Raw genomic sequence first — 112,500 nt, 5'->3', positions numbered from 1 at the left:
ATTTTAGTGTTTTCTGGGAAAGAGAGTATTAAAGAGAAGGGCCTAATTACTGCTATAAAGATTACTGCTATTTTACATAATTAGTACATAGTTACATAGTAATCAGTCTTTCAGTCATTTCTGTTATCACATACTATAAAATATCCAAGCATATCCAAACTATGACATCAAGATGAAATTGAGAAAGAGCCTCATTAGAAAAAACACGCACACGCACACACACACGCACACACACACGCACGCACACACACACACACACACACACACACACACACACACACACAGACAAGATGAAAGGCTATAGGTCAGAATGGGGGGTGGGGGGGGTAGGGTTATTTATTGTTCGCGAAACTCAGCCCTTTAATTTATTGACACTGGCGTGGCTTCGGTTTAAGCCCTGGCCTCCAAGAACATCACTAAAAAATTTCAATTATGTTGTGGTGAGGCGAGCGACAGGGCCCTTTGAGAGCGGCCAGCAGCCAGGTGACGTGATGAATGGCCAGCCTTTAATGTTATGGAGGATTAAAGATAACTTCTGAACGATCCCTTGCTCAACGTATAGGCAGCTCCTCTTTCACACGAGCATAATAAGTTTTCAGCTGCCACAATTTTAATTACTTTCTTTTTAAGCTTTAACCACACCGGCCCTGTTTTTTTTTCCCTTTGAAAAAAAAAAATAAATAAACACAACCAGCCGGTCAGTGATGTTAGAGGTTTTCGTGTATGTGTGTGCATGTACGTGTGTGTGTGTGTGTGTGTGGCACAGGTATCCCATCGATTACAAAGGGGTACCACTTAAGTTCCAGGAGAGGCCAGACACAGGGAAACATCCATCTCACAGTAAGATTGAAGCTCTGTTAATGATCTGCTTGTACGCAATAAATTATGCTAATGGCCTTAGCCCTTGAACGCTAGCGCTTTGTGCAGGCCTGGTAGTGGGGCTATTTGTGGTCTTTTCACACAGGGACTATTGCACAAGTAGGTGCTTTTTTTTTTTCGACATTCTACAGTGTTAAGTCGCTGGAAACCCAAGCTGAGATACTGATGGCTATAGGCTAAGATACATGACCTTTCACCTTCACCCAGGGACGGCTTCAGCAGCCATGAGACTGGACCACCGAGGCCACACCCCTGTGCAGTAGGAGTGGTCTTCTCCCTATTACTCTTTTACCACATCTTCAGCTCAGGAGCAGGACTTTGAGGAGGTCTTGGCCAGTCACTGAGGTTCATACTCACACGCCAGTAGTAACAGGTGAACGGTATAGGTATGCAAGCTGGCAACCCTCCATCCAATTAATGGACCAGTCACTATTTCACACACTATTTATGTCAAACCGAAATCAAAAATGTTCCGCTACCTTCGTACCCAAACAAGCCAATAGCGTTTGAGCCTGTATAGAAAGCAGTGAATGCAGGTGGTGTAAATCACTGTCCTCCCTGAAGGAACAGTCAGGCGGTACCTAATCAAGTGTGTAGTGTACAGTACATCATGGATCCTCTGGGGAAAAGCGGACCCTCCCCCCCCCTCCCCGTCCTCCAGGAGTGATCACGCGGCTGAAGCGCCTCATTGGTTAGCGTTGACAGATCTTCTCCCGGCACACGGGCGTCTGTCTGCACGTCCGGAGTGTGGCTGCCCTCCTCTGGGGCGGGGGGTGGGGGGGGTTATGTGGGCATTCCAGGGCATGTGGAGCACCACGATACACACCCCCCCCCCCCCCACGCTCTGACGGGGCACGGTTCACGGGGCACAGCTCTCAAGGCACGGCGCGCCCCGATTCGCCCCACAGAGCTCCAATGTGGTGTTTCACTGAGAGAGCTTGGGTGAGCGCGGGGGGGCATTTCCTGTCCAGCGTCTCGCGTCTCCCTACACAGCACCACAGTCCAATTTGCACAGGCCCTTTCTGCCCCACAGGGGTTATTGTGTATTGTGGCAGCAACAGGGCAAATGAAGGTGAAACATGGGTCATCTTGTGGCTTGTGTGTGTGTGTGTGTGTGTGTGTGTGTGTGTGTGTGTGTGTGTGTGTGTGTGTGTGTGTGTGTGTGTGTGTGTATGTGTCACAGAGACACCTTAAGTGGGTGGGATGGCTGGGATACCTTTCCCTGTCAAAGCCTAAGACAGATGCGATATGGTGGCCTGATTGGCCTCCTTATTGACCAGTGGACTGAGTGCCCCAGGTAGAGGCTACTGTAGCCCTGTAAACCAGCTCACGTGCAGCAGAGGACCACACAGGGAAGATAGCATCACAGGCAGGGAGCTGCTACTGCTCATATTGCTGCAAACAAAAAAAAACATTTACTCAAATGAATACGGACGTGACAGAAATGGCAAAGAGCAGCTGTCCAAAACAGCCACTTCGCAATCGATAAAATAACGCATTCCACGCCGTAAATGCCTTCCCACCCGCATACATTTGTAACACAACCCACTGACCAAACATAATTGCCACCTTTTCATTGAACCTGATTTGCACTGGAATATTCACACTTTCCGACATGGTAAGTGGGGTACCGGGATGCTAATTGGAGTTAATGTGCAGGTGAGGACCCCGGTGTGCTGGTGGTGGTTTGTGGAGGCGGAGGGCTGGGCGGGAGGTGGTGGGGGTGCGGTGGTGGGCTCAGCGTTGCCTGAGAGTAACCTAGAACGCCTCCGCCTCCCTCTGCCCGGCTACAGGAAAGCAGGTCAGACACACGTCAGAGACCACAGGCCAGCTTTGGAACCCTGCTGTGTGTGTGTGTGTGTGTGTGTGTGTGGGGGGGGGGGGGGGGGGGGGGGGGGGGGGGGGGGTAAGACAGGAGCTAAACTCTTAAATTGTTATTTAGGTATATGCAATTGATATAGTACAGCTCTACATTTCATGTAGAATCATGAGTCAATGGAGAAAACCAACTAATATGTGCCTCTAATATACCTGTGCCTCTAATATACCTGTGCTTCTAATATACCTGTGCCTCTAATATACCTGTGCCTCTAATATACCTGTGCCTCTAATATACCTGTGCCTCTAATATACCTGTGCTTCTAATATACTTGTGCCTCTAATATACCTGTGCCTCTAATATACCTGTGCTTCTAATATACCTGTGCTTCTAATATACCTGTGCCTCTAATATACCTGTGCCTCTAATATACTTGTGCCTCTAATATACCTGTGCCTCTAATATACCTGTGCCTCTAATATACTTGTGCCTCTAATATACCTCTGCTTTACAAGCTGTTACACCTGTGCTATTTCAGAACTGCATGTTACACCTGTACTTTGTCAAGATGCGTGTTACACAGACATGCGGTAGCTAAAGCAGGGTTTAGGGGAAAGAGTCTGATCAAGGGGGACGGAGGACAACCCGTCTCCCCCAAGGATGAGCGCACAGCACTGCTGCTCACTGACATAATAGCATTTGGATGCAACAAGCCAGTTTAGGTCATCACTTCTACCCTCATCAAATCAGTGCTTTGTTTCCCTGGGTGATTTCTTAATTAGTCCTGACGTAGGTAGCAGCAGAGACGTGCATGCCTACCTAAACAGGTTCAAAACTCACCTCCCCAACCCTTTTTCTCTCGGGCCTGCTAGCTCCTTAGCCTTCATCGCAGGGCCGAGAGCTAGCATGCTCAACCGTGCGGCTTCAAGCTAGCGTGCGTCCGCCGCATCGGAAATGTGTTTAGGGCACCAGAGTTCCACAGTGGTGGGAGGTAGACACACTTGTGCAGCACACGCCAAACCGCCAGGCTCAAATCGGATAGTCCTGAGGCGAGATGTGATTAGAGGGCAGCCCGGTCTGGCATCGTGTGTATGGGCGACACGGGCGGAGGAAAAGCCGCACCCTGACCGAGGAGAGAGGAGCGAGACGTGGTGGACAGCGCAGCTGGAATGATCTGCTTCCAATGGGCTCCCGCGTAAAGCACATGCAGAAACGGGACAGGTCATCTTGGAACTGGGGCCCATGAAACCATGACGAAAGCAAAGACAGAAGAAAAAAGATGTGTTCAAACTCAGCGAAGACCTTTCAAACCATGCACAGGGACCAGTCAGACTGCGGGCAAAGAAGGAGACGTACAAGATCACGAGGAGAGCTAAATCAGCTGTGTCCTCAGTGGAAATTTAATTTCTCGCCTTTTTTTTCCCCCTGCCTCCATCGATGCCACTGCTCAGATGGAAAGATGTGGAGATTAGATAGAAAGATATGATTTTCCTTTTCTATCTCCATCCACGTTCAGGCGCATGTAGGTTCACCAGATTCACGTGCTGTTGAGGGAGCTGGTGGTACAGACACAGAGGTGTTTGATTCTCTTGATACAGAGGATTCAGCTTCATTTAATAGGTAGTTCCTAACTGGCTGCCTGGGGGATGTTTGCTGAACTCTTCCAAGTTCCCTTCATGGATAAAGGCCACGTACATTTGCATGGAGTATCACCTAAACAGTCACATTTGGTATTGTGTGACACAACAGACTAATTGCATGTCCCAATGTAACCATAATATCTATTAGATAGTGCAAAGGGATTCAAACTACACATTTTTGTAGGTGTACAACTGGACATAACGCTGCCATGCACAGATGCTGGTAGCCATTAGCCAACTCCTCATCAGTGATCGTTTATGACCACAGGATCACTGCTGGCTAGATCATTTTGGGCAGCTGACCACTCTCAACCCAGCAGCGACTCTGACAAATGTAAACAGTCCAGCGACCCTGCTGTTCCTGGGGCACGCACTTCTGCACAACAACCCACACCACCATGCCACCATCATGCCACCGCCATGCCAGCGTCCCTGCTGTGCTGAGAATGGTGTGCCATCTGAATCGTATCTGCTCAGCAGTGGTCCTGTGGTCAGGAAGTTATTTTTATCAGTGACAAATTGCACAACCTACAAATAGTGTCTATAAAATGCATCTAAAATGCAACACCATATAAGGGAACCTTAAAAGTGGCCAGTGTATATAGGAGTAAAGTAGACGTTTCTATGAAAGTGGGTCTCGAGTGTCGTCTACTAGAGATCCCGCTCTGATGCTTGAAAAGTTCTTACATGGTCTTACTATAACAAACGTGGCATGAGGTCAACCAGAAGTTGAGAAACCCAAAAATGAATCCAAGCATTGCTACTGTATAGCACTGCGGCTTCTAAATGCTGAGCTTAAATGTGTTTCGCTGCTGTCTAGACCCGCTGGCATGTGCATTTCCACGCGCCCCAGATGCTAAACACAGTAATCCACATGCGTGGCTAGTTCTGGCGGGCGCTGCGGAGGAGCTTGGCGCGGTCGGAGCCGGTCACGAGGGCTTAACGCGTACCTTCATGTCATCAAGGCTTGATTATTTCGCTGAGGATTCCCGCCCACCTTCCAATAACCAGAAGCTTCGGAATGAAAGCCTTTTCAGAGTACAGCAGGTTGTGGCGTGCGCCCGTGCGGGGGTAGCGGTGAGGGTGGGAGGTGGGGGGACGGACGATGTAAGAGTTCCACACTTTCTCATTTGTCTTCATTGTGCTCGGAAGACCTCAAAAGTCAGTGGCTCGTCAGAGCGAATGCTAATATGGTGCAGGACTTCTAGTGCATTAAATGTGAATTACCCTGCCATTTCTGAGCGATCTGGATAATGCTCAACTACTGAATTGATGTACCATGTATTTTTTTATGACTCTGCATGGGGCCTAAGGTGCACCAAAGAGACAAGTGTCATCGATATGCAACAAATAGGTCATAGTGTTGCAGCCTGGATTATACTACGTCATGTTATATGTCGTTGGCAGAATGAATAGATATTAGTGTTATAGTGATTTTATTTTGTACTCTTGAACTACAAAAGACATTCTGCATAAGATGTGTAGGTACAGCCCTTCAGTTCAGAGAATCTACAACACTAATACTGTCACCTTTCATTCCCTTCCCCTTTCATTTAGTCAATCTTGACTGAACATCTTAAAGACCTCCATAGGCATGCTGGAGTTGAATACATGAAGAAAAACAACGAAAAGCCAAAGACCTGTGTGGATGCACCAAACCACCCTGAGCCCATTATATCCAAGGTGCATGCCCTTGTTCTAACTTCCCACCTTATGTAATGCAATCACATACTTCACTGTCTCCCAACACTGGATTTACAAGCTTTACAAGGCACTACAACAAATATAGCAGTTAACAAGAGAGGATGCGAGTGTTCCTTTGCTTGGGATGACTACCATATCTTAACCACTTCCTATCACATCCTCTTGTGTAATGCATTTCTGTTATTGAACAAAGCCATGAGTGTCACCGGCGCGTTTTTATCAGGAAGTGTGTGTGTGTGTGGGGGGGGGGGGGTTGTTATTCCATGAACCAGCCCCTCATTAATCTCCGTCACTTGTACCCTCTGATTTATACCACTTCCCTATGAGCCACGGGCGAATCCGGCCCGAGTGGCTAGCCTGTGATAGTGGCACATTTCGGGGGCCCTGACGACATCGTCGCTGACGCCAGAGCCTTGCTCCCCAAATAAACGCGGAGAGCATTCGAGGGGAAGAATCCCCCACTCTCCGCACCAGGAACATGGCTGACAAGATACCTCTGCGCCCTGCGCTTCTCTGTGGCTTTTTTATTTCTCCTGTGTCTTCTTCTCCCCTTCCTTCCTTCCATCCGTCCTGCGGAAGGAACGTCCGTAGCGACGAGGGCATCAGCTGCATGACGATTTTTGATTGGGAGCAGTCCATCTCCTGCTATAAGCAGAAGTGCTGAAGGGGAGCGGTGCGGTCCTCTGCATAAAGTATGCATGGAGGCGTCGAGAAGGCAAACAGAGACAAGCACGGTGTAATGTTCTGCTGATTAATGAACTGTGATCTCAGCCTGCAGCTAGGAGCGGAAAACCGCCGGGTCCTTCTCCCCGCAATCTGCCGCACTCAACCAAGCACTTCTCGCAACTTCGTTAAAAGACCACCAAGATGGGCACCGGGCGTCTCCCTCCGACTTGCCAAATTGTTTAATTAAGAGATGATTCATTGCCAAAATGTCGAAGAGAGACAAAACCCTCCTCCTACCACAAGGCGAAATCAGCTTGTTGCCGCCGAGACCTCGTTTACGTCAAGATGAGCATTACCAGTTCGTGCAGCAACATTTCCAAAACAGCACGCAGTCGTGGCCCACTCGGGCTCCTTCACCTGATTCATGTGGTCCAGCCCGGCGCTTTATTATGGCTGAGATAATGCCTGTTGCAATCTTGCGGAGATTCCCCATAATGATTAAAGGACGATACGGCCCTGATCTCATATATTAAGCAGACTTCTTCGTCTTTACTGTGAAGCGATGAATTCATCGCAATTACTCTGTGTGTGTGTGTGTATGTGTGTGTGTGTGTGTGTGTGTGTGTCCCTCCGCCAAAGAAAAGGAAAAACAATGCCCGCGTGAAACCTTTCATTCCCATGACCATATCGTTAAAGCCTAGCAGGGCATCCTCCGTGCGTTTGACACGCCAGTACTGTGGAAGCCAAATCGCTGTGGTTCAGCACAGAGCCACACCCCATGTGTCTGCGGGGGACAGTGACACGCTATGGCGAAAAACGGCAGAAACGCGAGAGCAGCGGATGTAAGCGGCACGATTTGCGCTCGCGCCCCGCATCCGGCACAGCATCCATCAGCACCTAGCTTCCACAAATATGTTTGTCCTTGTTTGTTTATCGAGCAGGCAGTGCCCGGGAGCAAACAATGCCCGGGGGCACCCAGGCGTCCGCGCTCATGCGCCACGCGCAAACGTGGGAATCTGTGGCCCGGACTAAAACAGGAGAGATGTTGGGTAAGGTGGAGGAGCAGACCAGGGGCCTTGGAGACTGGCTGTGCAGGAAAATAATAATGAGAGTATTAAATACAGCCAGCAGATGAAAAATAATAACATATTGATCGCACAAGTAGCACTTTAAAAGGGCATAATAGCCTGATTCCTAGCATCGATCAGCATGCTCTCCGTGGAGGGACCCCCAGTGAGAGAGGGATTTTTGCCAAGTTATTGCCATGCCATCATTTGGCTTGCAGGAATCGGAGTGTCAGAATGTTGCAATGCCTGCATACTGTGGGAATGAGTAAAAAGCACTCAGAATTTCACACATGCGGGAGCAAAGCAGAACACTGGAGTCATTTGCACTCTCAGAGATTAGGTACTTATACTGATCAAACAGATCAAATGACATCGAAACAATTTTTTACAGCAGACTCCATAGTTGGGCCTCAGGAGAATTACGATCATGGCTTTTGGTGATTACACACACACACACACACACACACACACACACACACACACAAACACACACGCAGTCCTCACACTTTTTTTCCCCTCTTCATACTAGCACACGCAAATAGATCCTATAGAAAGCCAGCACCGTGTTATGTTGTTGCACCATCCCCACCCCCGATGTTCAGGGAGAGTTCTATAGGGTACTTTAGGAAATTGGAAAAGGGAGGTATCTGATGGTTTTTCTCTGAACATGAAATTGTCACAGTACATGTCAGGCCTACGAGTTAACGTGCCCCACTGCTCACCTGGAGCTTAGTGGTGGAATGCAGTACCCAGGGGGAACTGGCCAGGCTGGGTGTAGGCTAGGTTGAGGGTTGGCTGTAGGCTGGGGCTAGATTGGGTGTAAACTGGGGAGAGACTGGGATTATCTTTGGCAAAGGCTGGATTAAATTACCATGGGGGGAACAAAAAATGGGCTTTTATTGTCCATGCGCTAGTGTCCGAACCCCTGACATGCATCGCTAGCACATGTGATGAGTACTTAGTGACTCCGAGAACCGAGAGCGCTCAGCCAGATCCACCCGGCGTGTGCGGAGAGTGAATGTGGGGACTAATATAGTAGCAGTGGGCGGGGGTTAGGGTTGGGGTTGGGGGGTGTAGGTGGAGCAGAGGCTCCTGCGCCTGGTGGAGGTAGAATGAAGGGTCTACGCCTTGTATTCTTGCATTCACGCGAGTTGATGCACTTTGCCTAGCCTACGGTGGGGAGCGGCGATAAAAATAGCAGCTGCCTAATGGGTAGTAACTCTAAGGTTTGGCAGAAAACCCACGGACGGACTTATTGGGGCACTTGCCAATAAGGGAGTCTTAGAACAAATCCATGCCATTTAATGAATCATTTATAGCAACATATTTTAGGCGTGAATAATGCATGATGTTGTTCCGGGCTAAAAAACTTACCATGTTGTGACTGAGGAGACTAGGCTACAGGCAGCGTTAAATGCCGATGGTGCCTGGCATCTGTGGTAAATAAAGTATAGTGCTTATCTGTGGATCTAGAGGAACAGCGGTGAGAAGCGACGGCTGGTGAGCTTAAGTGGAATTACTATCTGACATCAGAGAAACTGGGAAATATGGTTGGATTCTCCACTACTGTGGTGATCCACACAAAAGGACTGACATATGGGACTATTTGTAAATAACCCAGGCACAGCCCCAGAAACAGATTGGGTTCCATGATTACGAGATTGTGTGGGATTCCACCAAAACTAATGGTTTTTGGAGTCAGCCAAATGTAGACTGTGCTAACAGATGTTGGAATGCTCCTGACGCGGAGGCATGTTGACATCTAGAACTTTTGCTTTGATGGATGAGGGGTAATTATACGCTGAAACACCATTTTTTATTGTTTGGGCAGTCACTAGACAATAGCTTTTCTCTGCAAATCCCAAGAAGCTTGTGAAAGTCCCATTGGGTTTTTATCTAAACCACACCGAAAAAAACTACATTCAAAGAAAGGACATGCTATCGTAATGTTGCCAACTGAGACAAACGACAAACCACAGTCGACACCAGGCTGCACGTGTCCAAGCGTCAGGGCGTTCATCGAGAGATGGCGGCTAGTGCCGGGGCAGGCTCGGGGCACGTCCACGGCGAGGCCGAGAGGTGCGGCAGCTCTGGGGCGGGGAAGTGAAGTGAAGTGAACACTGAGAGCAAGGAGAAAACGAGAGTGGTGGTCATGCTAAGCTAGAATGACAGCCTCTCGTTGTAGGAACAGTCAAGACCGGAGAGCGGAGGAGAGGATCGACTGTACCCTTCGTCCGTACAGAGAACAGAGGGGAGGGATAGGGTTTCTATCGAGGGCACGCCGGGGAGGCAAATTCCTTCCGCCGCACTAGGGAGAGTCCCTGGACTGCCACTGTCTTGTGGGAGCAGTCGTTGAGAGGAAAGCTGATATGTCAGCCTGACAGTACTCATTCTAAATTGGATCGGGTCGTTTCTTAGGCCGCTCGCCTGCCTTTTGCAAACGGGCCCCCTTTTCGCGCTGCTTCGCTGGGACACGTGTAATTTTTTACGAAGCTCCTCTACGGGCAAGAAAGAGCAAGAAAGTGCACTGGAGATGAAACTCATAGAAGCTTTGCTTCTTGCTGTGAGGGCGATACCGCAGGGATGAGACCAGGAGCACTTCACCTCTAAATGTGAGAGACAGAGAGGAAATGCTCACTAGGGTTGAAACCGATTAAACTTGAGGTGTTAAGACAAATGCCTCTAAAATTCGAGCACATAGCAGAAAATGTGCGCTAATAAATTGCACTTATTAATAATTAAGTGTGATCCCCTCTCCACAGGAATCCTTGTGTCCATTGTGTTAACGTGGTGTTGAGATCAGCACGGGGTATGTAGACTAGGTCCCGTGGTGTCAGCAAGATCACCTACAGAATCCTAAAAAGACATTTATCACGGCAAGAAGATGAATGCACCGGCTGCATCACACCCATGTTTAGTATTAGGCCTGCTAAATGCATAAGTGGTGATGAATTACTTCTAAGATGTTTCTTTAAAGCCGACCCCTCCTCCACATCTCTCCGTGCGGAGAGAAGGGACGCTTCAGTGAAGAGGCTAGCTACAGCGCTCACATGTGCGGATGTACGCAGTGCATTTATTATGTGTATATTGTCAGTGCCCTTAGCGTCTGTGGTCAACCTCCTCATTACTATATTGCTTCCGCATGACAGCCCATGCGCGTCACCTGAAGTCGGCTTTGGGCGCGAGGCCCAACCACAACCCTACGTCCGTTTCCCCACGGACCAGAAGATGTGGTCTGCGGTCCGACTTGCATTACATAACACTGCCATTTACACCAATGCCTCCCAGCCAAATCCCCCTCCTGACCCCCCCCCCACATCTCCCAGTCTCCAGCAAGGCCATATGCATATATAGCTGTGCCTTCAGCAACATAAAAGCTGCAATGTTTTGATTACTTTTTTTTTAGGTTTTTGTTTTTATAGTTTTCTGATGGAACACCACACAAATGCGAACTGGACCAAAGACCTCTTGTCAGGCCTGTGTCATTTGGGTTGTGTCATTTAGACGGAGCTGACGGTGAGGTGTAGAGCAGGTGCCCCGGGTGCCTGAGTAGAGGACCTGAGCAAAAGGTGAAGGCAGCGGGGGGATGAATATTTCCTAATGACATTATAATGAATGGGGAAATATAGGCCATCATTTATTAAATGGAGTCAAGTGTGTCAGAGAAGTGTGAGGACTCACAAACGCATTAATTATCTGCATGTGGCATGGTGGATGGCCGAAAATGACAGCACGGTAATGACAGTCGCTAGAGTGTCGTAAATTACCTTTGGGGGGATGGGGGGGGGGGCTTCACACATGGAGGTCTTCTCAATATAAAGCTCCTCCAAAAGTCAATGGGTATTTGCTTCATGAGTCAAGCGAGACACATGAGTCGTGTCTTTCTTTTCAGTAACACAGAAAACAATTAACAGCACAGTCAATATGGTCATGAGTTGTAAGTGTAGGTTTCAGGTCTCCGGTACACAGAGGACATCACAACTACACCATGAGAGGGTATATTACTGTTCATTAACCCTGAAGAAAATTATCTGAAACGTTTTGATGTTTTATCAACCCATGGGTACATTTCAATCCAGAATGCACCTGTGAAGTGAAGCTTGCAGAAACCAAAAAGAATGGGGCATGTGTGGGATTCTCCGGTATATACTGCACTTTCCCTCAGATCCTGAGTCTGACACATCAAAAGAACCACAACGTTATCATTCACACACTTCTCAAAGCTCGAGCTTACCTGCTGCCACAACCCTCAGCTGTGGAACGCGAAGCCTTCAGCCATCATTAACACGCCCACACTGCACCTCTAGATTAGCATGGTGAAGAGCGTGCAATTCTAAGATCTCAGGTCTGGAAGACATGTCTCTTAAAGTGCGAGAAAAATAGCACTGAAATTTTTTTTGGGTGTGCTTCACAGGAAACAGGACAAAGACTCCGGAAAGGAAATGGGGTTTGGATGAGTAAGCTTGTCCAACTGGACGTCAGTAATCTGGTGACTGAGTGGTGGGTTCTTCTTAGCGGCGGCCTTAACTGACATCAGTGCAGATCTGAGCACCAGGGCGAGAGCCAAGCGCTTGCTAGCTTTTCCCTGTAGCCTACTCCTTGCAGTTTATTTCCCCGCTTGATAAATATTTTCTACTGAAATATCAGTGGTCACCTACCACATGTAAACATGTCCTGGAAAGAAACATAGTCTCTAAAAGAAAAATCGTTAAAATAGAATAATTTTTCCCAGCACTAGTGACAGCAAAAAAAAAAAAAAGTTTTAAGCATTTGTTAGCACAGATGTTACCTGTATTAATGAACAAAATAAGTACAGCACAATATTACTCAGAATGTGCTTGTGAGAGTACCCCTCCATCTTGGATAGTTTCTTTCATTAACCCTCAGTGAGCAGCACGCAAATGACATGGTGACCCTGGAGAAGGCAGGAGAGAGCGGGCCACCTGTCTGATCCGGGCTTGGAGGATTTACAGCTCGGAGGCCATATGCTGCGCTAAAAAACACCAGCTACATTCTAACGAAGCTGCTTCTCTTCCAGCCTCCCGGCTGCCACCGAGCCGCCGGCATCTCAGGTTTGAACGTCTTCGCTCAGCCTGGCCAAGGGTTTGAATTACCGGCGCGAGCGATCCTGTGTTCTGAAGCCTGCGCTTCCATCGGCCACAAAGTGACTCACAAATGACGTTTCTGCTCTTGAGAAATGGAGGCAGAGAGGTTGACATTAGCATTTACAGCATAACAACATAACAGAGTGCTTGGTGGTTACGGGGGTGGGGCTATGAAAGAGTGGATGGAAAAGACACGGTGTTTGACATCTAAAACAGTGAACAATCAGCCAACATTTGCATTCATAAAACTCCTGAGCACTGGATGCATGAGTCACAAAGCACACATCAGTTATATTAATATTAGCATGTTGCACCTTGTACACTATACAAAGATGCCTCCACCAAAGAGATCACCTCCACCCCCCACATCCTATCTCATGTTGTGGCACTATCGTGTGTGGTAAGATGGCCTGATCTTCTCTACCATGTAGGTTCCAAAACCAAAGTGCAAGCAGGTCCGCCGCTGGAATCACATTAGACAATGAAGGCAAGTTGCAAGCAGACGACCTCAACACACGGCATCACGCAGCCGGCATGCGACCGGCAACTTGAAGCGACCCAGCGCTTTCTGGGTGCGTTCATACAAGCGGCCCATTCAAAGGTAATTAGTCTTTATATTGTGGCATGTCTATCCAGTTTGCCCCCACGCTGCTCTTGGGGCCGAACACATGGACATGGCTAATAGGCTCTGGTGATGAGCCAGCCCCTTCATTATCGGCCCTGCAAGAGGAGCTGTGGTTTATGAGAGTGGCGTGGACGCGCGGGCCAAAAAACCTGCCACGCCTGCCGCGCACGGATGCGGGACGCGGCTCTGCCGTCGACCGGTGCCCCTGGTGGCACGTGGCAGACAGGCTGCTAAATTAAACACGCACTCACACGTGTACGCCACTCCGATCCCAGGGAATGCCCCGTCTGCCCTACCCCTCCCCTTCCACCAGTGCCCCGCCCCCCCCACTCCACCTGCCACCTGGTGAAAATACTAGCTGATTTGCCGCTGACCTCCATGATGGCCATAAATCATTGGCTCTGCTCTGGAAGCCCCGCCTTCCAGTGCCCGTACCCACATTCTTCAATCAGCTCAGGCTACGGGCTGCGTCTGGATGGTAAATGGTATTCCTCCGCCTTTATCTGCCAGAAGGGTTCCTTTCTCTAACGCTACATGTACTCTACCAACTGTCTCCGCACACCAGGGCTTTTGCCTATTTCTAATATGTCAGGTAGATGTTGGACATGTGGCTGGTTTATATGCTTGTTCTAGCTGTCCAGGTTCAACATTTGGGCCTAGGCCAGTCTCCTCGTTCAAGCCACATATGCCCATTTTACAGTAAAAATATAGCAGCTTTCAAATGTTTGTATAACTTGTCTGTTTACCGTGACTAAAATACATCCTGCAATGCAAAACATCCAAACGTCGTACCTCGCAATGTTCTTGTTCTAGTTTTATTGCAAAGTCTAATGTTTCAGTGGTGCAATGAAAAAATAAACAGTTACAACTAGATATCATGGCACTAACTGTCCACTCAAATGCTCTGTCCACTCAAATGCTCTGTCCACTCAAATGCTCCAAATTTGAACCGCAGAATTCTCAAAGAGAGCGTCTGTAAATAAATGCCGGGCTGCGTCATCTATGCTCTTCCACAGATCAAGGTTACCTAGAAGGCATGAGCACGAGTGTGCATGTATCATAAGGGCCATTTCATGCACCACTGACATGGCATGCAGCCCTGGAGAGTAGGGGGAGCATCCAACAGTCCTTCCTGCTCTTATTAGACTGCCTTTTTTCCATCGGCTTTTATTCGTGCGGCCCCTTCGATAAAAATAACCACCCTGCGCTGCTGTTCTCGGTGTAACGTGAGCCGATAAAAGCTGGAACGTACGGCGGGCTCTCGGAGAACAATATCCCTGCCTCGAGTGAAGGCCCTGGACAGCGGGGGGGGGGGGGGGGGGGCATGATGGTGCTGGTGGTGCTGGTGATAGGTGGGTGGGTGGGGTATCCTGAAGAGCAGCGGTGACCTTACAGGGATCCGCTAAGGGCACCAGGCCCTCAGCTCTGCGCAATTTCCTCCTCATTTAATTAAAAAGCGCGGAAAGGCAGCACACGGGCACGGCGAGCTCCTGCGGACTGATGCGGCTATCCGCCGCCCCTCGTCCCTTCCCGCAGCCCCCCCCCCCCCCCCCCCCCCCCCCCTCCGGCCCCAGCGCCGAGGGGGGAGCAGCAGGGGGGGCGTTTCCTCATTACTTCTTATCTCGTCCCGTCTGCTGTGACGGGCGGGAGGCCGCCGCCAATTCCTCGTTATGTAAAACCTCGTAGCCTGTCAAAAGCCGTGCCAAGATGGCATCCGTTGGGCAGGTGTGGGTCTGAGCGCACGGATCCTCCAGCTTTAGGCTGGCAGAGGGCGCCGAGGGGGAGAGAGTCGCTAAACCTCGATGTCACAGCTGCAAGGGGGGGGATCTCCACGTCCTGAGCAATTACAATTGATGAGACACATGTAACAGCGGATTGCCATAGGTAACAAATGGACTTATAATTTGAGCTGGAGACAAAGGAGAAAGCGTGCAATTTCCTCTTGGTACAATTTCCTGACATACGTCGTATGGGCTGTAATTCTAATAAGCACTGTGCAGCCGGAGTTCCATAACATGTGGCAATCTGCAGTGCATGTGGTGCAAACCTTCAACAAGAGGGAAAATAACACGCAAATAATGACGATATCATGCTCTTGGGTAACTTACATGACAAACATAACCACCGGTTCGTCATGTACTATAAACGTCTCCCAGAGCCTGCGAGAAAAAACGCGGTGGAAGACAGATGTGTCATTTCATGCCACGCTCTCTACCCTCTCTCTCAGTCTCTCACACACTCACACACACACGCACACACACACACACACACACACACACACACACACACACACACAGACCCCCTCCACTCAGTAAATGATAAAGACATCTGATCCAGAGCTATAGCATTACTATAGCCTCCAGCTCACTGCACTAAAGCTCCACATCTATAAAGGTCCCACAAGTCAGTCAGTCCCTAACAACTACACGATCCCTGGCAATAGCAGGAGCTATTCTTCTGCTTGTCCAAGCAGACGCGTGCGCACACACACACACACACACACACACACGTACACACATGCCCCGGCTTACGGATAAACACGCACAGACTGGCGTGTGCACCTGCACAGGGGCTCCCTGACCACCAGCGCAGAACACACGGCCCACCACAGCCATCCACCCACCCAAACCTCGCCGAACACAGTCCTGGGGGGGCAGAGGTGGGTGGAGGGTGTCGAGTACCAGAGGTGGTGGTCTCTCCCCGAGGCTCCAACAGAGAGGCCTCTGCGTTTGAGGCCAAGGCTGATGGTGTGATGGTGTGACCCCATCCCCAGCAGGGCAGAGGTCATCATCCCCAGCAGGGCAGAGGTCAGTGGCTCACTGGAAACTCTGAGCCAACTCGCACCTGTATCAGTCAGTGAAGTGGAGAAAGCAGAGCGTCACACCGACTCCAGACGGACCGGACGGGCCTGCAGCAGGAGAGTACGGACCCAGGCCCCAGTAGGGACGTGCCCAAAATAAACTGCCGAACACAGCGTGGAAAGGAGCCGTTAATGTGACTTACACCGGTCTTTGAACTGAATGTGCTTTGGTATATAAAAGCATCATGGCTCCTTTCATATAAAGAGAACATTCAGAAGACTAACGATCATGCATAAATTTAATAATCCCCACTGAAAATGAATATCATTCATGCAAAAAAGCTTTTTGGAATGTGGTTAGTTTTTTTTTTTTTTTTTTTTTTAAATAAGACATACACAGTGCAGAGTTTTAGTCTTAGTAGTAATACTACTAGCAATGGGTTTAGCATCAATGTTATTATATTAATCGTGTATGCTCTATGGGCTCTGTGCTATTAGTATTAGTAAAATTGTTATTATAACTTATTTATCGTGCTATATTTTTTTCCACAAATCTAACAGCAGCTTTGGATGTGTAAGACCCACAACAGTGAGGTTGGGTAACAGGTTAGGGGTCAAGGGGTCATGGGGTTAGGTAATCAAAGCACCCAGTCCATCCAACCATATTGACCGTGTTCACAGGTTAAAACGGAGCACTGACCCCAAAAGTGATGAGGTCAGTTTGCCCAATGCGCCATAACCTTACGCTCAACTGAACTCTTAAAGCATTCAAACGACACTCTCTCATTCCCCATCCTACTTATGACGCATTTGTGAAATTTCTCCCGCGTGGAGCAGTCCATCGTGCAGGCCTCATCTAAAACAAAGTGCCCAGGAACACCAGCCGGCACGATTTCGTTCGGCAACAAGGCCGCCCCGCCTCGCCCGCACCGCTCCTGTGGCTGCCGGTTTGTTATTCGCTCGTTTGCCCGGCTCTGTTTTGCTCTGCTGTTTGTCATTGGAAGCGGCTCATTGGCTAAACTCTATTAGTGTTGGCACATGGCTCTGTGGTAAGTTCATTACATATGCAGCTCTTGGTTGCCTCTCCTCTTTTAGAACAACCCCAAACCGAACTTGTGCATGGTTGGGTTAATGACCTCCCATCAAAAAACACAATTTGCTACCATATCGTAACCAATTGAAAAACGGTCATTTTGGAAGATTCAGACTGACGCGCTGACCCTGTTTCCTACAGCGTCTGGGCCGTAACAGCTCGGTTAATAGCGTACATTAGTGTGTTGCATGTTCCCGCTTTAAATGTGGAATACACAAACACAAAAATGAGCAGACAGCAGATTTGACGGTTGTAATCCCCCCAATAAGATGGGCAGCAAGGAGACCTCTTGTCACATATGACCGTGTCCCCCTCCGTTAGCTGTCACTCCAAACCCCTCGTGTCTGTGTTCCATATCTGTTCATCCCGCCCCGCTCGTTTGTCTCGTAATTCCCTTGTTTATTGCCACGCCCCTGTATCATTGTCTACACCTGCTCGTAGTTAGTTTCCATGTATTTAAGCCCTGAGTCTCCCTTGTCCTTTGTCCGGTATTTTGAATTTATTTGTGATCGTGTTTTTCCCACCGCTGTTCTCTGTGCCTGACCGTTTTCGTGTTTCTCCTGTTTCCCGTGCCCCCTGTCTTGTGATGCCTGTCTTTGCCTGTTTTACGGACTGCCCTCCTGTTATCGACCCTGCCTGGCTATCCGACGATGATTACGGTATTCCCCTGAATAAATCTCGCTCTTCTCAGCACTTGTGTCCGTCCTCTCGCTCCGTGGCGCAAGCCGCGTTACATAATACCGGAACAACCAAGGACACAGCGAGAGAGCGAGACTCTGGTGAGTTCGAACACTGTAATGAGATGTTGGCTGGATTAATCCGGTTCGACTCTCCGGTATTGCAGTACGAACGAACCAGAGACAGGAAATCCCCTTGCGCTGTGGGTACAGGGGAGTCTCGTCGCTGCAAGAACAAAGCGAGGACACTTCCCACGTCTAGCTTTAGCGACGAGCTCCCTGGTAAGCGCTATGTGTCTGCCCGACTCCAGCCTGTAGCGCGAGAGTCGGGCAGACGGAATGAATGTGCAGACGAGCGTTGGCTTGGCTCTCGGTTGGCTTTCAAAAGTCATTGTGAGCTCCCGATACCTCCGACGAGGCGGAGTCATCAGGAAAGCCACCGAGAAGCAGTTGTGTCTGTATGTTCTTCCAGGCGCAGACCGGACCGGGGAAGGAGGAAGACCACGCCCCCAGTACAGAGCCCCGCCGCCACAGCGCATGAGGTCGTCATCTTGCCGGAAGAGGACCTCCCTCCGCTACTCCCGGAAGCTAAACCCCGAGGGCTCCCCAAGAATTTTTTGGGGGGTCGTACAAGCCACTCAGCTAAGGAGTGGCAGGCTGAAACCCGGGAGGACGTCAGAGCGGCAGACACGCCCCCCGAGGACGTCAGAGCGGCGGCTCCGCCCCCCGAGGACGTCAGAGCGGCGGCTCCGCCCCCCGAGGACGTCAGAGCGGCGGCTCCGCCCCCCGAGGACGTCAGAGCGGCGGCTCCGCCCCCCGGGGGACGTCAGTGCGGCGACTCCGCCCCCCAAGGACGTCAGTGCGGCGACTCCGCCCCCCGAGGACGTCATGTCACCTCTGCGGCCGGTTCCCGCGATCCTGAGGAGGTCACCCACGCCTGTTCCCGTTCCCGCTGCCCGTCGGCAGTCCACGCCGGCTGCTGTCCCCGCGACCCTGGAGAGGTCGCCCGCGCCGGCTGCTGTCCCCGCGACCCTGGAGAGGTCGCCCGCGCCGGCTGCTGTTCCCGCTGCCCGCCTGCCGGCTGCTGTTCCCGCTGCCCGCCTGCCGGCTGCTGTTCCCGCTGCCCGCCTGCCGGCTCCTGTTCCCGCTGCCCGCCTGCCGGCTCCTGTTCCCGCTGCCCGCCTGCCGGCTCCTGTTCCCGCTGCCCGCCAGCGGACCCCGCCTGTTCCCGCTGCCCGCCAGCGGACCCCGCCTGTTCCCGCTGCCCGCCAGCGGACCCCGCCTGTTCCCGCTGCCCGCCAGCGGACCCCGCCTGTTCCCCTTGAGACTGTGCTGCCCCCTGTTGGGCATGGACTTTGTGTTCCCCCTGCTCCGCCCTGTGCCTCCTATGTTCCGTTGCCCGTGTTCCCCTTGCTCCCTGGTCCCATCCCTGGTTTTGTTTTGGTCCCTGTCCCCGTGGTTGTGTCTGCCAAGGTCTGTGTTCCTGTTCCCGAGTCGGTTTCCCGTGGTGTCCTCTCTGTCCCTGTCCCCATGTCTGTTCCCCAAGTTGTCACCCACCTTGTGCCAGTACCTGTCTCCGTTGTTCATGGTGTCTTTGCCTCTGTGTTTGCCTCCGCCCTGTCCCCTGGCCCCGCTCCCGTGTCTGTCCCCAGTCCTGTCTCGTCTGGCCCTGCCCCTATTCCTCGCCCTGGCCCTGTCGGGTCTCATTGTGTCCCCTGTCCTGCCCAGTCCCTACCCGGCTCCTGGCCAGTCTCTGCTCCCCTGTCTCCAGTCCCTGCCGTGCCCCAGGTCCCTCGTCCTGTTTTGTCCTGGTCTGTTCCTCCGGTCTTTCCTGTGTCCCGTGGTCCCCTGCCCTGTCTACCCTTGCGTGCCCCGGAGTGGCACGCCTTGAGGGGGAGTACTGTCACATATGACCGTGTCCCCCTCCGTTAGCTGTCACTCCAAACCCCTCGTGTCTGTGTTCCATATCTGTTCATCCCGCCCCGCTCGTTTGTCTCGTAATTCCCTTGTTTATTGCCACGCCCCTGTATCATTGTCTACACCTGCTCGTAGTTAGTTTCCATGTATTTAAGCCCTGAGTCTCCCTTGTCCTTTGTCCGGTATTTTGAATTTATTTGTGATCGTGTTTTTCCCACCGCTGTTCTCTGTGCCTGACCGTTTTCGTGTTTCTCCTGTTTCCCGTGCCCCCTGTCTTGTGATGCCTGTCTTTGCCTGTTTTACGGACTGCCCTCCTGTTATCGACCCTGCCTGGCTATCCGACGATGATTACGGTATTCCCCTGAATAAATCTCGCTCTTCTCAGCACTTGTGTCTGTCCTCTCGCTCCGTGGCGCAAGCCGCGTTACACCTCTTCTCCGACAGGTGTTAGGAAATAATAGAGAGCTCTACTGTTCTACTGACTTTGCTCTTCCCAGCAAGGAACAATTTAGAATGCTTCTGCGATGCCAGCCACTGTCCTTCTAAAATCGTCTCATTTACCTTTCATCGTACGCACCCAAGATAAAGATCACGTGCGCCATTTTCTTTCTTCTTCCTTCTCAAAGAGAAACGAAGGCTGATAACGCTACGAAATTCCCTCCATTTGCCCCTCCGAAAGGGGTTTCTCCTCGCTTGTTCCTTCAGCCCGCCGAATGAATTCATGAGAGCTTTAACCGGATTGGGGGCACAGAGCTGGTGGGAATAAACGACGCTACACGGCTAAATCAACATCAGCAACCCGAGTCCCGTCTCACTGCGTTGTGTGTTTTTTTTTCTCCTCTGACAGGAAAGCCCGGGCCCCATCTGCCCCAGAGACTCCCCGCGATCTGGCGGCAGTGTCTTCATCTTGACTGTGCTCTAATGTAGCATGAAAATCCAATCCTCCATTTCGACACAAGACATGTGAAAGCTATCAGATGGAGAAATAAAACATGCGCCGAGCTAACCTGAAGCCACAAACAGCTAAGGGTAAAAGCTAGCATCTGTGGCTCACTTTCAGTAGAAAGAAAATACTATAGTAGAATTTATATTTCTTATAGTCATTTAACCCAAAGCCACAAACAGCCCAGGGTAAAAATAGCATCTGTGACTCGGTTGGGGGGAAAAAGACTATCTCAAGAAAAAAGGATTGCTGTAGCAGAATTTTCTATTTCTTATAGCAATTTAACTCAGAGCCACAAACATTGAAGTGTAAACCTGCATCTGTGGCTCTCTCCTTAAAAAAATGCAGCATAGAGGGGGAAAAAAAGATCACTACAGTAGAATTTATATTTCTGGATATTATAGGCATTTATTGATTCCCTTGACCTAAAAGTGGGCTTCTTTGTTGACTGATAATACAGTTGGATAGAAAAGACTGAAGTGATAGGATACTGCACAACCTTACGAAGTAGGGAAGAGGCATTCACGCACCGACAGCACTAGGCCAGAATTTAATCACTGTCTACAGTTCAAACTAAAAGTCCACCCAAGCACTTCCATCCAACAGTGCGGTTTGAAAACACTGAATACCAGCATTTAAGGAGGCCGTCTGGCACAGTGCCCATATACTGTCTTCAGCACCAAAACAACCCTTCGTGTCAAACACATATGAGCTATTAGTCCACCGAACATAAGAGCACAAGCACAGTGGTGTTATCAACATTCCCTACAAATGTCACTGAATCAAATCCAAGCATCAGTTACTTAAAGCATTAAACCCACATTCAGAATTGCCATATTCCACCACCAATCAAAATAAACAGGATAAACTCGCACACTCTACATGGCCAATTACAGAAGGACCGCGGGGCCGAACGAACTCGGCGTGAATATGCAGCTCTTTCTGGGCCACGAGGCACGAGCTGCGCCGCATATTTGAAGGCTGGTGGCGACCTTTCACCCCACATCCCCAGGCACCTGAAGCTCCAGATGGAGGAGCAGTGCTGCAAGGTTCTTCTCTGGCGCACTTCAAGGCTTCGGCCAATCACAGCAACAGCTTGCGTTGCGCTCTCCTCCAGCCGAGCCTGACCTCATTCCACAGACCTGCCTTTGCCTCTGTAGATGATGGGCCTGGTGAAATTCCACCCCTATAGAGATGTGAGCAAAAATAAAGGGATGATGGATATGCTTGGCGTTAACCAATGACTGATCCCCATTTTTGGGGCAAAATGTGAAGTCCGGTGCTGCAGAGGGAGGGTGCGTTCCTCTTTGTTCTTCGGTGTGGTTTAGACGGACAATGGCGCTGCGCACAGATGAAGGGTATTTTTTCTTTTTTTTTTTTACTTCATTAATTTGTTATTGCTTTTGAATTATTTATTGCTGTGGTTTGCCAGTGGTTAGCTTTGGTTGCACAGGGATACTTCGTTTTCATCTTTGTAATTAAGTATTTTTCAGTTCCAGTTTAAGGTTTATTCATTTTTCGCTTTAGCAATCAGCGGAATATTATGAAATAAGATTTATCAATGCCGCGCTTGCTGGGGAGGATACGCATGCATCCCCACTGGTCAGTACTGGGGGGGGGGGGGTGGCATCTGGCTACCCCTCTTTCCCAGTTGGAACACACCTACGCTCACCCTATCATGCCGATTTTTATCCCAGAATTCCGTTTGACTTCTAGTGAAGTGTGCTTCAAAAAACCTTAAGCTCAAAAGTATCTTGGCACTAAATGTTTCTTTAAGACACAGCAGGTGTAAAACACAGACCCCTGGTTAACATGTCCCAGTAGACCTGGTTGTTTCTCCTATTCTCTAAAAGAACATGTGCTTAAGAAGGTACCCACCTGAACACAAAACCTTCACATCTTTGCTTTCAAGTCTCAAGTCTCCTAATATGAATATTCACATGCACAAGGCACTCTGAAAATGATGGCTGGGAATACCAATTTCTCAGATGCTGCTGGGTTGAGCACACTCAATCTATGAGGTGGATTTATATTGGAGTCACACCATGAAAGTCACCATGCCGGGATTAATGCGCACAGTGCCTGAGTATTTGCTGCAGGTGTGTGAGTATTTGCTGTGAGCATGATGATGCTTCCTGTCAGGTGACATGAACCAAAAATGGCAAAAAAAATGATACACGTTCTTTGGTGAAGACGTTCCATCTCTTTTGTAGTTCTTTCACTTTATTTCTGCAACCGCACTGATTGAGGACACAAGAGAGTGCAACTCCAAGATGAGCAAACACACAGAAGCCTCGGGATGTGTATGACAAGATACCTAAAATAAATCAAATCAAATACCTTTTAAGGTACGATTGGCAATATTCCTCAAGCCTGCCTCTAAGCACCTGGTTTTAATGTCAAGAAGTAAATCGATTTTTCAGTTTGGACAACCCATAAAACGATATCAAAAAATCAAAACGAAGAGTTTAAAGATCTGCATTTGGGTCATGTCTATCCCTGCGTTAAAGCAAACAGGAGAGACAGGAGGCAGGAATACAAAAGCAGAAGAGATGAGATGAATAGGGGTGAAATTGATTTCTTAAGCTTCTCTCCTCTCAGCAAAGAGCCAGTCAAACAGGATTTAGCGTCCTGAGATGCCCATCTGTTAAGAATCTGTCCTGCTGAAGAAGAGCAAGTCCTCTACGACTCATCCAAACCACCAAATGGACAAGACACACTTCAAGGATCTATAGCAGCTCTGTGTGTGTGTGTGTGTGTGTGTGTGTGTGTGTGTGTGTGTGTGTGTGTGTGTGTGTGTAAGTCTATTTCATGTTTCATGTTCCATGTTCCATTAGCGCATGTTAATGACTCCGACATGCTGTCGGCATGGCGAGGATAAGACGCCATGTCTAAAGTGCTGTATGTGTCTCTGTGATTGGAATGGAAAGATCTCCCCCACCGCCGTACACGTGTGTGATGATTAAAGTGCCTGAAAGTGTCTTGTGTGTAAGTGTAAGTGCCTGTGAACAGAGGTCTGATGGAGGGAGGGGGAGGAGGGGGGGGGCAGCTCTCATCTAGCAGAAGCTGTCGCAAGGATCTCGTCTTCGGTGGAGATGAATGAAGCGTTGGGCACAGCTGCTTCACAACGATGCTGCTTCACATCGATGCTGCTTCAGCAGGTGTTTCTACAAATAAGTCATTTTTTTATTGCGAGCACTGAAAACCTGACGCTTCGATGTGATTTGCCTACAAAGTGATGCACACGCCATAAATTCAGAAAGCTTATATCTCGAGAATATCTCCTTGAACCTTGACCTCAGTGTGTAGATCCAAGCAGCCCGTGTCAGCGCCAAACCTCTTACGGAGCAGATTTCTGCCAAAGCAAAACCAAACGCCACTTCATAAAACAAAGCTCATCTACAAAATTACGGACAGAGCACACATGTAATTGAGACACTTAGCCAAGTGTGGCAAAAAACATAATTCGCTAAATTAGGCCTGCTACATAAAACATGAGATTGTCCGATCCATTATGGAGGACGCCAGCCAGTCCAATTAACAAACACGCAGCAAATGCCTTAGGAGAGAGGTCAATCTGACACGCATCTCCACGTTAAACCAGCCGCCACACAGTCGGGGGGGGGGGGGGGATCCACGAGGCGCACGAGAAATCAGACAGCGAAGACGCGCGTAAGAAGCGCGGCTATGTTTGCCAGGGAAGACGGCAAGCACTCCACGCGCCTAAGACGCTCTATAATTAGCCGAGGTAGGAGGGGGGGCCGGGGCCGACCTTGGAGCGGCTGCTCTCCTGCCCCTCAGTCTCCAGGAGATCCCCAAAGCCCTCCACTGTAATGAGGTTCTTTGAGTGTGTCTGCGAGGCAAGGCTGGCTCTGCTTCTCTAACACACACTGGGTCTGTTTATGTGCATTGTTAATTCCATTAGCCCTCTGGCAGCTACTTGAATATTTAACATTTTCTCCATTTAGCCCCCCCAACCCCCCCACCCCACGCAGTCCTATTTCTATTTTGTCCCCGTTCGCCTCACCCAAATCATGTCGCACAATTAAATAAAGTGGCCTAGAAACTAATAGACACCTAATCGATCGTAAAATACAGTGTCTTTCACAGTAAGGTGAACTGGAGGCAAGGAGAACACGTCTGAGCTCGGCTGCTCGGCGGAGAGCGAAAGAGCCACTGTTATTTCCAGCCATGCGCAAAAGGTAAAGATAACATTAAAGCAAAACTGGGTTACTAAATGAAGAGGGCTCTACAGATAGAGAGGCTTTTTACACAGGTTCAAGTAGTGGGTTAGGTATTATTAACCCACTGCTCATGTGGAGATATCCCTGATACTCAATAGCTGGTTTGTTATAAGCATTAGCTTGTACCAAGCGGACAGTCATGAGATGGACTCGTCACCTTAACGCCTGCATTTTTAGTAGTAAATGCATTTGTAAACTAATTTTAGCCAAAGCTGAATTGAATCGCCTGGAGATGCACCCATGCCAGAATGGGCTGATCTGTATCAAACGATGAGTCACCCAAGACCTTTTCATCAAGTCCTGCATAGATGTATCTGTGTGATACATCCTACACGTCTGACCTGCGAGATGGAATTGTGGGTGCGTGTGTGCAGCAGGACTGCACTTCATTGAGGCATTTACTACGCGTAAAAAGCTGAAATAACGGAAAAGCAGCACAGTTTTAGAGATGGACCCAGACAACAGTGCTGGAGCCCTGTGCTTCTGTTCCTCGTGTAAAGCAGGCAGGACCACACAGGACAGAACATCAATTCTGACTTGTCAGTAAATACATGTAATTGAAGCAGTGGACTGTTACAGATGCATCAAGTCCAGGGCCTGCTACGTTATGAGGGTATTTGTCTTCCCCACCAACAGAGGAACCGAGGGAAACAGCAGGTGTGCGGGGGCCTGTTCAGCGAGTGTGTGAGCGCATGTTGCCGTGTGGATTAGAAAGAACAGCGGAGAAAGAGGGGCTGATGAGGGGGGGGGGGGGGGGGGGGGAGTCATCTCGCATGCTTCTGAAATGATCTCAGAGCGAGTGTGTGTGTGTGTGTGTGTGTGTGTGTGTGTGTGTGTGTGTGTGTGAGCGCTAACACCGGCGTGTCACTGTCTCCCTCCTCAGCGTAATTGCTTCCACTGGTTAAATATCCTGGCTAACATGCGGGGTGAACCCGGCACTACGCCGGTACACGCGCTACGTCCTGGTGGGGGTGGAGGTGCAGAGGAGAGAAATGCTCCGCCCCCGCGCTACGCTCCACCCTCGTCTCTGCTCCCGTCCCTCCATCACTGTCATTTATATGGGAATCTCTTGGCTGGTCGGGTCACCCGGCCGTCCCTGAAGGCACGTTATTGCCGGGGCTTTCTGCGATATCAGAGCCGCGTTGATGGCGCTAAAACACACCCTGCTATTTTTGTCTCTTATGAAATGGTTATCCTTTAAATGCTGAGGGAAGCAAACAGCGCCGGCTTTGCAGTTGCAGTTTTTTCCATATTGTTATTATGATTCTCCAAAGGGTGCAGGTCACACCGCATGCTGGATCAGGTTCAAATGGGGGCCACGCTACCTCCAGTAATAGCCTATAATCGGGGATTAGTCCCCACGAATTGGATCCAGGCACGACAGAAAATGACCAATTTGCCCGTTGACACGATGAGACAATGTCTGCTGAGCTGTGGTACCAAATAGGGCCATCATGGGCATACTGGTGGCAATTTAAGAGCCAGCAGACCAAGGTGCAAACCACGTAACACTCATTCCTTAATCCCCTAGCTACACAGAATGGTTGACTGAAAGTTAATGAAGGGGGGCGTGAACTCTCTGCAGCAAGGGGGTGTGGCCCTGCGACTGTGGGGGGCGTGGTCAGGCGGCAGCATTCAGGCGCCGCTGTTTTGTAAACAAGGCGACACGACGAGGATATGGCGCGTCTGCAGATGTCAGTCAGGCGCCCCGGCATAATTCCGTTTTTGTTTGGAATAAACAAAGAGGCTCGTGCCTCAAAGCGAGCGTGTGCCCTCAGGATCTTGAAGCCCAGCTCTCACTCTGAACAGTGGGTGCTTAACGATGCCACTGATTTATACCGCTCAGAGATCGGGGTTGGGGGTTGGTAGACGGTGAGCAGAATCTGCCCCATCTCTCCCCCTTCCCCTCAGCCACGGACGAGGAAGCAACACTCACTCCCCGTTATGAATAAGTCATATCAGCCCCTGCCAAACACGTATACGAAAAGCTGATTACCATATTTTCCATTAATGGGGGGAAGAGAAAAGTTTTGTGCCGAGTTCATTTTCTGAGGCGAGCTGTAAACTCTAATTACGCCTTTTCTTCTTGTTTTGTGCTGGAGAGGACGGGAACACTGAAGCCCACAATAGCCAGGGTTCTGGCGTTTTATGGGTGCCGAGAGAACCCTGACCGCAGACTGATAAAGGAGCGAACGCAGTCACGGTTAGAATGCTCGCCATACAAAAGCCCCAAAATGGAGGCGCTTGCTGTAAATGAGAAAGTTTATGAGTGCTGAAAGGCTGACTCGACAATTCACTCAACAATTAGAGCCCAAATGGAGCAGTAAGGACGAGCGGGGGAGGGGGGAGGAGGGGCAGAGGGCCTTTGAATGCCACCAAAGATCACTGGCTAAAGTCTGACAGAGATTTTTCAGAGGTTTGACTTTGAAAATGGCTTTGGAAAACACCGCTGGGGGAAATCAACAAGCCATTTTTGTCGCACTCCGCAACAGCTGCAGGATAAGATGTGCGGAGCTGGGTTCTGGAGGGGAGCTTTTCATCATCCGTGCTTACCACAACTGTGACCGATAACTGAAGACTTTCTACAGACTAGGTGTCCGTGCCATATATCTCCTTCGTCGAGCCGTTCCCATCCAGCCCCGTCCTCCTGGGCACGTCCTCGGCGCTGGAAGCCTTCCAAGGCCAGTTTGAAAAACAAAACCAGTGATTCCGAGCAAACACGCTAATCCACACACTTTTCTGGCTCGTTATTTGTGCAATTAATTAAAAGTATTTCGCTCCTTCTTTATGCGGTTACTGATACTTGATGCAACGGATTACTGGCGGCACAGTAGGATATAATTTGTTTTTAATAACGACATTGCGAGGATTAAATGAATGGAGTTTTATTGCTATTTCCAAAGCCAGGATCCCCCGCTCTCTTACGCTTGCTGAACACAAATGAGGCCAAAGATATTCTGGCATCTTAAATAGGTATTTAATTACCCTTAATAGTGTACAAATGAATGTAATAAGTGAGATTATAACATCTAATGTAATTACTATTTTTATATGAGATGAACTTGAGTAGACATCACAGTACATGTTTTCATCTTAAGATGGTTTCCGCTAAAATAAGTGGGCCTAACATTGGGAAAAGGTAGTATTAATTAGAGGCCTAATGAGGATTTTTATGGGTTGCCACAGCAGAGAGTGCATAAAAAGACACAGTCATCACTAATTCAACATGGCAGGCCTGCAGAACACCATCTGCTGCTCAAGAAACTGTTAATAAAGTCACAATTATCTTTTTGTAAGCACTTTATTGAGAATAAAATGTGCAAATTAATCAGCCGCAAACAGAGTGCACAGCAGACAAGGGAGAGAGGAAAAAAGACCTAAATCACCACAGACGACAACCGTTTGATTCCGAGCTCTGTCTGCAGCTACAACAGCGGCGACGGGCTAATGATAATACCAGGCTGCCGCCGTAGCACTTTACACTTCTCAGACTGTATACAGCTTCATTAATGAGAAGGCCATGTCTGTCAGGTAGCTCATGTTTCACCGTACCACGCAACAAGTGCACTGAGAAACACTCCCTCACATCTTGAACAAGGTCCACAAACAATGCAAGCGATCTATATTCAACGGACCACAGAAAGCCGCTAAATTGGTTTCACTTGTTATTTTTTTATTCTCAGCCTGTCTTTGGCCTTGGGTTTTGTTTTTCGCTTTCGTTGTTGTTTTCACATCAACTCTTTGTCTTTCGATGTGGGTGAGAGAGAGAGAGAGAGAGAGAGAGAGAGAGAGAGAGAGAGAGAGAGGGGGATGGCCAAAGTGTGTCCAGGTAATTGAGCTAATCCCCGATTGCCCAGGACCTTGAGAAGTTTAATTCATGGTGATTGTCCTGCCACCCCGATCTCTGACAATCAATACACTCCATCTCAGCACTTTCTTCCTGCGCCCCAGCACTCGGCAAACAGTGGCGCTCTGGCCTGTAGTTCCCCCACCGCCCTCCGCTCTGGTTTGGCCTCCGTGGCCAACTCTCCCCTTCCACATTCTCAAACGCTCTCCGCGTTGCCCGTTTGACACGCAGCTGCCGAAGGTCTAACATGTAATCCATTTAAAGCGCAATATTCAAATTTCTCCTTATCTCTCTCGTTGAGGGAAGGCCCCATCTGTAAGGGCCCCGCATACAGCCATTACAGGCCAAACAGATAGCAGGCAATGTCTCTATTTAGCCGAGCCACCTCTGGCGTCCCTTTTTGTGTGTTTTGTACACACCAAGACATCAGATCGTACATTCTGATAGGGCACGCAGACGCAGGGCTATAATTTGAAGTGGTTAGGAAACTGAAGTGTGGGTTTGGTGTGCCTCTCAGAAGCACATTCATCACGGGGCTTCAGTGCGGCGCTAGTGCTTCGAGTTATCAGTGTGGCATTCTCCATACGTCTGCTCCACCTCTTATCTCCACCAGCAGCCCGGAGGCAACCTACGACCTTAGCAGCACTGTACATCTGACCTCTAACACAGACTCCTTCTGTTTGGGGCAGTTGCAGTGACACTGAGGCATTCAGACTGGCCCCTCTGGTGAGTTTCCGGTTCAAGTCAGAGGGAATCAAAGAAGAAGAAAAAATAACTACTAAGAGAAAGTGCTACTAAAGAACGCTAATTGTCTTCATTAGCATGATTTACAAGTCATACGTTCTCGTCTGCTGCAGAATCCTCTTTTGAAAAACAGGGGACCCTTCGTTTTTAATTACAATGCCCGTACAGTGATTCACATATCGATAATAAAAGTGCCATCATGAAATGCTTCTCTGCCTTATGTCAAAAATAACATTTGTAGGATCTCAAATGCATGTTTCAAACATGTTCATGTTTCAAAACAACATTTTGCTGAATTAAATCTGGAAAATTGCTTCACACATTTTAGGTGTGCATAGCCACAACCACATTCATTAAAGATAGTGTGCCGAAAAAGTAATTGACAATGTAGTAATGAAATCCCATAGAGTGTCTGACTGTTAACGCTCTAAACGCACTGTGTCCCGCAGAATAAGAGGCTCCTCAGACACAATTATGATCCATTTTGTCCCGCAGGAAGTGCGTTCTCTTCTAGCCCCACATGGAGACAGAGATTGTCTACCAGAACGCGTTAAACACCTTGATCATTTCGGGATGCCAGTTTGCTCACAGCAGTGGTAAGTGCTAGCAAAACAAACCCACGTAGACGAATAGGTTGAGCTTTACAAACAAACCCATAAAGAGTTACAGACTCAACATTACACACACACACACACACACACACACACACACACACACACACACACACACACACACACACACACACACACACACACACACAGAACTCACAGGAACACATGGGAAACAAGAGACTGAGCTTTACAAACTACTGCTGGCAAATAATTTTCTAAATGAGATCATATAAGCTATCTATATATAATCTATTATATAATATAATGGGGGTGGGGAGGGGCAATACTGTGGTTGTCAGCCGCATGCTAATTTGGAAGAACAGATAGCAAAACTGTAGGACCTCGTGAGAAATTAGATGCAAGCTTCAGTTGGCCAATCTACACCCACATGAGCATGGCCTGAGGTCCACTAGCTAGCATTTTGGGAGTTATACTGTAGTGTCAAGAATATAGCTAGCCAGCAATTACCTACATTTTTGTTTTTAACAGCACTTTAAATGATGTAAATGATCTTTTAGGGTAAAACATCTTTGTTGTCACATTTATCTCTGTACCAGCCCACACACACACACACACACACACACACACACACACACACACACACACACACACACATGTACCAGCCCTTTCTTTTCCAACCTCACTTTTTACTCCCCTCTTACCTCTGTTTCTCCCTCTCTGTCTCTCACACACACGCAACACAAGACCTCTCTCTCCCTGTTCTCTCCCTCTCTCTCTCTCCCTCCCTCACCTAGTCTCCCGCCCCCTCTCTCTCCTCTCTATCTCTTCCTGTGGATTCAGCCCACCGTCTGCTCTTCTGGACGATCGGTGATTTATGTCGTCCCCAGGTGAGCGTGTTCACATCAGCATTACCTTCCTTTTCCGAGGTAGTGATCTGTTTCCCCGAGCTCTCCGCGCACCAGCTCCTCCCACTCCACTGATCAGGGGCTTCCTCCTGCTCTGGTCCTCCCTCCCTCCCTCTCTCTCCCTCCCTCCCTCTCTCTCCCTCCCTCTCTCCTCATCTCCTTCTCCACCCTCCACTGCCCCTCCATCTCACCCACGCCCTCTCCCCACCTTCCCCTCTTTGAAAGGTTAATGCCAAATGACAATATTCTGGACGAAAATAGACATCTAAAACCCACGATGTTGAGGATTCACTGACATCTTGTCTTTGCTCAGCCTGTGTAGAGATCATCTGAGGGTTCAGAGCGGCCGATGGGTCAGAAACTGGAGGAAGCAGACATAAACAAACATTTGCATCTAGCTGGAGAGCTGTTGCACACTTTAAAAAGAACACAGACTTTTAATCCTTACCGACACATCCTTCATACCATTAAGGGTTGTTAGGGTTAGGGTTTTTTACTATGGAAAACATTGTCCGTTATCTAAGTAACATTGTCCGTAGTAGGTGAGACACTCTCTTCAGACATGTACTCATGCAGGAATGTAGGATATGTAAAATAGTACCAAGATACTGAGTACCAAGATTTCAAACCCAGCGTTTTAACACAAGCGCACAGCTGTCTACAGGAAAGTACCATCCAGTATTTATTCATTCATTTGCCTGTCCATTAAACAGCATAAAAGACTGCGGTCTTCAACAGTCGACTTTCTCAGTTTAAAAACAAACGTTTTAGTTAACGGATATGTACCACCCCCTTTGACATCGCTTTTAATGTTTTGATGAATCACCTGAAAGATTTGTGTTGCATGGTGTTGAGGCTCACTTTAAGTGATATGAAATGACCCATTACATTATGCCAGTATGACCATTTTTTAGCATGTTTCCAAATACATGATCTAATATACCTACCCCAACATTAATCATCCCATCCCTTTCCCTTATGGGTTTTTTTTTTACACTTTCTTAATCTTCTGGGGTTATTATTTGCTGTGATAGTAGCTGTCTGTAAAGAAGTAACTGTTTGTATATAGTGGTACATATACCATTCTAATAGCTGCGAGAGGGGCATTAGTGTGGTATTAGGACCTCATGCTGGTGAACATTCAACAGTGTGAGCAAAGTGAAGCAACCTCACCCCACCCCAACATCAGTACACACATTTAGTGTTTACCATAACTAATCTGTTGCAGTGGAGGCATAATTCCTCTTAATCTGCAAGCTTTGTTTATGTTTATGGTTTGCTGAGATGAGGAAACAGTATGAGGGTTGTTGTGATAGTGGTATGCCGTGGTAGTGACAGGGTACACACATTTTTGACTGTTGGGTACATTATGGTTGGTATATGTGGGATGGTGATTTTTAGTGGAAAACTAAAAATATTCCCCTTAGAATAGTTATAGAAATGATAAATGAACAATCAGAAAGTTAACAGATGACATGAAAGGCAAATGAAATGTGACGAATGGAAGAGGTTCAGGTCAATGGGTTGCAAGTGCAACTGAAAGTTTGCAATGTGGACAGCTGGAGACTCACAGGACAAAATAAACAGGGAAGGGACCAAAAACCTGCCTTGAACTTTGACTAAGGTGCCAATTACTTAAGCATCTAAAGTCATATTAAAGTCACATTAAACCCAAATTACATAATACCATAACTGTTAAATCCCAGTAAACATGACTTACTGCAGCATTATTTCACATTAATGCTTTCAATAACACGACCCACGGTTTTTAATTAACTGCAGGACCGCAGAGGGCCGGCACACGGGAGCACAAGGTAAAGGCCAGAAGGTGGGCTGGCACATAACCTTTGTCCATTGATTCCAGATGATCCCTTTGTATCCCTGTGGATTTCACGTTGAATTGAGGGCCCACTATAAATCCGGAATGGAAATCTATGAGCCCACACAATGGCCCTCTCACGGTGGAATTTCACCATAGGAGCAGGGGAACGGTGTTACTGGCGGATGTATTTTGCGCCGTGTGGTATTGAGTGGTCAAAGAGTGAGGCGTGTATCTCACAATGGAAGGTATGTATTCGACGGACTTGGAGCAGACTTAAAGCCGTATGCTTAGAGCAGACTTACATGGCTATTTCAGAGACTTACAGCTTTGGCTGTGGCGGCCAGCTACAGTGCCAGACAAAAGCTGTACAATAAATCGGAAGCAGATCTATCCATTCAGCTTAGAGCTCTGTGTGGATGTTAATGTGGACGTTATGTACATGAGCTAAGAGAAGGCAGGGAAAGAGAAGAAGTGGAGGGAGAGCGATCGAAACGGACAGTAAAAGTGTTGCTAATTACTGCGCCGAATTGCGTTTAATATTCCCCATCGGTTTTAATCATTCCCAGACAAGATCCCATCACTGTGTTTGCAGCCCTTGTCAAGATTTACCCACATCTCTCGGTCCTTGTGTCAGCAGTTAATTAGCAGTTAATACAGAGTCGGCCCAACGACAGATTAATGGACATCAAATGAACAGCCAAAGGAGATGTCTAATTTAGTAGCCACGAGCTCAGCTAGGCACCCAGGAACCCCCCCTCCTGCTGCTCTACCAGGCCTCCAAGACGTTCTGTCCTCACAGTTCCACAGACTGACCCCCCCCCCCCCCCCCCCCCAACACACACACACACACACACACACACACACACACATCTGTGGGACACGGCCTAAACCCAGCTCTGCCCTTCAGCCTGCAGGCTGCCTGTGCGCAAGAGAGAAGGGAAGTGGTCGTTCTGACAGGGTTGTTTCCTGGATTTAGGAAGCCATTTTGATCCAAGGGGAACGCTAAGATGATGTCATCTGCGTGAGCATTTATTTGCTCGGCACGTGGCAGAGGCAGTTGAAAAGATAAACGCTCATGCAACGATGGCAAAGTTAACGTGGCTGAGAGAATCAAAACAAAAACAAAAAAAGGCATAGGGGTGGGGGTAATACGGAGGTGTTCGAGCACAGCCTGTCCTGGCTGAGACGGAGCGAGGCGGAGGTGCCGTCCTGCATAGCCGAGAGGAGGTGCGCGGGGAAGACTCCTCCCCAAACACCTCCCCACGGCCCTGCTCCCGCTCCGTACCTCCACCCGACAGCCAAGGAGGCAGGGTCCAAACGCATCAGGGCAGGAGACAGGTAGCAGGCTGCTCCTTCAAAAGAGAAGCCGTGCGGTTTGGCCCATAGCCGAGGAGCCGGTGGGATTTGCTGTGGGGAGGTGGGGAGGTGGGCCCGTCGGACCAGCCGGCACTCCCAACGCACAGGTCAAGTGTGATAAGTGAAATCAGCATATGCCAGAGGAAGAAAATGACAAAAAGATGACGGAGGGGACCTTGAAAAAGATGGAGGAAAGAGAAAGGGAGAGTGACACGGAGGCCAAGCCCCGCTGAGAAAGATTAATAGTGCAGCCAGATGGAATGGTGACCCACGTGTGCATGTGCCACACAGCAAAGCTAATGGGCACGGCACATTCAGCGCACGCATTTGCAAAGAGCGCAGGCACCACGCGACCCAAGGCGACGGTCTTGTGTGACGGAGTTAGCAACAGGCTCCGCTAATCTGTTATTTTCTTGTTGGCTGATTGAGAGCTGTGGTGATTGTGCTGATGAGAACCGAATGAATAATGATCTTCAATTTGAAGCAAGCGGCTTAAACCCGTCATAACACAGTTAACGGAGGGCGTGGTCCTCATCAGTCATAATCATAACCATATCATTTTGTTGATTAAGGGACACTCGCTAAATGCACCGGCGTTGCGTGGACTTCCGGCGGCTCGTCAAAAGCCACGCGGGGACAGGAATCGGGCCCCGGGCATGGCCGCCACGTAAACACCGAGTGGTAAAAAACGAAACCGGAGGAGCGGGCCCAGGCACTGATGCCTTCCAACACAGCAGACCGGCCGGCATGGCAACTGACTGCCACGCTTCGGAAGAGATAGCGCAGTATCTTGTAGCCACAGTGTGTACACTGGGAGATTGGCGGAGGGAGAAGCAGTGCTTCTGTAAGCGCAGCCCTCTTCCTTTCTCCCCTCTGAGCGTGACGACCCCCACATGCCCATACCCCCCACCCCCCCACCCCACACACACACACACACACACACGCACCTCCCCAGCCACCGCAGCCGAGCAGGCCATCACGTCTGTGTCAATATGGCAATTTGTTTTTCTATTGCTTCCCTTATCAAGGTTAAACGGAATAAATCAATCATCCACCAGGAGGAAAAGGGAGGGCGCAGAAAGGGGAGGCCGGGTGGAACTTCCTGTCAGAAACTAAGGGTTATAAATAATACGGCAGCAGAAACCAAACACTGCCAACGCAAATTTGTGACAAAAAAGGCAATTAACCGGCAGAAGAAATCTGAAACAAATGCCTTTTGAAAGACCTTCTGCTAAAGGTAAAAAGGAGGGGACACCAGCCATATTCCTGCTGTCTCGCCATTTAAATTACACGCTGCTGGGCCTTGACGGGTGTATATTAATATTTTATGTTGATACATTTGCCAGAGAGCTGCACTTTTCATTCATTTTGTGCTTAGAAAGAGATTTTGCAAATAGGAAAGGCCATTTTTGTACTTTCCAACCAGCCAGTCATTGTTTTCAATTCATTCAACACAAGTATCACTTTATAGAAACAGCCGAATTTCTTAAAGTTAAAAAGATATAAATGGTCTGAATTAGTGTGACGTAACTTCTGGACTGATTTTTCATCTTGGTCGGATCTCTAGCTGTAATTTAGCTGTATTTACAGTGTGTTTTTTGTGCGCGTGTCTTTTGTGATCTTGGACACAGCACGTGAGATGTCATCAGCACGCAAGGTCATGGTCACTGGTCCAGTGATAGGAAAGGATCAAAAGTGAGATGAAGGAAGCTGTCTGGGTTCACGTGACCAAACAGGTGGTGTCTTTACAACTTACCTGCATCTGGCATCACCAGAGCTTCGGCCATTGGTGCTATGCGAATACCCATGCAAAAAAAAGTTTGTCTGCTTCAGTCAAAACATGCACAACATGCCTCCTTTTACTGCACCGTCTGCCTGCGTGTCGCACACCCATTTCTGATTAAACTTCGGTCCACATAGCCGTTGCTTTTATATAGCGCAGAACAAATTTGTGACTGGACACATCCAGCAGTAGTCCCCTGTCCTGGGTTGGCCTGTGGGCATAAATGTCGTTTATGTTGGGGCCGCTGGGGACATGTCCACTTCTGAAGTGACTGATTTTGTTCCCACTACTTTTTGAAAGTTTTGAAAATATATGTTGGGTAAAATATTATAATGTTATATAACATCTAATATAGCTTGTTGTCAACAAAATTAAATGTATTCTGTTCTAAAGAACAGAATCAGAAAATGTCCACGGTTATATTTTGCGTCACTTCACATCGTAATGTATCTCTTTTGTTTCAGTTACAAAAATAAATTCTTTTTTAATCAAAATAGAAATTGTACTACATTTGACCCAACTTGTACTACAAATATACTTTAAGCCATAGTGCTGATGCGTCTCATGTCATTTAACACTAACAGGCTTGACAAACGCAGCCATAAAACCTTTCGTGAACCTCTCCCATTCAGTCCCAGTGCTGATTTCTCTTCACTGAACGCACGTGCCCGAGGAGGTGATGTCATAAAGGGAACGTGAGTTTGATGGTGTACTGAAGTGCAACACCCCGGTCTTATCCACAGCTCTTTTCAGGAGGAGAGTCCCACTTTACCGCGCAGTTCTCCCGCAGAAGTGCCAGCGTCCTGCCGAGGCGATGCAGCGGGAGTGATCGTCGCGCCTTCTGGATAGCTGAACCTCCGAACCAGGAGAAGGGGGAGCAAACGGCCTGCAGCCTGCTGGATGGATCCACCTCCACCGGTGCCTCCTTCCCTTCGTTGTTGAGTTGGTCCGGGGCCCTCCCGTACGGCCCGCGCCCACTGAGGAGAGTGCCGCTAGCTTAGCCGCAAGCAGTCCGACGCGGAGACTCGTTGTGCGCCACAGGTAATCGCCGTAATGCATCTCTGTTCTTTTAATTACAGGATAATGTCCAATTTCATGATGCTTATGAGGTTATAACATGCATTAGTCCTCGACAGGTGCTGCGGTGAAATATCTAAGCAGCCCGGAGCCGCTCACACCTTGCTCCCAAGCCTCAGCCAATCAGCGTCCAGCATTTGGATGGTCGGGGGGGGCTCCCACGTCTTCTACCCCCACACCCCCGCGTCCCCTTCTAGTACCCCACCACCCCCATCTGCCCCCGGCTCATCCGAAGAAATAGGGCAGATTTAAAGAGTGTAGCGATTGAACTTTAAACAGCTTATAGCAATGGCACATAAAACTGGCATTAAAATTTGTGATTGCAATTAAGAGGAAGTTACTCGCGATGAGAATGTCAAAAGCAGTTCTAATCATTTTTATTGTGCTGCTTAATTATTGTTGCTGGTGTCTCTGCCAAGGCCAAATGCTTTATAGCCGTGTAATTCCAACCTTTAGATGCCCGTTTTGCCCAAAGGAAGACGCAGAGAGCACCGAAGGCCTACAGCATCTACAAAACACACCCTAAAAATCCCTCCATATATTTTGAGACGTTACCTCCCAGCGTTGACATCCATGTCCCCCACATGCTCCCCCTAATGCCACCTGAGTGTTGGATGAAGGACAAACGTGGACAGACTAGCTGTGGACGTGATCTGACTCAATGACGTGCCATTGTATGATCGCACTATTTAATGTTTTAGAGTTGATGCCACTCATCACCTGCCTGAAGCTAACGGTGTTAGCACCCCCGGCGGACTTCACCTCAACAGCGTCAACATCTCAGCGCAAAGCCCAGAACCAAAAGGTGAGTTGTACTCTATGGCAGCCTCAACCATAACCGCTGTTCTGCAGTAGGGCCCGCGGACGTAGACGAGTTCTCGATGCCCTTTGATGCTTCCATAATCGGAAGATGGGGGACTCAAATGATACATGTTGATTGGGTTCTCGATGCCCTTTGATGCTTCGATAATCGGAAGATGGGGGACTCAAATGATACATGTTGATTGGTGTGGGGGAGGGGGTTGAGGGGGGGGGGGGGGGGGGGTGGACGTCCATGGAGACCATTTATGAAGAAAGGGTGGAGGGGGAGCAGACTTCCCAGGGGTGAGGTCTGAACTGCTGGGCAGCTGTCTGCTAATTAATCCCTTCCCAGGTGCTCAGGCCCTGGCATCTGTGTGAGCACCAGCCGCCCTGCACCAGGGGTGGCCCGCGTCCAGCGCTCAGGGACACACATCAATAAGATTCATTACACTTTATTTAGCCGCACGTGCGCACACACATACACACACACACCGGCATCCACAGTACACAGACGCACCCACAGAGACACTCACGCTAACATATTGGTCCACTTAGAGCACATTAATGCCAGGTTAATCAACTCGGCTTCTACTGGCCACACTTCAGTCCGGCGCTGATTCATTTGGAAGCGATGAACTAATCTTGGCTACTTAAAGGAAAGTAATAGAACAGCCATGCAGTATGTGCAATAGTTCATGATTGTAAACATCTCATTTTCACTAATTTAAGGAGGAATGAAATTACTATTCAACCTGTTCTTTCTAATTAACAAAATAAACCTAGTTCGACTAAAGCGTTTTCATTAATAGGTTAAAAGAAAAAGTAGTGCTGGGAATATTTCGCTTAGGTAAAATGAAAAATTTTCTCTGAAAAAGATTTCATAAAGTTGACAAAGCTTGTTGATAAAGTCTTTAAGAAAGCTTTACTTAAATCGGTTTATCCCAAGCTCAGTTCTTTCCTCTTTAGTCTTTCTGTTGTCTTATATATTTCCTCCCTCTCTGTCTCTGTCTCTCTCTGTCTGTCTCTCTCTCTCTCTGTCTGTCTGTGTGTGAATGACTGAGAAAATGAGACCATCTCTCTGAGTCTAAGTGTCCTTAGGTTAAGGGGGTTCCTTCGGAGTTAACGGCAAAGCCACTATGACTAATGGGGGGAAAACCATGACAAAAGAAGACAAACGGTGTGGACCAACTTCATTACCTTTGTGACAGCTTGACAGCATCATCGTTTAATATGCTGTTTGAAGTCTGGGACTCATTTGGGACCAAAAGCAATGTGCCTGATTCCCCCACAGTGAGAGAGCGGACAGGTACTGAACCTTCCCTACTCAAGAACAACAGTCTCCAGATCAAGAGTCTCTTTATGAACTATATACCTCAGGGTAATATGCCTATGAATAAGCCTATGCTTCTCCTCCATTACAGATGAAGTCAAGTAATCAGCATCGGGTCATTTCTGCCATATGTGAGCTCCACATATAGAAAGGGTAAGTCTCAAACGCCAATCTACGACCACACGTGAACCCAAAGGCAGAAGTCATATTGACTGAAAAATATATTAAGGGGGAGACTTTCAACAGAACACGGGCTTCACGTTGGCCTGAAATGATTTGAATAAAGTCTAAATAAAGCATAAAGCCTGCTCAATATCAGCAGCGTACATTTTTCATGACTTCAGGTCAGTAGGTCCACTGTAATCTCAGGCAGAGAGACAGCCCTAAGAGTCAGCTGTCTGTCTCTCTTTGATGGTCACATCCATTATGCAAGTGTGTGCTATGAGCTGCTTTTTTTCATATGAGGAAACCTTTGGAGTTTTTTTTGTTTGTTTGTTTGTTTTGTTTCGGTTTTCATTTTAGAATTACACGGATTTAGCCCAAGAACAGTAAAATGCACTTAAATAATGCATGTGAATTCTCTCAGGACATCACATTTGTTTGATACCAGTTGCCAGAGTGTTAACTGAAACGATGTCGGACACAGACGGCGCTCCCGAGCTGTGAAGTGCTTCACAGACCACGCTGGCTGGCTAACCGCTTGGGCGGACAGGAAGCACTACCTCAGTCCCTGCAGGTCGTGAGCGTTTCACTTCACGGCGGCCACCGTGGCGAGGCAGCAAGCCTAAATAAAGTGGGGAAGGTAAATGATGTGACACACCTTGGCAGTGCCATAGGGAGTCCTCTTAACAACTTAATGCAGAGGTGTCTAAACAGGAAGACCTCATTCGCCTGGATAACAAATGTGCTAGGCCAAGTACACTGATTCACAGAGTCGGAGAGGTTGAGCCTTGCAACAAATTCAACACCCTGCAGGGGCACAGTGGTTGGCATCGGTTACCGGGGGGGAGGTGTGTGTGTGTGTGTGTGTGTGTGTGTGTGGGGGGGGGGGGGGGGGGGGGGGGGGTTTGCAACTTCACAAGACACACCAACGGCTCGCTCCCCCGACAACATCCACCAGTGGCCATTCCGCACGATTAAGCCACAGGCCTGGATGGCGTCAGGTAAAAATAAATCTGCCCGGCGACATCCTGCTGTATGATCTGGCACCTCTGTGGCTCATTTCTGTGTAAATGTAGCGCGGCTCACGTCTTCCTCTCCCTCTCTCTCTCTCTCTCTCTCTCTCTCTCTCTCACACGGACGTGCGTGAGCCGGAGCGCTCTGTTTAAGCCAGCCACCGCCGCCTCCTCCAGAGAGGGAGAATCCATCAACCTCTCCTGGGGAAAACCTGCCGCCCCAGCTGCCGCCCCTGCCAGGCAGGGAAGGAAAGTGTTGTGGTTGCAGATTGCACGTTATTGCGGAGGCTTCTCGCCTCCTCCGTCGGCTCCGCCCACAACCCCCGCGTCTCGCCCCCCAACGTACGCCGCGCCCCGGATTTCCGTCGGCGCCAGCGTTTTTGCCATTATGGAGAGCGGGGCTCGGGCCATTACGCAGACACTATTCGATGCGAACGCTGCCGAAATTGCACGCCGACCCTTCCACCGGCTGCCTCGGCCACGACGGGAAAGCGATTCCTGGCCTTCTTATTAGAAGGGAATCTTTTTCGAACGAGCTCCAGTTCCCGCCCGTCCGCCTCCCCCTCGAGCAGCAGAGCTCCATGGGTGAGGTCAGGAGACCTGCATGCCGAGCCTTTAGCACCTCCAGGAACGGACTCCTCCTTCCACACGTACATTAAAGGCGAGGACCCTGCAAGTATGGCGAGTGGCCGGACTTTTAATTATTCACCTCGCATGCATGGAGACCACGGAAAAGTCCACTGGAGGATTTTGCTGTGAATTCTTACAAATACAAGAATCCACTGAAATACAGATAATACAGCATCCCAAAGCCCAATACTCTTTCAGAGAAATTGTAAATAGATTTGTACAAAGATCCATTTTAGAGAAAGAAGTAATTCTGGGCAGTACGTGCATTCATTGTTACAGTTCTTTTCAGAGGTCGACCGTGGGTCGTCATAACCAGGGAGACGATAAAGATTCTGGCCACGTTCCGCCGAGGCCTGTCTGCTCATGCTACAATGACATCAAGGTCCGGCTTCTCGTTCCTTCCTATTGTTCCCTCTCAAAGTGGCTCTATGCACAAGCAAAGCCTTTTTGGAATTAAAGCCGGATCTCTGCTTTCTCCCCCTCCCCCCGCTCGGAGTGAAGTTCGCTCTTTTCCGAGGCGAGGTTGCACCACCAGGTCGCTGCCAGGGAAACCCGTGTCGGTGCATCATGGCCAAGGCAAGGGGGGGGGGGTTCAAAATAAATAAATAAGCAATGCGTTTGTAGAAAGCATTGGGAAAATTTTGTTCTTAGGTTCGTGTGTGTAAACATGGTATCAGAGGCTTGGAATCTCTGGAGACAAAGGTCTCCGCCTTTGTGCAGCAGGGGTTTGTGGGGACTCTGACACAGCACACTGAATATCACATGATGCTCAATAAAAGAACAGTGGCAGAAGAAAAAGTCGGAGAATCAAAGGCTTCCCCCGATACATCCGACGTGCTTCTGTCCCTCTTTCGAGCAGAGGAATGGGGGATGGGCGCTGATGAAACAAACGTTTCAACTAAATTTCTCAATACAGAGATCAAACATGAGCTTTCATAAAATGAGCCACTTCATGGGATTCTTCTCCTGCTGCCCAGAGTTCCATGAGTCGGTCAGCTACATCGATTTTGACGCTTCCCATCATACATGGCTGTACCTTACCACTGATTCCCATGTTATATCTTGTTCTACTGCAGAGGGAGGAGAATGTGTTTTCCTCAGGAGCTGTCATACATATATATATATATATATATATATATATATATATATATATATATATATATATATATATAGAGGTAGAAATCTGTGCTTTGATGTGATTATAAGGAACCGGTGCTGTAATAAAAGTAAAAATGTACTTCCTGACTGCACAACTAGACATATGACATCAGCGCTGTGCATTAAGCACAGACCGCGATTTTCCTTTGAACCTGCCACAGACATCATAAACATACTATATACACATTATCATAAATATACTTCATGAACATTATATTGGTAGGTTTGCTGGGACTGGCTTATACTGACTAGCCTTCACCATCAAAAGAACACATAGTCCATACATTCCACATAAACACCCAAATTGTCTGAGTGTGATTGATACACTGGCTGCTCTGGGGGAAAGGCTTTCTCTCTCCCCCCTATACTTTCTCCCACAAATTGCATCTGAAAGCCAGGGACTCAAACGCCTCTCTGAAGAAATCAAAGAGACCTTTTTTCGCCCCTCTGCAATTAGGGCCTATTCTTTGATGGGAACTTAGCAGGAGTGAAAAAAACAGTCCACATCAATAATTAAGTGGAAAAATAACAACAAACACAACAGGCGCAGAAACAAGAAATAATGGCAGTTTTCCTCGCTTCTTATGGCTTATCTTGAGGAAAGGCCTGCAACATGTCCTGTTGCGGTTCCGGTTCCAGGGTTTTCCTTAAGTATCCTTCCCAGGTATTTAGTGTTGTCAAAAAGAAAACTGCAGAACCCTTTCCACACACGGAACGTCCCTTGACCTACAGGCAGAGGTTGGCAAGTGTCACTGAGCCACCGAGACAAACCAGTGGAGACCCAGAATCTGTCATGTGCTTTAAGCCCCGCCTCCGGCCCGCCCTTCGGACCGTGTCGTTAACCATGGGGAAAAGAATGAAATAAAAGCATATCTTAGTCAAGAAAACCGTTACATTCAAATGCGAGCGCCACATCTAGGCAGGGGAATACAAATTAACCTGAGGTGCCATCGGCAATCAAGCCTAATTTCAATAACATTGTGTTTCATATTCGTGTGCACTCCCATTAGCGTAATCAAGCGACAACAAAATGTTTTCCTGCCTGATAATAGCGCCGCCTCCTCATGCGCGCGAGGAAATTACAGGGAGACATGAGTCCAGATTGCATTTGGAGACTCCCGTCAACAGTAGATAACCGACCTGCAGGACGACTGATATCCAAGCCCCGATTCGAGACAAGAGGGACGCCAGAGTCGCAAACTCAGCGATGCCCGTCAAAAACCCTCCGAAGCACAAAATCAATTACTTTTGTCTGGCCGCTGCGCCCTAACGACGTTATCTCCCTGACAACGCGAGGCCACCTTTTCTGGAACTCTGCATTAATATTCCCTTTGGCGCGCATCAACAACACGGGACGCGAAACACGGGAGGACGGCGTCCACGGACGACCAAAGCAATGCGTGTAAAGAACCGCCACTTGGGCCACAACCTTGGTGACCCGGCTCGGTTACCTTCTGGCCCTTCAAGTTTCGTCCTAACTCCAAATGACTGATTTCATTATTACAAATCTACATTACAGCCTATATGAGTTTGAAAGTATATTTTCTGCCTCATGTTTTCTGTTCTTCTTGCTGCTCCAGTCTAACAGGTAGATGACATGAAAGCTTTATTCAGGGGGAAAAAAACACTTCCTGAAATGATTTGATGACTAAAACAATTTTGATATGAGATGAGCAATTTCTCACTATTATGAGATGCTCTTTATATTAAATGGCCATATTTAAAGTGATAAGGAAGCAATTTAGTCCTATAACAATAATGCTATGCCATCTATAATGTTAACATGTAAATTGAAAGCAATATAATAACACCGAATGAGCCTCGGACCACCTGCAATTCATAGGGAAATAAGTGCCAATAAAAGATGATATTTTGTCACACAGCTATCTGTAATTATGAGTGCATGAACGAATCATTTCATTAATCTTTTCATTTTGAACTGTAACACAAAAATCTGGCAGTGTAATAAAAGCTGTTTACATAATGAGTATCTGAGCAGAGATGCCAGTTATTCGACATGAAACAGCTCAATATACACCAACTTGAAACACCATAGCATCCCATACAACAACATGAAACACCATAGTAAACAATACTATGACGTGAAGCACTACAGGATGCAATACTACAACGTGAAACACCACAGGATGCAATACTACAATATGAAACACCATAGTAAACAATACTATGACGTGAAGCACTACAGTGCGCAATACTACAACGTGAAACACCACAGGATGCAATACTACAACGTGAAACACCACAGGATGCAATACTACAACGTGAAACACCATAGTAAACAATACTACAGTATGGAAATCTGTCACAAGTCGGTGGAAGTGAACAGTAGATATTACGAGCAAATATTACATTATTTCTGAAAAGCTTTAAATAACCTTACATTCCGTATTAGAAATTATATACTGTTAGGAAACCCAGTGAATACATAGGGTACTATCAGATCCCTGAGAAGACTGTGAAGACTGATCATGGTTGTTTTTAGCAGCTCTGTTTATGATAACTACCTCTTGGCCAACACAGAATAAGCCATATGTTTTTACATCCCTAGACTCCAAATATTAAAACTAACCCATCTTTTGGGATACAACAAGGTATTCAGGGAAAAAAAATGAATCAGTAGAATCCTTCAGAATCCAAAATTGCCTAATCACAGATGCTTTGATAATCACTTGCTGGAGATCATTATTGTCATTAAGGATTCTGTAAAGCTTAGTGCATTGCTGGTTTTTTCCTGCCAAGACAATGTTGTACAGGTCCTTAAAATCCACTGAACAGATCCAGGACCAGTATTGCTTTTTTAAGCGTCTTGCACCCCTATATGTATTTTGCAGGGCACAGGTGTGTTTGCAGCTCCTCACTGGACAGAAGAGGTAACAGACTCCCCTGCATCATTTTTCAGGGACTCTTCTCCTGGTTTTGTGGGAGCTTGGCAGATAAGAGTATTTCCCAGATAGTTATTTATACATCGCAGTGCAATCTGCAGCCCAACACCTTGGGGAGATGAAATACAGCCCTGGCCTATCTCTGGAGGCAGGAGAGATTGACCACGTGGAGAGCGACTCTTGCTCATGCAGACATTTACTTTTGATGTACCCTTCTGCCTCATTTATATGGCATAGAAGAAACGGAAAGTCACAGGAATATCTGAAATATCGCAGAGAGATTCAACCCGTTTAGGGATTTGGTCTACTAAAGCAAACAGAGGTTTTTGTTTGCTTTCTTGTTTTTGTTTTTTATTTAAAGCACAATGGAATTGGTAGTAGCTCCCTCACATTAGCAAACGGATTCGCCTGTTTGTCCATAAAAGGCCACACTTTGGACTTTTACCTTGGCGTGCCGCTGTAGTCATTGCTCAGAAAGAGGGAGGCTGAGCCTGGGGATTAACTCACCTGCTAGTGCTCCGTGGAAATCAGAGCCAGCGGCCGCAGGGCGCACCGGCAGAGGGAACAAAGCCAAGAGAAGACAAGGGAGAAACAGGGGGAAGGGTCAGTCACATATTAGCAAACCAAAGACCTGCCGTGTGCTGTAAAGAAGCAGCATTTTATAAATGGCAGCCTGAACACGGGCTGGAACACAATGGGGGTGAACGGGGTGTACCAAAGCCATCCTCGTAAAAAGTCTCTGTGTTTGCATCCCTTGTGCTCGCAGCTAAAGGTGATTCTGCGTAGTGCTGGACATGAAACTCAGATCTCACAGCAAGGCAGGTCATCAATTACGGTTCAGATCACATCAGCTGTACAATCGAGACAAATTTCTCGTTGTAGTGTTTTGGGTTTTACATTTCTAACAAGGGGGGGGTGGGGGGGGGGGGGGTAAAGAATTGGCCCAGCTCTCAGAAAGCCTCACAGCACCTGCGCTGTAATGTTTAGGTTGGTATTCCGGGCTGTTTAATGGGGAAGCTGCATTATAGCTCATCTTCAATGGGAGGCATGTTGAGTGCTTTAGCCAGACTGGGAGAGTTCCCACACACTGATGTTTTCTGTGAGACGAGCAATTTAGTCAACAACACAGGGAACATATCCATATGAATAAAACATCTGCCTGCTTTCAGAGGTGGACCCGGCACAGAAAGTAGCACGAGCAGCCAGCCGCAGGCACACAAACCCAGCCTGGGCTCCGGGCCACGTTCCACCTTCTCCCAAGGATATAGAGAAGGGGTCGCAGTCAGCCTCACTCCTTATTTTTAACAATGTCCTTTTGGCCACAGGTGCACTGCATCCACTCATTAAATGCAGTCAAGGATACAAGAGGAAATAAAAGCAAGGAGGCACTTTAAATTTCCGCCGTTCGCGAAAGATATTTTCAGATGCTGGTGCCGCGTGGTTCGTGTGAAAATTAATTGCCGGAATGTATGTTTGTCAGAATTTATGTAGCGTTTTGTAAAGTACATTTTTCATATTATTTAACTGAGTTTGCAGATAATAGATTCTGATTACGAGTGTGGTTGTATTTTTACACCTGGTTAGGCATTTAAACAGCCATGATTGCCTCTAGTTCAAATAAACCTGTCTGAAGAGTCATGTGACATTTAAACTGAAGTGGTGGGAACGTGCAAAGACAATGGCATTATGACCTGGCTATCGGACCAGCCCTTTCCTTCCCCTGAGTGCCATAGAGAAATCAAGAGTGTACGGTGGCCTCCTTGTTTAACAGTTTCCTCAATTTAAAAAAACAACAAGCACATGATGGCCATGTGTCTGAAGGGGAGGGGCAACAGTATTAAGAGAGAAGGTATTATGCCTGCACGTGGTACAGATCTACCTCTTATCTGTGCCGAACACATCTGTTCAAAACGAGGCGATCAAAAGTGCTTGGTTTGAAGAAATGCAATCAGAAACGTTTCGCTTACTGTGACAACGCGCCCGCCTTCATTTTTAGCTGCACAAACATAGACTTTCTTCCCCGTCGCAGGAGACAAGGAAGACGGTGCTCGGCAAACCCAACAAGGCATCCACGCTTTGTGGAGATCACAATTATTGGCACCCATGTGTGAAAATATGATGTTTGTGGAAAGCCGCTCCCAGTGTCTCTGGTAATAAGTTGGCTGAGGAAGAGAAAGAGCCCACTGTTTGAACAGGCTGGCAAACTCGTCAATGGGAAGACACAGGAGAAAGTGACAGGGACATTGGGAACAATGAGGGGAGACTTCGGAACTCTGGAAACTTCACTTTCACAGCCTCATTTCGAAGGAACGTGAAACTTACTTTGAGAGGCCCGAGTTTGGCTCAGAATTCTGTCATTTAGAAACAGGGACTAGAGTAGAGAGTCACGTACTCTAAATAGTGGCGAAGTAAAAAAAATAATAATAATAAAAACTGATATTTCTTATAAATGTAAAAAGTTAAAAAAAAATTCATTTATTTTGACAAGAAGTTTTAATTGCACCCATAGAAAAGCAAAAGAAAAAGCCAACACGAGCCCTTAAGATATTGAACCATGAATGCATCAACATTTTATCCACCACACTTCTCCAGCAAAATGAGTTATTAGGAAACTTCATTGCTGTGAGACAGGCCAAGGGAAGGCTACTCGAGCAAGGGCAGATTTCATGCTAAGTGAGTTCTAGCCAATTGTATGACACTTTTGATTAAGGTCATCGCTCTTCAGGAGAGTGCACTGCATAGATGTTTTGACAACCCAGGCCGACATTACTGAGATCTTTATTCAGCATTCAGCAACTATACACTAGAACACAGAAAACCTTTAAGTGTCGAAATGACTGGTGTCAAATTAGCCTTTTCATTATTCCTGTTTAAGGAGGAGTCACTATTATTATCTAATTTCTCATACAGTGGCGTAGCGTTTCAAAACGTAATTAGATACATATAGCAAGGGCAGCTATATGTTAAGCATTCAGGCATAAATGGATTTGATTTAGGTTGTCCAGTGCAATTACGTGGTGAAGAAAAAGTAGCAAACAGAATAGCAATTTAGCCTCCAACCTCTCAGTACACTGCACAATACTGATTATCTTCATCCTCCCTTAAGAGATCCTGATGACATTATGAGAGGCAATTTTCACATTCAATCTTGCCTTCATAAAAATGGATATTAATTTAAAATCACATTCCAAATCTCTATCTTCCACAACCTTGTGCAGACACATACATATGTATAATGGGGCTTCCCCCCAGAAATTAAAGTCCTGATTGGCTTGGTACTTTCAGTAACCTGATGGAAAAAGCCATTCTGTTTGTGTGAAACAGCTCCAGTGTACATTTACCCAGTGCCATCTCTCTCTTTCTCTCTCATTCTCTCTCTTTCTCTCTCTCTCGCTCATGCTGCTCACTGCTGAGCATGCCAAAATACATGGAAATTTAGCCATTGGATTTTTTTTCCTCTTATAGCTGCAACTGTCATACCACAGCGTTCATGATCAAATTACAGCTAAATTGCTTGTGTCTATTATTATCCATTGCAGGACGGTCCTATTCATTTATATCACAATTTTTAAAAGTTGTTAAAGCTAAAGCAGCAAAATGTTCCAGATTAACTTTTCACAAAGCATGTTACAGTGTGTTCCCAGTGACAACTACATATGCCTCTGATCACATCTTACAGGGTACTAATGTAGTGGGACAACAGCGATGGCAACTAACAAGACGCCTAGACAAGCCTAGATTCACCAGACCGTCATCCACTGCACAGTATCTGCACACGAGTATCAACAGTATAACATCTCAAACACTTGATAGTCTCTGAGGGAAAAAACAGAGTGGTCTTACGATTCCTTCTGCCTTGGTTCCTACAGGCCTGCTATCTTGCAAAGTAATTTGCTGCGTAGAGTGACAACATTAGTCCACTTTATAGCAATTAGCAAAAAATACTCAAGTCCCCGGGAACCTAATCTAACTTGTTTTCTTTCTAATTAGGCTAGCCTTTTTCTGGGTACATAATGTACATGTGTTCAATCTACAAATGACCGTTTTATTTTGCCTTTGTGTCTAAGCCTATAGTTTAATTATCGTCATGATAGAAACCTACAATTCCATCCCCAGCACCAGTGAACAAGGATTATCTAGTGCAGGAAATTGAGAATTCTTTGCAAAATCCTTATCAGTAAGTTTGAACATGTATGGTTGTTTGATTCTGTCTGCTTGCGCCAATATATTCAGCCCTCTTGAGCAGCATAGCAGGCTGTGGATTTGTGACAGTGGGCTGTCAATCAAGCATGCTCATTGGAATATTAGAACCAAACCCAGACTGTTCTCAGCTAGGACAGATGAGCCAATTTTAGTTGGTTTTTCGAGCAGTGTTTTATCAAATTTATCTTCTTTTTAAAATGAAACATAATGTTTAATATAACACTGTAAACCAACACCTGGTAATAGTGGGTCATGTTTCAAAGTCCTATGCAACAAAAATGGTGGGAGGGGTTTTAGGGATGGTTTAAAACATAGCAGAAAACAATCAATTAAAATTCACATTACAGCATAACACAAACCATGCAATGAACGTTACAAACCAGAATGTTCTAACAGTTACCTCAATTATCTTGCAAAGACACTAACAACTTTGTGTGAAGTGCTAATGTTTTTATTTGGCTAGACACCAAGCTAGCTACCTAGCTACTGCACCAAGAGTCCTTTATAGCAATGGGTCACTGAAACAAATTATCTCTTCTCAGCCAAGCCCACTCAATGTGTGGCAAAAAAATAATAGGAAAATTTAAACCATTAAAAAATGATTTAATGTACACAAGTACTATATGGTCAAAAGTATGTGGACACCTTCACACCTATATGAGCCACCTTGTTTGACTACTTCAAAACCACGGACATTAATATCCCCCTTGTGGCTATAATCCTCCACTCCGGGAAGGTTTTTCACAAGATTTTGGAGTGTGCCTGTGGGAATTTGTGCCCATTCCCTCAAAAGAGCATTTGTGAGGTCAGGTACTGATGTTGGATAAAAAGGCCTGCTTCACAATTGACATTCCAATTCATCCCAAAGGTACTCAGCGGGGCTGAGGTCAGGGCTTTGTGCAGGTCACAGGAGTTCCTCCACACCTGACGTCTTTATAGACCTCACATTGTGCACAGGAGCACAGTCATGCTGGAAAAGAAAAGACTGCTTCGCAAACGTTTAGTACAAGGCTGCAAGCATATGATTTGCAAAAATGTCTTTGTATGGTGTAGCATTAACATCACCCTTCACTGGAACTCGGGGCCAAGCTCTGACCCCGAAAAACAGCCCAAGGCCATTATGCGTCCTCCACCAAATCTTACTGTTGGCACCATGCACTCTGGTAGGTAGCACTCTCCTGGCATCCGTCAAACCCAGATTCGTCCATCAGACTGCCAGACAGCGAATTGTGATTCATCACTCCAGAGAACACATTTCCACTGCTTCACACACACACCAGCTGACACTTGGCATTGCACACAGTGATCTTAGGCTTGTGTGCAGCTGCTCAGTCATGGAAATCCATTAGCTCCTGAAGCAGTGTGGACTGGTGCAGACCTAGCTGGGCAAAGATTTCACGAGCTGACTAGTGGCAAAGATGAGATCCTGTGACAGAACCATGTTTGGAGTTACTAGGCTCTTCAGAATTGCCTATTGTACTTCCAGTTTTTGAGGCTGGAGATTGCATGGATGCACTTGGTTTTATATGCCTTTTAGAAATGGATGCTGCTGAAACACCTGAACTCAATAATTACAAGTCCAGTGCTTTTGGTCATATAGTGCATAGGCCTACATGGGTTCTAATGAATGTATGCATAGGTTATAATGACTATGCAATTTTACAAGGCCCTCAAATGTTACTCAAATTCAGTAGTGGACTTCAGTCTTCTACTTGCCTTGACTAGCCTTCAAATGTACAAAGTAAAGGCTCTAATATTTAGCACCATGCTCTGCATGTAAAACCTGTCAAAATATAATTTGTTTTCTAATGTGAAGTGCTGTTTGAATGTTTATTATTTCACAGTATATATGCATTTAGGTAGCTGGAAGCTTCAAATACTATGAACTATGGTAAAACAAATAACTAGCAACCAGTGATGTCAGTAACGCGTTACTTAGTAACGCGTTACTCTAATCTTACCACTTTTTTCGGTAACGAGTAATATAACGCGCTACTATTTCCAGTCCAGTAATCAGATTAAAGTTACTTATCCAAGTAACTGTGCGTTACTATTTTTATTTTCCCTAGTAAAAATATATATTTTTGCTTTCTTCTTGGTCAGTTGTACTTTTGCGTCTGACCGTAGTGCTCGACTCCGCACGCTGCGCGCGACCCTGTGAGAGCGCGAGCACGTTTTACAAGTCATTTTTTGCAGTGTTCTCCGTAACGATATGTGGTAGTGTAAAGAAACACCCCTCAAAAACAGGGGAAGGAACATTTACCTGACCAATTTTAATGTTGCTTTGTGTTCCACGCTTGAAAAGTGCTGGAATTTTGACTAACGTAGCCTACTTTAAAATGCTTGGAAATTGTAATGGTATTTCGTTTCACAACAAATAGCTGTCTGACTGAACAGTTCGCTTGTATTACGGTAACAAATAAATTTACAAATAATACCGCGCAGCTACACAAACGTAATTTCAGGAGATACTGTAGCGACTACTATTGCTCACGGTGAATTCCCTAACGGACAGACACTTGGCCACTCAAGGTGTCTTAGCCCTTTAAGTGACACGCGCCTGCGCGCGCCAGGGTTGCGATATCAATAAAGTTTCCCTCCTCGGGATTTTTGGATTAAGCAGTTTCTGCCTCGGTTACCGAACCTGCTTCAATACATTGTTACTGTTAAAAATGCACTTCCAATAAAGTGAGTATTCATTTTGCTGCTGAATGTAACTACTAAAGTAACTTGTAATCTAACGTAGTTACTTTTAAAATCAAGTAATCAGTAACGTAACTGTTACTTTAAAAAGGAGTAATCAGTAATCGGTAATCGGATTACTTTTTCAAGGTAACTAAGCCATCACTGCTAGCAACACACTTGGCTTGTGCCTAGCTAACTTTCTTTTGTGTACTAGCAATAGCAATAGCTAGCTAACTAAACATGCATACAATGCTAATGTCAGATTTATTTTAATATACACAAAGAAATGGTTTGCTGCCAGATATTGTTAAGATTACTCATTAAGGTAAATGACATCTAGGCCTATGAAAATAGCTTACCTCTACATGTTTCCTTAGATTGGATGGGGAATTCATATAAGAACAAATCTTATGGGACTGAGGCAGGCAGAGAAGGCACTTGAAAACAGAAGGAGTAATTTTTCTCTTTGACTACTTCAAAGAATCTCACTCAGATAAAGACATGGGTTTTGTGGCGAGTTACAGTTTATTTTCCATTTTTATGTAGGGATATGTTCTCCTAAAATTTGAGGCAGTTATATTGACGTTGAACCGAACGCTGATTGGTGCGCGTGCTTCGTGGTTTTGTTTTGACGTTACTTTTTTAATGAATACATGCGCCTGACGAAATTACAGATTTCGCATAATGTAGTGAAGTAAAAAGTAAAAGATTTGACTTTGAAATGTAGTGGAGTTAAAGTAAAAGGTGACAAAAATGGAAATATTCAGTACACAATACATTTTACTTAAGTACAGTAATTAATTACATTTACTTTGTTACTGTGCACTACTCAAATGGACTAAAACTATGAAAATGAAGTAATGGGACACTAAATAGCTGTGTTACAGAACTGGTGTTTGATGAGACAACGCCACAGGATTCAGTCCCTGCAACCTGGCCAGTGTCACTGGAGTTACTCACAACTCCAAACTGTGAATCATCTTCCCCTCTCCGATTATCAGCTGTACAAATACTATCTTCAAAAAAATTGTCTGCAATCAAAACTCCACCTCAGTGTCCCACCACAACAAAGCCCTACAGGAAAACGAATGGTAGCCCTGCTGAGAATGAGATTCACTTTTAATAGCCCGCATTTTCGGGGCGGTGACATTCTGGATTTGATTTAATCTCATTGGTGGGATGACAGCTGTAAATTGGATTCCTTTTCCCACCCACAGGATATTTTTTTCTCATTGCTTGACAACTTATAGGGGGATGATGCTGCAAAAAAAGACAGTGGAAGCCAACCTCTGGCCTGAGGGGGCGGGCCGCTTGATCTGTGTGGTCTGGGTTCTCTATATATATATTGCGCTGAGTAACTAGAGAACGTCATGACATCAATAGGTTTTCCAAATACATGATGCTTCACATAAATCCACTGTGAAAAGTCATGAGAAACATGCACTGTAAATATGTTTATTAAATGTTCAATACATTTGATACATAGATTGATTTAAAATTTTAAATCTGCTGTTGTCATTATTTGGGGAAGCCCAACTCCCCCTGGCTTGACAGTAAAGTATACACACGTGTTTTATGACTGTATAAATCCTAATGTATTGCAGAATTATGCTTCTATAAATGCCCAACAACTGAGTAAACACGCCATCAATAATCCAAAGCAGCATGAACTCTGTTCGCAAACACTGGTTTCTTCAACACAGAACACAAGGATTAAAAAAAAAACATGGCTTTACTGATTCCTCCCCTTTCTCATGTTATGCTTATCTGTGATTAGGCAGGCTTGCCCAGAACGAGAGAGAGTGAGAGAGTGAAGGCAGATAACCTCTTCCTCTTACCCCTTTCCATCTAATCAAAGTTAGCCGTGCTGCAGCAGTGAACACGTGAGAGACAGAGCTCACGACTGCCCACTGTCCCTCTAGCAATTACTGCACTGACAGGTCCACAATGCCTCTGTAATTATGGCACTCATATTTATCCACTGCGTGCCCAGTCCGCATGTGGTTCACAGCCGCGTAACACAAGTACATACACGCAGATGTGGAGGCTAATAAACTGTTAGCATCATTAGCATGCATGGCTGCCATCCTTTCGATGGGGGCAAAAAGGCCGCGTGCACCACTCTGCTGACGACATCGCCCGAACGCGTGTGGGCAACATTCGGACGGCAGCCGGCGACGTCTGCGCACGTGCCGACAACTTTCAAACACGTGCAGGCGACATTCGAACAACCCGAACACGCATGTTGAGCAGGAACGATTGCGTGACAATTTCAGTCGCTTTTGAAGGAGACGCCGGTCGGGGAAAAGCACATTTTTTCAAAGCCTTTCATCTGAGAAGTCCTCTAAGCGAGTGACACAGCCGAACTTCCCCTGTGTTGATTAAATAAATTAGGGTGAGGTTTGCATCATCGATCCCCTACCTCCACTCAGACTGTTATTGAGTCTGTGGGAGTAGAGTGCACTCGCAGCCGAGAATCGCTGATTTTGATGAACATGGATGGGCCTGTCCGTGCTGATGAGGGACGGAGCCTGTGGCCCCCGCGCACGCGTGTGCCCTCTTAAAAGCACCTCCAGTGATTGACTCCCCTGATGAGATAGGAGATAAGAGTCTGACGGGAAGCCAGAGCCCGCCTTCCTGGACTGCTCCTCGGCTGATGACATCAAACCTGCAGCACTTGATGACACTGTAGAGCTGCCAGGCTGCCAAATATGAATGTGGATAAACTTCCAGAGCAGAGTGGAAGTGTTATGGGAGGAAGCGTTCGGGTGGAAAAAATGCGCTCGGATAGCCTTTTGCATTAGTCATTATTTCCCGTAGACTACATGACTAGTATAATGCCAACCTGCTTCTCTCATAGAGCAAATTCCTGATATCAAAATTGACCTCTTTCACATTCGCGAGAAAGAATCAAAGTCTTATAGAGCAATTCTACATCCTACAATGAGGCATGTGCCGTTACCAGTGAGTGCTCTAAAATTTCCATATCTTAGTGAATATGTTCATATCTCTTGCTGGAGCATAATGAGTTGCATCCTTGGAGAGCACTGTGCACTGACAAAGTCGGTTGTGTGTTGGTTATGTACATCACCCCAGAGATGTATTCTATCTACATTGATTTTCATTTCATTACCTCTCTCTTTGAAGTCCTGTGAGAGTTGCGCATTTAAATATCAAGCAGCCTTCGTAATAGAGTTTCCCCTCCTCCTCCCCACCTTTGAAAGCACTGATAGTCAGATCTATTTTGATGACTTTATAATTGTCTTTTTGTTGGTTGGGCTCCGTGCCGTAGTCGCCACTGGCCTATCGTCGTGAAACGGCGAGGCCCGAGTCGCCGTGTTTGGACGAGCGCTACCGGAAAACAACTCTGACTTGGCGGGTCCTCGTAGTGCGTACTGGCAGAGGCCCCGCGTACACTGTGCATCACTGTAGCAGCTGCGCAACTGGGAAGCGGTGGGAGGGCCGTGATCTGGCTTCCTCTCGCGCAGCTTCAGCTCTGCTGTCAGTTGGGCTCTGGATCCAGCCGCACTCATTAAGAACAAGCCATTAGTCACCCGTCCAAACCGAGCTTGTTTTCTCTCCTTTTTCTGGTGAAGGGGATGACAGGAACAGAAGAAGAAAAAAAAACATTTACTGAGGTGTGTTTTGGGAGTCATGCTGCTTAAAGCTGTAAAGATGGGATACGTCTCAAGACGCGTCTCTTTTAATACCGCCCACTCTGTAATCCTGCACGAGGGCCGGAGGGCCTGGGGCTGCATGTGCTCCCGTGTGTCCGGCGTGACTTTCGGACGGGTTTGACCGTGCTGAGGCGCGCGGAGATGAGCAGTGGGAGAGTGTAAAGATAGACTGCCGCAGCTGGTGAAGTCTGGCCCCATTACATTGTCAGGCGTCACCGCGGAAAAGCAGTCAGCGGCAGGGCAGTCTCAGACTTCCGCAGTTCCACACTGAAGCTTAGCGCGTGTTGAGCAGGCTTCCTCGTCACCCATTTCAGAGTCAGACGGCACGGCGATGGCGGCACGCAAATAAAGCTTCAAACACGATCCAAGGCTTGCTGGTAAATGAGCAGGGCCGGCTAGCGCGGGTTCAGGAGAGGGCACTTCAGTGCTGCCGTCTAGATCCTAGGCTGGATGAAAGTGTAAAAAGTAATAGGAGCAGGATGACTATAATAACAAACAGGGACACTGGAATGATGCAGGAACAGTCTAATTAAGGTGTAGGCGAGTCAACCAAAATAACTGAGCTAGAATTGCAATGTTCAGCATAGCTACATAAGCTGCTTATACAGTTACTGAGAGCTATTTGTATTTGGTACAGTTGATATAAAGCATGTAATTTCAGACTGCTATATGAACAATGTGGTAAATCTTACTGCAGTCATTTGATTTTTTCTTTTTATCAAAGTAAGCAGTTAAAGGCATGATTCACCAAACACAAATCAGCTAGCTAACAAACGTAGCTAGCAAAGGTTGCTAACAAAGCTAACATAACTAAGACAGTTAACTGACCTAATTAACTGACCAACGTGGCTAGCGTTAACTAACTGAAAAACAATCCAACCAACCAGATCAGAATCCTTAATAGTTTGTCAGTTCCTCATAATAGGCATTACTGTCTAGTTTCCAAGCATATTTACATTCTGTTCTGCTTCAAGCTGTCTTCTCTCCACCAGTCACAACAATAGCTGAAGGCTGTGCTACGTTTTGCAGACTTAATATTGCCATGTTATGAGGCTACACCTGGTCTTTGAAAACTGGCCTTCTATGAAAAGACCTCTTCCAGACTCTTACCTAAAAGAAAACTAAGAGGACCTCAACACCAGATACAAACGAAATATATCATACGCCCTGAAAAATAACCGCCCCGTGGACAGGCAGGCTGCGGGTGTGGGGCGACTCATTTCGCCTCGTTCCTGGACATGATGCGTTATCGCTCCGGTTGAGGTAATTAAAACATCACCGTGCACGAGCGTGCAGCAATCCTCCCCCCCCTCCCCGCACACCGCTTGGTCTCCGAAGCATCAGCACATAACAAACCAATTTCCCTATATCAGCTTATATTCATATTTGATTCTGTCGCATTGCTGATGGGAGTTGAAACAAGGTCTCAATACACAGAAATCTAAATAACATTATGGCGCCTGGCGCAAACCTCATTTAGAATCCAGTGCCTCCGCAGGATTTGATTACTTCTCCCCACCCCCACCCCCCAATCGTCTTTACTCAGGGAACATAAGGGAAAACCGCACATAATAAAACGACATCAACATGCATTTGCAAGATGGAGAGGATGAGCTGCACTTAGAAAAGAAAGCCAGCAAAAACGAATCGGAGCAAGCCATGCTAATGATAAACATATAGGACATTACAGTAAGGTGTATTAGAGCACTAGCGGAACCAACTACTGTAGGTATCAATAGATCAGATGAAAGAGCAGAAACAAAGGAAGAGAGACCTAATGTTTTTCTTGGGCCTCTGTCGAAAGTCCAAAGAGAGAGGACTCCTATGGAGACGCCGGATCACAGGCATCAGCCTTGATAAGAACCATACAAACTCCAGACCCATGCAGTCTGTTAATTAGTAGCACATCAGTAAGTGTTCAAACGTAATAAGTTTTTCTTCGGCGATTCATCCTGCTTGAAACGTCCGCGGCATACTGCTTTTCGTTTGTAAAGAAGGCCACGTCCTGGCATCTGGTTTGTGGAATTGTTTTCATCTTTAGCTTTTGCTCGCCGTTATGTAACCAAACGTTTAACGACGGTATAAGCATGCATAAGTAGCCCGGTGAAGGCCAAGGACAGGAGCGCGCAGTGAAGAGTCGGACATTTGTTATCAGTAGTTGGCTGCCGGGCGTCTCTGATGGGGGGGTGGGAACATCTGGGGAAGTCCTTGGCAAGGAGGGTGGCCAGCCAGTGGGGAGAAGCTGCAGGTTTGGAGAGACAGATGTGTGGACCCTCACGGCCAGTCTTAGGGACAGAGCTGAGTCATTAATCAAGTGTGCCCTTCTGAACACACTGCTAGAGCACAGTGTGTGTGTGTTGTGTGTATGTGTGTGAACAGGCTCATTTTGCTAGGTGATTTTTACTGATGAACGTCACCTGAACCTCCAACCTTGGACCCCCCCCTCCCCGTCAGACCTGGTCAATGTCAGAACGAAACTCTAGCTGAACCTTATGTGTTTATTTATGTACTTACGTGGAGTTGTTTTCAAAAGGCCTTCAACCAGAACATCCACATAATCTAGAGAATAATATAGTGTTCTAATAATCTAAATATATATCGTTTCAGCAGTTTTTACAGGAAAACTGAACTGATCGTGTCAAGATAGATTATTATTTACTCTTTTTTGAATGTTGTGCATTGCTAAAGCCCACTGGGAGAAATGTCTTTGAAAGTCACTCTGAAAAACAATTCTGTCCATTTTCCCTCGGCTGCCCACGGCCTAGATATGACAGGAGCGGGAGAAAAACCTGAGGTAGAAGACCTTCCATTATCTTTATAGGCCCCAGTGTTGCGGAGGATAAATGAAACAGTTACCCGTCACCTTGTCGTGGGTGAAAGGGGATTTAATTACTTATCAAGCCACCTCTCAATGTCAACAGACTAAATCTGTTTCATTAATTTGTACATGTAACAGTTTTTGACTTCTCACTTCCCAAGGGGAGGAAAATCAATTGTAATCAAAATTCCCACAATCCCTCCCTTCTGTATGTATATTCTGCCACGGTGCACTGTACATCATCGCAGGTGGTGAATATTGCCATCTGCTTGAGAAAAGAAAACTAATTGAAGTTGTTTGCTGATGTTTAGTGAAGCACTTTTGAACTTTGAATGTAGAACTCTGCATTTTATTGCCCAATGCCCTAATGAGTTTTTCATCTTGAGGGGAGGAGAAGCCAGGGGTATAGGGGGAACAGCACTGCCCTGCACAAAAGACCCAAGCGTTTATTGATCAAACCCATTACTGTATTATATGAGCCCTCCATTCTCCATGTGAAGAAAAGCATAATTTCAGGAGAAACTGATGAGCCAAGCCCTATCCGCAAGGGTAACAACCGGAAACTAGAGATGTTATGCTAATGTCCGGATGCAAATACATCTCCTTTTTAACCGGATGGGCTTTCTTCTCTACGGGCATGCTTGAGTAAGATCACTTTCATTCAAGTCCAGTTGTGTTTGCCAACCCTTAATCTGCTAGACAGCGGAGGGGGCTGCTTTCTGAGCGCGTGAAAGACGTATATATTAATAGACCGTATGAATTTATTTATTTCAGTGGAAATGCTAAAGGGTCCATTTCCCTTTCAGCCGCCATCACTGTGCTTGGCAACAAAATCCCAACACATTAGCAAGAGTGACAGGCCCCCATGCAATATGAGCAGAAACTCATTTGCTCCGTATATTTGAAAACTAATCTGTTTATCACACTCGGGGCTTGTGATTCTAACTTGACCAAGCCACTGTTTGGTGGACACAGCATACCAAATCACCGGCTGTTCCAGGAGAGCTCTTTGTGGGTTGTTGTTTTTTTGTTTGTTTGTTGTTGTTTATTTTCCCCCCCTTTCCTGTCTTTTACTTCTCATGATGGAAAGTCAAGCATGTTTATACATGAAACGCCCCAAGAATATGCGCTCCAAAGAGTCCCGTCCACGAATCACAATAGGCTTCTTAAAGGGAGGAGAACAGAGGGAGGAGAGAGGGAGAGAACAGAGGGAGGAGAGAGGGAGAGAAGGGGATGGACAAATCTGCTTACTTTGGAGCTTATTGAGCAGAATGAATCATGCACAGAGATGAAACGTGACTGCAAAGCAAAAGGCAACAGAGAAGCAAAGACAGACAGAGAGAGAGAGAGAGAGAGAGAGACTGAAAGGCCAGATGAAATTAGTTCCATCAGGCCACTGATTGTTCTTTTTATAGTGTGGCAGCCACCAGGGAGGCAGTGCCTTCTGGAAGTGTCAGAGACAGGGCCGCTGACACAGAGAACTCCCAATATCACTGACAGAATTGTCCGAGACGTCAGTATCGGGGGTGACAGTATCGGGGGTGACAGTATCGGGGGTGACACAGCTCTTTGAAGGAACATGGGGAAGGGGTTGGGGGGTGGTGCTTGCATTTTGTGGGTTTTTTTCTTCTGGCCCTTCCGCTCCTTCTTAAAAAAACACAAGCACAGTCCCAAGCAGAATGTGTCCAGTGAGGCGGAAAAGGCACAAGCAGGACGTGTCCAGTGACGCGTGTGTGCGCTCAGATTCCTGCGCCCGGGCTAAATATACCAGTGAACATGTCATCATTCCTGCACCACACGCAGCACATCACAGCAAACCTTCAACACCAACCGCTCCAACTAATCTCCACAGTTTGTTGCATGACCCCCGCGTACATTCAGTCTCAGTCCCGTGGGACGGCAGCACGTCGAGAAGACTAACGTCACGCCGTGGAGCAACTCCCAGACTTCCGACGGGGAGTCCATTGCCGGGGGACGCTGGGCCGAGCCCTGACCGAACAGCACCAAGCCCACGGTCCCTCGTGCAATCGATCGTTTAAGCTTCCGTCTGACTTCCACTCCTAGCAACAAAACACCAATTGCAGCTCTCGCCGTCTTTATGAATCTGCTGAGTTTGTGCAGTCGTCACACAAAATCCTGGTGGGGGAAGAAATAAAAGGGGCAAAAAAGCTTCTGTGCCTTGTATGGTTTCCCAGCTCCTGAGAGACGAAACACGAAAGGTTATTGTGATCCTAATGTGCTACTGTTCCCATTTTAAGTGAGGGACTGTGCTATTATTCATGCAGATCACTGGCGTGACTACGTTAACCATATGCTAAGGCAAACAGAAATTAGCCATAGTGCCTGGGGAGAGGCAGCACCAGGCCCGGTTTCAAACGGCAACGGGTCGGCTTGTCAAGCTGTTTAAATCTACAAATACCAGTGTTGTGACTCGATATGTAGCTCTGGGCTATGGCGACCAGGACTGATGTCTGCTCAATAAAAGAAACCCGAAAAACAGATGTTAAAAGTTTTCTCTTTAACAGAGACACCTTTTGCATCTAGGCGTGCATATTAAAACGCCGTCATGCTGGCGAGGTGAGCACCCGTCAGAAGTGGCCACGTCTATCTTTAATAATGCACCTGTCGAGACTTTAAATGGGGGCTTGTTACCTGCTCTGGGGAATGCGACGCCCCCTGCTAACTTACGGCAAGTCTGCTGAGGCGGGCGCGTCTGTCACCGGCTTCTGCTTGATGAGATGTTCAAGGAAACCACAAACATTGCTTTGATCTGTTGATAGGCATAATCAGCAAGCTACAGTATTTCATGGTAAATTGGGACATTTTTTTTCCCTCAGAAAAACTAAAACTTCTGAACATATCCTTGATAAAGTCAAAACAAACAAGAACGGTTCCCAGCTGAGAATGTTTGGGAATGATGTGAACCTCAAATGCACTGACGGATGCGGTTGAAAGATATTCAGTGTGGATTAAAACTCAATTATAAGTACAAATTGCTTGTGTTTCCCTATGTGCTTAGCACATCCAAACAGTCCTGTCCCGACTCTGTCCTTGCAATACACCAGAGCCCAGGTGTGATCAGCTGACTGATACACAACTAGATCTAAACACCTGCCCCGCAGTTCCTCAGAGAAAGTGACGGAGAAACGCTTAATTAACTAATTGAGGTCGCTAAGGCCTAAAGAGTGTTGATAATGCTAATCAGAGAAGGGGGCGGGGGCGGAGGCACCGTCTCCTTTTGACCACAGAAAATGAAACTCAAGACTCAGCGATGCAAGGACAATGCAAGACATGCGAAAACGGGCCAGGCAAAGGCACTGGCCAGCAAGCATACAAAACGAAATGTTAGGCCAGTATGTGCGCGCGCGTGCGTACACACACACACCCACACCCACACCCACACACACACACACACCTCGTTGTCAAAATAGCATTTGAGCGGTAGCAGTTTATTAGAAGACACCGTGTGTCGCAGGCTTGGCTGTGGTCTGATTATCCTTCACCTGAAGAGGCCAGAGCTGCAATCGATACCTGGGATGCCCACAAGACGTTAATTAATAAGATGGTGATTTATCTCCATATGTACTCCACTGGTGGCAAGGCACAAGCAGAACTTGGTCATCATCTTCTGAGAAGAATGTCTGCACATTCTATGCTGGGTAAGTATCCTGTTTATAATGAAAGGGTGGGGGGAGGGTCAGTAACAGAATGAGAGTGAGGGTGAGTGTGAACGAGTGTGAGAGAGTTATTGAGAGAGGTGTCATACTGAAGAAGCAGCTCTGTCAGTGGGCCAGGCTAACATGCCGACTTTTCCGAGCTCCGAACAATAATATATTACCAACAAAGCACTAGACATTCTGTGTGCAGACAAACTGCTGCGCAGATCCACTAATCCCTCCTGAAAGGACAGCGCATAAATATAACAAAAATGATTTCACGTTTTCGTGCGGCTTCATGAATAATTCAGCAGCTACCTGTAAGCAAAAACGAGCAGCCCTGACCAGGACAGCTAAGTTAAATATTCAATGATAGATTGGTATTCATCCTATTGTGAACAAAATGCTATCTCCCACTCTAAACTAGGTGAAGGACCCTTGAGCACAGTGGCCTCCCCTAGCCCCACCCACTCCCTGCCTATGACAGCCACCGGAGGGCGCCGCAAGCAGCAACGAACTGTGCAGCCATCATTTAGCCGGCAAATTGTACGAAGGTGGGGAGAAAAACAGCTCCCAATTACTCCGGCTGATAGAGATATATCATCATTACGCCATTTCAAAAAATCATAAGGTCGAACATCACGCCATGATGAACAGCAGTCAGTGGTAGAGGCGAGAGGCAATCAAAAAGTGGGGGACAGGGAGGGGGCCAGAAAGAGAGAGAGAGAGAGAGAGAAAAAGAGACTGAAGTGGGCTGTTCAGTTCGTCCCCCAAGTCCTTTTCTCAACCGCCCCTATTTATTTTTTATTTTTTTTGCTGAGACCGTCTCTGACAATCAAACGCATATTTCAAATTGAACTGTCACATGGAAGCTTAGGCACTGCTCATCTCTCAACCGCGCGCGTAATACATAAACATTCCCCCGGGCGGAGGGCTGATAAGCGAGAGGCGTGCGGGGGGAGCGATAGCAGGGGTCATTTCTGCCTCCATTCATCGTCCTCTCGTCCCCCCGCAGCAGCCTTTCATGCTAATTACGAGCTTTCACTGTAATCCCAGGGAACGTAACGGACGCACGTTTGGGGGGGGGGGGGGGGGTGCATGTGGCTGAAAGCGTGGACGACTTCACACATGCATTCAGGACGCTTAATAGCCGGCCACGTCCTTTTGACCCTGCAGGTCGGCGGCGGACGTGGCATGCGGTGGGGGCGAGGACGGGTCAGAGTGGCAGGTTGATCATCGCTGCAGGACTGTTTTGTTGACCTGCTGGTTCGTTGCACAGGTCAAACACACCCTGGCGAGGGTCAGGAAGTCAACGAGTCAGCAGCTACTGAGATGACCTCCAAAAGCATTGCCAGGGCACTTTCAGAAATGACTCCTGCTTCGCCCTAATGAGGCCCAAAAACAATAGAAGCTTTAGGTGGGCTTGGTCCACTATAAACCATCTTGAACCATACGCATGTAGCCAGGGTCTACCAGATTACGCAATATTAGAAGGCTTCCAATATACAACATCTACTGAAAAAATGCTTCTCTCAGTACGTGTCAGTGTAGATAACTGGAACGTGGTGTCCCAGAAGGTGATTAAAAAGCATTTTAAGAACCACATTTTCACATAAAAATAAATAAAATCAGAATGAAGAGGAAAACTACCAAAAATAAATAAGAGAAAAATGGTTTGCTTGTCCTGATGAATACCTAATCACGCATATCGTTAAAACTGCAGCAATAGAGAAATACAGAATTAGTTTAGCACCCTCAGGGAAGTGACTTCATGGCTGTGACGCAGTAGAGCTTCCCTGATCTCAAACCATAAAATTAACATTTAGCACAAAAGAAAAAAAAATGTTTCATAGGTTAAAAAAATGAAAATTTCTTAATTTCTGCACTGTCCCTATTTTCTTCAAGTCAGATAAAAGTATTTCAAAAACAGGGGAAAAAAATTAATTAATAGATTTGCGCACTTCCAACCAGGCAACAAAGAGCAGTTTCCTCCGCCTGTAGCATAACACGACTTCCAAAGAGCAGCTCTGTACCTGCTTCCCCAACACACACCCGTGATCCAACAACCTGCTAACCACTAGGCTCAGCAGTGCTTGAGTGGGCTTTGACTAAGGGGGTGACACATACTGAGTGACACCTTTCCCGACTCTGGCTTTGGAGAGAGAGAGAGAAAGGGAGAGAGAGACAGAGGGCGAGAGGGAGGAGGCGGAGTCTGTTTTTCAGGGAGGAGTGCGCCTTTAACTCTTCGACGGGCTCCTTCCCACCCCCAAGCGCTCGTCCGCCCCAGAAGCCCAGCGCTATACATCATCATGGAGCCAGGAAGGCTGTTCAGTAAGACTCGTGCTAAGAGAGTCTCCAGAGCCAGTGCAGTCACACTGCACGAGGATGTCACACTGCACGAAAACGTCACACTGCACGAGGACATCACTTTTTTTTTTACCGGCCTTATGCGTCAAACGGAGCTCACGGACGAGCTCGCTGGTAACCGGCTCGTCTGAAAAGCGCCGCACGCATATGAAGAATTCACGAGATGAAACGTCCAGCATGAGGCATTGGGGAGAGACGCGGCACGTCGGTCAGGAGGACCTGAGAGAGAGCGGCCCGTTCCGGTAACCGCTGCTCTCCGTCACTTTCAATTATGAAAAGCGTTCCTTCGAAAAATGTTTTATCACAACAGAAAGACAGACTGTCCTCCAAGCTGTAGTTTACATTAGCTAAATCCTTTAGCGAGCTAAGTCCTACCATCAGGCCTTACAGCTGACAGGTTTCTTTATGCCAGTCTCACATCACCAATCACAGAGCTCCATGAAGTCACATGACAGAATGGCGAGACACAATGGGCAGGAAGGAAATAAGCGGAGGAACATCGGCTTGTGTGTGTGACGGATACAATAAACCCTCTCTGCTGGTATCTGAAGATTATTTGGGAAAAGTCGGCGGAAGCCTGCAGAGGTGAGAAGGGAGGCGGGAAAATGATGGTGACTGAGAGAGAGAATACTTCCCAAACACCCGAGGTCGATGCTTGTCTGGATAACTGTTGACAGTGCCCAGTCGATATATCCGATGGCTCCGAACTGAGGTGGCAGAGCACAAAATACTTGTTGACAAGGGAACTAATATTCTACTGGTCTTATTTCTTCTCTCCGGTCCTGTGTCTGGCTCAGGTCAAAGGTTATGGGGAGGTGCAGGGGGTTTCCCCATTGTAGTCTGCTGCGTTCTTCTGGGTCTCGCAAAAAGGGCTGGATCCTCAGCTCTGCAACTCTGCCTTATGTAGGTTTCAATGCAGGAGATACCAATATCTAAGAAAGGCCAGCCTGCACCATGTGAGTCATGAACAAAAACAACAAAAAAAGCTTCGTTTTTTTTTTCTTTCTTTCCCATTTCCCCAACACGACAGCTCTGAACATGACACTGTGGCAGTGCCTCTCATTAAATCTTTTAAAATGGAAAAATCAGAAATAGAAAGCAGAAAGAAATACCCCAACTCTCTTAAAGAACCTGCCTCAAGAGGAGTATGGCCTGCGTTTCTCACTGTGCTAATCAGTTCCTTGGAAATGACATGAGATGTTGCTCAGTCCCTCACTGTACTTTTTACATCACGTCATCTGGTTATTGATTTCGTCCACTTCGGCTTGCGAGTTGCTTTCGGTCCTAACTTCCCATAATGGTTGTGTTTTACTGAGCCTCAAAATACCACCATCATCTGACTATACGTTTGTAGCTTTTGCCTCAAGGTCCGCTGGCGTTGCTGCACTGGTACGTGTCTCGCAGTAGCAGAAGCTCCGTAATGACCAGCAGGACTCCGTCTGTATGTGCACGCTCCATCTTTCCCCGTGAGAACAAAGCGCCTGACAAAAAGCAATTAATACTGCTGCCATTATATGGTCTCCAGAACAGTGTTCATTAAGGCCTTTTCTCCCTGAACATTAACAGACTGTGTGAGTTAAAGAAGTGCATACCATCACGGTGTCACATAACACAAAGTACCCACCACCATGCTTCACAGCACAGACGACAATCTTCCGGTGTCCCTGTGGTACTGCTAACGTTCTTATTAGCTTTACACTCAGATTGATCCAGTTCATCAGGACCAGGGTGGCAGCTTCTCCCCCTAATAACCGTTTTAGCATTACATAAACCCTCCGCAATCTTAAGGCTTTGATGGCTTTTCATAGGAAGGTTTAAGGAGCGCTCTTCGCAGCTCAACGCTGGTCACAAGCAGAGCAGGCGATGGAGGAGCTGGCCCACCGTCATCTGGATCTCCATCGGTGGGGAAGCTGGGCCAAATCTCCAGAGTGCACTGGGGCCCAGCTGAACGCAGAACCAGCCGAAGCCGGCGCCCATGGCTGGATGGCCTGCAGCTCTATTGTGTTTGGAAAAACAAGATGTCAACGTAGACGAGGAGGAATTAACAGCGTCGATATATGCAACAAAGACTGCTTTAAATATCCATCAAAAGCGGAGTATAAACCATGGTGTTTCGGTGGGGGGCGGCTCGCGGCTCGGCTCCTTCCGGCACGGCACATGCTGAGCTGGTCCTCATTGGCCAAGGCTTGAGCTACCCAACGCCGGCGCCAATGACGCACTGTGCTTGCAGGGAAGGGCGGAGCTTGGGAAATGTCTGCAGTGATGTGTTTCTCCTCTGCCTAATGTTGTGTGGATGCAGTGAGCAGGTGAGAAAAGGCTCCCCTCCGGTGCCCGCATGCTACAAAGTCCCGCCCTGCCCCGCCCCACTCCCTTTGCGTCCAGATTGGCAGCCGCCGGCAGGCAGGAGGTGAGTACCCGTGACTCACCAGCGACAGATTGGTGTGGTGTGAGGAGCAACCAAAGGGTGAGAGAGAGAGAGAGAGAGAGAGAGAGAGAGAGAGAGAGAGAGGGGGGGGGTCTGTAGTCCTTTTTATCCCCTGATGATCTGCACGATTACCCTGTTCTCCCGCCGTTTCTTTCGTTACTCTGACAAAGCTCTCAGGTGGTCGATAATAGTCAGATATAATTCCCTTGTATTACGATGCTAATTAAAATGTGTTGGCTTATGTAAAATGGATATTAAACATTTAGTACAGGTTTCCGTTGTAAGCGTGCTGCTGTGCAGCTCAAATTTATTCCACCAGGCCTGTTTCTCATATGAAATATGAATACCTTTCTTCCCCCCCTGCTAGGCCCTCCATTGTCTCTTTGATAAAGAGACTTTGACAAAAACAGCCAAGCACACCATTTCTATAAAGGGTCACTTTAGTGGTGTAGTGTCCTACGCAGTACATGTCCCGCTGATGTATCACACAGCATCAATCAAAGTTGTTGATCTGGCACTGCAAGTTAGCTCCACAACGCTAAGTCCACACCTGTAATATTTATTTCCGTCCTTCAGACTCGACACGCTCGCTCTTCCCATTTCCTCAAACGCTTCTTTTTAAAGACAGGCTAACGGCGGGCGCGGACCGTGCGAGGCTTCCTGCGGGGTCCTGGCACGTGCCCGGCACATTGCGGGCGCAGGCTAGCACGGACGCCTGGCCATTGTGTATTGTTCAACGGATTCACAATGCGTGGCGCAAAATGCACGTTCAGGAAATACGGCGACGCTCGTGAGAGGCGTTCGTTCCAACCAGAGACGATATGAAATGATCCTCTGGCTTAACGACCGGCGTTTATGAGTGACATAATAGAAAACGAGGAAAAGCATGCATAAAGGAGTTCAGAGTCATAAGAATGCATTATGTTCTGTGGTTCTCCATTTAGTTCCCTTGAAATGACTGTAATATGGCCACCTCAAAATTATGGTGGCCGTAAATATTTCACGATGCTTCAAGCACAGCACCTCCGAGTGCCAAGCTCATAGCGAAGGTCCCTTTAAAATCATCACAGCTAATCAATTTCCTCGACTTCTGCTGCCACAACACTCATCAACTATCACGCTGCACACTGGCAGCGGGATGTAATGACATCATTCTTACATTTATATGATCAGAAATCAATAAGTCTAAATATCATCATCTAAAAGGTAAATAGAGGTACTGGACGCATTCTGGGAGCTGGAAAGTCGCAGTCAATAAAAGTTCTCCAGTTCCGAGTTGGTAAAAAAAAAAAATTAGAAAAAAAAAAAGATATAGATGTACATCTGGGAGCCATATGACACCGGGTTGTCAGGTTACGCCCCGCCCCCGGCCACGCCCCCTCAGGGGAGCTCACACCCCTCATCCCCGTCACCCACACGCTGGGGTCCTCCAATCAGCCACGGCCATTGCTTTCCCACTGGCCGTTGCAGCTGTGTTACTGCCTGGCAGCTGGCCCCCTGTCTGTGAGGTGGTGATGGGACAGGAGGGGCGGATGGGGGGAGTCGTGGGGCGTGTCTTTGCACTTGCATCCCCCCCCCCCCCCCCCCCCCACCGGCCCCCTCCCTGGGTGATAAGCATCTCACGGGCTCGTGTCACATGTGAAGTCATGCGCGGGGATGGATGTCACCCCTTGTCACTCAAGTCTGTTTTCTTGCCAGCGTTCCCGGGCAAATGCCACCAGTCTGTGCTGGCTCCGCGTTATTCCGGACGTAGATGTGCTTGTCGAGTACTCGGAGCTTCCGCTCACGATGATTCAGGAAGCACTTCCATTAGCTGGGCTGATCTGTCTAAGAAGAGCCGGAGCCTGGAGAGGCGTGTTCCTGCACTCGGATCAGATGAGCTGAAAAGGACGTAAGTGAAGGGGCTCGGCTCGGATCTGGGGTTTAAGCCCCGATACGACACTGACGAGCCGCGTGAATACGTGCTAAAGCAATCGATGTGCCACACTCACAAGATACACACCGGCAGGAGCCAAGGGGAACACCGCATGTCTGCTGAATATTATATTCTGCAAGATTTCTCTCAACGATCGCAGAAAATGCGCATTTGGCCTGTGGATACAATCGTGGTTAATACACGAATACAACCGTGAATCTCAAAAACACCAACTACACAAAGTTTGCCTAGATAATTCAAAAATCTGTTTGATATTAGAGCTTAAATAAGTGACGGCCCAGCCCATTAAGTCATCACACAGGGTGTGGACATGGTGACCTCGAGATCTGCCAGCCCCCTTTGTGAGCCACACACAATATTTGTCATCTCAGGAATGCACAGCAATACGAGCCCTAATTTGCATTTCGGATTCGACCGCTGCATTAATTAGAAATTGAACTGATCTCCAGCAAATTAATTAAACCTGAAAGGGAGACAGAGGAAGACAGCAGTAAAAGATTGCCTTTCATTATCTGTGTTTCTCAATGCTATTTCGACATGGGGGGGGGCAGAGGAAGTGGGGGGGTTTAGGGTCGGACCGCTGCCCGGTCTGCAGCCAGCTCGCGCTGCTTCCCTGGTCACCATGGAGATAAACAGCCCCACCGGGGAAGCGATGCAGCTGTGAGTCTTCGGCAGGCACGGGAGAGCGCTGCTTCGGCCGCCTGCCGTAGAGTGAAATCCCCCGCCTCGGCTAATAAACACATGCACACGCGTGCCGCTATCAATGCACGCACATGTGGGAAAACTAAATATAGGCCGCCTTGGAAGGCGGGCGTCGCGGTGGCTGCTACCGCGCGTCAGTCGAAAGCCAGGGGAAGATGAAAAACTCTCTGCAAATTTGATTTCCGTACAATAATAATGGAGGCGCTGTTTGGCTCGCAGGAGAGAGGGGGGAGGGCTGAGCTGATCTTAAGGAGGCAGCCGCATCTGTGGTCAATGAATTAAAAATAGCAGGGGAGCGGAGGAGACAGTGGCCGACGATCACAACTATTCTTAGGAACTGCATTCACAAAGCACCACCCATGGATGCACACGTGAGGACACCCACACACACACACACACACACTGCCCTTCTTAAGTCCTCTGCCTGGACTTGTGGGGTAAAGTAAGAGTCTCCATTACATCACGCATCAGCAGGCGAACTCCTGACCTATCTAGCACCGTCATGACAACGGCGCGGAGGCCAGACACGTGCGCGGGCGGAAGAGACCGGCGCAGTGGCGGCCGGCCAACCCCGCCCCCGCCCCCGCGTCTGCTCGCCACGCCCCACCTCGCCGCGTGCCTTTTTATTTGCAAAGTGGCCGCTCTGTGGCACAGATCCCTCGCTGCGAGGGCCTGGCACAGGCCTGTGGTGCGGCACACACGTGCACCCACGCGCGGGCATGCCAGCTGGCGCGGGGCCCCGCCGCTGCGCCCACCCACCCACCCACCCACGCCCCGAGCCGTGACGTCAGGGAGGGATATTTTTGGGATGACGCGCACAAGTTTACCTCCCCCCCCCGGAACAGCATGGCACAAAATTGCTTTAGCTGAATGAGCGAGATCCTTACTATCCTTGCTAGCCGGCGAAATGGAAGTTATTTTTGAAGGGGACAGAAAGCTACGTGAGGCTTATACCCCTGATGCTTAGACGTAACACCGGGGTTAAAAAAGGACATGTTACGCGCTTGCTCGCGCCCGCAGCCTCGGGTGTGAGGAAACGTTGCCAGTGTGAAGGAGGTCGTTACGGCAACCAATGTCGCTCTAAAGCAAAGCTAATTATTACACCGCCAGGCTGACAATCAGAGCCAAAAAGAGTTCCACTGTAGGTCATACCTCATAAATGTGCTAAAAATAACAATTAGTTCACGCATTTAAAAATATATATATATCTTCTGTCAGTACTGTTAATACGGCTGCCATCAACTGCTAATACCATTATTCTTTAAATGAAATGGAGTGAAATCCACATGACAATTGACTAAAAGGCCTATTTATACAAAGATTTACAGAGAAAATCTGAGGCGCTGTATTGTTAGCAGATCACAGCTGAGCTATATCTGAGTAGCATCTTAATTATGTCTGGATGTTGAGAGCATCAGATGACATGTATCAGCACTTCGGCTGCCTATTTCGGGTATTTGGCGAAATGGTTGCATTACACGCCATCGGCTATGACATCAGGGTGTGAGCGTGCATACACAGCAGAATGCCCTGGAGAGCTGGGGCCTATACCACTGCCACCGTAACCCCCTTCCCCTCTCTCCCTCCCCCCCGTTCCCCGCGTAAAGCGATCTGGCCTCTCCAGCACAGGAAGCGCTCCGTTCCGGCACGGCAGGAAGAGTCTCCGTTACACTTCAGAACCTCGCGGTTTCGGACATTCGGAGCATCTATATGGGGGAGCGTGACAAACGAGAACTGCCTTGACAGAGATGTTGATGGGTGTGTCCACTAGGGGGCGATCTGCGGCATCGCTGGTGACATCTGGCCTGTAGTGCAAGTAAAACATGGTTCTAATAACACCAAAGTCATGGGCTTGAGTCCCAGGAACACACACACATACACCAACATACCAATAAATATGTATGTTGCTCCAGATAAGAGTAAATGCCATATATGTAAACTTCTCGGTTTGAAGCAAGATATGATGGATAATGTGTTGGGTGACTGTGATTGGAGCCAATGCTTTCTGCTCAAGGCTTTGATTTTTATCCATTTGTTTGATGTTCTTCTTTTATCGGACCACTCACTGATCCTTCGATGGTTTACGTTTGCTGGTTTCCATGGTTACTGTTCATTCTTATTAGGATGAAACCCTATGCTTATTCAGTCTATTAACCAAAATATTTTAAACACTACAGGTGTACTGTATCTAAAAATAAACGTCTGTCATAGATACGGTGGAAAAGTTTTTGAAGAACTAATCTAGGATTGCAGGTCTCCATTTGCAGCCTATATGCACCAACCTGCTTTAAACTCGCACTGGGAAACAGAATAGAGTATAATGTCTCCAACAAGTGAGTTTAAACTTTCTGACCTAATGCATAACTTATACTGAAGACTGCATTTAATTTGTTAAGTTTGTTCACACATTAAATGTGATGCACTCATTTCCACTATGGGGCAGAACAAATGGAAAAAAACCATTTACAGTGCAAACTTACACAGGGTGTTAATGCAAGGCTAAAAATGTACAGAGTAATATGCATAATGACCAACATATATGTTTGCACGCTGATGTTTCAATATTTCAAGTTGGCAAAGATGTCCAAAGCCTCTTCAGACACTGGTCAGCTCAGCACAAAGTAGAGAGTCTGATACAAATAAAATAATAATAATATAATCTTTAAAAAGGAGGGTGGGGGGGGGGGGGGGGGTGTGAACATCGCTAATCAGCCACTACTCAATAATTAGCTCCCAGTAGACTTGACGAGGTAGGGAGCAGGGAGAGGGAGAACGAGCGTATTTGGTGCTCAGCTGTGCGTCATCTCAGTGACATCTTGCCTATTCAGCAATTAGCGTCCTCTGTGACTAACTAAGCAGAGAGAAAAGGGGGGGGGGGGGGGGGGGGGGGGGGAAGGGAGAAAGTAAAAAAGAAATAGCGCTTTCTCAACGGTAGAACACGTCTGTTGATGGAGTCATTTTCAACATCAGCAAAAGTCACAAGGTTGAGGCGGGGTGGTGGGTGGGGGTGGGGGGGGTTGTGTGAGGAAGGGGGGGGGGGTGTGTGCAACATTACTCCACATGCGTGCCTCTCGCCTAATTGTGGGGAAACACAGACTACTTACAGGAGCAATGAGGGGGCTAATGACAAAGTAATTTTGACTAATTTCGCCTGGCTCACTCTCCCATTCTGTCTGATTGTGTGCGAGTCTTCTGCATCATTACTGCAACATCTGCAGTGACTAACTGAGCGTATGCCAGCCAGAGAAATAGAGAAGATGAAGGGAGGAGGGGAGGCGCGAAAGACGTCACAGGCGGCGGCCTGAGGAGACGAGCTAGCGGAGTTAGCTTAGCGTAAACGACGCTTCCTGGTGTCGGCGAGTGGGAGACCGAGCCTGGGGAGAACCCGCGAGAGCAGCAAGCGGAGTCGTGTTGAGGTGTTTACGATAACTGTACATGACAACCGACGTGCTGATCGTCACGGATGTGAAAAGCTAAATGGCTCAACTGGCTCCTACATGATCACTGGCTCGGTGCCTTTCATGGCACCAGTAAGCAGTTTTAAACCAATGTAAACAAACAAAAGCACGTTACTGGCCGCCACCTGTTATTTAACGGTCCAACTCGTAAAGTCCTGAGCGGCAAAATTCATTATCATCTCATCTCTTTCGTTACTCAGGGGGCTAAAAGCTTACTCAGCCTGCATATGGGCGCGTAGGCCTTGCTATGGTTGGACTGATGAAGTAATGGTGGCATCAGATTTCTCATTCTAGTAAGGAATAAAAGTACACTCAGGGCCGAGACACACGCAAGCACTATTCGTTTCTCTTTCATCTTTTTCCACGTTGTTTAACCTCCTCCACACACACACAGAAACACGCTCGTACATCCACGCATGTTACCATTCTACATTCACACTTTCCCTGGAGAGCAAGAAAGTAAATCAGCCAGCAAGAACACGGCTGTACTTCTGTTTGCTTTATCTTCTGGTGTAGGTCTGTACATTAAACAGCCCAGGACGGTGAACAGATACTTGACCGACTTGCCGACCTCCTCCACTTCCTGGACTGTGCGCAGCACCAACACCGTGTATTATACCGCAAACATGCAATCAAAGCCCGGGCCTTGCGAACAGGCTTGTGCAGGACATTTTCTGCTTCCTAGGATTTTCTGGCTGGCCCCCAGTGGTTATATAAGCTCTCTCATCTGCCTGTTTCTCCCATCCAAACATGCCGGAACAGGTGCCCGTGAAATTAAACTTAGTTTACTCAGTAGTGCATAGGGAAATACAAGGAAGTGACAGTATCAAACTGTCACCATGGACTGGGAGCAGGAAGAATGAGCGGGTCAGCTAAACATAAGTCTTGAAAGTAGAAGAAACTCTTGTTTTTACACATGCCTGCCCCACCCCTCCCCTATGCATAAGTTATTTTCAGACAGGCTAGACTGAAACTAGGTCCAGAGTTTTAAATAGCCAAACAAAACTAGTTAAGTATAATCCTGCACTAGAAATTACTTTGCTTCTTAAATATATAAAACCAATTTAGATACAGCTAGATGGACCACAGATACAAGGTGGTTAATGACGGCCATTTAAGTTTTACAACTGATTTATGAAACTGGCCAACGTACAGGTTTGGAATTCGCGCGAAAGGGTGGACAAACCCAGCCGCTGTTTACCTGGTCCAGCTACCCTGTCCTCGAGTCTCTAAGCGGAGTCAGACCCCATCAGGGCAGATACATCAGACTGGGTCACGACAGCTCAGAGCTCGGAGTGTTATCGAGAGATACAGTTGCGTTCCATCGTTGCCCAGCCCAACGCTTATTACAGATTCCATTAAGATGGGCCCAAATTGGACCGCTCCATCAGGTCCGGCAAGCTTTGTTTGTTTTAGTTCTCGACAGCAAGTCAGAAAGGCTTTATTAAGCTCCGCAGAGATAAAGAAGGAATTAAAGGGACAATGAAATAAAAAGGCTATTACTACTATCATTTTAGCACGTCGACCAAAAAAAAAGGCAAAAGCGATGATAAAATACTCAAGTGCAGCAAACTTGTTAAAGTACAGCAGCCTGGAAAAGTATCCTTCCCTGGATGATAGTGAAAGAATATGCAAAAAAGCAAAATATTTTATTTGTTAAACACGATTTGAAGAGATGTGAGAGAAAAGATGACGCCCAAGTGGTGAGACACCGTTTGGCACGCTAATGAGGTAATGAACTATTCAAGTATTCGGTAAATAATCAAGGCTTGAGTTAATATGTTTATAAATTTGACTACAACTTTTACTTCCAGAGTTACGTTTTCCACATGGGGCTTTTTGATCCCTCAAATGAAGACAGACGCACAAAATAAAAGAATAAAGAAAGCCAAGTTAAAAAGTTACCGGCCTGTAGGATTGAGAAGAATAGCTGTGGCTTGAAATTGCGCAGGGTAAGGATGGATTCATGACAAGTCTTCCACATTTCAACCCTGCCTGTGTCTGCGTATCGAGACATTTACCACACATGGCTGAAGACACAACACAATGTCTGAATGATTATAATGATCTGGCAATGTAACGATGACGCTCACCTCTCCGTGGAGTTTCGCGGTACACTGTTTGTTCTGATTTGTAGGCATATATGCCGCGGTGCTCCCCGCATTCTCTCCTGTAATAGATGAACGGGGCCTTAAATTGTTGTGTGGTGGAAGCAGTTCAATTAAGATCACCATAAAACAACTATTTAACTGACACTGATGTTGATGATTGAGTGCGTAATCCGGAGGCAAAGGATGGGGTGCCTCATAACGCACCGCACTAAACGCACAACGGTAAATGGAGCACTTTGTCGAAAATGGAGCTCCGCAGATTGGAGGCCGTGAATTGCGGGACCACCGGGCACTCACGCAGTATGGGATGGCTCCGGAGCTATAGGAACAAATCACCGGCTTCTTAGCGGCAAGGCAAAAGACGGCTCATTTGAATATTTACGGTCACTGCTCGTTACCGATCATTGGTAATTAGATCATGGGCTGTCAACGTGTCGATGAGCTACGGCGACGGAAGGTGGAACTAGTGTGGAGGTGTAAATAAAGCCAGGGGAGTGGGTGAAGGCCGAGCTCATTTCAGTGCTAATTTCAGGTTCTATACTGATGCACTAGAACATTATATTCTAGGTTTAAAGCATACTGCACATTGAGCTGTTTATGTGGGTGGGTATATAATTGGTTGACAGGCAGCTGGGAACGTCTGGTATAGAACTTTTACCAAATCTCCCTATAGGAACATAAGTGAAATAAGCACCTTTCCTATGGTAGAAGTATTAGGCACAGGCTAAGTATAGCAACTGAAATATAAATAGATTTACTCAGTGCTCTTGGAATGTGAGACAGAGAGGGGGGGGGGTGTTCCAATCTCCCTGAGCCCATACATGTTGCATGCAGACCAAAAAGCTGGACTCCACTGTAACCGAGGATGGCGGAAGCTACTGCAGGGCAGATGGGAGTTTTTTGATTCCGAGTCTGCTATAACTACGGGGGAGTGTGAGCTTAGTCATGGCTGCTGTCTCCAACTGCACTACGGGGAAGAGTTTTATTTTGGGTGACGCTGCGCTGTCAGGTCGTGAGGAAAGTTTGTCGAGGCTCCGGCTGTGGCACCTGCCTGGGACCTAAGGTTAATGTCATTTGCAAAACGACGATTGGCAAGCAGAGGAACTTGAGATATATTAAAATTCATTACACATGGAAAAGAGAACGGAGCTCGCAAATGCAGCCATTTTCGGAGTGGCGTTTACTTGTTTCAATCAGCATAAGACAATCTCATTTGTGGGATTAGAGTCTTATCTTCCATATCAGTCTTAGTGGAGGTATTTATCTGGCTCAGTTCTTTAGGCGTCTCTGACTGATAAATCCAAATTGATATCTCTCTCTGTGTCTCTCTTCAAACCACCCCCCCCCCTCCCCTGAGTAAATGCTCAGCCCAGACAGAGACGAGAGGTGACAGGGTAAACCACCTGGCTTATGAAATAGTAATGCCCTTATTCCATGCCTCCATGTAAAAAAAGGGCTTGATACTTTATCTTCAGGAAGTGATGTTTGCACAAGAGATAACATACTGGTACGCTAAAGAGAGAGAATGTTAACACATATAAACATACCGCACAGTTATTATAACAGTGAATGGTGGCGAAGTTTACCATCCATTATACACATCAGGATGAAAATGCATCACATGCTGTGAAATTAATTTTAAACATATCGAGGCTTTGTAAAGTACCAGCTCCTTCAATATGCCACGAAGCCCCAGAATTCAGCAGAAAGCCTTTGGGTGGCAGAGGGGCTGGAGGAGACTGATGCAGTGTGCTAATAAACGCTCTGTACTGCTGATGGGGGGAGGGAGGGAAGCCACTCGCTGCCAAAGGCGGTGCTAAGCCACCGTACCGAAAGCTCTTGCTCCCTCCCAGAGTTCACTCCCTCGGTCACAGCTCAACCACTCTTGGCTTAAAGTAAAGGCAGCATGTGATGTTGCTCACAAAGCTATGTACTTTCAAATATCACATTTCAGTTAGTATGAAGCCAATTTGCAGGGTTTGACTTTTCAGAGTTAAAAGCCTTTTTAGTTTTCACAAAAGGTGCCAAATTCTTTGCACCCCCTCTCTGTAATTGGGATGATAAATATAATGAAAACAAAAATATATATTTGACTGAATCAGAATTCCAAAGGCAACTACCCAGGTTGGCTAGTTAGCAGTTTGTGACAGTTATAAAACGGATACAACCATCATTCTGGTATGCAAGTTTTTATATATCATTGTGAGGCAACTAATAGTTTTAAAGGGATAGATGCTGTAAAATGACCCTAGGTCTGGCCCAGAGTGATCATGAAAAGACAAGCATTTCATGGTACAGTACGTGTACATGTCTATATGAAAAAGGCATTCCATCTGGCCAAGATCATCATCTAAAATGACTACCAGGGATCCAGACTTGATAAATCATGGGAAAATACTTTAAACTGACATATCTGCAAAGAGAGACAAGTCCCCACTGACTGCAAGTCACCATTGGTTTCCAAGTCACTATTGCTAGTTTCTAAACACAGTGAAACTACAATCTACAATACGACTGTAGCATTGAATCAGTACCTCTGTGAGCTGGCCTCAGAAAAAACAACATACCATCAGCTTCATAAATCTGGAATTTATCACAAGAGCTTCCATTCAGGGCCCATTTGTATCCGAGGCAAATACACGGAGATACATAATCAGCTGTAAGGAGCACTAGAGCTGGACCCTTGAGCAATAGCAAAAACGTCATATGCTGTCTATTGCCCTGTTCTCTACATCTGGATGTGTTTTCGTTTGGAGCAATCCAAGAGTGCCTTCGGTCCACAATGTCTTTTGCCAACTGTTATACATGATTTTGGATCCATAATGGTATGATCAACCATCTCGTAGGAGTCGTTTGGTCCAACAATTGCTCTGCATGGTCGTATAACGGCCGAGGAATATGAGGCCATTTTACAGGACCAGGTACACCCTATGGTGCAAATACAGCTCCCTCATGATGTTGCCAGAATCCAAGATGGTGCACCTCAACCCAACCCCCAACCACAGCTAAACAAATTCAAAAGCAGTTTCATGAACTCCAGGATGAAGTCGAAAACCTCCCCCAGACTCCACAATCACCACATCTAAACATCATTGAACCTTTATGGGAAGTTCTGGAGCACAAAGTGTGAAGTTAATTCCCTCCTCTTTTATCCCTCTGAGAAATGGAGGCTTTTCTTCTTATAGATTAGTCCAATATCCTGCTCTGCATAGCTTCTGAAGCCAAGTCAGTTAAAAGTTTGGGAAGGCAGTAGATTTTATTTTGCTGAAAGTTCCAAATTACTCACTACTGAACAGTTTATTAGTATAAAAGGTGACTAGTTTGAGGAATCTGATTGGAAGATTTTTAATTTCACTGAACACTTTTTCCTACATTTTATATTTTCTAATATGCAAATATTTGAAAAGCAACTTCTGCTTTCTACTTATTAAAAAGGGGTGATTACTGATGATTTTCAAACGGCAAAGATGAATGTTGATGCCATCACCAGTTTATATTTCATGCAGAGCCAAGACAGGTTCCAATCCTGACTCAGTCCAACATACCACTTAATGATTTTATAGTTAAAGCCAAGGAATATGTATGTGGCCTAAAACATTTTATCAATCAAACCAGCATAACTGTAATATGCCTATTTGTAATGTGAAAATGAATTCTAAAAGTATGCTATGCAAATAACATCTGCTATATGGGGTGTGTGTGTGTGTGTGTGGGGGGGGGGGGGGGGGGGGGTTATTATGCAGCACTTTATAAATCAATGCCAGGCTCAATCAGTGCAGCAAAACAATGTGAAAGCCTGTGAGATTCAAGACTTAACAAGCCAATTCATCACACAAATCACCAAAATATTCAGTGAACTTTGGCCCATTTTACTGAAAAGAGGAATCTCGACAGCCAGGAATGAACACAGAGTGCCTGTTTAATGACAGCTGTAATCAGGATCAGGCGACAGTGGGTCATACACAGACATGTCTCAGAATAAACAGGGAACTGGGGGTGGAGCAGGACGGGAACAAGGAAAGACTAAACACTAGATCAGCAAGAACTGTTCAAAGAAAATGGCTAGAAAATGTTCTGAATGGCTATGAAGGTTTTAGACTGGCTAAAGGGAGATTAGACTGATCTGGTGAGAAGCAAGGTTTAAAGGAATGATAAGTCGCTTTTCCAGCGTTTCCTCTTTACAGTATGAAACAGCCATTATACTGACACCTAGTGGTCTGGATGTTTGAGATTCTGTGCTCAATCCACTTTCAATGTGGTTGCCTCCATGTGGTGGACCACTCTAAGGAACAAACTGGTACATTGTTAAAAAAGCAATTTGATTTTTTTAATCTCATGTGAGCTAACCTTATGGGGGAAAAATAATATGCACTTTTATGAATAAGTAAAAATGGTAAAGGTTTAAAAGCAGGATATGTTTAAAGCACAGAACATAATTATTATTATCACCTGCTTTTAGTTTAGGACAAAATAATAATGTTACTGTTAACAATATATCACATAATTCTGTTAAAACTGGTTGGCTCATTAAAATTGTCCAATTCTATTTTTAAAATAGGTTCCTCCAAATTGAAATAGCAAAATAAGAATGTATGAAGGGAAAAGATCATCCTGATAATGTGCAAGTAAACACATATAAAAATGAATCTGTTCCAATTTCTTAGAAAATGGGGCCTGGTAGAGTTCCTTCATAATAAAAGTTTTAGTACAACTTTCAGAGTACGTTACATAATGCTAGTTTCCCAAAATACACTGTAATGCATCTTTATCATAATTATATACAAACAGAAGTAGCATCTTCTGGCATTTCCCCCAGACAGTCATCCATTTGTGCTGCCTTTCCAATTTTGTGTTTGCAATACTGATACATTTTAGTGTGCATTATCTCATATAGCACTTTAATCACTTAATCGCTAACAGGGCCTAACCCCCCTCTCAATGTTTAGTATTTAGTTTATTTCTTTGAACTATTGTGCATGTTTATCTGACTAATTATTGTAAACTTGGATTTATGGTCCAAATACAAATGTTGGATTCTGTATCAGTGCAATGTTTGTGCTGCATGTTTACTTCTGTTGTAAACTGAATTAGATAAAAATGTCTGGCAAATGGATAAATATAATTGTACATTTAAATTAAAACAGTATAAAAAAAAAACAGAAAGACCTCTTATAAGAAAGCACAAGTAACTTGGCCACACTGTGAAGACAGGTAGAAAAAGTGTTTAACCGGGTACTTTTTCCTCAATTAGGGAAACTATGGTTAAAAAAAGCTAAAATTGTCCCCTGCCATACAGAAAGCATGAGACAACTTACAATTAATGGGGAGTCTAAGTACAGCATCCGTGAAGCTCAACTACTCCACACAACTCACTTTTCTCTATTCAAGTAACAGGAGACGCAAAACAGGAGTCAGAAAATCAGGCCACTAGTCTCTTTCTCTCTCTCTCTCTATCCCCACACACAGGAACACAGTGTATTCTCGCTCCCTATAGATCCTGCTTGCCAATCTGTCCCTTTCCCTCTTACCTTTCCTCGCCGACACTGAACAGCTGGGGGAGGGGAGTGCTGGATGACACTATGTGACTCTGTGCAAACTCTTTGCAGCGGCCATTCATTAAACTGCAAGCGAATCCATATCATATTTGATTCTCCTGTCCATCCAAACTTTCTAGCAGCAAAGATAAACTAAAAAAAAAAAAAAAAAAGAAATTTGTGGCTTTTCCAAAGTCGCTGTCCTGAACATTCCAACACCTGCCTCATAACACAGCCTTGTGGAAAGTTTATGAGGGGGGAAAAAAGAAGAAAACTAGCAAAATGTCAGGTCACATCAATATTGGGTTTAGTTAAATAACTTTAATGAGTAATGCTCTTTTTGTTAATTGGTTTACATTTCATGTTTAAGGTCAATTAGCTTAATTTCAACCACTCCTCTCTGAAGGTTGTGCTGTCTTCTCCACTATTACTTTGCATAGATCCACATCTCTGCCACATATACAGGATTTCTACTTAAATAAAATCAGAAGTGTTGGAGTAATTACTGGAGAAGCCCTTCTAAGAAGCTTTTTGAAAGCACTGAAAATCGCACACAGGTCTTTAGAAAACAATGCTGCCTGGATGAATTGACTAACATTATCGACATGGAAAAAAAAGTTATCAATGAGCACTTTGAAATACAATTTAAAGAAATTAGTGGTGCACTAATTGGCACCATTGTGTGTCCTATCACCCATCACAACAGCAACAGCAATCCATGGGCAGGAGTTCCTGCATGGTCTTTGGGTAGGAAGCGTGCTCTCAGTGTCAGTTGGAGCCTATCAGACTTAGGCATTCAGCACTACACTGAACAGCAGCTCAAAAAGACGCTCCTGTTCTGAAGAAGGTGTGTTTTTAACCTTTGCCATCACAACCACAGCTAATAGGGAGATGAATATATTGGGTGGAAACTCACAACGACAAGCATTTAAGAAAAAAAAAGATAAATCAATAAAAAAAAAAATGGTACATAAAAGGAGACGCAATGCAGTTTGGGCCAAATTACGGTTTCAAGAGGAGAGTGTGGCTTAAAAGTTTCATTGGCATCATTCAGGAAATGGCTACCTCAATGACAAGATTGTGAATCCATCAGCAGAACCACAGGGCAATCAAACAGCAATCTGAGATGGCACAGTAATGCTTCAATAGCAGCCTTTGTTCTGTGTAAACGTGGACTCGTTTGTCTTCCCCAAAACCAAGACTGTTTGAATGATTGCCATTCTATTTATAGTACTATGTTACCACTGCGGACGTCATTCCAATAGTCTTGGTGAAAAGCGCCATCATTTCTCAAAATTATGTGTGAAAACTCACTAAGCAACTGGCTTGTGGCCTGATCAAGTACATAAAAAACAAAAGTAACTAAAAAATAAATAAATAAAACACAGGCTATTTGTCAGATGAAGTTCTTGGGTGGTGCCTACAATTTGAAATAGTCGAAATTAACTTTGTTGTGTCTATGTTGATTGTATTATTGTGCGCACACATTCACATCAATGAAAATGGTTAGGAATATACAGTGCCATAAATGAATTTAGATCTTATATACATTTATATGCAAAGGAGTTTCTGTGTTGCTTCCATCCTTTCCTATCTGAAAATCACTTAACATGAGTTTATATTACACACCTGGTCTAACATAATTTAAAGAAATTAATCTTCAAAACAATGATCTCATTATGGGCCAATAGCTAGTTCACCTAGCTAGATCAACCAAATTAAAATTTGTATACTTTCACAGTTTTATACAATCTGATGTTCATTAGCATCAAAAATAACTTAAGGTACTGCATTTCCAACTAATACAGTGTTTCCAAATTAAATGTGTATTCTTCTCATATTTTACCAAAAATCGATGAATAACATGAGACATGTTTCCTCTTAATGAATTCCTCATCATAAAAACGTTTCAACATTTGGCGAGTGTAGTGTTGCGCGGCAAAGAAAAAGAACCTCGTACACCAAAACTTCTTAAAAATATAATCAAGCGATTGAACTGAAACCCTGATAAACTGTTGCTACAGCCCTACTGGAAAGTATGAGTAGTTTCCAGAAATAAAGCAGGCGAGTAAGGACTGAGCCAACATCCAGCACAAACACGCCCCATATGCTAAATCTGAAGCTACGGAAGAGCTAGTGAGGTAGTTAAAGGTGTTGATTACGAGTGGAGTCAGGGGGTTGGGCCCTATGTGAAGCCTTAATGACTTAGCACAGGGTATTTGACATCTTATCCTGTGTATAATTACAGAAGGGAGGATGGGTATGGGAGCAGAAATGGCCCAGACAGGTCTGGAGGACGTCCTGCTAAGCCAAGACAGGTCTGGAAGATGTCCTGCCAAGTCTGGCAGCACACTCTCTTTTGCTATATTGAACCTGAAATCATCTGTTGTATGTGTGCTTAATGAAGGGAGGGGCTTAATGAAGGGAGGGGCTTCCCTGATGACCTCTGAGAAGAGTAGATGAAGTGAGGAGGCTGTGAAATCCTAATGGTTTGGTGGAGGATATTTGACATCTCATCCTGTGTATAATTATGACTTATTAGGAACATTTAATGATTTTGTGTAATATTTGAGGCCTCAAAATTGAAAAAAATGGGGATTAACAGTTAAACCTGAGCAATCTAGCATTGTAAGAGTATTACTAATGGAACGCTAATCATCTTTCCCTGCAGTGTGTATCTCACACATTCACTGAATGAGTCATTTCATTTCTGTCACGTTCCTATTCTTGGTCATTCCTGTCAATGGAATGAGTGTAAATGTTCCCCAGGCTTTGATTTCCCCTCTGGAAATGAAGCGATAATATTAAGTTAAACTTTTAAAAGACCCTCATTAGCATAAAGCAGTAGGGCAATAACTATACTGATCAGGGGCTTAATAATAATAATAATAATAATAATAATAATAAATATAGCCGCAAGCGGCAATTGCGGGTTCACACACGAAAATTCAAAAAAGCCCAAAAAATTGGCAAAATGATTCAGATCAGAAGTAAATCACATGCTGTGATTAGCATTGTGTGTATGTGTGTTTGTATGTTTTTTGATGTAAGCAGTACATCTTGGCTTGAGCCAAGGAATACAATAGAAGTAGAATTTTGTTTCTAGGCCCTACAGTGTGAAAGATATTGGAAAATAAAAGTGAAAAGAAGCTGTTTGGGTTTGGCCAGTGTGTACTCTACAGATAGTTTGTGATGACATCTGCGTGTGTCAGAAAGGGAGACACAGAAATAGCACATCTGGCTAGGGCTGCATCTATGTGAACAATATAGGAAGGCCTGCAGGTGTCTATACATGTTTGGGCCTGTATATTACCGACAGAGATTCAGGGAGCCAGAGACTATGCTTTGTTAATTCACTCCTTGCACGCCTAACATGACTGTCCGTGTATTCAAAGTATGAACGTAGTCTGCAAAGCCTGCCATAACATGACTGACATGACTGGCATGACTGACATAACTGATATGACTGGAATGACTTCACTGGCATGATGAACAAAAATAACATGACTGATATGACTGACAACTGGCATGACTGGAATGAGTGACATGACTAGCATGACTGATATGAGTGACATGACTGGCATGACATGACTGATATGACTGACACGACTTATGTCTGACATGACTGGACTGACATGACTGACATCTGCTTGTGTCAGAAAATGAGACACAGAAATAGCACATCTGGCTAGGGCTGCATCTATGTGAACAGTATAGGAAGGCCTGCATGTGTCTATACATAATTGGGCCTGTATATTACTGACAGAGAGAGATTGAGGGAGCCAGAGACTATGCTTTGTTAATTCACTCCTTGCACACCTTGCATGCCTAACATGACTGTCCGTGTATTCAAAGTATGAATGTGGACTAACATGACTGATTTGACTGACATAACTGGCATGACTGTAATGATTTGATTATTTGACTTATATGACTGACATGACTGATATGACTGGACTGAAATGACTGGCATGGCATGCCTGATATGACTGATACGACTGACATTGCTGGCATGACTGACATATACTATACATATACTATAAATATGCATACAAACTATACATACATTTAGGTAGAAGTGTGTGTGTGTGTGTGTGTATGTGTGAGTGTGTGTGTGTGTGTGTGTGTGTGTGTGTGTGTGTGTGTGTGTGTGTGTTTTAGTCAAAGAGTAATGGGTATACATGGCTAGGGCAGTGTGTATGTTAAACCTATAAGTAGGTGTGTGTGTGTGTGTGTGTGTGTGTGTGAGAGAGAGAGAGAGTGTGTTTTCAAAAACAGAAGCTAAACGTCAGTTTGTGTGTTTGTATCTGGGTTACTCATAGCGAAATGGGTAGGTATGGCAAGGGCAGTGTGAAAGCTACAGAGGCCTGTGTTTTTGTAAGTGCATGTGAAAGAGAGGGGGGGAGGTAGAGCCCATGGGTTGTAAAGTGTTGGAAGCATGGGGGAGTGTGAGGGGAGTGGAGGAGGGGGGGGCAGAGTGTGTGAGAAAGGCACGTGCGTGTGTGGCTTAGCAGCTGTGTATGCCTCCCTCCACTGCTTTGTATGGAAAATGAAAATATTCACTGTAGAGCTGTTTGTGGACGGATTTGGCTCAAAATTGGCACATCGCACCACAATGGTCATGTGAATGTGGATTTCAATTTCCATAACAATCAGACATACTATGGCGTAGTTATTGAACTGGGAATTTGATGTGTTATGATGGTAGCATTGTGATGCATATGAAAAATATTAATTTGTCAAAAACTTAGGATTTTTTCGCTAATCTTAGCATTTCAGAGTCTGCTGAGTATTACAAGGTGTGATTTAAGGTGATGGAGTTAAAATGCTAGGACTAGTATGAAAATGGCAAGTTATATTTGATAATAGTGAAAAAGTGGTACATTTTTGCAAAGCACATGTAATTACAAAGTTGCTAGGAATTCTGCATACAATCATATGAGTGCAAGCATTACTTGATAAGTGAAAATATGTAGGAGAAATTCTGGATTTTCTAGTATAGCGCCACCTAGTGGTGCAATTCCCTTCCAACATGGGTATGTCTTAGAGGGTGTGTACATGAACATACCATGTCAGTTTCATGTGTATGTACCTATGGTAAGTAGGTCAAATGGCCAATTAATTAAAATTAAAATTAATTGGCTTATGGCGGCCATGTTTTTTGAGTGATGAGGTCATCATTGTGTGTCTTGATACCACTTGACCCCATGATGATGCCTGTAAAGTTTTGGCTTGATGTGACTAATGGTTTCTGAGAAACAGTTTTTCCCATGTTATAGCGCCCCCTATTGGACAATCGTGGCCTGCTTTGACCTGTGACCTCCGAGTCATGTGTCCTAACAACTGATAAATTTTCATGAAGATTGGTCAAAGCATTGTTGAGATATAGCTGCTGAAGTAAATTTGGCCACGCCTCAGAGCTATTGATTGACATGTGACAGCCAGGCTGTATGGAAATGTCACAATGTTGGTTTTGATAATGAGATTCTTCTGAGTAGTTTGATACCAAGATTGTGGTGATCAGATGAAAAACCAAGGAGTAGTAGGCAAAAGTAGGTTTTGCATATTATGCAAATTAGCAAAAAATCTAAGTAGGCGGAGCTTCATAGTTGTATATGAAATGTCCTATTGAATTGAGCCAAGGAATGCATAGGAAGTGGAATTTTGTTTCTATGACTTATGGTATGGGAGATATGGGCCAAAATGTCACATAGTGTGCTATAGCGCCACCATCAGGCCGATGTGGGTCCCTATAAGTGAGTGTGGTCCTTTTGACCTAGAGAACAAGTTTGGCAAGTTTGGTGTGTCTAGGCCTTACGGTTTAGGCTGCAGTATCATTTATAGACAGCAAAATGGGCAAAAGAATAATAATAATAAGAAAAACGCTAACAATTACAATAGGGTTCCCACACTATGTGTGTGTGAACCCTAATAACAACAACAACCAGTGCTTAATTCTTTGGCAAAGAAACCACTTTCTTAATCATGCTGCTTTAGGAAATGGACTATGCTGATTTCATGAGCTGTATTACGCAAAAAATACTCTCGATAATGAAATGGAAACGTTTTCCATTCATAAGGTTTTTGCTGAAAACAGTAAAGCCTTTTGCATCAATAAATTACATGATCTACAGTCCTTTGGTCAACTTGTATTTTGCTGAAGCCACCACAGAGGAGGAGAGCAGATGCACTTGTTCCGTTAAACAGCTTACATGATCCTCCTCATCGCCATTTATTATACTCAACAGCTGAATCTGACCCATGTACAGTGCAGAACTTTTTTTGTGCATCCAAATAATGTTTACAAATCCATTTGACAAATCCAATGTAAATCTAAACTTTACTAACACTGATATTAGGGTTTTATATATGTTGCATTTAGTCTCTATATGTCTTTCATTTCTTTTCATTTTATTCTGTCTGTGTATTTTTCATACCACACCCTTTTATCATTTACACATGCGCATTGTGAAGGACAATAAACTTAATTGAATATTACCAAAATAACTATCAGCGACACAACATAATTACTTACATTTGTCATTTTATCTTAATATTTCTTGTCTCCTATTTCGCAGCTAAATGTATTCTGTGTGGACACTTTGTTTTACACTTTATAGGGGCACAACTAAATCTCAGTCATCTTTATGTGCAGGGGCATTTACTCTAGATCTGCAGGTTAAGGTCGCCCCACTCCTGATAAACACACTGCAACAATGGACCTGTGAAAATACTGCCTGCCAGTTCAGATTTGTGCCCCGTCATTGGGATTTAGGTTAAAGTGCCATCAGTGTGCTGGGATTCCCAGTGTATCCAGACACATGCTCCTGGCACAGGAGCACATGGCCTACACAAGAACACATCCAGCCTGGCCAAATCACTCTGTCCGTGCATCCCATAATACTGCAGCATGTGGTGGTCGAGCAATCACTCAGAGGGACTGAGAAGCAGGAGGAAGCTTTTTCCATAGCAACGACCAATTCTGCCAAACCAAAACGTGCGATGAACGGAACATGGTTACCCCCCGACACAAAGTTTACATTAGAGAACTAAAACCACTGCAGTACAGGGCAGAGGATGGTTCATAACTGGGGGGGTCGACCTGGAGCTGTGTGTAAACAAAGCTAACTGAACACTTCCACAGAGGATCCTGGATATGCAAATGAGTGGCAGGGCAGGGCGCTGGTGCAGCTCACCACACCAGAATCTAAAACCCCTCTGGTATTACAGCATTTACAGATGTGCAAAAGGTACATCAGCCTTTACCTGATATTGTTGATTAAACGAAGCTTGCTGGTAGCAACGATTAGCAAACACAGCGCGTGATATCCCCTCCACGTGAGGATAAACGAACTCGCAGCTGGAGGGGCTGTCAGGAGGTCGGTCACCCCTTGGGACAGCAGTTGGTGGGGGGCGCCTTGTTAAGGATCAATTTGCGTGGACAGCCGTACAAATGGCAGCGAGACGGCGCGATGGCCTGGGCGCGAGCGCGCGTGATTGATGGCCTCCGCACCTGCGCCGTAAATCCTCCTGACACGGCGGCACCTTCTCTCTTCTCTCCTCCCTCTCCGCACCTCCTCTCTCCTCCCGCTCCCCACATCCCGACCCCATATGCTTCAGCCTTTTGTCCCCCCCACCCCCTTTTTTTCTTTTAAAGAAGATATCCAGCAACACATCGCTTCACATTTCTTTCATGTTTAGCATCATAATGTGCAAACTCGCACGGGCAACACATAAATATGCTTATCAGACACTTTATATGTAAATTCACAGTGAACAGTGACTGGCAGGGAGTTTGTATTGTAAGGCTGTTATTAAAATTAAAATTCTATCTCCGGTGAATACCAGATGAAGTCATTTTTGGTATAGCCTTCTTTCTCTTTGCTTCTAGTTTTTATTTTCTTTCTTACACTTTTTTTTTCCAGAGGAGGCCGTCAAAAGATACCTCTCTTTCTCCGTGACAAAGAACAACGGCTCGGCAGGCGGAGTGTTTAAAACCCCAAAGTTAACGGCAGCTGAAGATAAAATAACCTCCCTCAGGGAGGGGTGGGGGTGGGGGGGCAGGGGAAGAGAGACTGTGAAAGAGAAGGAGAGTGTGAGAGAAAAAGAAAGAAAGAAAGAGGGGGGAGAGATAACAGTCTTCCCTGGGGAGTCCAAACCACTGTTTGTTTCTATGGAGTCACCACAGGCATCTTTTAAAAGCTGCCGCCCTAATCAAATATGATCTGCTCACATGTGCGATCCTTCCTCCCAGGGGGTGGAGCCAGCACCTCTGATAGCGAGGCATTTCCATTTCGCAGAGACTTTTAAGTTGTTAGGCCATGGAAGACTGAATGTGAAACAAAGAAAATTTAAGGAGCAACAAAACGTGGCGGCACAGGCGCTTCTCACGTTTCCTTCTCATGTTTCGTGAAAACGTGATGTACGTCCTACCGCTACGTGGTTACGCGACACACCCAGTTTGTCATGCAGTGTTTCTACATCATATCGAAAATTTACTTTTGAGCTTTTCCCAGATTTTGCTAATTACATTTGCATTTAGCTGAAATGCTAAAACAGTGGTTTTTGCGTATTCAAACATTTGTAATTATTTCTTATATGTTTGTTGCATGCTAAATCAGTGCCAGCACGCTGGGTTGCCTGTAGCACCGTGTTCAAGTACCTGTGGCAAAAACTGATTACTTTTGTTATGTCTAGGAAATGAAAGTTCCATCGCCAGTGTTTAGCCTGTCAATCACGTGCTTCACACAAGAACATTCCCACCAGAGCCAAAAGGTTTGGTTGCATGTGGTCTGATTAAACCATTGTCCAAAGCAGCAGTACAGAAAAATATAAATCCTTATTTGATTGGGCCATTTTATCAGGAAAAACTGCAGTGATTGGTCAAATTTGTGAGCCCGAGACCTCTGCGAAGAGCACTAGGTTGGGTAATGAATTCTGCAGTCCATCAGGCCATGATGGAGTGGCATGTGTGTCAGTGCTCTGTTGGTGTGGGAAACATTTCACAAAAGGTCTATAGTGTAGGGTGTAAATGAGAAACAACTTAGAAATGTATTGCTCGATTATTGCCTGCATACAAGGTACAATGGTGTGTGGGTGTGTGTGTGTGTGTAGGATATGATCTGCTCAGGATTCAGCTCACTTCTCTCTGTTCCCAGACTAACGCGACTTGACACAAAGGGATATCCAAAAGAATAAAGTCTGAGCGTGACATCTGATGGGGTGAGTATTAGATTTATCGTGTTGGGTGCATGTTAGTACCCTCCTGCTGTAATAGATTGGTATAAATAATTAAAGTACCTCGCTCCTAAAACCTCTTCAGAAAGAAATGGAGATTGTGTTTGGGGGAGGGAGGGGGCTTCATAGTCATGCCACTTGCAGATATACCTCTGTGTACCAATAATTAGAAGCTCTTTCCAGTTTTTTTTTTCTACTATTTAAATATTAAACTGCAAAGCATTTCGCTGATTTATGCCACCAGAAGTGTTGCCTCTTCCTCCATGGTAACACGGGGCATTACATGTTCTCTGCCTCCCCAGACTGTGATTAATGCTGTGCTCACAGAACTTATTTATGCATTTCATGGCATAAAGTTGTGGGGCAAAAGGGCACAAACCACCTCACTGACAGATGACAGGCAGCTGTGGTAACGGAATCCAGTTATTAAACGATGCAAATGCCCAACCATGGTTCTGGCATCTCATTAGGTACAAGGGGTCCAATCAGAGATGCGGATACCACAGTCTCCCCAGGTGATTAGTTAATAAGAAATGCATAAAAAAAGGGGTTGTCAACCAGCATGGGGTAGAAGGTGGTATATTCTGGATGGTTGTGCATCAACACTTTTTAGTGACACCTATAGATGGCATAGAAAGCAGCAAATAACAGCATAATGGAACCTGACGCACATGTACTTGAGTCGGTATGAGCTTTCCTGCTTCTGTGACACTGAGGTCCCTAAGTAGAAAATGGTAGAAATTTCTGATGCTTTTAACCAAATTCCAATCACGTCCGTCTGTCGTGAAACGTCTTACCACCAGCAAAATTAAGCAAGCCATTCCACCGGTACATTTTTGAATTTGTGTATTCCGTAAGTCATTGTGAGCAATGCACAAATGGAGAGATACATAAAAAAAAAGAAAAAAAAAAAAAAACACATTCAGACGAGTGTCTGTGTAGGATAAAACACAGTGTTATAATGCACCATCGGCATGGAGACCAACCTGGGGGGGGGTTGGGGGACCGCGCCCAGAGATACACGGCTTTGAAATGCCTGTGGCACTTTGCTCCAACCCGCAGTACACTCTGGTTCCATGCATTTCAATTGGGCCAGAAATACAGACAGAATGCTCAATTTTCATAATCTGCCCAACGATCAGCAAACATATTCAACTTATCCGCTGAGTGGAGAGAAGTTAGATGGGAGGGAGGAAAGAATAGCGGGAGAGAGAGACGGAGGGAGGGAGGGAGGGAGAGAGAGAGAGAGCAGGATGAGGGGATATCAAAGTCAAGCTGTCCTAACAGATGATGCGTGGCTGCAAAAAGTGAATCTTTTTTTTTTTTTTTTTTTACACAATTAAAGCGCGTTCTTATCGATTTCCGATGGGTCTCTCGGGTGACTCTTGTGCAGCTGCCGGCTGTCACAATGAGCCCTGGGGTAAGGTGACCAGTTCCTCCCACTCTCCGGTGTCGTCAGGCAGGTACCAACAGGACGTGGCCTTCCTAAGGATGTGCCGTCACAGCAGTTTACAAAGGCGAAAATCGCCACTTCCACATTCAGTCCGCTTCATTAGCCAACGTATCCAATGCGAGGTCCGGGTGAGAGGGACTTCAGAGGTTACGACTGGATCAGGCCGTGGACGTCTGGCTGACGTATTCCCAGCAGCATTTCAAACGATTGTCAAGAGACAGAAAATCATATGTTGCACATATGTTGTTACATAAAAATATCTTTTTCAAGCCTCATATCTTGTATGAATTTTGAGAAATACAGTATTTAAGGATTGCTCGCTTGGCTAAATTTTGTAAACCAAGAACGTTTCTAACAAATAAAACATGAGAAACAGCCATACCATGAATAAGCTTGCAGGACTGGAGGATATTTATTCATGCCAATATGTGCAAAATAGCTGAGCACTACCCATTTCGATAACAAATGCCATCTGTGATAAATATTTTTTTCCTGCGAGGCAATGCATTTATTCAAGTCCCTCAGTTTTAATGGCCTTTCATTAAGACATAGGAGCAGCGGCGTTGTCTGAAGATTTAGAGTGAGTAGTGGTGTCATCCGCACCACTGCCGTGCGCACCATCACACTTGCTGTAAGTGCACATGATTTTAGAGACTGCAGACAGACAGGAAAATGCACGCTCACGTGCAACATGTTCTACCCACAATTCTTTGCCTCCTACATACGAGATGCACCTACACTGGCATGAATTTAATTACATGTAACGTGTATCCAGAGGAAAAAAATAAAAACAAGTCCTGCAAATTCAGAACCCATCCTGCCATTGTAAGACTACTGTAACTAGCTACTTGAATACAAACCGTTACACATGTTTTATCTGCTGAAAAGAACTATCCAGACTGTACCGCACTGATAATCTAAAATTAGTCCCATGCAAGCTCATCACACTGTGAAGCTTTCGGTCAGGAAACAGGCGTCTATTTCAGTCCCTCCTTCAATGGCTTTTATGATTGTCCTCTGGAGCTGGGACACACCCCGGATTATCATCCAGAAATACCCCCTATCGTTATGGCTCCGTTTCCCTGTGTAGCTGCAATACAAAAAAAAAAAAAAAAACCCCACTAGTTTGACTCATTCCATCCTTAACTATTTAAGTCACGATGTTCATTCAGAACAGCATGAAAGGCAAGACCCAGACAGTAATTAGTTGCTAGGCCTGCTGCCTGATTTTGGGGGAAGGCGAGTTATAGAAATGCAGTCGACCTGACCTGCGCCGTGTCACATGTTTACAGGGAGGGGTGAAGGGTCAGACGAAGTGATGCAGGCGTGTCCTGGGGAAATTAACTCTCCCACTGCACACCTGTTCAGCTCGGGTAGCAAACATCTACCATGCCTCTTCTGTCTAAAGGGGCGGGGATCAGTGCGTGATAAGCAGGAGAATAGAGGGGGGGGGGGGGGGGGGAGCAGGAAGAGAAAGGAGGGAGAGAGAGGGAGGGACAAATAGACAGAGAAAAGGAAGGAGAGGGAGGGAGGAGCTTGTGCCGGTGTGTCCTGGTGACTGCAGGAGCTCCTATTTGTTTGGCCTGGAGCTCCGCAGACCTCAGCGTCACCAGTCTGGACGATACTTCCTGAACCGCCACACTTCAGGGGTGTTAATTGAGGTTAATTAAGAGGATAAAGTTGGAGACGAGAATAAATAAATCAGGTGTAGAAAACAGCTGCAGGCCAGTCGGCATCACAACACTGTCCAGTATCTGCAGTTCACCCGAGGAAGTAATCTTCCACCAAAAAGTGTTGAACAACAACTCCAGGTCCCCAAGCAAATATATTCCGCATCAAAATGTCGAAGTACACGTTTCAAAAATAAAAATACCAAAACATTCTCTGTTTCGATACTATTTTGTCAGTCTTTGGTCTGATGTATTTTTTCCTTTTACTGATTTCTCCGACACGTGTTCTGCGCGCCTCTTTTACACTGGATTAAATAAGTGAACAGACACACTGAAGCAATTGCCTCTTCAGAACAGGGGTGGTGAACATATGCAGGAGTGTGATGAGATACATTTCACCCGCTCTGGTTTAACAAACCGTTACCATCTCAATAAGCGGTTGTTTGAACTCCCACACTAAGCAGCAGCCAAGCAAAAGAGTGAGAAAAACAAGTTAGAGGAGGGCTCACAGCGACGGTCCTCCATGAAAACCAGCCAACGTTTCGTGTTTTGCAACCGTCGCATCAAGCGGTTTTACTTCACTGAAAGAAGGTGTTCTGCATTAAAGATGCATATAAAATCACCGAGATGGGCAATGGATCTGCATGCAGGTTAAGGGAGATGTTGTGGGGGGAGTCAGGGCTCTGGGGGGGTTATACAGACTCCTCCCAGAATTAACCACCCATTTCCACCAAACCCACCCAAAAAGGGGGCAAGGTCTCCTAAAATGGTACATCACAGCACACGCTGGAAAGGTAAAGAGGGAACAGACTTTGGAGAGAGAGAGAGAGAGAGAGAGAGAGAGAGAGAGAGAGAGAGAGAGAGAGAGAGAGAGAGAGAGAGAGAGAGAGAGAAACAAACACGGAAAGGGAATGGACAAAAGTGCTGGAGTGGCAGATTTCAAGGCAATCACTGAATAAGGACAGTTCAAGAAGTGGCGCAATAATATTCGCTGCGTGAAATTCCCTTCCACCTCTCCTAGTGATCTAGAGACAGGGGGGCGGCTGCTTTTGCAGTATGGAATACATTTAGTTGGCAAAAAAGGCCTGGCGAAATCGATTCACCCACTCATCACAAACTGACCTCGGAAACGCATGCACATGCGCACCATGGCCCAACCAGACCAGGCTTGCAACAGAAACGTGCGGAGCATGCGTAATGATGTGGTTTAGTGAACTCCAGTGAACCACACGAGAAGCCAAACGTGAACCATAGTGACGCTGGGCGATTAAGCGTAACAGGCTGTGTGAAATCAAAGCAGTGAGGTCAATACTTGTGAAGCAACGTGAAATGGTGATATACTTCATGTCTCGCTTGCTTGGAAATGTATGTAGAGCAGAGAGATATCCACAGTGAGGCAGTGTAGACACAGGAATTTGCAAAGACAGACTCAATTTCTCTCTCTCCTTCGCTCTCGCTCTCTCATTCTCTCTCTCTCCTTCTATTTATCTCTATCTCTCTCTCTCTCAAAGGCTTTGGAAAGCAATTAAAGCAGTGTTGAGACGATCAAACAAAGGCACCATGGCCAGAATGCCGGATCTGACTAAGACCTATTTATCGGCTTAAGAATGCCCAACCATCAAACACGAGACCTCAACAAGCATCTTCTAAAGATGAAACCGCTTTCTGCACACAAATATCCCCTTTACACTGCTGCAAGTCATAAGAAATGGCTTTCATGCAAAAAAAGCCCATGTATTGTCTGTAGGATATAACATGTGATTCAAATTGTACACATGGTCATTGAGAGAATGAAATCTTTTTTTGAGATCTTCCTGCTGGATGAATCCTCCTGTGAGCCCAAGACATTCCCTCTCTTTCCCTGGTGTGACATGCATGCCTATCTAATCAGTCTTCTTAAGAGACCTGTCGCAAATTCATAGCTGACCTGTTAAACGTCTGTCTGTCTGTCCTCTTGTGCGTGCAGCATGAGGACATGATGAATGACACGAAAAGCCTTTTTACATGCCTTTAATATCATTCTACACCGTGCACCAGCCCACACTGAATCTGATTACAGGCACATGCCGTCCAAATGGTCCATAAGCATTTGTTAAGACTGTATTACTGGGAAGAAAATGTGCTAGTTTTCCGAGAAAAAAGACCATGTCCCCAAATGGACCTCAGATGGATCTTTTTAATTTCACTGTGTCATGCCAGACTGGACCAGAACAAGGATCTAGTGGTTAAAGAGGACGATGTACTGTATACTGGCATGAAATATATACATGAAAAATATGACATTCAGTATACGCTCATGAAAGACAAGTGTGGATCATACTACATATATTTATGGCCCACAGTTGCCTGGGAGATATGAGCTTATGCACATCCCTTATTGATGATGGTTAAAGAACATAAATGCCTAATCCAAGCTGTTTTGACATTTTCAGATTTTAATGACTGGGTATTTAACATGTGTCAAGAAGCAAACAAGATTAATTTTTTCCCCCCCAAAGCTAAAACGATCCGAGAACAAATACTCGTACAAAGCCATATCACATTAAACATGGCATACGGCTGGGGAGCCCTCACAATTCATTAAAACACGGTTATGAAACACACCAGCACTCAATTTGCCTTCAGGAAAAGAGAAGCAGCACTAGAGACCGAGCAGAAAACACACGGCTCCTCCAAAAGTATTCCTGCTCCCGTTACCTGCTCTAAATAATAGGCCCCGCCCTTGCGAGACCCTGTGGAGGATGCCTGCACTTTTTTCTCTTTCCCCAAGACAACACGAACGCATTTGCTTTTGAAGAAACTAAGAGACCCCAGTCTGGGATGTTTTAAAGCAACGAGCGAAATGCGCGCAAAAAAAGAAATTCCAGCACCACGGACAGCAGCCAGACAAGCTGTGGCAACTGGAAGGAGGCGGAGCACCTCTGCGTTCAGTGCGTTTCCCCACTTTTACACCCCCACCCCCCTCCCCCACCCCCCAAGCAGCCTCTGACAACAGCACATGTCGCAGAATTAAATGAACCTGTCAGCCTCGCTCCAGGTGAACCCTGCAACACACGGGAGGGGGGGGGGGGGGGGGGAGGGGGGGGGGGGAGGGGGGGGGGGGGACCCTGAGCGGAGAGGAACAGGGAGAGTCCGAGCTGGAACCGGCAGAGTCACCCGAATCTCGCAGCGGAATCCTGGAGCCCCGCGGCCTTCGCCGAGCCCCCTCAGACAGCTGACTGAATAATGTAAAAGGCTTTACCCGCCGCTCAAGCACGAGTGGATAATCTGGCCACAAGGACACATTGTGTCAACGCCGCACTTAATTAATTATTTATTTATTTGGCACCCCATCCGCGACGGGAGGAAAAAATAAAAATAAAGGAGGCAACGAGGCAAAGGCTTACTCTGCAAACACCAGCACTAGCCCCACCCCCCCGCCCCGCCCCCCTTGCCATTTTTGGAAAAGTATTTTAAGAATCTTTCAGGCTACATCACCCCTCAGTGGCCCGCGTGGCTCTGGAAGAGTGCGAGCCTCTCAACGCGCCTGCAAAATAATCATCCATGCGAGGGCAGGAAATGAGAGGCACCCGTGGTTTTTAATTATCTACCTTAATTCTGTTTTCCACTTTTTTTTTTCTTCTTCCTTGAGACGGTTTGCAGAGAACCGTGCACCCTGCGGCCTTATTGACAGGGCAATTATATAACATTTTACAAAATGATTCCTTCCTGGCTCCTCAAGGCCTAAATACTGTAGCAAAAGGTTTTGTAGGGAATTACTCATTACCTGTGAAGGGTAGGCTGAGTCTGTATTAAATGTGAAACCTTTTGTCATTTGAAGTTCAGTTTGCTCTACTCAAGCATGCGGATGGTTAAGACTCTTCACCTGAAACAATGACACAAAAAGACAAAATAAATATGCTGCTAGCGTGAGAGGCATCAGTCACAGTGGCTTATGGGTGTTCATTATGCTGTCAAAGCGCATGGCAATTTTAGCTGGCAGTAAACACTTCCATTAGCATTGAATATATAATGAACACTGCTCGGTCTCCTTCTGCATTTGATATGCGCAGTGACTAAACCATCGCATGTCAGTTCTTTAAAGGGGTAGTCTTTGGGGAATAGTCTACAGCATTAAGGACGACCATAATAGCAATAAAATTAAGCAGTTATGCTGAGGCAGTTCATGAATTCTGATCAAAAATTCAATAGCTAATGTTTGCCTGGAATTCAAACCACAAATGCAAAATGAAAAACATGAAATGAAATGAGATGAAAAACACCTGGAGAGAAGCTGGATGCAAGCTTTTGTGTCAAAAAGCGTTGACAAAGCAGCGCGATTTAATTTTAAAGAATGGATCTCGGCCTCCAAACAAATGCAGTTCATCCGCATAATCCTGAAAACACACCTTACACACTCGAACATGCCGAGGCTGCTGAACGTCAGACGTCTCCGTCTACCAACACACTCATACATCATTTAACGTTGGTCCCGCACATGCTTCAGCTTGTACACGTCAAGTGCAATTTCACTCTGGAACACACACGTCAACGCAAACTTGACGTATAGATCCACAGACTACATGTGAGACGTCTCTCTAGAACTGTCCAAAAACCACACTCCTGCTTGCATCGTCTTCAAAGCATGACCACAAACCTTTTGGTTTTATTTTATTGATGTGATTCCTGGAGAGAGTTTACTTATTCTGTCTATTGTGTTTATTAATTATTGATATCAAGGGCACGGCTTGGTTTTTGATCATTCGCAGTGCAATGTAACTTCAGACGTGGTATCCTTAAGGAATGGTTAAGGAATGGTGTTTGTGCGGAACGTGCACTGTATCCAGTGGTGTAGCTAGGATCTTCTGGGCCCTGGTCTAAAAAGAAGTCAGTGGGCATCCTATATATATGAATTTAAAAAACTGTGTAATATGCTCCTTTACTCGATGTTTTTGTCTTGATTAAGTCAGCACTCTTAAATCACACACTCAGGTGAAGATGACGTGCCTTGAACTAAGCAAAAGTCCAAATTCCTGCATTTGTCATTTTCAGTAGACACAACAACAAAACCATTAAGTCTCTCCTATCTCCTGCAGTAAGCATCCAGTTGAGGAAGTAGTCAGCCAACTGCTTGGGTTTTTCTACTTGGGATTTTCGATTTTTGTGCTTGAATTTAGCTAGCGTCTTTACAGGTACCACCACTACAACACAGCTTACAAAAGAAGTCAAAACCTGTGATATGCTAAACTACGTATTTGGATCATAATATGCAATTTTAGCTAAAGCATTCTCAAGAACTATTATGTACACAATGCGTATATTTTGCTAAAATACATAATTTTATAGATTTTAGTGAAATTAATGTTTTAGAGTTTTAGAGTATCCATAATTCATATATCCTGCAGACAGCATGTATGTTCCTGTAAGCTACTGGTATGTACAAAAAACAAACATAAGGCCAAATGGGAAGCTGTGGACTAAAGCGTTACCGGGGAAACGTGGGCAGCAACGACAGTATATTTTCAACACACAAAAAAAGGTGGAGGTAAAGGTGCTATAAAACGCAATAAAACCTTTTATCCATTCGAGCAAAAATGAATCAATTGCTCCGATTTCAAGCTTCGAAACCCAAGGACATTGACAACCGTCCTGATTTCACTCAGGCCAGAGGAGTGAACACGTGTCAACTTCAGCAGAACATGCCCAGAAAGCACGTTCTCTGGACATTGTGTCGAGTTTTAAGCAAAAAATTTATCCACACTCATGGACGAACAGCCTACTCATGTCTACTAAAGAGAATCATTCATTTATTTAGCTGGTATGAAACTATTCTATTGTAAAACTAGCTAATCGTTTGCTACTATGCTTAGCTTATTTTTCCCCACATCATTCAACTAATATTAAAAACCAATGCTTCCCCAAAATGGCATTGACAAAAATTAGATTCACTCTTGAAACTTTAACCTCCAGTTGTTCCAGAAAAAACTAGCAGTAGAGCAAGTGATTCTGCCAGTCTTCTCTCACTAATCAATGGCTTGTTCATCACTGATCCTGCTTGTCACAGGTATTCACAGTAGAAGATTTGACATGAACCAATCTTGAGAATTTCAATGTTTGGAAAAAAGCGTCGCTGAACAGTTTACACTACACACGCGTCACCACCGGCGCGCGCGCGCTTAGTGATTTATGATGTGTGTGTGTGTGTGTGTGTGTGTGTGTGTGTGTGTGTGTGTGTGTGTGAGGGGATGGGGGTGGGGAGGGGATTCGCCACAGCAAAATCGTGTAGTGAGCACCCGGCATAAGTAGAGCCTTGTGTGACGTAGGAGGGACGCACTCCCGAGTTGTCAGTGGACGCTGCACAGCGTTAAAGGGCTTTTGAAACGGGGCCTACGACACATGTTTGAGCCCAACACTCACAGCCTCCGCAATGCATGTCGAAAATCTGGAAAGTAAGTTCAAGATTATCTATAAATCCGTCATAGCATTCATTATTACATTTGCATTGAAAATTATATTGCGCAGGTATCGACAGATTTGCTACTACTCGAATTAACCATTTTGTCTAGAATTTGCCTGCAACTGCGGGGTTAAGGCTGACGAGAACTCGCAGCAGGCTACGACGTACACGAGCTTGGTCTTACCTGTTCAAACGCGTTCTCCCAGGTGAAGTTGTGCAGAGATGGTGTGAAGAGCTCTTCTTCCAAGCCACAACCTTCCATCGTCTGAGAGGCTGGGGAATAATATTGACGATATTTCTTCGAACAGCGTCTAAACGCGAGTCTCTCTCGACTCGGTTCTGCTGCGTCCTGTGTAATGACAGCTGCACTGCTCAGCTGCGTTACGTGGGTACCTTCCCCAAAACGAGGGAGTCCCTTATTGGCGCGAAACGTCCCTGTAGGATACTTTATCTTTACCCGAACATCCTACATACTTCACTGCCTACAAGACTTGAAATGTTTCGAAAAGATGTTTTTTTTAAGAGTCATGACCCTGCGTATTTAAAGTGTATGTAGCCTGATAACTAGTACTGCTTGGCTTCAGGAACCTGATAATATTGAGTGCTCTGGTGCTTACTAAAGATACTGCATACATACAATATACTGCATACTTACCATATCAGCATATATGCTGGCCTCCTTTAGACATTCCTAGTTCCTAAACTGCCCACACAAATACCCTTTGGGTGTTTAACACACTCAACAGTCTTTACCTAAACTACCTATGGTGAATTTCCCAGAGGTATTGTACAAAAATAACTTTTAACAGTTTGCAAGCATCACTTTGAAAACTCTTTCCAAGGTGAAGTTCAAAGTTGATTTCTAACTATACACCTCAGCAAGAAAAGCAGTATTAAAAAAACCACAATGGAAACATGCATTTGAGCAAATTAGTGCAGCCTTGGCTAGACTAAGTTTGTATTTGTTCCTTAATTATAACAAATAACACCTTGGAATCGTAAACAGCTGCACTTTTGTGTATGTCACATTCTGCTCTACACTGAAAATTTCCTAGACTGAGTTCAGGTACTTTTTAATGCTTTTAGAGCTCTCAATGGTGTTTGTTTTTTTTGAGCAGCAGTACTGTAAGACATAAATCGGCCATCCAGTAAAAGTCTTTGTTTTTCTAACACACCTAACGCGGTCCTGCCTCCCACTAGATATTGCGTTCATCACACAGCCTGTAACCTTTTCCATCGAGGTTGAACGGCTCCACGCAGAGGCATATTCAGGCTTACTGAAATTGTCAAGATTCACTTCAGTAGCTAAAGTAATGAGAATATGAAATTGACATTGTCTCGGGTGTGTTGTGTCCCCCCACAAAACCATGTACCTAAAAAGCAACTGATAGGTTCCTTGAAGTGGCTGATAATACATCTCTACATGCTTCACATCTAAAGTGTAATAAATTAATTCAGGAATCAAATTACTTAACACATGAATATTTTTCTGAAAACATTCCAGTTTATCTACCATGCAGTGCTCGTGGAATGAGCTTTTGATGCTTTGCATGGTTATGTTGATGGTAATTTTTATTGATTCTAATGAGCCCTCAAATGTCAAGAGATGTGCCAAGGCTGTATGCTCAAGTGTAGATAGAGGAAAAGAAAGCATCGGTGTCAAAATGCAGTAGTGTAGAACAGCCATATCTTCTGTCCCTATGCCTCATGTAGTTAGAGAGAAAAGCAGATCACACAACAGCAAAAGAAAACCCAAGTGCAAAATTTGTTGTTGTCAGAACCCAAATTGCAAATTATTAAAAATATTCCGGCCTCTTGTAGCCATGCCCAGGGTAATCAAACATTACAACCTCTGTGGTGTTTACAAAACCAGTTTGAAAGACTCGACAACCATTTGTCTTAATAGCTTTTCAGTTTTTACAATAGAACTAATTATTCATCAGACATGACTATACTATGAAGACCTAAGCTCCCATTTTGAAGCTCTTCTTTCATTTCGTTGACTCAAGAAAAGATTCATTGTATAGTTGCTAGATGCTCCTGTCTCTTCCGGAGTATTCTTATTTACAAGTCTCGGCAGTAGTTTACTACAAGCACAAGTTTCTCATTAATCGTGTTTTGTAGGTGCAGATGGTGTAACATTTCCTTGAACTCTTTTTAAACTGCGGTGAGATTCATTTCTTGCCGATTCCACCATTTCCAGTATGTCTGAAACATGCAGAATAAGATTCTTTTCCCCTGAAGGGCCTATATATCAGCACCAACCCACTGTACATTACACAGGAACCTATCACACGTACACTGGCGAGTTCTTGTCAAAGATGCCATGATTGAATTGTTCCGTCGTTCAGTCACCAGAGGGGCCATTACTTCAAATTAGCATACAAATTCAACCCGGAACAGATGGATTTGTCACATTCCAGTCGACGGTATCATCTTTGAGATTGGCTTCCCTGGCACTGTGTGATGGAGATAAGACACCTGTCTCTGCTTCATTCGGGACGGCCGGAAGAGGAGCGCGAGAGGAAGGGCCCGGGAAAAGCTGGACTGCCGGCGATAAACAGCCGTCCAAACCAGACGGAACGTCACGGGGGGTCTCGCGGGAGGAGGAGTGACCGGGCCGCAAGTTCTCCTTAGGAGAGGAGTCGTGCCCGTGTCTAGATGACTGGATGGTCCACCAGCAAAGGCCTTGGACGGAATGGGTGTTTAGGAGTCTGAATATATCTGTAAGAGAAAACTGGCAATTGGAAGACAACATTAAAGGGCTATAATTACTAAAAGAAATTGGAAAGCTTTTAGGAAACTCAGTTGCTGCAATGCGACTGATGCTTCGGTCACTTCTGATTGGCCCACTAATTCTGTCAAACAAAAGCCCTTTTAACATTGAGAAGTCAGATGCTTACTAATACCAAGATGGTGAACGGTTTTACAAGCCCATGACGAATGATGCATCCAGTGTTGATGTTTTAAAGGCTATTTCCCCCACAAGATGTGGAAATCATAGAATAAAATAGGCTAATGTAATGAAATGAATGATGACTATTGGCAAATAGGCTTTGTTGACGAGGATTAATTGATAACAGAATATGACCAAAAACCTGTTTTCCCTCAAGATCAATCCCACATAATTTCGCCATCAACTCAGACTAATGTGTTTCCTATTGGCTCTGGATAGGCTCGCGTTCTAGCTCAATTTCATGGTTGCATGTGCACATGAGAAGAAAAAGCTATCTATTTCAAAACTTGGGGCCAGAACCTTCATCCCAACACTCCAAAAAGATCAAAACAAACACGATAATCTCTCACTTTTCCGTATTACACATGCACTAGCCTTAATGTGCAATTCCCATAGCATGCAAATGGCATTTTCTCTCTCTTCTTCTGGTTATTGAAGACAGAGCTAAGGAACACTTCAAGTACTTTTGCCGTCCTGGTGACGTGCTTTTGAAACTTCAATCGTTGGGGGCAAACGGTGGAGCCGCTTTTAAAGTTCTTGCGACGTCTTCCCGTGCCGCTTCGCATAAAGCTCTGCTTCTCCCACACAGCCGTGGTATACGCCATAGGTTAGGAATGGATTTGTTTTTCCATCTACAGCTAATGGATTAACACGAAGATAGAAAAACAGACCCCTTGGGTACCAGATTTATGCGTAGCCTTGTCTGTTATACGAGAAGTGCCGCATAAACGCAGTGATGAGGCAGCCAATATTATACTCTGAAGGCTGGCGGGTGAGGAACAGACGTGGATTACGGCAGGCGGCGTCTCTTAAAAATTCTAAGAATACCCAAAATGAAAGCGGAACAAGTCAGGGCATTTAGTAAACACCAGCATCATACATGCCAGTTAAACTTCTGAACGTCACAGTAGATGCATATTAAGCATAAACATCTACAGGGAGGAAACTTCTTTAAGCCGTCAAAAGTCGATTCGAACCAATGCTTTCATGGAAGTCAGCAGAAAAGAAAATGCTAAAACACTAATACAATAATGAGTAAGACGACCCAAAGCAGGGGGCCCACAGAGGGGCCTCCCTCAAGAACACGGCTCGGTTCCCTAGTCAAAAACACTGCATGGCTCCAGCAGACCTTGGCTGACCCAAGCGTGAAGGAGCAACTCTTTAAGGACCCTCACTTCACAGACGTCCTGCTGCCCAATTCCTGGTGGTTTCACGGTCTGGCTAACTCATTTGGGGAGCTGACCCAGAGAATGAAGAGCCTTTTCAAGATTCTTCACAACAGGGTGGCACCAACTTTCTTGAACAGACACCATTACATCCACTCTACTTTTTCAAGGTTCTTACATGACAAATCAGAGTTATCTATCAGCAATTGTGACAGACCCCGCAACGGGAAGAAAGGAACCCAGGCTTAACACAAAAGCCGAGCGACGTCTTTGTCACATCATTTTGTGTCATAACACAAATGAAAGGAAAAGGAAGATTAACTTCAATCTAGGGTGTGCATGAAGGAATGATAGTTTCAAAGGAGCTTCCACAGTCCCAGAACCATTGTTCATGGGGGAGTTGACCACTGAGGACTTTCCTTTTTAGTTCCAAAAATTAATTAATCTCACCTCTATGGAATTACTGCATCTCTTCCCATCTACTGCTAAAAAAATAACAATAAAAACTGACCAGTGGCTTTTGTGGATGTTCTTGGAAGTTCTGGAAGTCCAATTTGCATGCCTTTTAAATACACAAACGTACATGCAAACTCAGGCAAAGAGCCTTGGATACAAAGCCTTACCAGCTTTAGCAAACATTTCTGACAATACACTTGACAGGAAATAGTCACCTATTGGTCATTCTAACACACGGTTGACCGTTTACACATTAGTCTGGCTTAGATAAACAGAGTCTGGACAATACTGAGCGCCTGCTCTGCAAAAGTATACTCTTGACAGGTGACCCACAGCTGATATCAATTGTTTTTATTGAATTCAATGCTTTTAACAGAATAAACAAGGAATTGTCTACCCAGTTACATATCAGTAAAAGTTCACAATGTCTATAAGGAATGTCAACATCCACATGAATGATCATGCACGAAGATGGCCGATGACTGGATGCCCGTTGAGCATTCGCTCCTGACTGAACCGATCCTTCGCGTCTACACTGACCACAATATTTTATCGAAGGTGACCAAAATAAGGAAGTGGTGGGAGCAAGAGAGAGGAAAAAAAAAAAACATTTTATAAAAATAAATCTTAACATTAAACTGAAACGGAACAGAAAAAATATATAAATGGCAACCTAAAATGTTTCGGAAGGACGACCATGTACAACTTCCAGAGTTCAGAGAAGAAACCTCCCAGACAGCTGGGGGTTTAACTTCCTACTGTCCTTAAGCCAAGCAGGGCGTTTAGTATTGAGAGTATTCCTTGGTTTGGAGTTTTGCGATAATACGCTCCAGTTGCCTCTTGGCCTCACACTGAGGGAAGTTGCTCATCTCATAGTATTGTGGAGCGATTTTAATCAGCCTGGAAGAAACAACATTTGTAAGAGGGGCATATAATGACACATTTTTAGCTTCCCTCCTAACTAATTTATCTTAGTCGTCATTACCTTCTAAAACTGAATTTTACTGTTGGTGTTGACCAGTTATCACTGTACTGGTAAAAACAGTACTGCAAAAACTACTTCTTAAACTACTACCAGCACACACATATATAATGTCAGTACATCAATATTGGCTAGTATTATTCATGCAACTTAATTCCTTTACCCAGTGCAAGATTAAAAAGAAAAGTACATTGCACAAAATCACACACATACACCATGTATTTGCACAAAAGCACAGGGTGGAGATTTTGAGCTTACCATTCGGGTTTGATATCAGTGCAGGTGCGGATGTAGTTCTTGGTGGTCAGCACAAACTCGTTGTAGAGAACCCACTCGGGCTTGTGGTCCAGCACCGTGGAGGGATGCAGCTGGACTACCTGGTTGTCCTTTACCGTCAAATAGTGTCCTGTACGTTCCAGGTGGGCCACCTGATAACACCCCCACAAGCAAATTAGCAAATAAATCACACACACACAAACACACACAGAAACACACTCGTTGTTTCTCCAGCCACTTAAACATGCGGCATACGAGAGGGGAGATTAACCCGGACGATCAGTCTTAATAAAATCCCACAGCAAACAGAGATGGCAGGGACAGAACCCTGCCGTAATTCCTACATGAAGGTGCAAATTTGTCTCACCGGTAAAGGTTAATGTTGACAAATATTTTGATATTGGAGTAATTCAACTAGTCAGGGTGCTTGTTTTGGGCGACCCTCCTAAAGACAGCCTCAAGTCATGAACAAAGAGCATGCATACTTTTAAATTCTGAGCAAGAAAAAGGCCCTGTAATGCAATGTCATATTCTGAATGTATGTTCAGTAATTATTTGCCAATTAACCCCAATATGCTGACAACCACACTCCTTTGTGATCAAACTTTTCTGCCTTGGCAACTGTTTTATACTGTTCCTTAGGGCAAACACATGCTCTTTAGGCTGTTATGCTATTTCACCCTTCAGAGAGAGTACAGCTAGCTTCGTTTACTGAAATCCTTAAGGCCATATCAGCTCGGATTTGTATTCGCGTGTTAACAGGTTACTTTCAAGCCTCCAGCAAAAAAATAAAAAATAAAAATCACAAGTTCAACTGGAATAATGTGGAAGTTAAGCAGTTTTTGTTTGACAGTTGATGCTGGCAGTATCAGTACGCGATAAGAGGACAGTTCAGCTGGCTAACTCAAGACCAGCAGGGCTGCTCAGCATTAAAGGCCTAAACAGGCGTTCGGAGAGCAACAGAGACGAACCGTTCGCTGCCTGATCCCCTGTCGAACGCAGAATGCCCTCCCCCGGCCACGCCCCCAGCACCTCCCCCGGCCCCGCCCCGCACCTGCATGAAGAAACCGGTGACTAGCGCACGTCGGATGTTGATGTAGTAGTCGCGGCTGGTGAACTCTGTGCTCCGGCGCGGCAGGTTGAAGCGGTCCATGATGCGGGACAGCTGCTGCCGCACGTTATCCGCCGACATCAGCGAGCGGTAGTTCACAAAGTTGTCGTAGCACCACTGCACCGACTCGTGGTCTGCGAAAGAAGTGCGGGCGGTTTAGAGACGTAGGGTTTCGCGCGCGAGCGTCTCCACTTCGGGGCTTTAAGAAGAGGCCTCAGAGATCTGAAGCGCCGCTGTCAAAATAACGTGTTATCTGACAAACATATCTAGTTTTTGCATAATGCAATTATTTAGACAGACAGTTCCCCAAGATACGTCTCCCTGCTAGAGAGCATTAATTAATTTATCAATCTATCATAATGACGGCAACAAAATGAACATGATTAATTAACAAGAGAGAACTAAGGAAATTAGGTGACATTACACTCAAGCGGCAATTCAAACGGCGTGCATCTCCTTACAGAGTGACAAAGCAGTGAAAACAAAAATGTTTTAGTGAAAACGTCAAGGCGTGTGTGTGTGTGTGTGTGTGTGTGTGTGTGTGTGTGTGTGTGTACGTACTCTGTTTGAAGGCATGGTAAACGTTGAGCAGGGTGAGGTGGTCCCCGTCGATGTGGGCGAACCTCATCTTCGCCTCGTCGGCCGCCTTCTTGGCCTCGGTGGGGCGTACGAAGCACTGTGGGACTAAACAAGGTTGGTATGGGCCCCAACACAGCCGCCCATACGGATGAGTCAACCGTTCACCCAAACAGGACACAAGGCCTAGTTCAGAGGCTAGAGCACGGCACAGGGTACGCTAGACCGAGAGGGGGGGGAGGGGTGGGTGGTTTGTGCAGCCCTCCGTTGGCCAATGGCGTGGGGCTGTTCCAGAGGGGCCGCACTGGGGCAGTAGGGTACATCTTCAGTCCTACAGGCCCCAGGAACCGTCCGGATCGGGGCTCGCTAGCGGGAGGAGGTGCCGATTTCGCCGAAGGCTAGCCTGGATCGATCGGACTCCTCGTCTTCCAGTACAGTCAGCGAAGGTTGTGCCCAGAGGCCTCTTTAATTAGGCATAATCTCCTACAACAGTTTTAATTAATAGACAAATCTTCAGCGCTCAATTTGGATAAGCCGCCGCGTTACGCTCGGACGGACATGTGGGGCTTTTGCGGAAGCAGGGCCGCTGGCCCGGCCATGGAGCGGACCTCACCCCGAGGTTCAGTTCCCCTTTCCCTTGCCCCCCCCCTCCCTCACCACACCCCACATTCCCCTCCACGGCTCAACTGGACGCGCTCACCACACAGTTACAGCAGCGGCAACATCACCGCTGCCAATTCATTACAGGCAGAGGTCGGTTTTCCTGCTTGCCGGACATTAAGCGGCACGATTTGCACGCAGGTCTTTTAAAGCAGCTTGTGGATGACGGTATCTGAGGGGTGACCATCTAAAACGAGCAGGCCATGCACACCTGCGCTTACAGCATGAGATTTTAATAATTGTTATTGCATTCAAGAGGCAAACGTCTACAGTATCATCAAACAGAGTGTCTCTGGTAGAGAAACTCCTTACGAGAGCTAGCCACAAAGAGTTCTACTAAAGCTTTACCAAATGTCGGAACGACACCCAACTCGCAATTAACGATTTCGGTTGTCCAAGAGACCGAAGCCGGGAGTGCGGCAGGCACCGCGTGGAACGCACATTCACACTTACTGCACGCTACGGCAAACCAGGCGGCGGGGGTGCCCGCGTATTACCTGATAGCATGGCCGTGATGGAGAGCACCTCGTTGGAGCAATTGAAGTCGCAACTGGCGATGACCATCTTGGCCAGCTGGGGGTCCAGGGGGAACTCGGCCATCATGGAGCCCAGCTCGGTCAGGTCTCCGTCGTCGTTCAGCGCTGCCAGGTAGTTCAGCAGCTCCAGAGCACGCATCAGGGTCTCGGGAGCTGTGGAGGTGGAGGGAATAGGTGTAGGTGCTTAGTTTACTTAATAAATAAAAATGGGGGGAAAAGGGGGCTGTCCACATGTATCCTCCGATCTTTCTTGACAAGCAACGTTCATGGTAGTAGAAGTTCACATAGCCACTAAAATACAATCCGGTGTGTGTGTGTGTGTGTGTACACACAGGGTGGGTACACGACCCTGTGGTTAATGCATCAACACTGGTCACACGTTGCTAGAGCAGACCCCACTCACACACGCACGCACCACAAAATTCAATTATTGACCTTTGGCTGCAGAGAGGCAGGGCCTAACAACCAGTTGCATGTTAAGTGAAAATTAGCTTCGCCTTGGGCTTCGAGATGGCCACTGAACAAGCAAGGCTCCTCCTTCAATCGGCGAGGGAAAAAGTGCCGTTTCATAAAAGGCTCGGTATCGATCGCATGTAGCCGGGGCGGATGCTCCTCCCCGGGCGTGCAGGTGGCGAACGTGTGGGCTCCGGTTGCACTTCGGGACAGAACTCGAGAGCAGAGAGGCGTGCGGTGAACCCGACTGGAAAATGTAATCTACGAAACGGGACCTCGCTGCTGACGCGCTATTGAGTGCTACGGCACGAGAGCCGCAGCAACGTTAAACTATGGCACACATACACAGAGAGAGAGAGAGAGAGAGAGAGAGAGAGAGAGAGAGAGAGAGAGAGAGAGAGAGAGAGACAGAGACAGAGACAGAGACAAAAGTACATTAAAGAAATGGGCGAGCGCTCGGCAAATGTCAAAAGGCAAACGGTTCACACCGACTTCATCTAGGACAAAATCCCGCCTCTGTTTTCGATCTGGGCGGGTGGACACGCGAAGGAAACCCTTCGTTCCTCAGAACAAGAACGGTGCCGGTAGACCGAGCGAAACATCGTTCACAGGACCTAGTGAAAGATGCAATGGGGCTCGTGTGTTTGGACTCAAGAGGTCATTAAAAACACTAATGCACCCAGGCGTGTGACCTTCACAGGAAAACTTCAGAGGGACGACTGTGTACGCAGAGCTGTGAGGGTGAGACTGTAGGTCGTAATGACGATGTCCAAGTTTCGCCGTGTTCAAATGGAGTCCAGAATGTCGGCAGGGAATGGTTTCATGTCCGAGAGTTTGAACAGGAGGTGGACTCACCCGGTGGGTCCATGAAGTCAAAGTGCACCAGGTCATCAATACCAAGCTTCTTCAGCTGTAACACTACAGATCCCAAGTTCGACCTCAGGATCTCAGGATACGTGTTATCCTGTCAGAAGATGAAGAGAGAACAAGAGGGAAAGAAAGGAAGAGAGAAAAGGGGGAAAAAAATTGCATACATTTGTCAGGGTTTCCCCATCAGGCCCTAATGGGAACGTTGTCACGTGTCAAGAGAGGCGTGACTGGTGCCTTTGAGAAGCCATTTAAGAGGCTTTAAAATTCCCTTTGTGGCTGGATGCGAAGAAATGAATTTAAGAGAACGTCTGTTCACATGGTCAACTGTCGGACACGTCAGATGTTAGGTAAGACTAAAAACCAATTAAATCAATTATTGATTTAATATTCGTTTTTTTTTTATGTATACATTTAAAAACAAAGGAACCTACATGCTCGTGACATGACCAAAGACTAAAAACAGCATCATAATGAGTTTCAGATTTAAAACTGACCATCATCGACAACAAATAAGTTAGGACTAATAGCTTATGCTACACAATACAAACAGCATACCTATTCCTCAGAGAGACTATGGTCTCTACATGGTGGTTTCAAATCCACGATGGCTGCTAAATCATGTACCACCTCAGCTATAGCCTTGCAGCTTCAAATCCACACCACAAGCTCAACGTGGGGAGGGCCCAAATGGCATTGGTGTTCCTCACCTGCATCTCCGTCTTGTACGCCTTCTCCGTGTAGAGACGGAAGCACTTCCCCGGACGCGTTCGGCCCGCTCGGCCCGCCCTCTGCTGGGCCGACGCTTTGCTGATGGCAGTGACCAGCAGCGACTCCACCCTGATGCGCGGGTTGTACACCTGCGAAGGGGACGGAGGGGTGGGGGGGTGAGCAGACAGATCGAAACGGAGATGGGCAGGCACGGGGGAGCGGAAGCCCCGCCCCTCAATCCACCACAGCGCAGCGTGACAGGAACGGCAGGGCTGGGAAATGTCAGTGGAATGACTAAGCAGGCCCGCGGTGGGAGGCGGCTGTCAGGGCTCCGCCCCTCCCCCCCGGACCTTATCTGGGGATTTGGCGGTCAGGAGAGGCAGATGACGGGTCCAGATTAGACAGAGAAGCGTGCAGGGAACTAACCTTTTGCTTGGCGAAGCCGGGATCGATCACAAACACCACGCCGTCGATGGTCAGCGACGTCTCGGCGATATTCGTCGACACCACGACCTGCGAAAGCAGAACACAGACGAGGTTTTCGGGTCAGGCAGGCGACATGGGCGATCCGGAAAACGCAACATTCGTTAGAGGCAACCTGGGACATGACCGTCGAGCGAAATGAAGAATTTAACCAACGGATTTACTACTAAAACGATCACACACTTCACTCACTAGCAGTAATCGGTAATTGGAGCCAATTAACGTTCAGAGCAGTAGACCGAGCCAAGTCCACCATCCTGGCTCATTCACATCACCAGCTTCTACACTTCCTGTATTCAGAGCCTTCAAGCACCCACATCATCCCAGACTGGCGGGACTGTTCGGCAGAGACCAGAAGGTGCTACACACGAGGGACGACACTAGAGTTGAAAGCTCCAGAAGACATGGGTACTCCTCCATCTACACGCCCAACCCACAGAACAACGCACTCAGTCACACTACTCAAACAGGTCTACACTTTTTTTTTTCCTTTTACATCACATTTTGCAAATACAACCCTCCCCCCCATTTTTTTTTTATAAACACCTTGCATGGAGACTTCCTGGTATACATATCTTACAGGTACATTTTCTTGGCAGGCAGGGCTGTACACCTGTAAATATTATCATCCGTTTCCATATGCAGTCAGCAACCTTAAGCCCTGTTCATCACCAGCCAGATTCTGACTGCACAATCGCCGCTGAGCAGAATATGGGAGAACATTCTCAACACGGAGGTTTTACGGTAGCGGCCGACGTGCTGGTACATGTGCATTCAGGCACGGTGTGCGTCACGTCTCTGTGTTGCTGGAGCTTTCACGCCTGTAAACGTCACTGCTGGGTTGAGAGTGGCTCCACCACTCCAACCAGCCAACACCACCAGCCCTGCGGTCCGACACCGCCCCGCAACAACAGATGGAGATGGAGGTTGGCCCACAGGTCTTGAATGGTACCATACGCACAGTAATGTACACAACAATCGGGCGGATCTGGTTCAAGATCTAGTGGGGGGGTGCCGCCCACCTCCCATCTCCACTATTCATGCCCGGTTGCTCTCCATTGCCCGGCAAACCATTGGGGGGGGGGGGGGGGGGGGGGGGGTTTGGGGGCGGAGCTCCGAGCGAAGAGATCTGAGCGGCAAACCTGAGCCTGAGAGAGAAGGCTGTGACGTGGGACAAATATAGCAGCGCAGATGTAGATGATTCACCCGCCCCGAGGCTCTCCGCCACACCAGCGTCATGATGCAGCAAAACAGAAAGGAGGCCAAATTACAGTCCGTCACACAGCCTGGGGGGGGGGGGGGGGGGGGGGGGGGGTGTGCTTCTCCGCTCCGAAAGCAGTCACGTACCTCATTAAGTACGGGCGGGAAAGGGGGGAGGACGCTCGCCGGGAGAGAAAGCGGGCGGAGGCATGAAAGGCTGCGGATCTTAACGCGGAGCTAAACGGGGGCTGGGCTTCCTCGGTGAGGAGAGGCAGAGTTGGAGGGATCAGCTGTCAGGTTCACGCACAGCTGATCAAAGCGTGGTGTGTGTGTGTGTGTGTGCACGCGACGTTATATTTTCTCGCACGTTTAAAAAGGAGCATAGCATACGGGGGGCACAAGGCAAAGACTCTAGAT

General features: G+C 46.3%; 1 protein-coding gene and 1 long non-coding RNA gene across 3 annotated transcripts; both read right to left on the bottom strand.

The window, feature by feature from the left end:
• Positions 1-22,046: 22,046 nt before the first annotated feature.
• Positions 22,047-100,096, bottom strand: LOC143474799 (uncharacterized). 2 transcript variants are annotated; one of them, XR_013120858.1, is made up of 3 exons: positions 99,835-100,096; positions 75,303-75,379; positions 22,047-22,121 (listed from the first exon to the last, which is right to left on the bottom strand). It is a non-coding gene; the product is annotated as an uncharacterized LOC143474799 (long non-coding RNA). The 2 variants fall into 2 exon arrangements; XR_013120857.1 differs by lacking the exons at positions 22,047-22,121; positions 75,303-75,379 and adding exons at positions 91,053-91,721; positions 96,981-97,079.
• A 4,468-nt stretch (positions 100,097-104,564) lies between these two features.
• LOC143475114 (ATP-dependent RNA helicase DHX15) lies at positions 104,565-111,611 on the bottom strand. The gene is made up of 8 exons (XM_076972856.1): positions 110,827-111,611; positions 110,400-110,549; positions 109,678-109,786; positions 108,331-108,522; positions 107,159-107,281; positions 106,541-106,731; positions 105,469-105,638; positions 104,565-105,128 (listed from the first exon to the last, which is right to left on the bottom strand). The coding sequence occupies exons 2-8, from the start codon at positions 110,403-110,405 to the stop codon at positions 105,011-105,013; spliced, it is 909 nt and encodes a 302-aa protein (XP_076828971.1). The 5' UTR covers positions 110,406-110,549; positions 110,827-111,611; the 3' UTR covers positions 104,565-105,010.
• Between the last annotated feature and the right edge of the window lie 889 nt (positions 111,612-112,500).

The sequence above is a fragment of the Brachyhypopomus gauderio genome, chromosome 14 (assembly GCF_052324685.1).
Source record: "Brachyhypopomus gauderio isolate BG-103 chromosome 14, BGAUD_0.2, whole genome shotgun sequence".
Taxonomy (NCBI): domain Eukaryota; kingdom Metazoa; phylum Chordata; class Actinopteri; order Gymnotiformes; family Hypopomidae; genus Brachyhypopomus; species Brachyhypopomus gauderio.
This window is presented reverse-complemented; position numbering and strand designations above follow the sequence as displayed.

Excerpts from the sequence above, each read along its gene's own strand:
- LOC143475114 (XM_076972856.1), bottom strand. Across the intron at positions 108,523-109,677 it reads TGACTTCATGGACCCACCGG|CTCCCGAGACCCTGATGCGT; the intron begins GTGAGTCCACCT and ends CCACCTCCACAG. Across the intron at positions 105,129-105,468 it reads ACTGATATCAAACCCGAATG|GCTGATTAAAATCGCTCCAC; the intron begins GTAAGCTCAAAA and ends TGTTTCTTCCAG.